The 133,374-nt window shown below is 52.8% G+C and overlaps 5 protein-coding genes and 2 long non-coding RNA genes across 14 annotated transcripts; 3 read left to right on the top strand and 4 right to left on the bottom strand.

The window, feature by feature from the left end:
• The first annotated feature begins 12,733 nt into the window (after nucleotides 1-12,733).
• LOC107324890 lies at nucleotides 12,734-19,972 on the top strand. Its single transcript, XR_001559582.2, has 2 exons — nucleotides 12,734-13,209; nucleotides 16,941-19,972. It is a non-coding gene; the product is annotated as an uncharacterized LOC107324890 (long non-coding RNA).
• On the bottom strand, nucleotides 17,516-52,409 carry LOC107324889 (plasma membrane calcium-transporting ATPase 4). 7 transcript variants are annotated; one of them, XM_015885301.2, is made up of 22 exons: nucleotides 52,275-52,409; nucleotides 41,506-41,935; nucleotides 39,266-39,463; nucleotides 37,850-38,107; nucleotides 37,119-37,244; nucleotides 36,690-36,815; nucleotides 35,193-35,228; nucleotides 33,559-33,720; nucleotides 33,236-33,450; nucleotides 32,906-33,148; nucleotides 32,540-32,781; nucleotides 31,976-32,210; nucleotides 30,850-31,029; nucleotides 30,643-30,730; nucleotides 30,392-30,498; nucleotides 29,643-29,834; nucleotides 29,324-29,537; nucleotides 28,793-29,004; nucleotides 28,344-28,451; nucleotides 27,908-28,090; nucleotides 25,513-25,702; nucleotides 17,516-21,113 (listed from the first exon to the last, which is right to left on the bottom strand). In XM_015885301.2, exons 2-22 carry the CDS (start codon nucleotides 41,699-41,701, stop codon nucleotides 21,088-21,090), a joined length of 3,537 nt encoding a protein of 1,178 aa, XP_015740787.1. In that variant the 5' UTR covers nucleotides 41,702-41,935; nucleotides 52,275-52,409; the 3' UTR covers nucleotides 17,516-21,087. The 7 variants fall into 7 exon arrangements, with proteins under 7 accessions (XP_015740787.1, XP_032305139.1, XP_015740784.1 ...); XM_032449248.1 differs by having other exon boundaries at nucleotides 25,586-25,702; XM_015885298.1 differs by lacking the exon at nucleotides 25,513-25,702.
• Nucleotides 52,410-77,663: 25,254 nt separating this feature from the next.
• OPTC (opticin) lies at nucleotides 77,664-82,109 on the bottom strand. Of its 2 annotated transcripts, XM_015885362.2 has the most exons (7): nucleotides 81,201-82,109; nucleotides 80,280-80,536; nucleotides 79,713-79,857; nucleotides 78,685-78,843; nucleotides 78,385-78,587; nucleotides 78,145-78,240; nucleotides 77,664-78,048 (listed from the first exon to the last, which is right to left on the bottom strand). In XM_015885362.2, exons 2-7 carry the CDS (start codon nucleotides 80,520-80,522, stop codon nucleotides 77,878-77,880), a joined length of 1,017 nt encoding a protein of 338 aa, XP_015740848.1. In that variant the 5' UTR covers nucleotides 80,523-80,536; nucleotides 81,201-82,109; the 3' UTR covers nucleotides 77,664-77,877. The 2 variants fall into 2 exon arrangements, with proteins under 2 accessions (XP_015740848.1, XP_015740849.1); XM_015885363.2 differs by lacking the exon at nucleotides 78,685-78,843.
• A 131-nt stretch (nucleotides 82,110-82,240) lies between these two features.
• Nucleotides 82,241-91,715, bottom strand: PRELP (proline and arginine rich end leucine rich repeat protein). The gene is made up of 3 exons (XM_015885361.1): nucleotides 91,576-91,715; nucleotides 85,561-86,521; nucleotides 82,241-84,255 (listed from the first exon to the last, which is right to left on the bottom strand). The coding sequence occupies exons 2-3, from the start codon at nucleotides 86,504-86,506 to the stop codon at nucleotides 84,077-84,079; spliced, it is 1,125 nt and encodes a 374-aa protein (XP_015740847.1). The 5' UTR covers nucleotides 86,507-86,521; nucleotides 91,576-91,715; the 3' UTR covers nucleotides 82,241-84,076.
• Nucleotides 91,716-109,110: 17,395 nt separating this feature from the next.
• Nucleotides 109,111-114,685, top strand: FMOD (fibromodulin). Its single transcript, XM_015885382.2, has 3 exons — nucleotides 109,111-109,552; nucleotides 111,738-112,748; nucleotides 113,780-114,685. Exons 2-3 carry the CDS (start codon nucleotides 111,758-111,760, stop codon nucleotides 113,929-113,931), a joined length of 1,143 nt encoding a protein of 380 aa, XP_015740868.1. The 5' UTR covers nucleotides 109,111-109,552; nucleotides 111,738-111,757; the 3' UTR covers nucleotides 113,932-114,685.
• A 6,049-nt stretch (nucleotides 114,686-120,734) lies between these two features.
• BTG2 (BTG anti-proliferation factor 2) lies at nucleotides 120,735-124,908 on the bottom strand. The gene is made up of 2 exons (XM_015885343.2): nucleotides 124,546-124,908; nucleotides 120,735-123,568 (listed from the first exon to the last, which is right to left on the bottom strand). The coding sequence occupies exons 1-2, from the start codon at nucleotides 124,697-124,699 to the stop codon at nucleotides 123,228-123,230; spliced, it is 495 nt and encodes a 164-aa protein (XP_015740829.1). The 5' UTR covers nucleotides 124,700-124,908; the 3' UTR covers nucleotides 120,735-123,227.
• Nucleotides 124,909-124,980: 72 nt separating this feature from the next.
• Nucleotides 124,981-126,333, top strand: LOC107324909. Its single transcript, XR_001559584.2, has 2 exons — nucleotides 124,981-125,432; nucleotides 126,113-126,333. It is a non-coding gene; the product is annotated as an uncharacterized LOC107324909 (long non-coding RNA).
• The last annotated feature ends 7,041 nt before the right edge of the window (nucleotides 126,334-133,374 follow it).

The raw sequence follows: 133,374 nt of genomic DNA, 5'->3' as shown, positions 1-133,374 counted from the left end.
GATCTTTGGCATTGGTTGAACCAGCTTTGGGTGTGTGTCTCAGCCCAGGCAGGTAAGGGCAGCACATATCAATTGGTTTTTAACACTGTTCCATACTGAAATTGAAGGTAATGTTCCATTATTATAATGGATAATTCTGCTCTCATCCTTCTGCATATCCTCTTTTGCCTTCTCTGGCAGAGGAAAGAGACATGCAGAAGGATGAGTAGCCGATATTATCAGTTATAAATAATGGATACATTACCTCAATCTCAGTATGAAACAGGTAAAGAACGCAATTGATATGTGCTGCCCTTACCTGCTGGGCTGAGAGTTAGTCCAATCAGCAAGGCTGGGTTTTCAACCAATGCAGATCTCTGTTCCTTCAACTGCTCTCATCAGGAGCTCCGGACACATCTCTATGTTGCTCTGCTGAACCTGTGGGACACAACAACAGGCAATGAAGACTGCCCACATCTGCAGGGCAGCTCATTAGGACACAGCACTTCACCTTGGTTTGGGTAGGGAGCGATGGAGGAACCAACGGGGCCCCATGAGACCCCACTGGATTACCAACGGGGGCCCATGAGACCCCCACTGACTATTATAAGGTCAACAAACCCAGTCAAGACCAACTAAGAACCTAAAATCACACAGTCTATGGGGTCCAGATGAGAATCGTGAGCAGAAACACGCCACATGGCGCTCTTTTGTAGGAAAGGTAGAAGGGCATGAGCGCCAGGAACTGCTGAAGCCGTCGGTCACCTGCTGTGCTGGGAATTGACCGACAAAAGCAGATCCTCATAAAAGGACCCAGGGCTCACAGAAGGCAGGAGGTGATGAAATGAGATCCTCATAAGGAAGGACCACAGAGGCTGCATAGAAAGGCAGGAAGGTGAGTGTAAAGGGAGTATTCAAGTGACCAGGGCTCATTTGGAAGCAGCGAGGTGATTGATAAAGAGAGGACGTTGCCTCGATAGAGAGGATACAGTTTGCAGGGCTCGAATGGAAGGCAGGAGGTGATGAAGGGAGATCCTTCATAGAAGAGGACCCCGGGCTTCATGGAGGCAGGAGGTTGAAGAGGAAGATACCTCATAGACGGACACGCAGGGCTCATGTGAAGCAGGAGATAGAATACTGGAGATCCTCAATAGAGGACCAGGGCTCGATGGAATGGCAGGGAGGTGAAGAGGAGAATCAACATGGGGCAAGACTGATGAGGATGGGATGAAGAACTGCTGTAGGAAGCGAGTCCAGAGAGCAGCAGCCAAATGACTCACGAATCCAGATGGTAGGATAATGATGACACAATGTCCAATAGGAGCCAGCAATTGGGGCTGATACCCTGCAATATATGAGCATAAGAATCAAATGAGATGATCAGACTGAGGACAAGAAGTGACCATGACTGCCTTTCAACGCCCGCTGCTATGGGGTACAGTAACCAACCACCACACAAGGTCCCACAGCCTCAAACACCTCGTAGGGATGGAGAATCCCCAAAGGGACCCTTCCACCCCCAAACCCTGCAATAAAGAAGGGGGATCGTCTGCACCGCTCATTGTGGAAGGGCTGAGACCGCTCCAGTCCATGTAGAAGGATAGGCTCTAGAGTATGGGCTCCCTTCGCTCACACCAACTATCCATAAGTGCTAGGCTAGGAGCCAATGCAAGGTGAGAAGACACTCAAAGTACCAGCATAAAGAGAAGTTCCTTACCCGATTGCAAGGCCAAAACAGAAACTCACCATATAAACCAAGGAAAAAGGATCTCCAAGCAGAGCCGCATCCATATGGCGAATCACCAGACCTCGAAAGCAGCAGAAGGGAGAATCCTCTCCCTCATGGCTCCTATAGGATGCACTGAGCTGGGGACTGATTGCTGCTCCTCCTAGCCCTTCCCCAGCCCTTTAAATACGAATCAATGTGGAGGGGAAAGGAGCCAGGGCGCTGCCAACCAATGCACAGATGCCAAGCCGCGGTCAAATCGGACGCGACCACCCTGTGGGCCTATGGGTGGGCCCGCGGTCTCCTCAGCAGGTGGCCCAATCAAGTTGGTTAACATAACAGCTGCCAATTCGTGGAACAAGACAAAAAACGCAGAGGCAATAACAGTGTTATTAATTTTATATTTATCTATTCTGCTAAAGGGGAGGGTTTACGGATAGAGGAAAATGACAGCGACAGTATATGGAGCCACGGGGGTGCAGATCTCAGTGTCACAATGGGGTGACAACGCTGTGGGCACCGCTCTGGGGGTTGAATGCTGAGCGGGGACATTGAAATGATGGGGTGATGGGGGCGGTCGATATCATTATATAATTAGAGTGATATATATAGAAATGCTTAGGTCATGGTTGGAAGCCATGGGAATGAGGGCGCGGAGGTCACAGCAGTACAGCGCCAAGTGCAGGACGCAATCCGATTGGCTGCAGAGCTGGCTCGCCCCTCCTGGATGGCCTCATATAAGGGCTGGCACGCGTGGGCGGGCTAGCAGGTATTTTGCTGGAGCGTCGCTCGCTGTAGTCACACTCTATCCACATGGAAGAAGCTCTTCTGCTTGTTGCTGCCTTGGGACCAAAGAGCCTGCTGGATGGAGCCTGCAGGAACTTGCCTATAGTCCACCCTCACATTGCTCGGCCTAGAACAGCACTACAGGAGGTAAGTTCTGGTTCGTGATAATGGAGTATATGCTGAGGTGATAGGGGCGCGCCAGATGATTGAGGGGGGATTTTGAGGTGTCTGGGGGACATGGAGCCTGAGGTGTTTGCCTCATGAAGCTGTATGTGAGAGTGTGAGGTATCATAGGAGTTACATGCCGAGAGGAACCAATCGTTTGAAAGTGAAACGCTATGAAGTAGACTCGCATAGTCTGATAGTGAAAAAGCGACCATATAGGTAAGGACGAAAAAAGAACACTCGTCCGAGCTAGAGCAGAAAGAGAAAGGGGCCTCATAAAACAGGGAGGTCGGGTGGAAGAGAAGACCAAGAAAAAGCAGCGTATGAAGCGTGAAGAAAACCTAAGAAAAGACGGGTAAGAGCGGAAAAGAAATACCTAACGGGAAAAGGTCGAGGGTTAGAGCGGGAAGAAACCAAGAAAGAGGTTAGAGAAGAAAGAAACAAGAAAAGATGTTAGAGCGGAAGAAAACCAAGGAAAAACAGCGTACTAGATGCGAAGAAAACCAAGGAAAAGACGGGTTAAGAGGCGAGAGGAAAACCAAGAACAGTGAGATTAGAGATGAGGAAAACCAAGAAAGCAATGTTAGAGCGGAGGAAAACAAGAAAAGATTGGGTTAGAAGGGAAGAAAACCAAGAAAAGACAGGCTGTAGAGCGAAGAAGAACAAGGAAAAGATGGCGTTAGAGTGGAAAAAAAACAAGAAAAGCCCGGGTTAGATAGCAGATATGAAACGCAAGAGAAAGAGCGTATACAAGAAACCAAGAACAGCAGTCTTATAGCAGAAATAACACCAAGAAAAGAGGGTTGCAGAGTAAGAAAACGCAAGAATGCAGGGTTAGAGCAGAGGAAAAAACAAGAAAAAACGGGGTTAGAACATAAGACCAACAAGGAAAAGACGGGTTAGAGCGAAATAAAACCAAAGGAAAAGCACGAGGGTATAGCGGCAGAACACAAAGAAAGATATTAGGTAGATACAGAAAAAAGAAAGAGCAGGCCTTAACAAGGAAGAAACCAAGAAAGACAGGGAGGTAGAGAGAAGAACAGGGTTAGCGCATAAGAAAACCAAGAAAAGACAGGTTAGAGCGAACTAAACCAAGAAAGATTGGGTTAGAGTGGAAAGAAAACCAAAGAAAAGGTGGTTATAGCCAGATTGAAAACAAAGTGCAACAGCGTATAGCGGAAGAAAACCAGAAAATTTGGGTTAGATTAGAAGAAACCCGAGAAAAGAGAAGGGTTAGAGCAGCAAAACAAACCAAGAAAGATGAGTGTTAGAGTGGAAGAAAACCACTTGGAAGTGGGCAGTGGGGTGACGTGGGGGGGAGGTGATGGGTGGGTGACAGCAGTGGATGGTGGGTGGGCAACGGTTGATGAAGAGGGGAGAGGTTCCAGTGTGGGGAGGACAGTGGGGGGGACCAAGGCAAATGTGAAGGGTGATTAGCGGCGGTGGTGAATAAGGAGTGTTATTCAGGATGGGGCAGTAATAGCGAGGCTGAATGGTAGGGGGGGCACTGTATGTCGGTAGTGGTGAGGGGAATGTTCGGTGGTGAGACAGTGGAGGCCCCACACGCACACACACAGCCACTATAGTACAACATAGCGCCCCATAGACAGCCACTACAGAGCCCGCAATTGAAGCCCACAGTGCCCCAGTAGTGCCCCACAGAAGCCCTACAGAGGGCCCCCATGAATGAAGCTCCATTGAGCCCAACGCGCCCGCATAATCCGCCATAGTGTCCCGGCACGATCGCGGACGCCATTTTCATGTGAGTGAATAGGTCATTTTCCGGCAAGGTGCATTGTGGATATAACGCGGCATAACGAGCAGCATCATTAGAGATCGCCCATTTTGATCAGATGGCGCAGTAGGTGTCTAGCTGTTATGTCCTGGCGAAGGTGGCTATGTGTTGGGATCGTGACAAGCGTATGAGGAGGCAAATCTGGAGATCGCCATTTTGATGCATGCGCAGTAAGTGTCGCTTCCGGCAAGTGTGCATTGTGGGAATATACACGCGCACACTCGCGCGCATCTGGAGGGTCGGCCATTTTGATCTGCGCAGTAGCGTCACTTCCGGCAAGGTGGCATTGGATGGGGATATAACGCGGCATATTCGCGCATCTGGAGGTCCGCATAATTTGATCGGGCTGCAGTAGCGTCCTTCCGGCAAGGTGACATTGTGGCATATAACGGCGCACATAACGGGGCATCTGTGGGTCGCCATTTTGATCATGCGCAAGTAGCGTCACTTCCGGCAAGTGGATTCGTGGGATATAACGGGGCATCTGTGGGTCGCCATTTTGATCCACTGCGCATTATAGCGTCACTTCCGGCAATGGTGGGATTTGTTGGGATATCACGCGGCATATCTGCGGCCATCTGGAGGTCGCCATTTTGATCCGACATGGACGCACGGTAAGGCGTAACTTGGCAAGGTGGATTGTGGGATAGTAACGCGGCATAACGGGCATCTTGTGGGTGCGCCATTTTGAGTCAATGCGCAGTAGCGTCATTTCCGGCAAGGTGATTTGTGGGGATATAACGCGGCAAGTACGCGCAATCTGGAGGTCGCTGCTTTTTTGATCCACATAAGTCAGTAGCGCTCACTTTGCCGGCATGCTGGATTGCTGGGATATAACAGAGCGGCAATAGGGTAAGGTCGCCAATTTTGATCATGCGCAATGAGGATCGATTCTTCCCCGGTCTGGTGCATTGTGGGATATAACACGGCAATGCTCAGCATGTAGTTGCCATTCCGGAATTAACTAACACATACGGTATTTGCTATTTACGGAATTAATTAAACACATACTTATTGCCATTCCGAATAATTAACATAATACGTATTGCTATTCCGGAAATTGGCGCGTGCGTCCTTGCTTGCTTCAGGATCTAGCGCATGCGCACTGCCGTCCTAAATGGCGCAAATGGCGTAGTAGCCGGTCCGAATTAGCGTTCCACATGGCGGTGCTTGTTGCCGTTCCGGAGCTTCTCCGGCCGCGTGTTGCGGTGTTGGATCTCGAGTTTCAGGGCCGTGTGTCATGGACGCGGCGCACAACTCTGGCCAGTAGCCCTGAAGCGCGCATGCGTACTGCGGGCTCCGGAGCTCCCCATAACGCTCACCCCAACATTCAGGATCTGCAATAACCAGGCGCCACTTTTGAGACGCGTGCAGCCCGGTCTGTGCCCTATGGAAGGAGTCTTACGCACAAGTGAAACTCCGCATGTGGCCCACAGAGCAGCGGCGTGGCTGCTCAGTATCCACCCGTTCTATCCCGCATTTTCCCAATGGGGACGTGCAGCGCATCGTCCTCCAGTGCCAAGGTGAGCGCACAGCGTGGATGTCACGGGCTGGCAGACACACACAAGGATGTCACAAACTACAATGTGAGCACACTTTATTCTTCTTGCTGCAACATTTCTGCATTACTGATTCTAACCCAGTAGCCCTGTTCCGAGCCCCCACCCTTACACTTTTTTTTACTGCATTCCCCTTTACCATCGCACCCCTGCTTCGATTTTCCAACTTGTCTATCTATCTTGGATCCATGTTCTCACAAGAAGCAACTGACAACTCTTTTTTTTTTTTTTTTTCTTTCTTTTGTTCCTCCCAAGCACCATATAACTTTATCATGCAAAAACATTTTACATAGGGGATTAATATCAAAATTCAATACAGATCAGGTGCACTTTAAGCTGGACTCTAGATATGCAAACACCACAAGGGTAACATACAGTTTTTGAAATCCTAATTTTTTTTTTAACTGTCATGCATCCACATAATACTCAGCCCTTTCTGGTTTTGTATTTTTCTGTTTTTATACAAAAATACCAGTGCTTATTATTCTACTTTATTTGAAAGAAAAAAAAAAAATCAGCTCTGAGTGCCCGGTGAGCTGCTCGCGGTTGTCAGATGGAGAACTTTTGCTGTGACAGAGCGCTGCGATAAAATATATGATACACAACATGTTGGCTTAAGATACTGTAACTATATAATTACCACATCACATACACCTCACACAGAACATATATAGGACTACACTTTATATTACAAAACAAAACGAAGTATCAAGAAAAAAAAACAAAAGGGCAGGAAATAAACTAAAAGACAGTGATAGCAATGGGCTTCTATCGAACCAAAAAACGGTTTACCTTTTCATTGTAGCAGGAGGATATGTGATGGTAAGCGCAGAGGACAGCCTTTGCAAGGATTGTGCCTAGGATGAGGAAGAAGCTTGCTGAAGCCACGCAGGGCCCCCTGTGCTCCTCCATAGGAGTGATTAGTGTGCACGGGCTGTAGCGCTGGGACAGCTAGGGCTGAAGAAGCAGCTGCTGGTGCTAATGAGCATCCTTTCCACTGCAGGGCATGTTACCATGGAGGGTAGCTCAAGTCCCGCAGTCCACGTCAGCTCAGCTGGGCATCAAGAGTGCGCTCCTGGGACTGGGAGCGGGCTTCTCCATCATCCCGAGTCCGTGGCTCAGGAAGAAGCAAGTTCAACGAAGGGCTGAGTAGCCGACAGAGGCTGCCCTGTCTAAACCATTCAGTTGTTGTTTTTTCCAGTTCCTTACAGTATCTGTTTAAAAATTGTTCCTCAAACCTTTAAATTCGCCAAAACTTTGAAGTACACGCCCCTGTGCAAATAAAGAAAACTCCAATCACAGAAATGGCATGCCTAGAATGCCAGTTCCAGCACTGCACCAGATGCGATGTAATGTCTTTGAGTACCAATCCTGTCCCTTTAACTTGCATGGAAATACCACCACCACCAGAGACCCTGCTGTTCAATTCGAGAACTGGAATGCCAAAATTTGTTCAGAGTGTTTTAATTAACAAAGCATTCCAAGGGCAATGTTAACAAGATCTACTAGGGTATGTCTTCGAGTCTCTGTCCGTCAATGGCAATATATTGCGTTCAAACAAAGCATAAAGAAACCTCCCTCTTTTCAGGCATGTGAAGAGTCCCCCAGAGTCCCACTGCTGCTGTCCTCATGCCTCACAGCAAAAAGCGCACCGCCCCCATCCTTTCACCAGATGTGGTTTTCTTTGTATTGTTTCATGATAGTCCTCAAATACACTTAACCAAATAGTCATGCTGCTGCCAGGTATATCACATGGAAACTAAATTAGGAAAAAATACTTTACATTGAAAGATGTATGCATCAATAAAAGCTTCTACTTAAGTCAACAGCCATAACGCAACATAAATTTGATTATAAGTATTATATGTATAGTATATAAACGGATTGTCATCCAGCTAACATCTAGGTAATAAAGAGTGGGCTGCTCAGAAAAAAAGGAGGCTGACTGCAGCAGACTGGCAATACGCCATCACTGGGAATTGCATTAGCGACAGTTCACGGAGCCGGCTTGCAGGATGCAGGTACCATAAAGATTTTTTATTATATAGTTTTTACTCTTAGAACAAAATACATAATGGCATGACCATATAATAAGTCAGTTTTCTGATCTAAAGGAAAAGCTAGACTTTTTTTTTTTTCTTGCAATAATATTTTATGCTATAATGCAATTTCCGCCCTCGCCCCCACTACATATGTATGAACTAGGAACCAACTAAAGGTATCAACTAACAAAACCCAGACCCCTATGGCAACCTGCTGGTCACAGGCCTCTGGGCAGGGAATTAAGGCGCCTCCAGAAGTTGGCGTATGTGAATGTTTTTTCATTTGGTTAAAGTCTTTTTTTGGTTTTTCTGTTTGCTTTTTAAATAGGTTCCGAGGTACAATAATTAAAAAAACTAACAGGAAATAAAAATGCGAAAAAAGAAATAGAAAAGAAATAGCAGGCCCTCCTCCCCCAGACACATATAATCAATATTTATGTAAGCCTCTAAGTTTATTGTTTGTTTTTTGTTTTTGCAAGTATTTAAACATAGCCAAAAAATAAAGTGATTTTTGTAGCAAATGTCACCTTCACATTAAAACGCAGACCCATAGCAGCCCCTTCCACCCTCCACTGACTATAAGTCAGGCCTGGCAGCGCTGCAACCTGTTCACTGTCCAACAAGCGTTCATCTCATCTGCAGAGGAAGGGGATAGGTACAGCAACAGGTTTGTCTGTACGGGCAAGGCCTGGTGTCCTTCAATCACTGAATTTGTAACATGAGGACTCGGCGCAGTTGGTGGCAAATTTATACCTGTCGCTGCTGGCAGTGTACTGAGGCCCCAGCCCTTCACCCTCCTCCTTTGCCACGGACAGTTAGGCAGGGCAGGCAGGGCTGACCTCAGCACCTGGGTCCTTCCCTCCCTTCCTACCCAAGGAAGAGGGAATGAGTCAGATGCTGGGCTGGGAACCAAAACAAGACAGCGTGGGTTTAATTGCTGTTGTCATCTAAGAGAACACTTTTTATTTCTTGCAAAGTAGTGGGCCCTCGCATGCAGGACAGTGCTCTGGCAGGCAGTGCTGCGGAGAAGCACGGGAAAAGTTCTGCTGTGGCGTTCTTTAAAGGAAGAAAAGAGGAAACCAGACCAGCCTAACCAGCCCAGACCCGGCCCTCTGCAGACACCTACAGGGAACGGAGGCCAGGCAGACAGCACAGCTAGTTACCCAGCACAAAATGTTCTCTTTTGCTTCCAACCAAACCCAAAAATGGGACAGTAGGGACAGGAAAGCAACAGAGCCACTTTTTCAGCCCTGCGCACTGGAGGACAACAACCGTTAAGGTGCATTGCAGGGAACAGTAAACTAAGCCCAAGCAAAAGCAAAATCCTGCCTCCTTGCTCTGGCCCGCTCTTGGCATTGGCAAGATGGCTAGAGCCAGGATACATGGGACATCTGCTCCACACTCAAGGCCTCTCGCCCTGCAGAGGAACAGTATACTATGAACCAGTGGGTGAGGCAGGACACAGGGTGAGGAGACCGACCTCAGTAAGCAGCAAGCAAAGGCTCACAGCACTTCTGCTAGGAGAGCTTGCAGGCTGACCAACCCATCCAACACCCAGCATCAAGCTGCAGGAGTGTGGTTGGAAACCAACAGGCCCTCCCCGTTGGCCCACGGAGATCTCCCTTCCTTTAGGGCACAACACAACTGTGTCCTTACTTATGACCTGAGAGCTGCCCCAGCACATCAACCACAACTTATGCCTCCATTCAACACTTCGGAAGTGAGATGGCAGAGCTAGTTGGCGTAAACAGCTGGAGAGCCTCTGGGGTTCCACTTGTGCCGCACACAAGCTTACCAACTGCGACAGGCTGAGAATTATCAGCCAGAAGCGGAAGTAAGACGAATACCAAAACGTCAAAAGTGCCCTCTGCTTCTGAATCGCGGGAGCTGCAAAAGGTTCCCAGCAGCTCTCGTGCCAAAATTTGCACAGGTGCTCACAAAGCACAAGAGATGCGAATTCCTTCAAGCCTCACCTCCAAAAGAAAGCATCCCCATTTTCGTCACTGCCATCGGTGATTTTTTTCTTCACAACGCTTGAAACTGCCATTCACCTCCACCTTACTTCTATAGCAGGGAAGGAAAAGAAAAAAAAAAAAAAGGAAAAAGAATAAAGTCCAGGGCCCTCACACTGAAGCCAAGCACCTTAACTCCTGTGGTCTACCAGAGATTTGATTTGGAAACACACAGGCAATGCGTGCACCACAAAAGAGGCAAAAGGAGAGCTATGTAAAGGGCTGGTACCAAATCTGATCAAGTGGGAAGACCCGGGTGTACATCCCCTGTCAGAGCACCTGTGAGTAAACACCTTACCTCACCCGACGCGTTTTTGTTTGTTGATAGGTTTGTTTTTTTTTTCATGGGTTTTCTTTTTGGTAGTTTTTAATTTGCATATATGTTGTTCGTCGCGTGTCTTTGAGTCTGTTTGTTTTCTTTTAAAGCTTTTTTGCACTACGAGTGCTAACTCCCCTAGACTTCTCCCACATGTGAAGTATCAGGTAACTGGGGGACTAAAATCCCAAGCAAAGAATAAACCCCGACACTGGAAGAAAACCTTAAAAAACCCGAAGTGGAAAAAGAGAGAGTGCACAAGTGCACCTTCAGCCCTCAGTGCAGGGAACGTGCATGTAAGAACATACAACAATTCAGCTTCCGCTTGATCGAACTGCTTTCTTGTCAACGTGAAAAACCCCTGAGACATCATGGATGCCAACTCTCAGAGAGGAAAATACTGAGCTGTTTCCACATTGAGGAGAGTACCACTGAAAATTCAGGGAGTGAACAATGCACAGATGTCCCGTCGTGTGAGAGTGGATATACGTAATCTGCGTTTCCCAATGCGTGCGCACACGTTAGTAAAAAAACACAAACTCCAAACCAACCCCAATAAGCATACTGTTATGAGCAGTTTGAACACAAATGCGTCGTGCTGATTCAGTTTTTAGACTGTAGTAGTCCAACCATTCACATTTCGTGGATCGTGGGGCAAGGAGCGGCAGTGGTGAAGGGAAGAACCAGGGGAGGTCAATTCTGTTCCTCACTGCTCTCATCAGGAGCCGCACATCTCTGTGCTCTGCTGGAACCTGTTGGACACAACACGGCAATGAAGGCACTGCCCACATCTGCAGGGCAGCTCATAGACACAGCACTCACCTTGGGTTTGGTAGGGAGGGATGGAGGAACCAACGGGGCCCCATGAGACCCCACTGGAACCAACGGGGCCCCATGAGACCCCACTGGACTTTATAAGGTCAACAAACCAGTGCAAGACCAACTAAGAACCTAAAATCACACAGTCTATGGGTCCAGATGAGATGTGAGCAGAAACACAGCCAACATGGCGCTCCTTTGTAGGAAGGTAGAAGGGATGAGCCCAGGAACTGCTGAGCCGTCGGTCCCACTGCTGTGCTGGGAATGACCACAAAGCAGATCCTCATAAAAGGACCCAGGGCTCACAGAAGGCAGGAGGTGATGATGGAGATCCTCATAGAAGGACCCAGGGCTCATAGAAGGCAGGAGGTGATGAAGGAGATCCTCATAGAAGGACCCAGGGCTCATTGAAGCAGGAGGTGATGATGGAGATCCTCATAGAAGGACCCAGGGCTCATGGAAGGCAGGAGGTGATGAAGGAGATCCTCATAGAAGGACCCAGGGCTCATGGAAGGCAGGAGGTGAAGATGGAGATCCTCATAGAAGGACACAGGGCTCATGGAAGGCAGGAGGTGATGATGGAGATCCTCATAGAAGGACCCAGGGCTCATGGAAGGCAGGAGGTGATGATGGAGATCCTCATAGAAGGACCCAGGGCTCATGGAAGGCAGGAGGTGAAGATGGAGAATCAACATGGGAAGATGATGAGATGGATGAAGAACTGGCTGTAGAAGCGAGTCCAGAGAGCAGCAGCCAATGGCTCCGAATCCAGATGGAGATAATGATGAACAACGTCCCATAGGAGCCAGCACTGGGGCTGATACTCTGCAATATATGAGCATAGAATCAAATGATGATCAGCAGTGAAGACCATCACGACCATCTCCATTCAACCCCCCTGCTATGGGGACAGTACCCAACCACCACACCAAGGTCCCACAGCCTCAAACACCTCTAGGGATGGAGCATCCCCAAGGGACCCATTCCACCCCCAAACCCTGCAATAAAGAAGGGATCGCTCACCCCATTGTGAAGGCTGAGCCCTCCATCCAAAGGAAGGAGGCTCTAGATACGGCTCCTTCTCACCCCATCCATAAGTGCTGTTAGGAGCAATCAAAAGGAGAAGACATCAGTCCAGTAATAAAAAAGAAATTCCTTACCCCATTGCAAAGCCAAAGACTCACCATTGACCCCAAAGGAAAGGATCTCCAAGCAGAGTCGCATCCCATATGGCATCCAGAGCTCGAAAGCAGCAGGAAGGAGAATCCTCTCCCTCAATGCTCCTATAGGAGCACCGAGCTGGAACTGATGCTGCCCCCTGCCCTTCCCAGCCCTTAAATACGAATCAAGGAGGGGAGGAGCCAGGCTCCAACCAATCACAATCCACCCCTCAACGGCCCCCACCTGTGCCCATGGGGTGGGCCCCTCTCCTCAGCAGGTGCCCAATCAGGATGTTACATAACAGCTCCAATCAAGAACAAAGACAAAAACAAAGCAATAACAGGTGAATAATTATATTTATTTGTTCTTAAAGGGGAGGGTTATGGATAGAGGAGAAATGACAGCACAGTATATGGACACGGGGGTGCAGATCTCAGTGTCACAATGGGGTGACACTGTGGGCACCGCTCTGGGGTTGATGCTGGGGGGACATTGGAATGATGGGGGGTGATGGGGGCGGTGATATCATTATATAATTAGGGTGATATAATAGAAATGCTTAGTCATGGTTGGAAGCCATGATGGGGCGGAGACACAGCAGTACAGCCCAAGTGCAGGCAACGCATCCGATTGGCTGCAGGGCTGGCTCCGCCCCCTCCTGGTGCTCATATAAGGGCTGGCACTGTGGGGCAGCAGGTATTTGCTGGAGCTCCTCGCTGTGGTCACATCTACCCACATGAAGAAGCTCTTCTGCTCTGTTGCTGCCTTGGACCAAGAGCTGCTGGATGGAGCTGCAGGACTTGGCTTCTCCACCATCACATTGCTCGGCCTAGAACAGCACTACAGGAGGTAAGTTCTGGTTCTGATAATGGAGTAATGCTGAGATGATGGGGGGCAGAGATGATTGAGGGGGGGATTTTGAGGTGTCTGGGGGGGACATGGAGCTGATGTTTGCCAATGAAGCTGTATGTAGATGTGGAGGTATCAATAGAGTTACACAAGGAACCACGTTGAAAGGTGACGATGAGTAGATGATAGACTGAATAGTGAAAAAGGACCCTATAGTAGATGAAAAGAGAACACTTAGCTACAGAAAGAGAAAGGGGGCCTCATAAAACAGGGATCGAGTGGAAGAAAACCAAGAAAAACAGGGTATAGTGGAGGAAAACCAAGAAAAGCGGGGTTAGAGCAAAGAAAAACCAAGAAAAGTGGGGTTAGAGCGGAGGAAAACCAAGAAAAGCGAAGTTAGAGCGGAGGAAAACCAAGAAAGACGGGGTTAGAGCGGAAGTAATAACAAGAAATAACACGTAAGTGAAGCGAAACCAAGAAAGACGGGTTAGAGCGAAAGGAAATACCAAGAAAAGTCGGTTGAGCCGGCAAGAAACTCAAGAAAAGATCTCAGGTTAGAGCAGAAGAAAACCAAGAAAAGCGGGGTTAGAGCGGAAGAAAACCAAGAAAAGCGAGGTTAGAGCAGAGGAAAACCAAGAAAAGCTGGGTTAGAGTGGAGAAAAACCAAGAAAAGCGGGGTTAGAGCGGAGGAAAACCAAGAGAAAGAGCGTATAGCGGAAGAAAACCAAGAAAAACAGTATATAGCAGAAGAAAACCAAGAAAAGCGGGGTTAGAGCGTAGGAAAACCAAGAAAAGCAGGGTTAGAGCAGAGGAAAACCAAGAAAAACGGGGTTAGAGCAGAGGAAAACAAAGAAAAGACGGGTTAGAGCGGAAGAAAACCAAGAAAAGACGGGTATAGCGGAAGAAAACCAAGAAAAGTTAGGATAGATCGGAAGAAAACCAGAAAAGCAGGGTTAGAAAGGAAGAAAACCAAGAAAAGCGGGGATAGAGAGGAGGAAAACCAAGAAAAGCAGGGTTAGAGCAGAAGAAAACCAAGAAAAGAGAGGTTAGAGCGGAGGAAAACCAAGAAAAGCGGGGTTAGAGTGGAGGAAAACCAAGAAAAGGTGGTTATAGCAGATGAAAAACAAGTGCAACAGCGTATAGCGGAAGAAAACCAAGAAAATTTGGGTTAGATTAGAAGAAAACCGAGAAAAGCTGTGTTAGAGCAGAGGAAAACCAAGAAAAGATGGGTTAGAGTGGAAGAAAACCACTTGGAAGTGGGCAGTGGGGTGACGTGGGGGGGAGGTGATGGGTGTGACAGCAGTGGATGGTGGTGGACAACGGTGATGAATGGGGGAGAGGTTCCAGTGGGGGAGGACAGTGGGGGGGACAATGGTGGAGTGATAATGGGGGTGATGGTGATAATGGGGGTAATGGGGTGATGGTGGGGGGGCACTGATGTGGGTGGTGTGAGGGGAATGATGGTGGTGACAGTGGAGGCCCCACACAGCCACACACAGCCACATAGAGACCCATAGCGCCCCATAGGGGCCCTAAGAGACCCCATAGCACCCCATAGCTACTCCATAGTGCCCCATAGCAGCCCATGGAGCCTCATAGACACTCCATTGTGCCCCACAGCACCCCATAAAGCCCCACAGTGTCCCGGCACGTCGCGGACGCCATTTTCATAGTGAGGAATAGCGTCACTTCCGGCAAGGTGCATTGTGGGATATAACGCGGCATAACGAGGCATCTGGAGATCGCCATTTTGATCATGCGCAGTAGTGTCGCTTCCGGCAAGGTGCATTGTGGGATATAACGCGGTATAAGGAGGCATCTGGAGATCGCCATTTTGATCATGCGCAGTAGTGTCGCTTCCGGCAAGGTGCATTGTGGGATATAACGCGGCATATCGCGGCATCTGGAGGTCGCCATTTTGATCATGCGCAGTAGCGTAACTTCCGGCAAGGTGCATTGTGGGATATAACGCGGCATAACGGGGCATCTGTGGGTCGCCATTTTGATCATGCGCAGTAGCGTCACTTCCGGTATGGTGCATTGTGGGATATAACGTGGCATCTGGCGGTCGCCATTTTGATCATGCGCAGTAGCGTCACTTCCGGCAAGGTGGATTGTGGGATATAACGCGGCATATCGCGGCATCTGGAGGTCGCCATTTTGATCANCATTTTGATCATGCGCAGTAGCGTCACTTCCGGCAAGGTGGATTGTGGGATATAACGCGGCATATCGCGGCATCTGGAGGTCGCCATTTTGATCAATAGCAGTAGCGTCACTTCCGGCATGCTGGATTGTGGGATATAACGCGGCAATAGTAAGGTCGCCATTTTGATCATGCGCAATAGCATCATTTTCCGGTCTGGTGCATTGTGGGATATAACACGGCAATGCACATGTATTGCCATTCCGGAATTAACTAACACATACGTATTGCTATTCCGGAATTAATTAACACATACTTATTGCCATTCCGGAATTAATTAACATATACGTATTGCTATTCCGGAATTGGCGCGTGCGTCTTGCTGTTCAGGATCTAGCGCATGCGCACTGCCGTCCTAAAACTGGCGCATGCGTAGTGCCGTCCCGAATTAGCGTTCCAACATGGCGGCTGCTTGTTGCCGTTCCGGACTCTCCGGCCGCGTGTTGCGGTTCTGGATCTCGGTTCAGGGCCGGCCGTTCATAACGCGGCGCACAATCTGCCAGTCCTGAAGCTGCGCATGCGTACTGCGGCTCCGGAGCTCCCCATAACGTCACCCCACATTCAGGATCTGCAATACGCAGGCGCCACTTTTGAGACGCGTGCAGCCGTCTGTGCCCTATGGAAGGAGTCTTACGCACAGTGAAATCCCATGTGGACCACAGAGCAGCGGCGTGGCTGCTCAGTTCCCACCCGTTCTATCCCATTTTCCCAATGGGGAAGTGCAGCCATTCCTCCAGTGCCAGGTGAGCGCACAGCGTGGATGTCACGGGCTGGCAGACACACACCAAGGATGTCACAACTACATGTGAGCACACTTTATTTTCTTGCTGCAACATTTCTGCATTACTGATTCTAACCCAGTAGCCCTGTTCCACCCCCCACCCCTTACACTTTTTTACTGCATTCCCCCTTTACCATCGCACCCCTGCTTCGATTTCCAACTTGTCTATTCTATCTTGGAGTCCATGTTCTCACAAGAAGCCAACTGACAACTCTTTTTTTTTTTTTTTTCTTTCTTTTTTTCCTCCCAAGCACCATATAAATTACATGCAAAACATTTTACATAGGGATTAATATCAAAATTCAATACAGATCAGGTGCACTTTAAGCTGGACTCTAGGATATGGCAAACACACCAGGGTACATACAGTTTTGAAACCACTATTTTTTTTTTTAATGTCATGCATGCCACATAATACTCAGCCTTTTGTTTTGTATTTTTCTGTTTTTATACAAAAATACCAGTGCTTATTATTCTACTTATTTGAAAAGAAAAAAAAAAAAATCAGCTCTGAGTGCCCTCTTCAAATGAAAATTTTGCTGTGAGAGCGCTGGATAAATTATATATACACACATGTTGGTTTAATACTGTATATATATACACACACATACACTCACACAGACATATATATATATATATATTAAAAAAAAAAACAAAAAAAAAACCAAGGGCAGGAAATAAACTAAAGACAGTGATAGCAATGGGCTTCTTCGAACAAAAACTGGTTTCCTTTTCATTGAGCAGGAGGATGAGGAAGGCAGAGGACAGCCTTTGCAAGGAGGTGCTGGATGAGGAAGAGCTGTGAGCCACGCAGGGCCCCTGTGCTCCAAGGAGTGATGATTGCACGGCTGCTGGACACAGGGCTGAAGAGCAGCTGCTGGTGCTATGAGCATCCTTTCCCTGCAGGGATGTTACCATGGAGGTGCTCAGTCCCCGCAGTCACGCAGCCAGTGGCATCAGAGGTGCGCTCCCTGGGACTGGGAGGGGGCTTTCCCATCATCCCGAGTCCTGGCACAGGAAGAAGCAGTTCAAGAGGGGCTGAGTGCCACAGAGGCTGCCCCTGCTAAAATTCAGTTTTGTTTTTTTCCTTCTTGAGATTGTTTCAAAATTGTCCTCAAACCTTATTGCACAAAACCTTTGAAGTACAGCCCCTGTGCAAATAAAAGAAAACTCCATCACAGAATGCAAATGCCTAAGAATGCCAGTTCAGCACTGCACACAGGATGCGATGTAATGTCTTTGGTACCAATCTGCCCATTTACTTCATGGAAAACCACCACCACCAGAGACCCTGCTGTCATTAAGAACTGGATGCAAAATTATGTTCAGAGTGTTTTAATAACAAAGCATTCCAAGGCAAGTTAACACAGATCACAGGGTATGTCTTCGGTTCCTGTCCGGCAATGGCATATATTGCAGTTCAAACAAAGCATAAAAGAAAACCTCCCCCTCTTTCAAGGCATGTTGCAGAGTCCCCAGAGTCCATGCTGCTGTCCATGCCTCACCAGCAAAGCGCCCATCTCACCAGATGTGGGTTTTTTTTGTTTGTTTTCATAATATCCTCAATAACTTAACCCAATAGTCATCTGCTGCCAGTATATCACTGAAACTAAATAGGAAAAAATACTTTACATGAAAGATGTATGCACAATAAACGCTTTACCTTAAGCAACCAGCCATACCAACATAAATTATATATATATATGTATATATATATAAATTGTCATCCAGCTAACATCTAGTATAAAGATGGCTGCTCAGAAAAAAGGAGGCTGACTGGCACAGATGGCAATACGCCATCACTGGGAATTGCCATTATGCAGTCAGGAGCCGCTGCAGATGCAGGACCATAAGATTTTTATTTTATTTTTACTTTAAACAAAATACATATGGCTGACATAAAAATATCAGTTTCTGATCTAAAGAAAACTAGACTTTTTTTTTTTTCTTGCATAATATTTATCTATAATCATTTCCCCCCTCCCCCCCTAATATGGAAACTAGAACAATAAAGTATCAACTAACAAACAACCAGACCCCTATGGCAACCTGCTGGTCACAGGCCTCTGGGAGGGAATTAAGCGCCTCCAGAGTTGGCTTTGTGATGTTTTTCATTGGTTTAAGTCTTTTTTTGGTTTTCTGTTTGTTTTTAAATAGGTCCGAGGTAACAATAATTAAAAAAATAAAAAATAAAAAGGAAAAAGAAATAGAAAAGAAATAGCACCCTCCCTCCCCCAACACATATAATAAATATTTATGTAAGCCTCTAAGTTTTTGTTTGTTTGTTTGTTTTTGCAAGTATTTAAAATAGAAAAAAAGTGATCTTTTGAGCAATGTCACCTTCAATTCCAAACCAGACCCCATGAGCACCCCTTCCCCTCCACTACTATACAGCCTGGCACGCTGCACCCTGTCCTGCCCACAGCGTTCATCTCATCTGCAGAGGAAGGGGAGGACAGCAACAGGTTTGTCTGTACGGGCAGGGCTGGTGTCTCAACACTGAATTTGTAACAGAGATGGGCAGTGGTGGCAATTTCTCCTTGCTGCTGGCAGTGTACTGAGCCCAGCCTTCACCCCCCCCTTTGCCACGCCAGGCAGGGCAGCAGGGCCTGACCTCAGCACCTGGGTCCTTCCCTCCTTCTACCCCAAGGAAGGAATGAGTCAGTGCTGGGCTGGGAACAAAACAAAGACACGTGGTTTTTGCTGTTGTCATTAAGGAACACTTATTTCTTGGCAAAGTAGTGGGCCCTCGCATGGCAGGCAGTGCTGCAGGCAGTGCTCGGAGAAGGCACGGGAAATTCTGCTGTGCGTTCTTAAAGGAAAGAAAAGAGGAAACCAGCCAGCCTAACCAGCCAGCCCGCCCTCTCAGACACCTACAGGGACAGAGGCCAGGCAGACAGCACAGCTAGTTACCGCCATGTTCTCTTTGCTTCCAACACAAACCAACTGGGACAAGGGACAGAAAGCAGCAGAGCCCTTTTCAGCCCTGCGCACTGGGGGACAACAACCGAAGGTGCACTCGCAGGGAAAGAAACTAAGCCCAAGCAAAGCAAAATCCTGCCTCCTGCTCTGGCCCGCTCTTGGCTTGGCAAGATGGCTAGAGCCAGGATACATGGGACATCTGCTCCACAACTCAAGGCTCTCGCCCTGCAGAGGAACAGTTACTATAGACCAGTGGGAGGCAGGACACAGGGTGAGGAGACGACCTCCAGTAAGCAGCAAGCAAAGCTCACAGCACTTCTGCTGGAAGAGCTGCAGCTGACCAACCAATCCAACACCAGCATCAGCTGCAGGAGTGTGGTGGAAACCAACAGGCCCTCCCCGTGGCCACGGAGATCCCTTCCCTTTTAGGGCACAACCCAACTTGTCCTTCTTATGACCTGAGAGCTGCCCCAAGCACATCAACCACACTTATCCTCCATTCACACTTCGGAAGTGAGATGCAGAGCTGGTGGGTACAGCTGGAGCATCCTCTGGGTTCCTTGGCAGCCAACGCTTCCACTGCGAGGCTGAGAATTACTCAGCCCAGAAGGAGTACAGACAATCCAAAACAGGCAAAAGTCCCTCTGCTTCTGATAGCGGGAGCTGCAAAAGGTTCCCAGAGCTCTCGCCAAAATGTTGCACAGGTGCTCACAAGCAAAAGAGATGCATTCCTTCAGCTCCTCCAAAAGAAAGCACCCCATTTCTCACTGCCATTTGTTTTTTCTTCACCACGCTTGAACTGCCATTCACCTCCACCTTACTTCATGGCAGGGAGGAAAAGAAAAAAAAAAAAAGGAAAAAAATAAAGTCAAGCCCTCACACTGAAGCCAAGCCACCTTCATTCCTTGTCTACCAGAGATTGATTTGGAAACACACAGCAATGCGTGCACACAAAAGGAGGCAAAAGGAGGAGCTGTAAAGGCTGGGTACCATTGATCAAGGTGGAAGACTGGTGTACATCCCTGTCCGAGCAACCTGTGAGTAAACACCTTCCTCCCGACTGTTTTTGTTTGTTGATGGTTTGTTTTTTTTTCATGGGTTTTTTTTGGTAGTTTTTTGTTTTTTTGTTTTTTGTCTGTTTGTTTTTTTAAGCTTTTTGCACTACAGTGCTAACTCCCCTAACTTCCCACTGTGAAGTAAGTAACTGGGGGACAAATCCCATAGCAAAGAATAAACCCCGACACTGGAAGAAAACCTTAAAAACCCGAAGTGGAAAAAGAAAGTCACAAGTGCACCTCAGCCCTCAGGCAGGGACCGTGCATGTAAGACTACAACAATTCAAGCTTCCTTGATACATGCATTTTTCAACGTGAAAACCCCCTGAAGACACATGGAGCCCAACTCTCAGAGAGGAAATAACCTGGCTGTTTCACTTGGGTGAGTACCACTGAAAATTAGGGGTGAAAATGCACAATGTCCCCTCTTCTAATACTCAGCTTCACGGTACTCTGCTTCCCACAGCTGAACATAGTAAAAAAACCAAACCAACCAACCCCAAATGACATACTTATGAGCAGTTTGACACAAAGCGACTGCAGCGTGTGATCAGTTACTGATGTCAACATCACACTGGACGTGGGGCAAAGGAGGGCAGTGGTGAGAGGGAGGAGGGGGGTCAATGTTCTAAGGTCAAACTGATGTCTCCAAGCTGTGAAAGAAGCTTTCAGGCTCCACAAAGTTGACCTCGGTTTGATCACTATCCACTGCGTTGTTATTTCTGTTGAGGGATGAAGATCCACCCAGGCTGCCCCCACCTCGCTTTTTGAGTCCATCGGTCTCGGGGTCATCTTCAGCGCTGTCAAGGAATGGTGTTCGAGGCTCATCTTCCTCCAGGATGAACTCCGGATGAGTCATGAAGTTATGGATGGAGCTTCTGTACTCAGGTTTCTCGAGGCCTTCGTACAAGGAGCTACGGAACGCATTCACCACCTTGATCTGCCATCAGGTAAGGGTGCAGAACATGGAAATAAATAAAAGAAGGGTTAGTAGCTGCCATGAGAGGCAAGAGCTCCCAGGAGAAAAATAAAAAAAAAAAAGGGACAATAAAACAAGGAAGACAACAATGATCACCACCATGGAACAGACAGGTAAGTCAAAATAAGAGATCTACGGTGAACTAGGAGGGCCAACATGGACCAGACGGGGCACAAGGTGTGTGATGGGGAGTCAACTGACTACAGGGCGACTTCAGAAGCTGCAAGAAAAGACAAAAAAAAAACCAAACAAACAAACAAAAAAAACCCCAAAAATTCAAAAAACAAACAAACAAAAAACCACAATGAAACAAGATCACTTTGAATGAACAGAAGCCAAAACGCATTAGTTGTCATTACATGTGCGCACGCATATCTGTGTGTGTAAATGAAGACAAAAAAGTGGCACTACAACTCAAAAAAGAGGTGGGTTAGACAAACAGTGGGTTTGCTTCAATTAAAAAAAATCCAAAGAACTACTGTGGGAGCAATGTGTTCATTTTATCTGTTCTTAGACCTACAGAAAGGAACGGGCTTTTACAAGGTGTCATAAACTTTCCAAGCCCACGTGAAGCAGTAGGTCCAAGTAGATGCCATAAGCAGTAAAACAGGACCCAATGAAACATGCAAGGAGGAAGCCAGATGCATGTGAGCTTCCCTGCACAGCAGCAACTGGGATCCTGGGCTGAAGCTCTGCATCCTGCCCTGCATATGCCAAAGAGGACCCAGCAATCCCCAAAGGCAGATATAGCATTTCTTTTTGAAGCTGCACACACACAAAATCCCAAACCTTGCTAGAAAGCCCGGCCGCTTGCTGCTCCTGTGAAACCACTGGGCTGCCACTGATGCCAAAAAGCAAGGCATGACAAGCAAGAGATCCAGAGCCCAGTTTGCATAGCTGGGGTCCTGCTGTGCTGCACTGGGAGAGGTCTGGAAATGAGCCAGGACACGGCCAGCACCAAGTTCACTGCTCTTGCTAATTCCTCTGGAAGTGCAGCCCTCCTTGCACGACAGGTGACAAACATGCACCACATACAGCCCTCCCCAAAGCAGCTCTCAGATGACTCCATGGTAGCTCCCATGGATGCTCTGCTTGCTGCCTCTCCCTGGGTGCCCCCAGTTTGCCAGGGCTCACACTAGCACCCTGCTAGCTTGTGTCACCCTCCCTGTCCCCTGGGAACTACCTGGGCCATCAGTGACCCCTCCCCACAGCAGCACTGCTCCTCCTGCTCCATCTCCAGGCGCACAGACGGAGAAAGCAGTTCCAGCACCTGAGGAGCCCCATTATGTGCCTCCCTTCCATATACCCCGGGGAACAAACAGGAGGAGAGCTGTAGATGACACAGAAGGGATGTTTCTCTGCAGCATCCCCACGCTGCAATCCCTGCAGACTCCCCATCACACGGCAGGGGGAGCAGAGAGCACACAGAGCTGATGGAGAACAAGTTACATATCCCCTTGGAATCTGATGCTGAAAGTATGCATTGCCACCTCTTCAGGAACCTCCAGAGACTGCAGCCCTTGGCCTTCTGACACACGGCCAGGCTGGGAGGCACATAAAACCCAGCATAGCCAGACGGAGTCTCTGGGGATCACCGGCCTCAGCTTTAACAGCACCCGCAAAAGCAGACCAGAGAATTTACTCAGATACGACTCTCATGCCTGAAACTCTGGAGGTTTACCTGCACAGTGCTCCAGGGTTCCCTCAGCACAGGGGATGCAGTTTTGAGTCTGCTTCGCATCAGGCTCAGAATGGCGCTGCTACCCCACACCAGGGCAACCCCACAGATACAGCACATCCTCGCTAGAAACAAACAAGCCAGCTCGGAGCCCATGAGCTGGAAGGCAGACACTCAGGAGGAATGCTGATGCTGGGGCACCAGCTGGTTTGTGAAAACAGTAAGTTTCCACGGCTGGGAAGAGGGATTCAGAGCTGTTTGCTGCACTAGTGACCACAGCAACATCCTAGATAAAAATCAGGATTTAATATCAATGCATAAGGCAAGGCAGACCACTGAGCAGATCATCCGTGACTGAGACCAACAATGCAGCACTCCGTCAGCACCTCTGGAAGGGCAACCACAAGCACTGACTGCCCTAAACATGGTGTGCAAAAAGCCACAGATAGCTAGCCTAACTTAGCTAAGGAGTGCCTCAGTGCCTGCCAGCACAGCAGGGACCGTAGCACAAGCTCTGGAGCAGCCTCACAGCTTTCCTTTCCTCACTACTTGCAGCACAGGTGAGCCCAGAGCCCACTCACCACCCAACGCCATCAGCTCTGCCAGAACAGCAGCTTTTCCCATTTATTCATTGATTCAACCATCTCTTGAACAACTGCTGCAAGATTAATTCAAGAAGCTGTTCCCTCATTAAAAGAGCTTAACATAACCTTTACAGTTCACTTTCATTTTGCACCATCATTGCAAAATCACTGTGCACAGTGAGGTGGAAGTGACACTTCCTGCATGATGCACCACAACTGCTGGGCCCCATTGCCCCAGACCAGGTCCGACCAGACACAAAGTAAGCTCTGCCAACCACCTCTTGGAGGGCCCTCACAAGATCTCCCTTTCCTCCATTGCCTCCAACAGAGCACACAGGGCTGCTGAGGTCCGGCCCTGGAAAACTCATCCCAGACATGAAGTGGAAGACAGCAGGACACTGTTAATCTGTAGAGGGAACTGGAGCTCAGAGAAAGGTAAGGAAAACAACAAAGGGAATAGAGAAATATCTAGATAGAAAACAGAGGGAAGACTTAGCATCTTGGGTTAGCTGTTGGTGAAACTGTTTCCTTCCTGGAAGGACACTTGCTATCCAAGATACCCATCCCTTGCTCCATAACAGGGAGAACATTAATCCACAGACTGAAAAAAAAAAACCAACAAAAAACAAAAAACTGCCATGTGATTTTGTCCATCCAAACCCCCTGTTCAGGTCAGAACACCTTGGTGGTGGCAGAGATGACCAGAAGGCAGATGTGCTGCTTCAGAAACACTGGGGTTAAACAAAACTCAGGCATCAGTATTGACTAAATAGAGAGAAAACAAAATTATGCAAAGTTTTCTCTGCCACACCGCATAAACACTGGAGACTGAAAGCTGCTCAAAAAGTCACCCAGGGTATTTCTTTAATAAGAACAGAAGAAGAAAAACATGCAATAAAAAAGCCAATTATCTGAGAAAGATGCACTACCTACTCACAGCCCTGCAGACAGACTCCTCACTCACATGCTCATGAGCCATTATTCTGCTCATAACAAACACAGGGCACTGCATCAGAGCAGGATTTGCTTTGCTCTGGAAAGCCACTGTTAGAAGCAAGATCCAGCTTTGTCCAGCCATGTTTTCCACCCCATCTGCATGTAGAAAGTTGCAGGCATAAAATGGAGCAGCCAGCCTGGCCTCACTGAGATGCTGCATGGGGTGGTGATGCTCTAGGGCCACCAGGGGACCAGCAGAGCCCCCATACCATCCCTTGCAGAGCTGGGGACAAACTTAGGTGTGCTCCTTGCCACGGCAGCATTAACACTTCGGCCAAGTTGCTGCACGTGTGTGTAGCCCAAGGTTTTCTCCAGCCTCAAGGCTGGGCTCTGTGGGACCCCGGGGGTGTGAGTACTCCAGGTTGGGCATGGAGCCCTCTGCCCTGCCCCACAAGGCATGCAGGTTAACTCTGGGATAGGGAGGTTGCACACTGAACCAGTGGGTCTGTCTGTGGGCGAGCGATGCGGAGCACCCAGCTGCTCCTGCACTGCTGAGTGCAGCAGGGAGCAAACCCCCCCACTGTCACTCACACATAAGGCAAGAGGCAGAGAGCATGCAGGCAGCACGGCTCCACAGCTCAGCCAGCCCCAGCAGTGTGCTGTAGGAAGGGCTGAGAGGTTGCTTTGCTTCCAAATGTAGGGCTCCAGAAAAGCAATCTCTCCACCAGCTCCTGGGGCTGGGTAGAGCTGTGCTGCAAAGAACTGGCAGCGTTTGGGCACAAACAGCACACCCCTCTCATAGTGGTGCTCTGAGCTGCTCAGAAATTAGCACAATTCTTTCAGCCAGAACCACCAATTTTGCATCCCCCCCCCTCAGGAGGGTGGACTCACACTCCAATCCTGCAAAGGAGAAGAGGTGGAAAAAAAAAAAAAGAAGAAAGCAACAAGGCATGGGGTGAGGGAAGGACCAAAAATTATCACCAACTTGTTAAAGATCCAACAGCTTTTTTTAAAATAAATAAATAAATAAATAAACACCATCTTCTACCCCATCCTTCACTTTCGAAAACAGTGGGTCAGAGGGAAAGAGCGCAGGCTGGGTCAGGTTGTGCAGTGCTCTGTGGTTATTAGAAGTCATGCATTGTAATAGACTATCACTCACTGCCCGCAGGAGAAGATGCAGCAGCAGCAACAGCAGAAGTGGTGGGAGTGGAATTGACGGAGGAAAGAGCTACATGGGTTGGGCTAGAAACATTTTTTACATCGTGGTGCTGGCTCACGATGGAAGGCTGTCTCCTGAGGGCTCCCTGCAAAGAGGAGGCGCCGGTCTGGAATGTGTAAACTACGTCCATCTGCAAAGAATCAGAGAGTGAGATAGCATTGCCCCAGCCAGAAACAAAGACAGGGGTCAGGGACAGAGGGAGCAGGGTTGGGGTAGACACACAGGGATAGGAAGGAAGAAGGACGGAGAGATGGAGGAGGAAGAATGAGAGAGCCAACCCCCGCCCCAGCCTGCACTCCCAAAAACCTATACAGGTTTGGTCAGTGCATGGGGGCAAAGGAGAGGTGGGTTTCCAGTCCTCGAGGGTGCAAAAGGTGTAGGGTTTGTTCCAACACCAAGAGATGAGGTGAGGGGGAGCAGCACCGGGAACAACCCAGGTCATCCCCAGAGCTGCAGGACGAGCAGAGAGAGAGAGGGCAGCAGAGATGTGAGCTGGCAGCCTGGAAAATTGCACTGGGAAAGAATTTGTGGACCTGCAGCCCCACGGGGCTCGATGCTGGAATGCAGCGGGTACACAGGACCATAGCATCCTATGCATTCCACAGCCTCTACCCCAGAATAACACAAAGCCCATAAACAGAGCTGGTAGAGTAGGCAAGGAAGGAGCCAGGATGCTACACCCATGGCACACTGTGGGGAAAGAGGGACCAAGCATTGTCCAGAGGCTTCCCTGACTCATGTCCCCTTGGCTGTCCCTTGCCCTGCGTCAGCCCCTCTCTGCTTCCCAGGGGAAAGGATGCTTTCTCCAGACCCACATGCAGCTCTCACTGACCCCACAGTTGCCTCACACTCTGCTTTGCTCCTTGCCCAGTCTGACCTCCATCCACAGAGGGACACCCTGCTCCAGCATACCAGGCTGGCCACAAGGAACATGGCCTGTTTAAGGCATGCCAGGTGGGAACAGACTCCTCTAAACTGCTCAGGTTTGATCTGTTGCTGCTCTGCTTCACATGTGGGGCACCACAGTTATAAAAATGTGCTCAAGAGGTTTCAAGATTTGCTAGCAACCGCAGTGGGGAACAATGCTCCTAGGTGCTGCAACAGGTCCACCACAGCTTACAGGACAGAATCCAGAGCCCACGGACACAATGCACAGGCACAGAGCCAGCAGCATGCCTGACTTCTGGCTGTCCATACCTACCAGGACATTGGGATTGCTTCCTGACCTGAGCCAGGGCTCCCAGGGACAGCTCAGCCCCTGCTAGCATTGCCTTTCGCCTTGAAACCCTCGAGGCAAAAATCTCAAAGAGTAGCCAAGCCAAAGCAACATGACACAGCTGCTATGCTAGCTCCAGTGCCTGCACTTGGGCCGCTTCAGTCAACTTGATCTGTTACAAGGCCTGAGAAGTGCAAATAAAGGGTAACATAGCAGCCCCAAGCTTTGCTCCCTGAGGCAGCTCCATCCTGGGCCTCACGGGGAAAAAGGGCAGAGACCTCACTGCAGGAGATCCCCCTGCCCCAAACAGCCAACCACTGAGGAGGCAGGGCAGGGAAAAAAAACACAACAACAACAACAAAAAATACCTCTCAGGAAGAAAAAAAAAAAAAAAAAGTCAGAGAAACAACTGATGTAAAAATCATATTTACCAATTCTCCTCCCTTTCCCTGCTGCAGGGCCAAGAGCAGCAGACATGGAGCAGAAGAGCTGGCCGGGAGGGATGGAAAGTGCCCCCAAGGGCAGAGGGAGGTGATGCTTGTCCACAGCCACCCCCCTCTTGGAGCAGAGCTCTCCTCAAGGACCGAGGGAGCCAGACTCAGCCTGAGGTCCTGAGCTCAGAGAGCACAGCCAGCTCTTGGAAGCTCCAGCAACCTTTTGACAAGGGGCAGACGCCTTCCCCAGCCATCTCAGACTGCCCAAGGTCTATATGAGCTCACCTCAGCCTGAAGTGGAAAACAGCCTTACTGTAAGAGCCCCAGAGGCAGAGCAGGAGAGAGCTCAGTGCTCCATGCTGCAGCTCCATGGGGCTGATCCCTCTGGGATCACTGCAGCTCCAGCACTGCTCTGCTACCAGCAAGGTGCCCATTGGCCACATTGTGTGTCAGAACAGAACCTGTACCACCCCCTGCCCACCCCAGGCTGTCCCAGAAAGTCAGGCTGCCCTGGTTTCCCAAAACCTGGTTTCCCAAAACCAGGACAGACCCAGGAAGGCACAGGAGATGATGGCATCGTCTGAGCAGTGGCTGTCACCTCTTTCCAGACGGAGCCCCTAGAAAGAAAAGGGAAAGAGAAAAAGAGAGAGAAGAAAGGCCCACAGGACCCACTGCCCCACATTACCTGCGTCTGTATCCTGTTGAGACCCCTGAACCATAGGATCTGCCCACGCCGCAGCTCCATCTCAGCATGGTCAATCTCATCCACATCCTCTGGTAGCTCTTCCTCTGGGATCTCCTCCTTGGTGATGCCATGCCCAGCTTCCTTCAGGAACTTCAGGCGGCTGGTGGGGACCGTGCAGATCAGCTGGGGAGAGGCAGGCAGAGCAGCTCAGCTGAGACATCCCACCTCAGGCAAGTAGTGTGGAAGCAAGGAACCCACCAGCAGCTTCCTCTCTGCTGGTATGGGGTTGGGATGGAGCATCACCATCCCCAGCCTTGAATAAATGCTAGGGAGAATCTGAGACTGAAGCAGTTGGAAGAGGAAAAGCAGGCTTGGCTAGGGTTACAGCTGGGTAAGAAGGGTCAGGAGTTTGATTTTCATATAGGCTGGTTCTTACCTGGCCCCAGAGGAGTTCTCCCACTCCAATAAATATACACCAGAACCACTGGCTCAGCGTGAGCCCAGAGCAGCTGAATGGCTTCCCACCAAACTCCACAATGATGATCTACAGCACAGGAGAGAACAAGTCACACACTGGAAGCTTACAGGGCTACAACGATAGGTAGTCACAGGAAGAAAAGATCCTCCAGACCCACAGATCTTCTCCCCCTCCCTGAGATGAGGGTTAGATCCTCCCATCTAGACCAGTAAGGCCACCAGAGGCACAAGCTGGCTATCCAGCCCTGGAACCTCCCCAGTCAATTTAGCCCCCAGTTGTCAGCTTTGGAGTCACTGAGAAGCTGCTAGAGAGGAACTGCAGCACAAGCAGGTCCTCCCTGTGTCACTGACCCCTTCCAGTCCCACCACCCATTCCTTTCTACCCATGCTGTGCCCACGCAGCCTCACCTGGGCTGCAAACGTCCCCAGCACCACTGTGCAGAAGATGGGGTTGCGGTAGATGGCCTCAAAGACATTCCTCTCCCCGTGAATCTTGCGTGCATTGATCTCATTGAATAACTGCATCATGACAAAGGTGTTGAAGACGATGGTGTAGTGCTCAGTGGGTGGGGAATGCAATGGGGCGTTCCGACCACTGTCAATGTCAAACAGCTTCTCCCCTAAGCAGAAAAGAGGTTTGAGGTGGGACACGGGCAGGGAGAAAAGGAATGGGATCTCATCTTCTCCACACTGGTGGAGGTGGAATTAAGAGTCCCAGGCTCTCAGTGAAGATCCCTTGACCCACCTGGATTCCCCCACACCAACCCCACTAAACCATCATTTCCTTAAAAAGGCCATAAAAATACAGAAAATTTGCTTTCCTGGTTGAAACCTTCAGCCACTGAAGTACAGAATGCACTCAGTATAAGCCCTCTGATTATAATACCACCAATAATAATTGGGCTAATCCCCCCAATTCCTTAGGGTCTCAAAGCTCACCCGCAAAAAGTAGTGTGAAAATGATAGTCAGCTGGTACACAGCGTGTCCCAGGATGTTCTTCATCATGGTGCGGGAGATGAGTGGCTTGTTGCGGCCATATGGCTTGCGGAGCAGCAGGGATTCAGATGGAGGCTCTGTGGCCAGTGCTAAGGAGGCAAATGTGTCCATGATCAGGTTCACCCACAGCATCTGCACAGCTTTCAGGGGAGAATCCTGCAGGGAGAGCATGGAGAACATGACATACCAACTAAACCAGCCCATTTTTACCTCTATTTTGCACGGTGCTCCACTCCTCTGCTGAGAGCAGCAGCCCCATACCTGTGTGATGCAGGCGCCTGTGAAAGCCACGATGACAGCCACCACGTTAACAGTCAACTGGAACTGTAGGAACTTGGAGATGCTGTCATACACATTGCGACCCCACATCACCGCCTTGACAATGCTGGTGAAGTTGTCATCCGTCAGGATGATATCTGAAGCCTCCTTTGCAACATCGGTGCCTGCAATGCCCTTAAGGGCCAGGAAGAAAGTGGGCAGGGGTAAGTCACAGGACAAGCTCCACACCCAGCTCTGCAACACTGCTTTTCTTTCCAGAAAATGCAACATATCAAGCACACCCTGAAACACCCTGCAAGGAGACAATTCCCCGGTGTTTTCCCCTCAATTGAGACTTGCAAGAACTGTTTTGGATGGGAACCCCTAAATTTTGCAGAGCACGAGCTTCAGAGAAAAGCTGGGCAGCACAGCACAAGGTTACTGTTTGACTGCTGCTCTGGGAGGATGCAAGCAAAGCAGTGGGTCAGAAAAACCCACCCCTAACCCAGGCTATTGGAGGACTGTTTTCCAATCACTTGCTAGCAGTCCTAGAAGATTCCTGAGAATTCACACCAAGCACTGAACAGGTTTATTTCTCCATTTTAAGCCCTTAAGGAAGACTTGGAAAAAGAGTTCCACTGCTCCAGAGAGAATTTAACAATCATGTAGGTCCTCAGTTCCTCTGCCTGAAAAGCAAAGGCCACTCCCCACAGCCAGGGAGCACCTGCTGGCAAACCCACTCCCTTCTGTACCATAGCAAATCCAACATCAGCTTTCTTCAGAGCGGGACCATCATTGGTTCCATCTCCGGTGACAGCCACCACCTGCCGCTGGTCACCAACAGTGCTGTCAATAATGCCTGCAATGGGGAGCAAGGAGCGCAGCAAACGTTAGCTTTGAGGGCACGCTCTAGCAGAGATCACACTGCAAGAAGCAGCTGGGCAGAGCAGCCCGGGGCACTTGGGGGAAAGGTGGCAAGCACCAGGAGCAGGCACGCACCCACCTTTGACTAGCGTGTGCTTATCTGTTGGGGATGAGCGGGCCAGCACACGCAGCTTGGGCCAGACCTTGTCCAGCTGTTCCTGTTCCACCTGCAGGACAGGGTGGGTGTGAGGAGGCACAGGGACTTCCAAACGCCTCCTGCCTCACCGGAGTGTGACCACCAAAGCAGCCAGCCACCCCACTGCAGAGCCCTTTGCTGCTCTCCCACCTCGCCCTTCTCATTGCGGATGAGCCGGTTGAACTCCTTCCCCTCCAGGCATAGGAAGTCCTCTCCAGGCAGCAGGATGCCACACTTGGTGGCAATGGCACGGGCAGTGTTGATGTTGTCCCCAGTCACCATGCGGACAGTGATGCCTGCACGCTGGCACTTCAGGATGGCATCTGGCACCTGGGGATGTGGACAGGCAAGGGGTGGGCAGAGCACTTAGGCCACAGTCTCAGTGGTGCCACAAGCCATTTACATCTACCCACGGCTCAGGTGGGGGACAACATGCTGAACCAACACACCCCACCCAGAGCCAGCTCAACTCTTTTATCCCCAAGGGATGGAGAAGCCCCAAGAGATCAGAGCACCCCTTGCAGCCCTGTTCAGAGCAGACCCCTCAAGGGAACAGAACCTCATTGCCTTCTCCCCATCACAAGGCACAGCCAGGCAGCTCACACAAATGGGGGCATTCCTCCTGCCCCAACCCCACGCTGCTCTGGCAACATGTTGCTGCACTAATGGGTTTACCTGTTATGGAGCAGTGGGGGAAGAGGATATTGGTGAGAAATTTGCAAATTGAATCACAACCTCCAGAGTCAGTGCAGACAGGACATCTGTAATGCAATTCCCAGACCCAGATACTTCAATATCTAATAAGGAAAAATGCAAGCAAGGCTGGAGCATAGGGGCAAACTCCAAAATGCAAATAAAGAGGCAGGTAGCAGGGGGCTTATTGCATTAGGTCAGCCACCTGGCCTGGCACCCCATGATGAGGCTGCATGAAAGAACGAGCTGGTCAGTCCTGCCCTATCCAGCATCCTCATCACACCCGCCTGGTGCCTCCCTATATCTGACAACTGCACACAGAACCAGCTGGGCTTGTGCAAAGAGCCCTAGAGCAGCAAGTGAGGGGAATCTGAGTGGAAGCAGGCTGCCACCTGGTCCCTCTGCCTGTGCAGGAAAGGGCAATGCCAGCACATGGTAGTGTGAGGCACTCTGGGGACAGATGCACAGGAGATGCTCATGCTTTTGTAAGGGGCTCATATTCTTAAACATCATGAAGAGAGGCTCCTGGACCAGGAGCACAGCTGGGTGATGGGCTGTCAGAGCCACATGGGGGCCACAGTACCTCTGGCCGCACAGGGTCCTCTATCCCCACCACAGCAATGCACGTCAGGTCAGACAGGATCTCATTCTCACTGTCCCAGTCAGGCTCAGTGTCAGCAGGGAAGTCACGGAAGGCCAGGCAGATGGTCCGCAGCCCATGGCAAGCCATAGGCTCAATCACCTTCTTCACCATCTCATCTCGATCCTTCACTTTGAACATCCGGGGGTCACCATTCTTGTCCAGAATCTTGGTGCACCTACCACAGGACAGGACAGGAGAGTAAGGGAGACTGCTTGTGGCTGTTCAGCAGTCCCCTCCTTCCACCACCCAGTTTCCCCCATCTGTAAAATGAGTACCTCTCACCCAGTACCCCTATAGCCTTACTAGAGACACCCTAAAAAGAGCTAACACTTTGCACAGCAGCACTTCCTGATGCTCACACTTTCTTTCCCCCCTCCTCAAGCACTGGGTCCCCTTCACCCTGCAATCCCCCAGAACAGCTCAACACCGCTCTGAGAGCTCAAAGTCCATGGGGCAGGTGGGTTGGGGAGAGGACTCAGCGTGGAGGGGGGGGACGACAGTTACTTGCGGAGGATGATCTCAGAGGCTCCCTTGCTGTACATGCGGAAGCTGTTGTCACTGTTCTTGAGTACTGTGCTCATGGACTTGCGCACAGAGTTGAAGGTATAGACTTTGTACAGCTTCTCCTCTGGCACCTCATTCCGCACAGCCTGATAATCCTGCTTCAGGTCCAGCACAAAGCCCAGCAAGGCACACTCTGTCTTGTTCCCCACTTGCCGGGGTAGCCCCCCTTCCTTCTCTGGTGGCTGGAGGAAAAAGGGAAAGGAAAAGAAATGTCAAACCTGGGCACTGCAGAACACAGTGGGATGGAAGCAGTAGCGATGGCCAACAGTGGGAACGTAAGGCTGTGGTTCTCAAGAGCCAACTCACCAGGATCTTGGATGTGTAGGCAGAGTTGATGGCAACACCATTGACAATGAGGTCCAGGACCTTGGGCAAGATGGCTTCAGGGTCAGGAATCTGGCGATAGTGGGTGTCCCCCACGTAGGCCTGCACCACAGTCATTCGGTTCATTGTGAGCGTGCCGGTCTTGTCTGAGCAGATGGCAGTGGCATTACCCATGGTCTCACAAGCATCCAAGTGCCTCACAAGGTTGTTGTCCTTCATCATTTTCTGCAGCATGACCAGGAAGGTTAAAGCCAAAAGCCTGAACATTCCCATCACACTTCTCCACACCCACCATGCCCCTACTGGTCTCACCTTCACTGAGTAGGCCAGGGAGATGGTGACTGCCAGTGGGAGCCCTTCAGGCACAGCCACTACCAGCACGGTGACACCGATGATGAAGAACTTGACAAAGTACTGGATGTAGATGGGGGTGCATTCTGCCAGCCAGGGCCGACGCTGTACCCCAAAGGTGTCGATGACAAAGTACAGCACCAAGATGATCACCGTGATGGCTGACATAATCAACCCTGGGAGAGGATGCCAAGCAGCAAGTGAGGGGACACAGGGATGGCAAGCAGGGATCAGCCCCCTCCCACTGTCCCACCTCCAGTGAGACACCCGGGGTGATGGCTCACCTGCCTTCCCAATCTGGACTGCAAGGCGCGTCAGCTTCCCTTGGAGCACAGACTTCTCCTTCTTGGGCACCTTCACTTTCTTCTTCTCCTTCTCCTCATTTTCCACCCCTTCCTGGCTCTTCAAGGGTTGGATCTCTAAGGCCACACCATCCTGAGTTTTAGCTACAGCCCCAGGGCAAAATAAGACACCACGTGTGAGTAGGAGAGAGACCAGGGAGATCTGCAGGACACCACTGAGAAATACGGTGGTGGGAAAGAGAGAAAACCCAGAGCACAAACCATCCTCCATGACACACATATCCGAGCACATGGAAATCTCTTGTCCTGGGGCCCTGTTGCCTCTCTATGGGGCAGTCTTTACATCTACCCCATGCCCCAGCCCCATGCAGGAAGGGTCCTGGGGCTGACGCTGGCTATGGGTCACAGAAGTGCTGCCAGAGATCCCTAACCTGGCTGCCGGGCACAGGCAGGACATCTCCAACCTCTCCCCAGCTGCTTCACACCCTGCAGCACAAGAAAAGCATGCTGGGTTTGCCCCAAAGCAGCTCCAGTGCACCAGCAGACCCCACCCCAGCTACAACACAGTGGGTCAAGCTTGTAGAGGACTTCTCTCTGCTCTGTACCCCTCTTCTGCGGTTTAATGCCCTTTTTAAAGCCCTTCTGGAGGCTCAGCAGGAATCCATTACATATAAGAGCACTGGAGAGGTGAGATGGAGGAGAACAGTTAAGACATTCCAAAGGAGTTGAAAGAGGAGTGAACCAGCTCCTACAATCCCAGCCCCAAGCTGTCCATTATGTTCTTAGGACCCAAAAAGGCCAGGCTTCCGTAGCCCAGCTCCATGGCCTCCCCTCAGCTAAAAAATCCCAGCTGGGTTGGGCGGCATGGGGTGGGATGGTGGAGCAAAGGCTGAGATCTGCTGGGCTGGGGGAGCAGCAAAACCACCCCACAGCAGCCCCAGGACCCATCCCCTCCTGGCAGCCACTGCTCAATGGTCAGAGACAGCCCCAGGCTGCCCTGACACCTCCACAGTTACAACAACACGGACAAAACAAGCACCCAGACACATCTGGCAGGAAGGAGGGCAAAACTGCTGAGAGGAAAGAAAGAGAGAGGGGGGTGGAGAGAGAGGTGCAGAAATGGGCTTCCTCCACAGCCTGCAAAGAACAGGGTGAGAAACACCGGCGAGGAGACGCTCACGGAGTCGAGGCCATGGGAGGAGAGGGTGCAACCACCACACAGGCCGGGTCTCACAGGAGATTTATCCCAGGAGGATGTGACCTGTGCCTCTTGCCCCACCATGCCAAAATACACACCCTGCAGGAAAGCAGCACAAATGCTTCAGAGCCACTAGGTCATGTCAATAGGGACTTGCTTTGCACCAAGGGATGCTGTGCCAGCAGTCTGAACTGCCAGGAATAGGCTTGTCTTCCCTTCCCAAAGACTGCGCCCCAAGCAGAGGCCATGGGGCATTGATCCCATTGTGCCGGAGCTGTGGGACCATTGCACCCTCTCCCAGGAAAACGAGGCGAGAGTCCCGCCAGAGTAGCAAAGAGCACAGACTCATGAGAAGAAGGAAGGAGGAATGCTTTGTAGTTAGTGTGGTGCTGGTTCAAAGGATGGAGAGGCTGGTTACCTTTGTTGCGATTTTCAGGGGCTCCGGTTTTTTTACCTGTTCAAAGAGAGAAAGGGTGCAGGGCTGAGCACACAGACCAGACAGAGGGATAGGAAGGGTCAGCCCTCCTCCAAGGGGCTACACATACTGCTCCAGCAGCACCTCTGCTGTGGGCTCACTGTCATCAGGCACTGAATGCGGGACCCCAGACAGCTCACCTCACCTGCCAGAGGCAATCCTGCACCCCAGCACAGCAAGGACCTGGAGCTCCACAGCACCCTGACCTCATTGCTTCAGACATCCCCAGCTGCAAAGCATCCGCTATAAACCCCACCAGAGCTCTGCAGGGTACCAGGGCATCTCAGACCTCTGAGGAGAAGCCACAAGCAGAGCCTGATCTCTGCACAGCATGAGATCATCCACACTCATCTCCCCCAATAATGGGCAGCACTACACAGCACAGATCACCCCAAGTCTGCAGCAGGCAAGGTCCCCATTTTGGGGTTCCCTAATGGGCCTCCATCATATGAAAAGTGCAGGGCTGCTGTTATCTAAACAAGCAGCATACAATGAAGGGGTTTATAGACCAGAGACCTGGTTTCTCCCTCCCCCCCTTCCCCTCAGCAGCACAACAAGAGGTGAGTCAGGGCAGCATTCTCCTAAGTTTTAGTCCCAAATTGACAGCTGCAAGGTCCCAGCACTGAACACATAGCTAGGTTTGCATTGGGATCAAGTGACAGAGCATGAGGACAAGGAAAATAACCACCAAGCACCACACCTGGACCTCAAGCACTCTGCTGTTAGCTCCAACAGCTTTCTCTCTCCGTGATCCCATCTCCAAGCTGGGCTATGCCCTAGATGCTCCAGCCCAGATCACATCAACAAGAGCTTGGGATCCTCTGGGATAAAGAAGCACTGTGATGAAGCAGCAAGAGGGCAGAGCTGAAGCTGGAAAGAGTTCACATCCCAGCACAATTGGAGACATCTCAGCTGGTCCCTCTCCTCTTCCTCACCCACGAGGCACAGATCCCTCCTCACCCTCTTCTCATTTCCTGTGCTTTCACCTCTCAGTCCAGGCAACTCAGAGATGCCAACAGAAATTTTCAGCCAAGTCCTGATGGCACAGCATGGGCTGATGGCATCTTGCAGGCAGTCAGAACTCACCCTCCAACCACAGGGTGGGCGATGAGCTCCCTACAAAGCGTCACACAGCATCACCCCCAGTCCCATTCCCCTCACACCCAGCCTCCAACACCAGACTACAGCTGGATGGACAAGAGAGATGGAGCTATGACTGAAAAGAGCCAGGGAGCTGAGATCTAAGTACACAAAAGACTTTCCTCTTGCAGCACATCCTACATTGGACCGAGAGCTCACCATACCTGTCTGTGTCACACGCACTAACGCACAATCACATCCCATTGCTGTGGACGGAGCTTGTCACACACTGGCAGGTGCTTCCCAGGGAAGGGAGAATGGCAACAGGTGGGAAGAAGCAGACTTCAGAAATCCCCTTACCTTTCTTCACCTTCTTTTCCTCATCTCCTTCTCCTGCACCCAACAGAGTGAAGATGATTCCAGTCTGGGAATTGATTCCCACTGCAGTAACCACCATCCGCCCAGAGCCCTCCATCACATGGGTACCTGGCAAAGCAGGAAGGCATGATGAGAAAGGGCGCAGTACAGAGCTCCCACTATCCCCAAAAACCCATGTCAGCTAAGGCTCCCTCCCTAGGTCATCTGCAGATACCACAGCAGCCCTTGTGACAAGGGGACGAGGCAAAGGCCCCGCTGCCATCCCCGTATTTCTCATAATACAAAGCTGCTCTAGGGCTGGGAGCCACAATTCAGCAGCAAAAAGATGGCCAGTACCCCATCCCAATCAATTCAGTAATTCTAAATGCCATGTTGACAGCTTTGGGACTTCAAATGGAGGAGCAGCCTCACCTGACAGCAGCATGGGGTCTTTTTCAAGTGATTTTCTGACTTGGTCAGACTCTCCCGTCAGTGAGCTCTCATCTATTTTCAGGTCATTGCCTTGGATCAGGATGCCATCTGCTGGCAAGAGGTCACCTGGGAGAGGAGCAGAGAGAATGGTTGGTCCCAATCCAGACAGCTGCAGCATCCCTGTCAGCTGTACCCAAGGGAGAATTCTGTGTTAGAAAAAGGGCTCAAGAAACTTGTCCCAGTTTAAAGAAGTAAAGCCTAGGGATTAAACACTGATCTCCAGTAGCTCACTGATGCATAAAGGCACTAGTTTTGAGGCCTTTCACTCCATCTGGCAGTGCATCCCTATGTTTGCTTTTAATGAATCAATATCCCTTATTCCCAAAGTCTCAATGCATCCAAATCATTGCACAAATGTACAACTGCAGGGGCAGCAGAAAGCTCCAGGTAAAAATCAGCACCACGCAAGAAAACCCTTGTTCCTGATGGGAGCTGCAGGCAATGAGTGCTGGGTGAGCAAGGAGCAGGGCCTGGCTTCGGCCAAGGGCTGCATCAGAACACCCCTTGCTAGGGAAATGATCTCCAACAAGGACACAGTCGGTGCTGGAGCAGCCCAAAGCCATGTGCTGACCTCAGTCCCAATCACCCTGCTGGAGCTGCAGAGTTCCATCCCATTGCTCCCAACCTCCACATGCCATGGGGCACAATCAGGCCACCCTTGCCCCACTCACCATACTTGATCTGTGCGATGTCTCCCACCACGATCTCTGCCACAGGGATCTGAATCACCTGCCCTTTGCGGATCACTGTGAACTTCTGCTCTTGCTCGATGCGGCTCTGGAGGCCACGGAACTGCTTTTCTTTGCTCCAGTCGTTGAAGGCGGTCACCAGCACCACAATAATGACTGAAAACAGGATGGCTGCCCCCTCGATCCAGCCAGCCTGCGCCTCGCCCTCATCCTCCACGCCACCTGATGATTGCCCACACACTGCCACCAGAGAGGAGAACACGTTGTACAGAGGGGGAAAAAAGGAACTGTGCTATGGCATGGCTCAGCCACCATGGGGCATCACAGCTGTAAGGAGCACTGCCAGATCTGAGCTGCCAGAGAAGAGCTCTGTAGAGAAGGATCTGGGGTCCATGGGGGCCAAACAGGGTGATCATGAGCCCACAGCATGCTCTGGTGACCAAGAAGGTCAGTGGTACCCTTGCTGACCAACAGCTGACCATGTGCCATCAGTGTGTCTTGATAGCCAATGTGGCCAGCTATATAGATAGATATAGATATATATGTGTGTGTGTGTCACAGACCACGGCCACCCTGGTGAGGGGCTTCACAGCTCAGTGTGGAGAGGCCACAGCTGGAATGCTGTGCCCAGTGCTGTGCTCCCATTTCCAGGCAGACACAAAACTGCTGGAGAGCCCAGCAGAGGGCGACAAATATGATTTTAAAGGGCCTGGAGCATTTCTGGTACAGGAAAGGCTGAGAGCTCCGGAGCTGTTCAGTCTGGAGGAGGAAGGCAGAGGGGGGAACCTCATCACTGTTTATAAGTATCCAGTATGGGAGTCGAGTTGATGCGGATGAACTCTTCAGTAGCGAGCAGCAATAGAAGAAAGGGGAATGGGCAGTAACTGAAGTACATAAAATTCCACATTAACACAAGGAAGAACTAGTTTACTGTCAGAGTGAAGGAGCACTGGAACAGGCTGCCCAGAGAGGTCGTGGAGTCTCCCCTGGAATTATTCAGTATCTGTCTGGATGCCTACCTGTGCGACCTGTTGTAAGGAACCTGCTTCGGCAGGGAGGCTGGCCTGGTTGACCTTTAGAGGTCCCTTCCAGCCCCTGTGACTCTGTGATCTGGGCAGGTGCTCATGAGCATTCAGCCCCATCCCTCTGTGCGCCAAACCACAAAACAACACATGGGTTGGGCCACCAGACCCCTGGTCTCTGTGCATTCATGGGGACCAGCAAGGAGCAGCTCTGAGCAACGCTGCAGTGATGCTGCATCCAGACACCCGTCAGCGCCCATCCCCCTTACATGGATGGGAGGAGAGAAGCCACCATATCAAGAGCAAGTGAAAACAGAACGGCCCAAAGGCACTGCAGCTTACCCCATGGGTCCCCTGATTTTGTCCCACCACTCACGTTCATTGTCGCCACCTGGGGGATGGTAGAACGACAGCCCCAGAGAGATTATGGCTGCTATTTCCAAGATGATCAGGGTGACGTCCTGGAGTGCCTCCCACACTAACTGCAGGAACGTCTTGGCTTTCTTGGGAGGAATGAAGTTCTGGCCGAACACCTGCCTCCTCTTCTCCAGGTCAGTTGGGTTCCCAGACAGACCTGGGGAGGGGAACAAGGCAAGATGTGACCAAACAGCAGCGCAGCCACCACATCCCCTCCAGCTGAGCAGAGTACAGCTCCTGTGCAGCACAGGGAGGGACACCTGGGGCACACACAGAGCCATGCCAGTTGGCACTGGCCGGTTTGTTTACACACTGCATCAAATTAACTGTAAATCTGACAGCAGGAGCAGTGTCCAGAGCCACCTGAACCCTGACAGCTTCTGGGGAGCAGTGCTGAGAGCAGCTCCGGGCCAAGGTGGGAGCAGCCCCATCCCCACACCCACCTCCATGCTCTCCACCTTAAGCACAGGCCAGGGCCGCTGCCAGCTCCCAAAATGCAGCAGGAGAGCAGCTGTAATGCCCAGCCCCTGCTGCACCCCGTGGAGGAAGCAGCAGGAGGAGCTCTGTGCGCCTTCCCACACGCACCCCTTCCCTGTGACTAACCCCGTGTTCCCACCCAGCACTCAGAGCGGGATCTCCCAGCCCCGCGGCTTCACCCAGCCCTGCCCATGTGGTAGGGATGGAAAATCTCGCTAAGAGCCACGCTTGACTCATTGCAGCGTCACAGCTGGAGGCTGTGGGGCCCGGAGGGTGCACACGTGGAACCTCCAAACTTACCTGCAAGAGACTCCTCTAGAGCTGCCCCACATCCTCCTGGGGCAACAGGGCAGACAGAGTCCATCAGCTTTCAGCTTTTTTCCTCTCCCTTTTATTTTATTTTTTTTTAGGAGTCACAGTCCCCCCAAGGAGAAGAGCTGTGTGCAGGACAGCTCCACAAAGCAGGAGGAAAGCGGCAGAGCCATACTCCCCACTAGGAGCCCCCCAAAGCAGACTTCTTGCTGCAGCCTTGGAGTAGGGGCCAGGAGGAAGGAGGCAGCAGCTGCCAGACTCAGGTGTGAATAGAGAGCAGTGCTCTTCCTACAGCCTTAGCTCATAGGAAATCACCTTTCTATCCACACCAAGCTCAGTAGGACAGACAACAAAGATTACCTTCGCACAAGGGGAGGACAGGAGCACACCTAAAGCACAGAATAGAGGGATATGAACACAACCAACAGCCTTGTATGAAGGCAGGGGCTCAGGCCTGTAAGCTGCCTTTGGGATCAAACAGTGCCCGTTCCTTATGCAAGCCCCAAGGCCAAGACAGAGCTCTTTGGGTTCACTTCTCACCCCTCCACCCACTCCCAAAAACATACTCACCTTTTGGCATGGCCAAAACGCATTGTTTTGTGATCTGGACTTGGTATTTCCACTGGGACTCCCCTCCTCCTCTAATGACATCCCGGGATTGTCTGGACCTTCCTGGTCCAGCTCACAGCTGGGAAACACACTAACCCAGCTCACAGCACTGGCAAACCACACAGCCCCATTCCATACCCCCACAGGGCTGCAACCTGCCCACGCCATTCCCACAGCCCTCAGTGCTGCAATTAGGGCATTTCTCCCTTTGTGCCCCTTTCAAAACCATGGAAAAGGCTCAAAGCACAAAGCTGCCCCATGCCACAGCACCACATGGAGGGCCCAAAAACTCTGTCCCACACCATGGGGGGAGGTGATATTCCAGTGACATCCTTCTACCACAACTTCCCAGAAAGCAGCCAGCACAAAATCCACCACTGCACTCTATCCTATGGGGCTCAGAACAACTCAGTCACATTCCCAACTCCTGCAGCTGCTTGAGAAGCCCTAAATCAGTGGGAAGGAAGCACATCTCCCTGTCACCACCAGCACTTTGGGTTGAGATGCTCACATCACAAGAACAACTAAAACCCCATGCAGCCCCACTGTGAATCACTGAGCAAAGCCAGTGCCACATGTGGGGGGGCAGCAGGGCAAGGAGTGGAGCTTCAGCCCCACCAGCCACCCTTCATTCATTGGGATGCAATACGTTGCATCCCAAAAAGCTCATGGCAGATGTGCAGTGCAATGGGACCGTGCCTGAACTCCACCAGCAGCTGGGTGAGCAGCATCACAGTGGCTGCTTGAAAGCCTTTAAAGGCTTGAGCTCCACACATCACATCTGGCCAAGTGGCCACTTACCCTCAACCGGCGACGTCTTCAGCCTCTTGCAGACAGTCTGCACGCTGCCATAGGAGTCGCTGATCCGGGCGACTGCCTCAGCGCTCCGCAGTTCCATGAGATTCCTGAGCTCCACCATGGAGCAACCAAAGTCCCCCTCATGGTTGCCTTCAGCAACTGAGTTCCCAGGGTGATGGTCAGCCACGTTGTTTGTCATCTCACCGAGGACACAGCCAGAAAGGTTTGCTTTTGAAGGGAGATGGGGGTGGCCCCACAGATGTCCCTGTCTGTTGGGGTGAGCTGGGTGCAGTGGTACCTCTAACCAAGCCCAAGTCCTCTGGAGGAAGGTGTAAACAGGATGTGCATGTTACCGCGGAGGCAACCTTAGCAACGGCCGTCGTGCATCTCCTGCTGGAGGAGGAGGGCTCCCTGGATACCACAGCAACTGGAGCTGCAGAAAAGGACAGCAAAATTAGGAGATGGCCATGGGGAGGGCTGTAAAGAAACACATACCACAGGGACAGCAGATGGAAATAGGAGGAGGTGGGGTTTGGGGATACACACCAGCCCTGCTTGATCTCCTGGCCCTGCATAACACTGGGATTTGGCTTTGTTTGAGCAAAACCGTGTGTTGAATGGAGCTGGGGGCAGGAAGGGCAGCCAGGTGGTTCTCCGCTCAGCCCACAGCTGGGCAGCCCAGAACACGCTCCCATTGAGTTGGGTTTAAAAATACATCTCAGCAGTGGAAAGCAGCTGTTTCCTCCCTACACCGTGGTCCCTGGGCAGGAGTGCCTGGTCATAGCAGGTACAGAAAGCATCCTCAGGTGTCTGACAGGTGGGGACTCACAGCACCAAGCTGGTTTCTGATTGCTAGTAAGATCTGTCAGGAAACAACAGAAATTCACACATCTCTCCAGCACAGAAGCTTATGCATTAAGGACATCTCTCAAAGTGCCAAAACGCTGCTGGACAGACGATGGCTCAGTCCCACAGCATCCCCTCCCCTGGCATCAGGAGCAGGAAAAAGCAACACTGGTGGCAGCCTGGGAGATGGAGCAGGATAGCAGCACAGCAAGGGCTAGGGGAAAGAACGGCCTTCTCCCCCAGGAAGGTAACCTCTAGTTCTGCTCCCCTGCTCAGCTCCAGCACATGGTTTCAGCACAAGGGATGCTAACCCTAACCCCAACCTTGCAGGAGAGGCTCTGCAGAAGGACAATAAAGCCTCTTCTTAAAGAGAATAAAAGAGGTACGGTCACTGAGCACCCAGAGGCTCAGAGTATGCAGCCAAAGCCCAGCAGAAGAACACTCAATGCAAGCACATGGATGTGCCCAGCCCTTAGCAAACCCATCAGGCAGGCACTGGAACAGCCCTGTACATCTCAGCATCATCCTTACACCAAACCAATGGCACAGCAGTTTGACACTCCCCCAGGGCAGCAGGACCTGCACAAAGCAGCTCCCTCCTTCTAACCCACAGCCTAGCCCCCTCCTTCTGCCCTGGCAACCGCAGAGCTAGCAGCAAGCACCAACCAACCTGCAATGCCACATCACAGGAGGGTCCCATGCAAAGGCATGGCTGTGGTGCCACCGCTGCTGTACAGATGCTGTGGCTCTGCCCCCTGCACCCACATAGCAGGGCAAGATCTGAAGCATCAGCACCCCATGGCTGAAAGGGTAAAGCTAATTCATGCCACCGTGCTCAGCTCATAATTACCCCCTGAAGGAGCCCATGGCTGTTCAGTCCTGGCAGCGGCACTGGCCCCACAGACTCACTCGGACAATCAGAAATAAAGGAGGACCTGGCCAGGACTAGGGATTACCCAAAAGCCAACACCCTAACACAGCCCTCAGGGCTGCCCATCCCTCTGTAATGAGTTTCCAGAGCCTCCAGGCAGTTGAGATGAAGGAGTGTTGTCCAAGGGTCTCCTCTGCCGGAGGACAAGGCACTGGGTGCCTGCACCCTACAGAGCAAGAGAACACAGTTGTGATGGGAGAACACAACTGGGGAGCCCAGACCAGCAGCATCGTGTCATCTCCCGAGCAGTGTCCCCAGACCAGACGCTGATGGCAGGAAGGACACCCAGGAACGGAGCCGAGGGAGCGAGCATGCAGGCGGCAGGGAAGAGGCAGCCGTGGAGCCGATGCAGTGCTGCAGACAAACCTGCCCAGAATAATAAGCGGCTGCACTACACCTCCATCCTGGCCGGGAGAGCGGCTGCATGCCAGCACAGCCTCAGTACACAGCAATGGCACCAGGCAGAAAGTAACCACTGGCACAAGGGCAGGAGCCCATCTGCTGTCAGATGTGAGGAAAGGAAAGCACGCAGCAAGGAGAGGGACATGGCTGCAGAAGGCAGACTCTACCCACGGGGCACCGGAGCCGGGAGCAGACCACAACCACACAGCCTCTCCATAGCACAAGCAGTGCAAGCGCCCAGAGCTCACCACTTCTTCCCCAAGGATGCAAAGCCAAGCTGCAACAAAAACTGGGTGCATGGCACCAGCTTGACAATTCCCACCGGACACCTTTATGCCAAGGCAACAGAGCTCTGCCTACGAGACTGGCAGCACTACAGCCCATGTAACACAGCCTGCAGCTGCTGCTCGTACATCAGGGACGCAGACCTGTGTGGAGATCCCCATTCCTGTGCTGCTGAATGCCACCGCATGCTCCTGGGACAGCAACAGCAGTGCTTCCCATGTCCTGCACTCTGATTTAAGGCAAACCCTCCTCACCTCTGTTAGGCATGCTTGCAGAGAGCAGAGGGACAGCAAACACAAAGTCAGTCCAGCTGCACCCAGGAGCCAAACCAGCCTGAAACAGCTGTTCCTTTACCCATGACAGATGGGGAAAATCAGCACTCCTGCATTATGCAGGAGAAAGCCAAGGTGAGGAGAACAAGCCTCAGTTGGGGCAGGCAGGATGCAGCCCCCTGAGCAGACATCGGCCCCACTCATGGAGCTCCTCACCCCCACCCTCCCCACCCCTGACCCCCACGGCTGCCCTGTCCCATCCTTGCTGAGGGGCATCCCCTCCCCAGTTCCAGCAACAGGGGCTAGAAATACTGCTCCTGAAGGTTGTAATGGAAAAGTCAATGTAAAGCTGTGGCTGAGATACTGCTTACATTGCCAAACCAGGGAGAAAAAAGGAAAGGAAAAAAAAAAATTGAAAAAGCATCCAAGGAGAGAGCACAATGCTCCCCTGTTGCAGAATAACACTCCCCCCAGCACAGACCCCCACAGAGCCACATCCACTGTGATGAGAGGGGAGGGGGGGACAGTTCCCTGGTCTGCAGCTCCTCAGCAGGGAGAGAATGCTGCAGGTGGGAGCTCCACATCCCACGTGGTCCCCAATCCCCCCCCACACCCTGAATCCAGCAAGGGAGCCCCAGGCCCCTCCCTGCACACTCACCAAATTGCAATGTGCAGATGGCAGCAGCTCTGCTTCTGGTTCCCAGCAACACCCATGGGCCACCTGCCCCTTGCTGTGCTTAACCCCTCCTGTGCTGAGATGCCCAGTCAGCCCCAAGGCATGCATGGTAGCCTGCTGCCCTCTCACATCTGGAGCAGCCCAGGATGAGCCATCACCAACCACTGCATCCCTGCCAGCACACTCAAAAATCTACAGTTGGGGAGACAGAAGATGAGCAGCAACCAGAGGGACACACACTGTATGACCACAGCACCAGCAGGGGCAGCAGCAGCACCCCATGCCCACAGCACCACACCACTGCACATCTTCCTCTTCCTTCCCCCACCACGTGAACCAAGATACAAGGAGGACCAGTGCAGATGAAGGGCAACTTGCCTTGCACATCACTCCACAGGGAGCCGGCAGCTGCCAGCAGCCCACTAATTAACACCACTGCTGCTCACTTCATGCCCATACTGCCTCTTGTTAACTAAGGTAGGAAAACTTTTTTTCCCCACATGCCCGAGGTAGCAATTAGCCCTTACAAAAAAGAGCAGCAGACACACCACAGCAGCACACACCACACTCAGATACTGCCACACAGTTCCTCAAAATCCACCATGCCCAGAGCAGGGCTCCTGCATGGTGCATCCGTGTAGCACAGCGGGACCAGGAGCCCTGCACTGGGGGCTCAGGAATGCACGTATGCCACAGGGTTTTCCTGCAGCTGCAGGACACAGAGGAGAGGAATTTCAGGGGGGTGGAAAAAAGAAAACAGAGGGAGTCTCCAGGCGAGCTGTCAAGGGGAATGTTTCCATCTAAGGCCTTGGTATTTCTCTCTCGGCGCCTGCACTAAATCACCCGAGCTCCTCTCATTATTCTTTTGTGCTTTACAAGGTAACATGGGCAGCAGGGTTGGTGGAGGAACACAGGAATTCACACAAAGCAGCCCCTCCTGCACCAGCAGCACCACCATGGGGCACTATCTCCCTCAGCACTGGGTGCTAGAACCCCTGGGTTCTGCAGCCCCACGGGCACAGGGACAGGGCAGGACAGCCTTTGTCCTCCGCTTCTCCATCCCACTCAGCACTAGGAAACAGGTTCCTCCTGCCCCAGCACTTCATGTGGCAATATGGCACCAGCAAGCCACCTGTTGGGCAACCCTTCACTCCTGTGGCTTTCTGCCCATTCAGATCCATCTGTTGGGCAGTTCCCTTGTGGTGAGAGGCAGACAGTTCTGACACAGCTGAGGTTTGGGCTCTAACTGCTCAGAAAGCAGAGCTCCCCACATTGCATTTCCTGAGTGCTCCCCACAGTGCAGCAGTATCCCAGGGCAGCACTGCTCCCCTGCACTACACACCGCTGGGGGAACCGAGGCAGCCCCAGCATCGCCCTACACAGGGAGCAGGCTAACAGCTCCACTTAAAATGAAACGAGAGCAGCAGGCAGGCACCGACCTGCAGAGCATGAGGGCATCTCATGGGCAAAACAACACCCAGAGAAGGAGAGCGATCAGCTGGGGCCACATGGGCACAGCCATGGTATTTTTAGCAGTATTACACAGGGACAGGGGATTCCTACCCTTCACATCCCTGGGGGTTTAAAATAGGCCCCAGCACTTCCTCCTGTGAGCAGAGGGATAAGCAGCGGTGCTGTGAGCGCCATGCCCTCCCCCAGCACCCACAAGTGGGCACACAGCAGGGGTCCTGCAGCATCTCACACCAGTGAGACCAAATCCCCATCCCACCGGAGCAATGCTGCAGCACTGACCCGTGCCAGCACGATGCAATGCTTCTGCCTATACCATCAGCAAAAAGAGAAAGCACAAACAAGAAATAAAACAGACACATTAAATAAAAAAATCCTTCTTGATGACAGCAGGAGAAACTGAGGCAGGGGACAAAGCTCTTGGTGGACACCATGGGATGAGCAGCGCATCCCCCAGATTATGGGGTGCAACCCAGCACAGGGGACCTCCAGCACTGGGAGCACTGAGAGATATCTGCGCTCTGAGCCCCTCTCCCCATCCCAAAGGGTTATAAAGCAAAGCCGTCAGTAAGGAGCAAGAGGAAAAACACACCGCTCCCCAGCTGCTTACCGCTTCCCTTCCCAACATGCCCCGCTCCTGGGAAAGTGTAGGCTGTTTTCCATATATAACTGCAAACTGTTCCATGCAGTAAGAAGTCTAATTAAAGGGAATGAGGGAGAGAAGGAGAGATGCAGAAGACCAAAAGGCAATATTTATATGAGGGAAGAAAGGCTGCAGCCCAGGCAGCAAATTAGACCCTTTGCAGTACGAAGCTCTGCGTTATCATCGAGAGATCACAGCAAGACAGAGTGGCAGCTTTGCGGAAGAGGCAAATCAGAGCCTGGAAAGCATGTACCAATAGGTGAGAACCAGATAGGCCATGGGAGGGGCAGGGAAGGAACAGCCCACCCCAGCTCGGGATAACACACAACGCCACTGGGCTGCGCATTGGGGTCCCCACATCCTGTGGAGGGAGAAGAGCTACTGAAGCAAAACCACAGCAAAGAATGGTAAACTGATGTCCGGGGCAATCCCTCCTCCTGCACCCTCCACCCAGATGTGGGCTGAGCAGGGAAGACACCCACATGTCTGTGCCACAAATCCCCCCGGCAAGCTGTGCCCCTGTGAGCTCAAATCCAGCAACCAAACACGGCTCTGTGACCGCAGTCACACAAGGTGACAGCCAGGCACAGACCACTCTGTGCCCACCAGACCACAGCCAGCACCCACCCCCCACAGACATCCATAGCAGTGGGCTCCAGCCTGGGAAGAGCAGTGAGAGGGCAGAAGATTGCTGCAGCAGCAGGCACAGAGCAGCCTGAAACAAAGCAGGCAGCTCTGTGAGCTTGGCACCGGGGTGTACAAGGCATCCTTGTCCTCCCCACTGCCTCTCTGCATGCAGACAGGCTCCAGCCAGCCTTCTTGGCAGGAGGGTGTCAGGGGATGCTGCAGGGCTGAGGAACAGCGAGGCCACTCCATGCAGGCAGCTGCATCCAGGGAAGCAGGAGGAAGGGAGGATCCCTCAGCATCCTTTCCAAAAGGAAAAGGGTCATCCCCTGAAGCAAGCACCAGACAGAGTGGGGAGCGCCACAAGCCCTGAGCAGCACAGCACACGTTCCCCCTGCACTGCTGCAGCACCATCTGCAGCATCTCATGTGGATGTGATGCATTTCACGTCCAACTGCAGGAGTGAGAGGAACCCCCAGCTGCTGCCCTGCAGAGCAATGGGCAGATGCTGCAGGGAAGAGAAACAAGGGGATGCCGCCCACCTGCACCTCCAACCTGATGCATGCAGATGCCTGGATGAGGTGACACCTGGGGGCACAGAGCATCCCAAACACATGGGAACCGGCAGTGGGATGAGGAAGGATTCCTCATGGGCTGCACAGTCCAGTGCTCTCCGACAAGGCAATGCTGCTGGAGTGCAGTCAGCTGCTTCAGCCCCTTTGCTTTTGGCTGGTCCCATTGGGATCAGCGTTACAAGCAACTTGTCATTTTGGAAATAACAACATCTCACCCCTCCTCCCACAAATAAAACTCAAAAGATACCATTTAGCCAAGCTGAGTCCTGACACCTAAAAATAGCTGGCACCATCACCCTGCAGAGCACAGCCAGGCAGCTTCATAGCTTGCAGCACAGCCTGGGACGCAGCAGCTTTGGGTCACGGAGACAGTCCATGCAATGTGGGGGGCAGCAGCAGCCCTGCAGTGCTGACATGGAGACACATCTTCACAAAGACACCCAGGACAGAGCACACAAACCACCAGGTGTTCAGGAACAGAACCATCCCCACGCCTGTCTTCATATCCCACTGCCCACAGTGGTGACAGCCTGAGCAATGGCATGAGCACCAGAGCAGCTTTCCCACCATCAGCTGAAAGCATCAGCGAGCTGCAGCCCGAGATCTGCTCGGAACAAATGAAGCACTCTGACAACCCAGGGTAATTCCTGAGCAGCTTTCAAGGAGGTGGGAAGAGGGAGATCAGGAGCAGGAGCGGCACTTGGCCGGCAGGAGGGCTTGGACAGGACACGGGCATTTCAGAAGGAGCAAACAGAAAGCCATGCACAAGCCCTGGGTGCAGAGCCAGTATAAGGGAAGGGATAGCCAAGCTCAGGATCCCTAACGACCATCACAAGGAATCGCGCTGAAAAATCAGACACCTTCTACCAGAAATCTGAGCCTGGAGCAGCAAATCTGACCAGCAAATCCAGCGTTCAAAGAGCAAAGGTCACAGGGAGCCCCAGCCAGACCCCCCAGCGGGGCTGAGCCATCCCACTGCTTCCCCCGGCCCCACCGGCTTATTTTTAGCCCAGAGAGAGCTGGAGCTTTGCTGCTGGTTCCCAGTCAGAACAAGTCTGAATGGATCATCTCAGCTTCCAGCCAACCTCAGCACAGATCAGCACCGAGCCTTCCTCTGCCTATGGAGAAGATGCTGGGGTCAGGACCCACAGCACACAGCTCCTGTGTATTCCCAGCTCTGGGTGCTGCGCTGACCTTTCTGCATTCAAGGAGACAGAAGCAGACTGGGAGGTGGCAGATCTGCATGGACAGGAGAGGGACAGCGCTGTGCCATGAGCAGGAGGGAGCAGGCAAGGATCCCTCCTCCCTGCCGGACAAACTCTTCCGGGTAGGGCTTCCGCCCACTGCTTTCCACATCCCAATCACTTCAGTAGGTGGGAATACACACGCTTGGGACATTAAAAATAATACAGGGACAGAGATTTTCACACAACCCGTGGATGCCAGAGCTCCGCTGGTTCCCAGCCCACTGCCGACTCATCCCTGCCACGGAAGGAAAAGTTTCTCCGTCAGCACAAACCACTGCCAAACCTCCACACCCCGCACGCCACTCCAGGGTCCCCGCGTCCTTCTGCATGTGCCACAGGGATGCTCGTGCCCCACAACCCACACCTCCTGCAAGCAAAGCTCAGCAGCTCCCCAGGGCAGGACGCCGCACAGTGTCTCACTGAGCTCATTGAGCGTCAGGGAGTCCCGTCCTGGTGAGTGACACAGGTGGGTAGCACACCAGCAGTGTGCCACGCACTCTACAAGTGCCAAGCATTTCCTTTTTTTTTTCCCCCTCCCCTTCCCTCCCCCTTTTCCAACTAACAAATATAGAAGTAGGGTCTATAAGACCATGGAAACTCTATTACTCTTCTGCATTAAAGCCAAAAGCAACTCATTAAAACATCAAAGTAGGATGTCTCATCAGCTCAGGAAGCTCCAGCAGGAGGTGGCAGGGATGCAGCTCCCACACAGCCCCACACTGGGCATGAGGAGCCAGGAGCCCCAGGCCGGGGCTGCAACCCCTCCTTACTGCAGGAGCTCTGCACACACTGACCCTGCAAGCAGGGATGCAGAGAGGTGCTCCATCCTACTTAAGCCCGAAGCTCAGAGCTTCTTATACCAGGAGTATCCCCATCACCACAGGACTGATGCCCACTGGCTCAGTGAGAGGAAAGAGGGATGGGCTCCCTCTCCTTGCTCACCCAGTCCCATTTATTTCCCTTTCCATGCACCAATTCTCCACCTGTACAACAGAAGAGACACCGCTGCCTCCACCACCTCAACCAGCCATCAGGCAGCAGCATCCCATGCTCATGTCACATCCCTGGGATCCAATCCCAGAAGCCTCCAAAAAGGCAGAGGAATTTGGGAGACAGCATCACCTCCATGCACTGCAGCAGCCACCCCTATGGATACGCATCCATCGCTCCAGCCATGCTGAGCAGCACAGCTTCCAGATGGCTCAGAGAGCAGCACTGATTTGCAGAACACAGCTGGGAGGGATCCAGGCTGGGGGGAGCAGCCAGCAGCAGCAGCGTCTGCAGCACAGGGCAGCAGATCCCTGCGGGCTGCTCACAGCACTGCAGCAACAGGCGGTGGAAATGTTGTGAGCAAACTGTGCTCACGGCACAGCAAGGGGAAATAAATTTTATGCATATGTATACTCGCGCGGATATACTTATATATGCACAGATTAATTAAGAGAGAGAACGAAAATGGGAGAACGCGGGGAACCAAGGGAAGCTGAGAGGGTGCACGCAGCTCCCGGGGCACCGCAGCAGCCAGGGAAGGCCTCGGGGAAGGGGGAATTCCTCACTCACGGCTCCACCCTGCTGCCTTCTGCCGCACAACAATGGCAGCGCGCAGCGGTCCCTCCCCGCAGCCGCTGAGCCCGGGGCCGGAGCGCCGCACGAGCGGATACGGCGATGCTCAGCGCGGAGCGCAGCGCTCCGGACAGCGGCGGGCGGCTCAGGGGAGGCTGCGCCCCGCGGGGAAGGATCGAGCTGGGCTGGGAGCGGGGAGAGCCGGGGGTGTTAGTTAGCCCCGCTCGTTCGCTGCTTAACGATTCAGGTGCGTTTCGGTGTTCACATTGAGCGCAGCGGCTGCAGCCGCGCAGTCAACGCGAGCGGTTACCGGGAGCGCTGCGCCCATTTGGGGGCGGGAGGGGGGGAATGCAGAGAGGTGCCCCGCCCCGCGGCGCAAACAGGTCCGCGAGCCGAGCAACCCCCCCGCCCTCAGGTCTCCGGAGATAAGAGGACAATAACCCATTGTCCATCCCCTCGCTTCCTCCCCGCCCGCATGCAGAACGACCGGGAACAGGGGGGCCGTGCAGCCCCCGCGGCCCGGACCGTGCCCGCAGCCCCTGCCCCACCCAGCGCTGCCGCAGGCGGGGAGCGGCTCCCAGCCCCGGGCCGAGGAGGAGCCGCCCCTGCGGAACCTCCCGGCGCTGCCCTCGGGCTGCCGCAAGGCGCTCCCCCTCCGACCCCGCTCAGCCTTTCCCTCCGGCCACGGCCGCATCCACGAGCTGCGCCCGCCCCCCCCACGCCGCTCTGCCACGCGGGAACGCCGCGCAACCCCCCCCCTCCCCCGGCTCCCCCAAGGGTTGTTCCCAAGGGCAGCAACAAGTGGTGGGCGGCTGTTACAGCCGGAGCGCTCCCCCCTCCCCACCGCCTCCCTCCCCCCCGCCCGAGTTCGCACAGCCCCGGGGTGTCACGGCCACCCCCCGAACCGCTCCGCGATCCGCTCGGACCCGGGAGATGCGCGTGGCCCCCACGCTCCCCAGATTCCGACGGCAGAACAACTCCCCGTCCCCCCGCTCCCTCCCACCTGCTGCGCCGGTCCCGTGTCCTTCCTCCCAACCGACGTTCCCCCACTGTCTCCAACAGCCGACCCCGCAGCAGCTGCAGCGTTATGGAAGGCGAAACCCGCGCGCTCCTTCCGCGGGACGCTCCCCCCCAACGGAACCTCGAAGGCAGCACCGCCGCCTACACCCGCCCCACCCAAAGGGGCACCCTGGGAATTAACCCCCCCCTCGCTCCCTCCGCCTCGGTCCCGCACTCACCGGCGCGGCGCCCCGTCCCGACTGTCGGCGGAGCCCCCGCGGGCGGCCATAAGGAGGGCGGCGGCGGCTGCAGAGCTAGCGGGAGAAAATGCTTGTCATGGCAACCCGGGCCGGGCCTGCCGGGGGAGGGGCTGCCTTAAGGTGGCGGCCCGCCCCGTCCGCTGCTTAAGGGGGACGGGAGGCGGCGGGCGGGGCTGCGTCCCCTGGGCGCTGCGGGGCGGGTGCGTGCTCGGGCGGTATCGGTGCACCCCGCGGACACTGCCCCTCTACCCCAGGAAGCACCGTCGAGTAGTACAGGTGAACCCCGGTGCCGGTACGTGTACCTCCATACGTCGTGGGCTTCCCCATAGGCAACCCCCACCACCAACCCCCGAGCAGTACAGATGTACACCCAGGAGGTGGGTGTCCGTGCAGTGTCACCCACGTGGAGCAGCTGCAAGCGGTGCACGAACCCGTGGGGACAGAGGACCCCCCTCCAAGCACGGTGGTCCGTGTGTGCCCCCCACCTCGAGCGGTACGTCCAGGGTGCGCGGCTGCAGGGCGGCATTGTGTGCACTCCTGGCACTGCGGATCCTCCCTTGGGCAGTGCAGTGCACGCACCACCAAGCGCTGTGCCTGCACCCCCAAAATCTGTGTACCCCCTTCTGCACATACTGCACCCCTGCTGTGGTGGTACAGATTTCCTCGAGCAGTGTAAGTTGCTCCCTCATGATGGATGCATCTGGGACACCCCCCAGCTCCCCTGGCAGTGTGGTCACTGCAAAACAGGATGCACAGAAAGTCCTTCCTGCTGCGAGCATGGGGCACAAAATCTCTGGAGCAGAGCTCGGGGTTCCTTGTGGTCACTGTCGTTGGTGACATGTGACGGGGGGGTGTGCCCCACCCTGCTACTCATAGGGCACAGCCACTGCTGTCCCTACAGCGTGGGGTGGTGGTGTCACCCAGGAGGGGTACAGCTGCTCCTTGAGGTGCAGAGCATGAATCTCAGCCCCTTGTCCAGGCAGAGCCAACCCTTCCCCCTTTTATTACAGAAGCAAAGAAAAAAGTATGCATTGAAACTCCACTGAAGCCCTGGAAATGCTGTGGCTGCAAGGAAAACGTAACACGGCATTGATGCAGCTATGCTGGTGTAATATTGGGTGTAGGCAACCTTAACTCAGCACTAATCCTGTTGTTTGGGCATGCAACCCAGTTCAAGTCAAACCAGTGTAACATCTGTGCGTGCACAAGCCCTCATTTAACACTTGTAACATTTACCCCTGCCCTTGAGGGCTGCGCCTCAATAACTTTGCATTCCTGAACAGTCCTGGGGGGGGTTCCTCTTTGGGCCTTTGGCAAGGGGATTCCTCCCTGTGTGTCCACATCTCTTTGCCGAGCTCTCAGGGCAGCGCTCTGCGCTTGTGCAGCTGCATGCAGCAATAGGCAACCTGCAGCCCTGCAGGAACCCCAGGTTGCAAAGCAGGTACAGTTATCTGAAATCAGCAGAACGAATGCAGAGCACCAGGCATGGCACAATCACAGCATCTCACTGGGACTCTACATGGAAGACAACAAACTGCTCCAGTTCTCTGCAGCAGGACCAGGGAAAGGGACCTGAGCTCATCACTGCTGTTTTCCTTGGTGCTGCTTTTTCCTCAGGGGTTGGACATGGTTATCCCTTACTATGAAACCTGGGCACTGTCACGGCAAGAACAAGCCTCGTATCTCAAAGCAAACTCAGCCATCCTCCCTTCCTGAGCACAGTCAGCATCCAGGGCTGCACTGACCGTTTTTGGTCTGAGTGACTGCAGAGCAGCTTGAAAATTGGATGTAGGAACAGTGCTTCCAAAGGGATGCAGAATGGCTGTTGAGAATACTGGCCTTTTAAAACAGGTTTTCTGAGCTTGGAAGGAGTATCTGACCATCTGGATTTGAACTCTGCAAAGGAAATCAGCCTTCCTGCCTTGGGGAACCTGTTGAATTTGCAGCCCCTTTGGGCTCTGTATGAGATTGGAGGGAGGCCCTTCCAGCCTGCACACAGCTGAAGGAACCAGCCAAAATCCACTGGAAAACATGTCAGCCTGCAATCACAGCACTGGTGTTCAGTAGCTCCTGCCTGGTGCTTTTCCATTACATCAAGAGCAACCATAAACACTGCGGCTGAAAGCCCCTTCCATTTTACATTTAAGGAAAAGCACATGGAGGAAAGTCAGACAGCCCTGCAGAGAAGAGAGCAGAGCGCTGGTGCAGGGCAAGCAGAGAGTTCCTGCACAGAGTGCTTTGAGGTCATCCAAGCCCTGGGCTGATGCTGAGCTAGCCCTGCTTTGGAGGTGTGGGCGCTGCTTGGACAGTGCCCGTGCACTGCTTCCTCTGTTTGTTACCTCCTCTCTCCCCACTAGGCCGGCAGTCTCTGCTCTTAGCTGTGATCTGGTGCTCTTTTTCTATGGAGGACGGAGTACTCCACTTTGGCCATGCATTCTGTGAGCAAAGCAGAAAGCGATCCTGAGTGGTGCGTAGCCTAAAAGTACCCTAAAATAGAAAGGATCAGTCTGCCAGGTTCTTCTGTAAAAATTAGGCTTAAGTGATAATTTTCCTTTAAAAAGTGTATGAAACTTCATAATAATTTGTCTTTAATGTCTCCCAGGCTGGGAACTTGTAGGTGGAGTTTTAGCCCAAAATGAATTGAATCAGCCAAGTTGTATCTGCCAAGTTACAAACCCATCAAAACCTGAGGCCAGATCCTGATCTCATCTCTGCGGGTACAAATCCAGCGTGGCTGTGCTGGAGTCAGCAGGGAAGGTTTTGTCACTGTGCCGGGAGGCAGCAAGCAGGATTGGACCCCAGGGTTTCTAATGGAAACACTGACTGAGCCTTGAGCACCAGGCAGAGCGTCTGTGAAATCTTTCTCCATTCAGAGCTAAATATAGGGAGAGAGAGAGGGAGAGAGAGAGCCAGCAAGCAATTCAGCTTTCAGTGCTCATGGATAAATAAACCCCCAGTGCTGCTCTGCTGTAAGCTACTGGCAGTTGATCCTGTGGGTTGTGGGGCTGCCCGGGTGATGCTTATAGCATGAGGCTGCAGAATGCTCCCATCCTGCTCCCATCCTGGGGACAGGGTTGCCCACCTCAGCTGCCTGTAGGCTGTTCACCTATGGCATGGGCCTCTCGCTTGTTGCAGAGGGTGCCCAGAAAAATCCCAGAGCCACTCTGCCATGCTATTGCCAGTAAATCTCTCCTAGACCATCTCTGCTAACTGCTCTAGCAGCACAGTTGATTTCTAACTGAGCAGCCACTTTGTTGGGAGGGGGCTGCAACTAAAAAACATGTAGAACAGGAGGGATTTGGACCCAGTTCTCCCTTTTGAGTGCATCTAAGAAACACAGTTGTTTGCTCACCTGAGGAGCTCAACCCCAAAGTGCTTCATGGCTGCCCTACAACACTGAGCTTTCCCTGGGAGCTCAGGGACTGATGTTGCTTTTCCATTCCCCAGCCTTTCACCTTCCCACTTGTAGCCAGTGATGGCAGGCCCTAAATTGATGAAAACTCCAATTATATTCTACAGCTGAGGGAGAGCTGCCCCTTCCCAGAAACCTGTGGGCAGGGTGACAAGATGCCATGGTGATGCCCAGGGAGATCTGCATGGCATTGGTGAGTACAACTCAAACACCACCTCTTGGGGCCCTGGGGACACCCTTGTCCCTTCCCCAGGGAGCCGGAGGGAGACAGGGAGATCCTCCGCTCCACCTCAAAATGAACATTTTTCCCTCCAGTTCTGACCTCGTTTCATTCATCTCATCAAGGAGAAACCTTGCACTTGGTGTTTGCATCGCGGTAACACCTCCAGGACCTCGGTGGGACTGAGGAAAGTCCCTGTTGCTGGGAGTGACAATGCGGTGGGTAGTGTTGAAAGGGAGGAGGGAGAAGTGACAGCACAGGAGAACCACTCGCATGGCTGTCACTCGCAAGCTGTCACTCCTGGGGGAGCGGGGAGCAGAGGAGCCTTGCGCTCCGAGTCCTACTTCAGTGCCTTCCTTCCAGAGATGGAGAACAGTGCTGTGCCAGCAGTTCTGACCAGGGCAGGGTGCCTTTGTGCCACCTCACAGCCCCCCGTGGTGCTGCAGGGACAGGAGCAGGCAGCTGAGAAGAAGGTTCTCCCCAGAACCTGCCACCAGAGCTCTGGGAATGGCTGAGCAGAGAGCCATGGGTTTCCGCTGGCATTGCCCAGCATAGGTATACGCAGGCGTTTCCTCCACTCCATGTGGAGTTCCAGCATGCAGTGACCAAACCCCCATGTCCCTCACCCTGCACTGATTGTCAGCCCCCCAGCAATATACTGCTGGTATATATTCCAGTGAGAGGAAGAGGATGGGAAGCATAGGCCGCTCTGCAACCCCAGCAGCCCTGGGCAGAGCTCAGCCCTGCAGCCTCCCAGCATGATCTGCAGAAAGGCGATGGAGGCAGAACACGTACAACATGAAAGGTGACCTCTTCCAGAAATGGAGAAAGAAAAAAATCCATAAACACTGCCAACTGCATCCATAGAAAAACAAGCAACAACTGTTTTATTTGAATAATAACCATCAATAATACATTGCTTAGAAGCTACAGATGACTGCAATTAAAAAAAAGCACCGCATTCCCTGAGCAAAATCTAAATTATTCTTCACAGCTTCTCTGCTCCCTAAGTTATATGAAAATGAAGTGGTTCCTGGTGTGGCTCAGCAGAGCCAGGAGCCCGAGTGGAAGGCATAAAAGGAGAAAAAAGAGGCAAGGAGAAAGGAGAGCCCTAATGTAGGGGGTTATAAATATTTCACAGCCGAAGAGGAGTGGGGAGCCTCTGATACAGATGCGATTGCAGGCGTCCATGGTGGGAGGGAGGAATTAATCACAGAAACAGAGGAGAAAGTTCTCTCGAGGAGTCCATGCATACACCCACAGACAAAGCAGATCTGGGGGCTCCTTGGCACTGGATCTTGGGGTGTGGGGCAGGTTGGGGGCTGCTCCAGAAGGTGACTTGGTGCTGCTGGCTGCCCCTGGCCAGGCACTGTGCAATACCAACCCCATGTATGGGTGCTTTGATGGTGCTGCTGTGAGGGCCTTAGGGCACCATGTTCCCCTGGGAACAACCCCGCTATGTGCACCTTGCACTCTGTTATCTACAGAGCAAGCACCAGCTGCAGTCTTCCTATTGTTATTCAAATAGTAGCTCTGCTACCCAAACTGCAAACAGACCCACATGCTGGGTTGACCACACTGGTCACCATTGGTGGAGGTAACAGAGAGGGGCACCAAGCAGCAGCCCTGTGGCAAACATCCCCCTCCACACCTCTGTCTCCTGACTGGCAGCAAACAGTTCCCTGAGGAAGGTCTCCCTTCCCTGGGCTGAGGACAAAGCCATGCAGCTGGGGGCATTCCCACCCGTCCCAAACATCTCCGTACCTGGAGCTGAGTGATAGCAGCATGATGCACTGCTGCTTATCAGGCACTGTGCTGTGTGGCGGGGCAGGGAGTGCTCCCAAGGCCAAGCTGTTTTCTTTTCTCCCCTCTTGCTCTCAGCCCATTTTTCCCAGCCATCTCAGGCGCTTTGCAGTGCTGGGGATGGCCCTGTCCTCTCTGCCCACTTCCTGAGCAGCCGGGGCAGAGGGGATAGTCCTGTACCCCATCCCCAGCTCTGAGCTTGGGCTTCCCTTGCTCCTTCTGTCCCAGCTCCCTCTGGGTACAAAAAGAGCACGAGAAGACTCCAGGCTCAACTTCACTGTCCCCATAAACACTGATTGGAAAAGCTTAGCTGCACCTGCTGGGAGCCTCTGCAGGTATTAAAGCCTCTGCGCCTAAGAGTACCTCTTTAAAAATTAAAGCCTCAGTGAGAAAGAAATGAGTCGTGACAGGGAGAGATGAAGCTCATGGCATCTGCAAATCACTGTTGAAATGAGAGCCAGCACCAGGCATCGTCTGGAGTCGTGACCATCTTTGATGCACCAGCCAGAAGGCTGGAGATTAAGTGCAAGCAGCTGAGGCACAGGACACCTGCAGACACCAACCCCTGGCTCAGCATCCAGGCACACCAGGTTTGGACATACAGCTCCCCTCTGCATGGCATCAGGGTTCCCAAAGCTGGGAGGACACTGAAGGCTGCGCTCCCACAGCACAACCAACCTCCTGGGTGGGCACAAGAGTTACAGTTGGTACAGGAGTTACTTTGAATCCCAAATGCTGGCAATACTGCATTGCCTATCACTAACATGCTGGAATAGCTTGTGCTGCAAATATGGCACAGACGTATCTCTTCTGCAAGACATGCATGTGTCTCACATTGGCAGTGACGCCAGCAAATTAATTCCCTGCTGACTGCTGAGATGGCTGATCAGCTCTTTCTTGTCTGCAACGTGGGATCTTGCCCTTAATTTCCAGTGGCACCAATATGTTTACTTTCTCCCCTCCCTGTAAGCTCTCGTTTGCTCCACATGGAATTTGGCAGGCAGTTATGCATCTCCCTGAATGATGCCAGTGTCCCTGAACCCAAACGTGGCACATCCCGGCCTCCCAAGGAGCAATCAGCTAACAGAGGGCAGAGCTGGCAGCTCATGGTGAGCCCAGATCATGCATGATACATGCTGTGCATAAAGGATGTGTGTGTTTGACACTAGAGCAGAGCTTCCAGCAAAAACCAGCAGTCGCTTTGGGAAGCAGCATTTTTGCCAATAGAGTGCAGTGCGTAGGTAGGAGAGTGAGCATGCATTTATCCCTAAACTTGAGCATGTGGCTGCCAAAGGATATTACTGCAGAGAGGACAACTGCAGGCACCTCTGCAGGACTGCACTTCTGTGCGCATGGTTACAGGTGTGTGTGTGTGCATGCTTGGCCTGGGGGATGCATGTGCTCAGGGCAGGGACAGCTGTGTGCCAGCCCCACTCAGTGCTGGAACTGCCAGGGTTGTGTGCTCTGAGATCTGGCAGCAGCGGGGCTTTGTGCACTTATTTGTAAACACACTAAGCCCACGATTTGCAGAGAAAGACAAGAGCCAAATGTCTGCAATTGTTTGCATGCGAACCTTTGGGAAGCAGTTTTCTGCTCTCTTTGATATGCTCACCAAAATTGTTCTGCTCCGTTGAGCTGGAAATTGGCTGTGGATTTCAGCATCCAAACGTCAGGTCTGAAGAATAGATTTCCCTCTCAGTCATTAGATGCAGGCAATGATGCAAGTGGACAGGGAAGGGGAAAATGGCTGGGACTGGCGCAGCTCAATTCTTCCTCTCAAACAAGGTAAAGAGATGTGGGCAGCAGGGCTAGAGAGGAGGCACAAATGCCTTTATACTGCTGGGAAGTAGCTGGTATGGTTTGAGCTCTCCAGTCATGCTGGGCTTATAGCCTTTGTCCTGGTCCCTCTGACTGATTTCCTTCCTCCCTTTCCTTGTCATCCTGCCCTCCTGCCTCCCACCCCTGCCCCATGGCTGTTGGCACCAGCAAGGCTGTGCTGTAGCATGGAGCAGCTCTGTGGGGCTGGGGTTGGCGTGGCACTGTGACCTGCCCGTGATGATTAACTCACTCCTAACACACCCTCTACTTTGATGGCAGGAACCACCACCAGAAAGCAGAAGCTGGTTCCTTCCCTCTTGCTCCCCACTAAGATTTTCCAGTGACCAGTCGTTCTGCATCACTAATGGAAAGTTGACCAGTCCCTGTCCTTTTTTTGGGTGTTTGTGTTTTGTTTCATCTGTGTCTTAGCATCATCTGTCCCAAACTGACTGCCCTTGGAGGAGGAGCATCATTGCTGGCATTGCACGGTTCCCTGCAAGCAGGAGGCTTGCTTGGTTTTGCTCTGAGCACACCCCAGCACGGGTGAATTGCAAGGATGAATGCTCTCACACCCAGTGTGGGCGCGGGTTATCAGTGCATACAGCTCCTGTTGAAGGGGAGATGCTACTGGCCACAGAGCCATATAAACCATAGCCCACAGCCACATCTGGGGCTGCTGCAGCATTTCTGGGCTCAGCCAAGGATGGTCAACAGGTTTCAAGGTTTGGGTGTTTGAGCACATTCTGAGAGCCTGAAACCAGCTGGCTCAAGCCCCATACCCAGTGATGGGAAACCCTGCTTTATCTCCCATACTGTGCTGCGTGGCTTTGCTGCACCCTCACACAACTGCTGTTTGGCAGCAAAATGACCCTAGGACCCTATACACTAATTCAGCATTAATCAGCCCCTCCGTTATTAATTAAAAAGCCCTACAGGCCAGAATTCCCTGCACATACACAACTAGAATCAGCCAGCAGCCCAAGAGCTCTTTTAGTACTCATTCCCTAAATCTGTTCCTAATTAGGAGTGGACTCTCCCCTGCAATTACTTGCTAGTCATTCATTAGTGACTAGATATCACAGCAGGTCTGTTTGGAAGAGGAGGCAGCATAGTGTCTAATCAATGCATAGCAAACAGTGAAAGCACCAAAGTTGAGCCTCTGTGCCTGGCCAGGGGACAGCAGAGCCTGGTGGTTTCCAGCAGAAAGCTTTGGGGCAAAGGGATGGGTTTGGGTTTTGCATCAAGCAGGGAGAGCCCCTCACCTGAAGCTGGGTCTGAATCACTCTTTCTAAAGAATTAATCCTCTGCTGGAGTGAGAGAAGCCCATTTTGTCCCAGGTTTCCTGCCATACACAGGGTTTTCCCTGTGCATTTGGCACACAGCAGAATCACACTGGGAATCAGCTCATAGCCTAGCACATAGCATGGGCACATGACATCCCCCATCGTGCCTCATCGCGGGGGAACAGCAGTGTGACAGTGGGACATGAAGGGCACAAACCCTTTTTTAAACCTTTCCAAACCAGGTCACAATCTCCCATGGCACAGTTTCTTTGTCTGCCACTTGGAATCACCACCAAGAGCCCCGAGTGCTATTCTTGTCTTTAAGGGAAGTGAAAGCACTTCTGTGCCTCAGCACTGAATTTTTCCTCCTAATGCAACCTGCATGGAAACAAGTTCACCCCACTCTGGGAACCACCATCCTGTACTGGGGACACCCCCAGCACCACAGCCCCTACTGCACACACAGCACCCATTCTGGATGGGGATGCCGGTGGCCCAGGGGCCACCCCACTTACCCAGAGCTGGCAGACACTGGCAGCAGCAGTTCATACAATGTGGTTCAAACTGTTTTTCAGCAGTTTTACTTTTCTTTTTTTTCCTGCTGGGTCACATGGAGGGGATGGAGCAGCTCCGTAGTTTCTCAGTTGGAGATGGTTCGGGAAAAAAATGTGTTTAGTGACAGAGGAGTTAAGCTGCATTCTATCTGCTAATGGCTGGTGAAATTACATTAAAAAAAAACTGGAACAAAACAAACCCTTGAAGGTATATGACTGTAAACAGCAAAGGAAACTGGGACACAAATCTCGACTGGGAGAAGGTGTTCATTGCGGGCTGGCAGGTGATTCATGCGGGTGATGGCCGTCGGTTCCCAGTGCCCCTGGGGTTAGGGGGATTGCTCTTTCCTTCTCTTCATTTTAATTCACAGCCTCTGTCTATGGAGCAGTGCTCCTCCCATGGGCACAAGTACTTGCGTGGGATCAGCACCCACCCTGCCCGTCTGTGATGCAGAGCACCTGTCCCTCGGTCCCTGCAGCAAACAGAACCTCCCTCCCCCTCCCCAGCTATTTTCTGGCAGCCATACCCAGCCCTGAGTGCCTCTGGGGGAACTTGGCAGCAGGTGCCAGCTCCTCACCGCCTAATCCCGCTCCCTGCCACCAGCCAAGGGGTGACGGGAATAAACACATCCTCAGCCACTCTCGACGTGCCTTTCCATAAGGGGAGCGGACCTGCTGGCACCGTACGCTGGCCAAGGTGCAGCCTGCTGCCAGCTCACATCCAGCCCTTTCTCCTGTGGGGCCAGGCAGTGGAGGGAGAACTCTTAACCCCAGGGTCCGCTAGGCACCTCCAGCATCACAATGCTTCTCCCCTCCGAATTTCTCAGCAGAGGCTGAACTGCTGGTCACAGCACCACTGGAACAGAGTGCAGAGAGGCTAACTATATAAATTACTTAATGAGAGTGTTCACTGGAGATGAGGAGGCCCTGGGAAAGCAGGCAGCAGGCAGAGGAGCATGCAGGGCAGCTTTTCCTAAGGACCCTATTGTGGGCTGCCCGTGCTATAGCGGGGACAGGGCAGGGACATGGAAGGGACACATGGGGACACAGTGGAACGAAGCACAAGGTGGCTGAGCCCGCCACCTGCTGCAGTGAGTTCCAAGTGCCTCTTCACCCATCAACAGGGATGCCCCTGTGAAGACAGTGTTTAAAGCATCACTTCCAATATCCGTTTGTTTTCCCATCCTGCTATGGAGACAGATTCCTTATATAAACCCTGTTAAGTAGGGCAGTCTTTTATACCTTTTTCCTGTCTCTGCTGGTAGCTGTGGAGGCTCCAACCCTCCAAGCCATCCAGATTGCCTCCTTGGCAGTGGTGGATGAGAGCAATCAGGGTGTATGCAGCTGGGCAGCTCCTCACTGTGTCTCTGCAGCGCTGGAAGGGGTTGCACCAGGCACAGCCACAGACCTTTGAATGCATCCAGCTCTGCAGAGTGGCCCAGAGGGCCATGAGGAGGCTTTGAACTGGGACTAAGGGAAGCAACCTTGGTTAATTAAAGCAACCAAGTTCCTGCAGTGCCTTCCCTGAGACAAGGTATGCTGCAGCAGAGATTGTGAAGGGGATAAATGCAAGGCCAGAACTCTGATGTGCTCAGATGCATCAGCACAGGGGATCCCACCTGCAGCCCCCTCCCTGTCCGCCCAGCTGCCCACAGTACCTTGGCACAACCCCATCCTCAATCTGTTACAGTTGTCTCTGGCCGAAGCATTTCCTCCTTGCTGCCTTTTCTCCAGACCTGTAAGACATCTGGAATGACAGGTTTAACATGGGTAAATTTTTGATGAACAAGCTATTAAATATTTGTGGCCATTGCATGTGCTTTCAATTATTCAGTGCAAAGATGCAGACAAGGTGCAGGCAGAATCTTGGGCTGTCACGCTCTCCTTGTGACAGCAAAGGACACTGCAACCACATGGGACCCATGAGCCAGCTCAAAATCTCCTGTGGGGAAAAACCTCAGGGGACAAAGCTCCTTTGCCAGCAAAATCATCTCACAGGGAATACTTGCACTATTTCAGGCTGCGTTTGATGATCGACTTCAATGCAGTGCGGAGGACGGCAGCTGATGCCTCACTCCATGTGTAGCTGAGGGAGAAGAAAGAAGTGCAGCTCCTGAGATCAGCAGAGAACTAAACTTGCAGCTCCAAGGCATGGGAGCACATGAGTGCCTGCTTGGAAGCAGCCTGCAGTGCTGCAGGGGTACCAAGTAGTAAACCCCCCACATACGTTTGAAAATGGCCACTGGAAATTATTTCTCAGCAACCCCTTCCTCGTGCAAACTCTGAATTGCTGCCTATGAGGATTTTATTTGTGGAACAAGCCAGGAGGAACTCTTGCAGAGCTGTCAGGTCTTGGGCTCTAATCCTCTTGCTTCCAGGGCTGCAGGAGCTGCAGGTGCTGGGAGCCAGCCCTGGACTGCCAGCAGCTCTGCTGTTTTCCCAGGTGACCATAAAACCCTGAGCACTGCTCAAATCTAAATCCCATTTTCAGATGTCATTGTTTCTCACAAAAGAGAGATGTGGAGCTTGGACTGGCAGGGCTGTATTGCAAATAAATAATCAGTGATCACTAAGGGATCTCTCGCTGCCTGGTGGGGATGGAGAAGCTCTCCCCCTCCTCCAGAAGGACTCAGTTTCATCGGTGCGTGGGAGGACTGGCAGTGCTGAGATGAAAGCATCCACAGGGCTGCTCGCTCCCGCAGTCAGGTACCCACCCAACGGCACTGCAAACTTTCTTCCCTTGGAGGAAAGGCAACCCAAGGATTAGCCAGGCTCTTTCATTGCCATGACAACTCTAAAACATTTATCAGCAGTAATTGTTGAGTGGACCAATTCTGGCTTACTTCGGGCACAATGCTGCAGAGGGTCTCTTTCTGCCTCACTGCTTCCCTTGCTCTTCACGTCTGCAGCTTCTGAGTGCTGCTGGCCTGTGCAGCTCAGCTGGAAATTGCAAGCAGAGGCCAGGGGCATCTCCCTGGGCACAGTCCTGCCACCAGCAATGGGCCCATGCTTTAATGCCAGGGGCATTCGCTCTCTCCAAACTTACCCACAGCAATTGATCTGCATTACCATGGTGAGAAGGAAAATCCAGTTCCTAGTCCTCATTATCCTTAGCACTGATTTAAAATATTGTCTTAAAATGGTGGTGCTGACCTTGGCACAGGGTGTGTGCTCACACTCATCACCATTTGGTGTAAATGGGGTTTTTGGCTTCATCTCAAGTCATAAAGTCCTTCCAGGCAGTCATTAATCCCCAGGAAATGGTCTGTGATTTGGATCATTGCTGCTTAATTAATACAAGCTCCCAGTCCTGAAGTCATCATGTGCATAGCTTCCCCTTGGATCTGAGAGCTGAGATGCCAAAAGGAGGTGAGCCAATGACGGGAGCACGGGTGCAGAGAGATGCAGGGATGCCGGCACTATGGGATTTGGATGCTGTAGGACATGGGACATGGGCACTGCAGACACCAGCAGATGATTGCTCACAGACTGGAACCATGGCTATTGTTTTCACAAGGTTTTTTACAGCACCAAGCACCTCACCATGAGTGGCTAAGACAACCTCTCCAAGGCACAAGCAACACCTTGAGAAGTGCAGTACATTGTCCTAATAATGCACAACTGTGTGGGAAGCCCAAGGTAAGGGGTGTGCTGGTAGGAGAGGTGCTGGAGGGCAGGCTTGGTTACTGAAACCCTTAATCACAAGCACACACTCATGCTCCCCCCATCCCCAGCAAGGGACGCACAGCAAATGCCTGTTCCAAAGGACTCTCATGCAATCAGCTTTATCCTCCTTAACTCGTCAAAAACTGAAAATGTAACACCTCCTCTTCCCCAGCCTCTCCTCTTCTCTGGTCTTCCATGATCTCTCTTAAAAGAGAAATAAAACCCCATTCATCACAATAATGATTTTTATTTCCAAGCATTGCCAGTGATTTATGGACCTGCTTCCTGAAGCTGCTCTCTCCACTAGCAGAAATGGAGGAATGCATTTGAGATGGGCTGGGGCTGCCGGTGGGAGTGCAGGGAGCAGGGACACCACGGGCAGGTAGGTGCTGACAACGCAGGACAGAGCTTACAGTGCACTGGGTAAGGTGCTACCATTCAGCGAGCCCCTGCCCTGCAGATGCAGGAGCACCACGCTCTGAGGGTAGGGAGCGCCACCCATCCTTGCTGGCATTTGAGTTTGTGTTGACAAACAGGGCTGTAAAAGCCCCAGAGATGCGAGGCCATAAATCCCCCACATGGTGAAAGGTCACTGTGCCTGGCATTTCCCACTGAGGTAATTATGGTGGGCAGAGGTGGCTCAGAGCTTAAATATCAGTGGAATTTATGCTGGGGGCTGACAGCACCGCTGTCAGTCCTGTGCTTCAGTGGCGATGGTGGCCCCAGCGCAGCACAGCACTGCTGGCTCCTGCAGTCCTGGGGAGGGACAAACAACAGGGACCCTGTCAGGGTTGCAGGCCTTGCCTCTGCTTTTGGGATGGCAAGTTTTGGGAGGCAAACCTGTAGGGTAATGAGTGTCATCTGTGCTCCTCTAAAACCTGGGTTGCAAGTATTCTGGAGGATTCACCTCTGCACACAGTGGCCAGAAAGAACCCCCTGCAGACCCCCAGCCCACCAAAAGCTGTTGGCAAGCTCCAGTGCCAATGCTTCCAAACCCAGACCCTTCCCAAGACCACTGGACTGTTTGCAATATTAGGTTGCCAATATATTTATTTTTGCCTGTGTTTATTTGCCTGAATTTTTTTTCCTGTTTGTCTGAAGTTATGGCTCAATTTCAGGAGTTAAAGAAAACTCTGTTTATAAATAGTTTGCTCATAGCTCCACTTTCCAGAAACGACAGCAAACCGGCTCCCAGTGAGCGCCGCTTCCCCGAGGGAGGGTCACAGCCAGGGGATGTGGGGTGCACTGTTCCCACATTGCCTCCTCAAACAGCATCCACCCTTCCTGAGAGCTGGGGAAGGGCATTCAGGGTGGCTGCTCCCCTGTGCCAGCGTCACAGCCAGCAGGATTTGCCTCTCCAAAAGGAATGGCAGGGCTGTGGTGGCTGGGGACAGCCTGAGCAGAGGAGCATCACCCCCGTGCAACTCCATTCCCAGCACACATCCCTGCTTGGAGCAGTGGAGATGTGCCTGAGCTGGCATGTGAGAGTGATGCTGGGAAAAGGGAGGAGAAAGGAGGAAATTGCCAAGGAATTGTCACCATGGGGTTGCCCCAGAATGATGGGGCTAGTGATCTTCAACATCTTTGTCAATGACAGTGACTGTGGGACTGAATGCACCCCCATCACAGCTGAGTGGTGGAGGAATGGGTGCTGTTAGCAGGCCACCAGTACCAAGCCACCACCCCACGCTGCCCTAAAAGGCTGCAGTGAGGATTCCTGGATTGAGGCTCTGTCCTGAAAAGCTGTGGGTTGAAAATACCAGCACTATTCATAGCTGCCTGAGAGTGAGAATGTCTCATCACTTTGATGGTGCAGAGAGAGGAAGCGCTGTGGGGCAGGGACTGTCACTTCCAGTGTGCATCTAGACCCCCAGAGCAACAACACTGCTGCCAGCAAAACATCACACCTGAGTTCTGTTGGTGGTTGCAAGCTGACCTCCCAGTAGCACAATTCAAAAGGAAGCACCCACTGCCCATCTTTCCTTATCCAATATTTCTCCAAAGCCCAGCATCCTGAGATGCCACTGGGACCATCAGCTTGTAAACTACATTTCTGCCTCTTTGACCCTAGCAGCAAGCAAGCCAGGAAAGCCTCACATACTCATGGTGCAATAACCCCAAAGCATCCAGATTTGGAGGTGCTGTGCTTCATGTGCCCCTCACTCCACCATCTGAGCAGAACTAAACCAACATTTGTACAACCGTTCTCCAGCTCAGCAGCACATGCATCTGCTCCTGCTTAAAGCACAATTCTCGAAAAACCCTGTCTTGTTCCAAAAAGGAAGGAGATGGGGGAAAGGAAGCAATGCTGGATTTCACTGCCTTTTTTCTTTTTCTTTTCTTTTTTTTTTTTCCTTTTTTTTAGTGGAGGGTTTGTTACTTCTCCCTCTCTCTTTCTGTTCCTCCTCAGCATGGAAACTTTTGCTTCAGCTCACTCTTGTGACTGGAAAAAGAGCCAGTTGGTCACAGCAGAACAAGGGTGCTGTTTCTTCTTTCTTTTTTTATTCCAGAGTTCTTAGGAAAGTGTTTTTGCAGGGAGGCTGCAGGGGAGAGGCAGGAGTGAGGTCTCTGGGGACATCCTTGGCACACACAGGGCAGAAGAAGGAGGAGGGCAGAAATCTGAGTGGTGGTTCAGCTCAGTGGGCTCAAGGAGGGCTATGAAAGAGAGAGGAGCGGACTGCTTGGGCACAGACACTGCTAGCAGCAGCTGCTCTATCCCTTGATACCCATCTCAGGTCCTTATACTCCTCCACAGTTCTCTTCCCTCACATTTCACAGCTCTTTCTGCCTTCTGGATTCTTCCCTTGCATCCACCTTGAGGCCTCCAGGCTGCCACGAACCCTGGAAGAACCTGAGCAGAGGCAGGATTTGCAGCAGGATTGCACCACCAGGCTCCTGGCATTCAGTTTCATGTTGACAGAGAGATGTGCGAGATAGAGGTAGCACATCCACCTCTCCTAGCCTGGGGGGCTCCTTCTGGGGACCACTCAGCACATCTCAGGGCCAGCAGCCAGCTCTCTGCTGTGTGCACAGATGCTCTGGCCCCAGGTTCCCTCCTTTGCAGACTCAGAGATGGTGGTGGCAGCAGGAGCTGGCACTGGCTGCTGCACGGGGACCCCAAGGGATAGTGACACATCTGCGTCATGGATGACAATGCAGAGCTGCCGCAGCATCGCTCTTCAGGTCCACTGGGAAACACCCCAGCGGCTGCTCCATCCACACCAGGCTGGTGGTGCTGGCTGGAAAGGGGCACAACAGACACTTGGAAAACCCCATTATTTGCACACTGCAGACTCTGTTCCTCCTTCTGGCTGTATCCCAAGCGTTGAACACCTCTGTCTGACTCCGGTAAGGTGTATCCTCCATTATCAGGCTCACTTCCAAGCCTTCTAGGGTATGGATGCATTCACCATCCTCCCCACCAGCTCTGCAAGATACAGCCTTGCCCTGGGTGCACTGAGGCTCATAGCAAGTCAGTGCTTTTCCAGCAAGGAGGGAGCAAGCCAGCCTGCTGCTTATCAAATCTAACAGCAAAAGCTGAAAATCAACAGAACAACACTGCAAAGCCTGTCAGGGCTCAGTGAACCAGCTGAGCAAAATGCCTTCATGCCCACTCTTCTTCCTTCCCCCTCCAGCCACATTAGCATCAAAGGGATTTCCCTGCACAGGGCAGGGTGTCGACTTGCTCCCGTGCTGCGTGCTCTGAGCATCGCTGGCACAGCTCCCTGCAAAGCATTTGTTAGCACTCAAACCAGAGCTGTGTGAGGAAGGGGGTGGCACAGGGAGCTGAAATAGCTCATGGCTTTTTCCTGCATCCCTCCACAAGCCTTCCCCAGCTGGGAACTGGATATCCCACTGCCAGCCCATCGGGTACTCTCCAGCAGATGCATTTATGTGCTTGCTATAATTTTAGGTTTCCGTTTCCAAAGGAGGCATCAAGCTTCAAAACCACTGAAGTCCATATGGACACCAAAACACTACCCTTCACCAGCTAAAAGGGTACAGCCCAATTCATGGGTTATTCCATCCCACAGAGCTCAGCAGCAAAGTGGCTCCCAATGCCACATGCCCTGGGCTTTGCTGCACACTCCTGACCCAGCCTAAGCGTGGCCACTTGCTCCAGCTCCAGCAATTGCACCCCTCCCCAGACCACTGCTAGGGTGAAGCTGCTATGTGCAGGGCTCCCTGCTCCAGTTCCTTTTGTCCCTAAAGAAAAGAAAGCAGGGAACACACTTGGAGCCTGGAGAAGTTTGCAAACAGTCCAAACACATTCTCCAAATCATTTCCAGCTCTACAGGCATTGAAGCGTTTGATTTAAGAGCTGCAGGAGATTTCCAAGCAGATATAATAAAGAGAAAAGCAGGTCAGATTTTGGCTGTTCACCAACACAGTCACTGCTTGCTACATCAAGCTCTGAGCACACAACTGGAGGGATTTGCTCCATCCTGGGTGCTCCAGCCTCAATCCCCTCCATGCTGGAAAGGCTTTGGGCACAGCAGAGCGGGCTGATGTGCTCTGGGCACACAGCTTTTCCAGGAGGAAGTCTGGTGAGGAGCTGGCATGGCACACGGGTCCAATACTGAGCCACACGTCATTAAAAGAGAATAAAAAAATCTTTTTACAAATATATTAATGGTTAGAGGAAAACCAAGGAAAATGTCCACTCCTTACTTGATGCAGCAGGGAACGTGACCACTAAGGATAAGGGGAAGGCTGAGGTCCTCAATGCCTTCTTCACATCTGCCTTTAATGGACAGAATAGTTATCCTCATGGCACTTTATGTCCTGATCTGAAAGTTTGGGATGGAGCACAGAATACACCCCCAGTGATTCAGGTGGAGACAGTTAAAGAGCTCCTCCTTCACCTTCACCATGGGACCAGATGGGCTCCAACCTCGGGTACTGAGGGAGCTGGCGGGGGTGATTGCTGAGATGCAAGAAGCAGCACCAGGCTGCTTTCGAGAGGCAATGAAGGATGTTTTCATCTCCTGCAGAAATCACTGGAGGCATCCAGCTGGGCTGGGAGCTGCTGCTCCAGCAGTAAAGCATCTGCACCCACTGCAGGGAAACGCCTGCAGAAGGGCCAGGGCAACCACAAGCATCCTGTCCCCAAGCAAGGTCAGTGAAACTGCAGCAAAGTAGGGTAAATGGGAGGAAAAACAGCACAGGAAGGAGCAATTCTGCCCTATGTTCTGCCAGCCTTTAAAACTTGATGCCTGGAGATGAAGTAATCTACATACCAGGGAGAAAACACTGGCGTTAACCATGCTGAAGCAGGATGCAAAGCAGCATTGAAATGAAAGGAGAGGGAACAGGCCTGGAAGCACAGAGCCCAGGCTGGAAGGAGTTAACCCAACACGGAGATCCTCCCCACTACTCCAGCGGGATTCCAGCCCCTTTTCAAAAGGGGATTTTGCAATACATTTACTTACATTTCAAAATGAAAAGTAATTTGCAGGCGAGAAATGGATTATGTTCTGCTGAGAAAGTGTTCAAGTGGGGTCTTTTGGTGATTTGGAAGGCTTTCCCATAAAAAAATTTAAAACAAGTGTGTCGAAACTGATGTTTCCCTATAAACATACTGTATTTCAACAAACCTCTGTTTTTCAAACAAGAAAATAACCTGCTGGCCGTGTGGGAATGTCTAGGGCCACCTCTTGGCCAGGTGACATTTGGATGGCAGGGAGCATTGCTCCTGCATTCACAGAAGCCTCAGCAGAAAAAAATAACAGCAACAGCACCATGACCACTCCAATCCTCCCCACTCCTGCTGCTCCATTTTGGGTTTATTTAAGGAAAACTCATACAGTTTTCACTTGAAAAGTGTTTGACATCATTTAGTACTCCCAGCGCAAAAGGCTCCCGCTGCTGAGGCTCTCTCATCTGCAACCATGAAACGTGATCAAAACACAGCAGACAGCCACAGCATTGGAGCTGCGGGTCAATGGGGACAGAATTATATATTGATTTTTTTCCTCTGCGCAGCTGCTTTAATGCTGTCAGCATTCCCCTCCTTCCCAGCCCCCTGAGCTCTCATTCTGCATAAAACCAATGTGCAGGATGGGTTGGGGCAAGAATTTCCCCCACTCAATAACATCAGTCTTCACTTTTCCTTTGAGCTTTGGGGCAGGATTACCATTCCCTTGTCTGCATCAAGCCCTGTCCCCTCTGCCACATTGAGGACAGGGGACACAAGCAGCATTCATTTCAGAATACCAATAAGAGATGTTGCAAAGCCAAATTTCCAAGCTGAGGTATGCAAGACATGAGAGCAGCAGAAACAGAGGCTGTGCAGAAGGCTGCAGCCCTGTGCCCATCACTTGTAGCAAGGATGCTGCAGCTGCAACAGACCGAAGCAGATTCATGCTATTACCATATTAGCAGCCACCCCTCTCCCTCTCCCCCATTTGTTGCTCTAATGGAGATTATTATACTTATTACAGTCTCAGCTGCCAATGCGTATTGATTGTGACACCACAGCAAGTTTAATCAGTGATCTAAAACACATTATTATCAGTGCCAAGGGGTCACCAATGTGCAAACATAACCACAATAACAAGGACAAAAATAACCTCCCCCAGGCAGAAAGCTATGCCAGGTGGATGGGAAACCTGCTGGCACAGTGATCGTGCATCCCAGAGCCTGGCAAAGGCTGTTGACAGAGCCAGGAAGCACAGCTGGATGGGGAGCACCAGAGTGTGTGGCACCACGCGCACCTCCACCCCTGTATGCCTTGCTCCCCCCCAAACCTGGTGAGTCACAATTACACAACTGTGGGAGAAGGCTCTCACCACAACAATAAAGGCTCGGGAATGACACATGCCAGCACATTCAATCAGAAATTACCCACATCCATCTTTACAGAACTTGCCCCTGATCCAGCCCCTCCAGCACAGTGACAAGCAGCCCCCTGTAGCACCCCCACCCCACCAATCACCTGATCTCAATTTAAAGCAGCTCCGTGAGCAAATGTGAAAGAGCTACAGTGAAAGCATGAAAATAGAGACATGAAAGGCACTGCAGCAGGACGCCTGCAGCCCTTCCTGCGCTCCCACTGCTGGTGTTCATTATCACTACAACGGGCACAGGGCAGACTGCATTGATCCACCAAGCAATCGGTTATTTGGAAGCACAACCATTATTTTTCTGCATGTCCCCTTGCAAGTTTGAGCAGTGCAGCCATCTGAGCACCTGCCACATAGGAAGGCACAAACCTGACCCCAGAGAAGCTCTCATCCTAATGAGCCCCCTGGCACAGCCATCCAATGACCTGCTGGTGCCTCTGCTTCTCCTCCACACCCTTACCTCTGCCAAACCTCATCCATCCTGCCCATGGATATGGGGAGAAAGCTCAGCATCCTGGCCCCATGCTGGGTCTTTCCCCATGGGTCCCTGCTCCCCGGGATGGTGCTGCCCTCTCTGCAGGGGTAAATATGTCCTTGGATGCAGACACTCAAATTCCCTACCACTGTTCTTCCCTCCCCACATGCAGCAAAGCAAAGTCTGATGGCCCTTTCCTGGGTGCCATGGGGAAAAGGTAGAGAGAGGGAAGCTCTGGGCTGGGATGGCAGCTACTCCCAAAGCCCTTCAGGTAAGTGCCTCCAGCCCCTGCCTCCTCTGACCCAGCTATGCAGGGAGCCCAGCAGCTCTGCACAAAGGCTTTTTCTCTTAAGCAGAGAGGCGAGGGAAAGCAAAACCTCCCCAGTCAGCTGAAAGCAACAGGGGAGTGACAGGTATGTAGAGATAATTACTCAAATTGGAATTTGGGGTAATTATGTTCTGCCTTCCTGCAATTTGCCCAGTGGGGAAGCCTTTTCGTAACCCCCCGATACAACAGATTTATCATCAGCTGAACACCAGGTCCTTCCCTGTAATCTCTGAATTCTAACACACGTTTCTCTGATCATAAATTAGCAATACTCACAAGCGCTCACTCAAAGCTTGTTCTCTCTTCCCCCTCTCCAGGTTTTCCACATCCCACAGAAACAGAAGAGCCGGGCTCTGGGCTGGTTATTTTAAAAGCCGGTGCTTGCTCAGGCATCCTGGGGGGAAGTGAGGGCTCTCCTCCTCTGCTTATGGTCTGCAGGTCCCCCACATCAGCTGCTGCCTCGTGCCCCACAGCCAATGTAGGGCTTTGGGTTGATAGAAGGATCTAAAGGCAGGAGCAGAGAAGTGGCGAGATGGGGAATGAATGCTCGGTGAGGTGAACTACGTGCCCTGTGAGCTGTTGGTGCCAGCAGCCTGGGAAAAGCCTGGATCAAGCAGATGGGAGAGAAAATTCATCAGTGCTTTGCTCCATTTCATCATTCCTCTCTGCTAGGATGGCTTGGTGTGCTTGGGTGGGAACAAAGAGTGACCTTGGGAGTGGTGCTGGGAAACTTCCCCTACAACAGCAGCCAGGGCTGCTTGGGGCAGCCATGCTTCTGGCCATGGGTGTGGGGCAGGTCCCCAAAGCTGGTATCAGCCACAGGGAGGGCATAACCCCCATATTGGGGACACACTTTTGTCCCCCACCGCAAGGAGCAAGGATGTTGTCAATCCTGGATGGAATGGGAACACCAGCTTCCATGCTGCAGGCTCCAGCATCCTCCAGAGCAGCCACATGCCCTGTGTGATGCAGAGCACAGACCCCCTGCCCCTTGGCCCCATCAGCCTCAGTCTCCTTGCAGCCCTTGTCCCAGAGCAGAGATCCCAGAGTGCTTTGCAGGAATTGGGTTAAGTCGTGTGGGTCCCCCCCAGGGACACGTGCCTCCCCTAAGCATCAGGGCTCCTGCTGACAAGACCTAACGCTACATTGCTAAGAATAGCTGCATCTTGAGCGCATTTCCATCCTGGAGCAGTTCACTGCAATGAGTCCCCCCAGGCTGGAGGAGGGGAGGCTGGAGGAGCCCCGGGGTGCTCAGGCACTTCCAGATCGGCTGCAAGGAGGGGCTGGCTTGTCATAGATTGTTTCAGCCCTAAACCCTCAGGATCTGGGCAAAAATGTTGTGAAGAGGGAAGTAATGCATTCTCTTCTTTCTTTTGCTGTATTTATCCTCCTCTTTCATCTAGCAACAAAGTGGAAAATGGGGAGAGGAAAAGCCCAAACTCAGTTTCCATTGATGAGCTTCCCCACAGAGGCCTGGGCAGCTGTCTGCACCCCAGCAGCAATTCATGAGCAGTGATTTTGTCTCCAGAGCCATCACAGCTCCCATCTAACAAATCCCAGCACTGGGATCGTGCAAAAATACATTTAAAAATGGATAAATAAGAGACAGACCTGGAAGCTGAGGTGCTGAGAAGCAACACAGTGGTGACCAGGTGGACATTAGTCAATTAGCATTAGCAAAGTACAACCTCTCAGACCCTAAGGCACCAAAGTGGGATTTCTCCTTATGGGATGCTCTAATCGTACAGGTAGGAAATGAGGCACTGGGGTGCTGGGAATGGGAGGTGGGACAGGTCAGGGTCCATGCCAGGCAATGGAAGCACAGCGATGGCTTTGGTAGAGCTACGAGTGCTCCAGCCACAAGCTGCACAAACAGCCACCCTAAACGACTGCACATACTAAGCACAAATCCGTGCCTTGAGCCAACAGCCAGTTAATGCTATAAATAAAGCTGTTATCATCAAAGCCTCACTCACTGAGGGAGCTGAGCCACAGCACTTCCTCTTCAGCAGCATTTAAGGGTGATTTCTAGCCCAGAGGAGGCCAAGACCTTGTCAGTATCCACACTTCAGTGGCCTTTTTCCCTCCTGCCATTGATGCTGCACTTGGCCAATAAACCCACTGGTTACCCACCCTGGGTGCAGGCTGGGGACTGGGCTGCCACCATAGGGACACTGATGCTGGCTAATGTGGACATGGTATGTGTGTTATCTCTGTGACCTTGTTCCACATCACCTGGCTCCCAGGACTGCTGAAAGTCTCTCTCCTTCTCCTCTTGCTGCTGCTCTGGTTCCCATCTCTGCCTCTGGCCCCCAGTCCCTACTGCACTGCCTGGGCAGTGGAGTTCCTAAACAGAAGGAAATGATGGCTGTGTCCCCAGGCAGTACCAAGGGACATGACCAGGCAGAAAAGGGGGAAGGCTGCTCCTCCATGCCTCTATGGCTTTTTCCTCCTTGCTTTTGGTGCTTGCTAATGATGCATGGGCAGGAAATGGGAGGAGAGCATGCAGGGGAAGGCAAGATTAAGAAGGAGGGGGCCCATATGGAGAAGTTCTTCCAAGGAGTGACAAGATGCTGAGCTGGCATGAGCCTGGGAGCTCACTGAGACATTGGCTGTTGTAGCCAAGCGATCAATATGTGAAAATCCAGCCCAGCAAGGAAGGTGACCTTGAGCAGCAGAGAGAGACAGTGAGAGAAGAGCAGCATGAATTACATGCTGAGATGTTCTCTGTGCAAGGGAGGACAGACAGAGGGGAGAGAGAGACAGGCAGAATATAAGCCCTGGAGCTCAATGCCCAGCACAGCTCTGCTCCTCCTACTCCACCCTCATGCAGGTGGGGACATGGTTCCCTGTACACAGCCCCCAGATCAAAAGATCTCAGAATCAGCTGCTTGTCCCAACCATCCCTCTAAGCAGGGAAGCTCCTGTCCCCCTTCATTTCACCACCTCCAGTAGTGCAGCCTTCACCATTTTCCAGCTGCTTTGAAGCCCCACAGCTCCCACTGCTTCTCAGTGAAAGCTCCTGAGATCAGAGCAATGTTTTGCCTCCACACAGTTCCAGCTGACAGCTCCTAGTGGAGGGCCCTGCTCTCATTTCTCTTTCTCAGCTGCTCTGCTCCCTCCCCTGCAGCTGTTTGGCCCCACATGCTTGCAGCAGGTCTGGCAGCTGTTGGCCCTGAATTGCTGCACCCATGTCAGGTTAGCAGAAGCAGCACATGATTCTGAGCAGAGGTGCACAGAACTTTACATGCACATAACTGTGGTCTGTGTAGCCCTAAAAAGCCTCTGCCACAGAAATGGCTTTAGATACAGGTCCACATAGGTGGTTGTAAGTGTGGCTAATATATAAAGATATTAACAAAGATGATGGTAGATAGTCAAAGGTTATTAACAAAGAAAAACTCACCAATGCCGATCCCTTGACCAGAAAGCTGAGGCAGTCTCCACTGGGGAGCAAACTCCAAGAGATGCTGCCTCAGTCGTGGTCAGCCCTTAAATGAGGTCTTAGAGGAGGTGGAGTCGAGTTCCACCCCTTCCAAGAGCACAGCTCCATTACTCTCACCTGTGCTCCCGCAGCTGACCCAACACTTGCCTCAGCTGATTAATCAGAGGTTCAGGCTGTGATTTCCCATACAGTGGTACAAGCCATCAGCTGGGCAGAGCCACAGATGTCAGGGATGGACAGCAGCCAGGACTGCCAGCTGCTTGGGCACAACTTGGGGACACAGGCAGTGAGAATGAAGGATCTTGGGGACAAATGGCTGAGATCAACTGCTGCATTCAGAACCAGGGCAGGCTGTGTCCCCATGCCAGCCCCGGCAGGTTCCTCCAACCACTTTGAGGTACTTGTGGGGAGCTCATTCACCTGGTCCCCACTGAGGTCATAAGGGACTTCAGAAGGATGGGAAACAGCCACAGTGAATTTCTCCAAAATGCTGAAACATTCCCAAAAGGAATACAGACAGCAGAGATTCAGTTTGCAGTTGGGCGTTCAGGTCAGGCTACTCCAATACTCTGCCTTGCCATCTAGTGGGATGAACGTGAAGGAGCAGAGTTCGCTTTTGGGGAAAGCTGGGTGACTCCAGGATGGCACGACAACAGGGCTAATAAACCCTGGCATTTAGAGACTGGAAGGAAAGATGGGAGCAGAACCAGTTTCCTTTCACCAGTCACCAAGGGTCCTGGCTTTTGGATGGACATAGCCTGTGTCAGAGCAGCCCCTCTTTGGGCTTTGCATGGAAAAGTGCACGCAGGCACACCCTGTTTGTCACTGTGCCGTGCGAGCAAGGCGGGCTGGAGGCACCAGCGCCCAGCAGTGCTCACAGCGTGCCCATATATGAGAAGCTGAATCTTTTCTCAAGCTGCCTTAGTCTGCCTTCCCAGGCCTGGAGGATGTGGGCTGAGCTCAGTGATTTCAGTTCAGGATTTTGGATTCTCTGGGGGTGCATCATCTCTCACAGTACGTGTGTTTATTACATGTGTTTAAAAATATAGAGGATGAATACATTACACTTAAAGTATCTCACCACTGGGCAGCACTTTTCAGGTTTGAAAGGTTGGGGTGACGTAAGATATTTTAACTACATCCAAGTGACTCTTTGCTGCTGTGTGAGGGGACATTTGGCTTTAGGCATGGGGCATCAAAGCAGCCCCAAAGTGCAGGGAGCTGCTGCACACACCCTCCAGGCACAGATCACATTGGCTCTGTGTCCCAGCCAAAATCAGGACCTGGACACAACTAAGGGACAGCCTGTTGTACAGGTCAAAGCATCACCTCCCTGCAGCAGTGCAGCTCCTGGCCTGGAAACCCTTAAAGCAAACCGACCCACAAGGGTCTTCCCAACATCCCCAGGAGGGAGGGAACTGAGGAAGAATTGGGCAGGTCCCCATCCTTGCATCCAGCACAGGTCACAAAGAAGCTGTTGGGCTGGGTGAGAAACAAAAACAAAGAAAAAAACACCGAATGCATTTTTAAAGTCTTCATTTTATTACAACTGCCCACACCCGGTTCTGCTTGCCTCAGAACTGAGTTCACCCGTGTGCAGATGCTCAGCTCACCCTAAGGTTAAATATGTCTGCCTTAATCCCATGTTTTCCATGGAACAGTGGGACACGAGGGAGTACAGGTGGAATGTCAAGGGCTTGGGGATGCTCCCCATCAGGGGTTGATGCTGGGAATCAGAGGAAGCGCCCTGTGGGCAGGCGGGGCAGGCAAAAGTAGGCATTGGGGAAGAGGCTGAGGTTGATGGGGTTGCCATCGAGGCGAATGTCCTCCAGAGCCCTGCGGATGTGGCTCTGGTCTTGGCTATTGCAAAACGTGTCCTCATGCATGGTCTGGATGTTGTTGTTCTAGAAGGGGAGAGAGAGGTAAAAATGGGATTTGGCAGTGCAGGGGGTCTCAGGGGGCTCTGTAGATGAGGATTTGCTATGGAAAAGATGTCTCACTTGGAGGTGCAGAGACCGTAGGCTCTCGGGCAGGGGTGCAGGGATGTAGTCCAGCTGGTTATCGGACAGATGGAGAAACTGCAGCTGCTTGAGGTCCTGCAGGAAAAGATGAGAGGTGAAGCTCCTCACTCCCTGCCCCAGCACTTGTCCCATCACCCCTTGCCATGGGGTTAAAACCATCCAGATGGGTCTGTGGGTGCACGGCATGTCTCAGTGCACACCACCAGCTCCAGCACCTACCTGGAAAGCTTCGGGCCGGAGACCAGCACTGGAGATCCTGTTGAGACGGGCATCCAGCCTGATGATGCTGCGGGGCAGCTCGGGAAGTGCCGTCAGCCTGTTCTCAGGCAGGATGAGCTCCTGCAGGCTGGAGAGGTGACGGAAAGCATCCGCATCTGCCCAGGAGATGGAATTGCTTGTCAGGTCTATTCGCTTCAGTTTCTCTGACGAGAGAGGAGGGAGGGGGTGCTCAGGTCACACATCATCACCTGTCCCTGCAAAGCTTCCCTGGGGCCTGGCCCTTCCCTTGCCCCAACATACTCAGCCCCATAAAATCACCAGCCCGGATGGCGCTGATGCGGTTGAAGCGGGCGTACAGGTAGGTGGTGTCGGGCGGCAGTGGTGGGATGTGCTCCAGGTCGGTGTCATCACAGTACACGGAGGTTCTGATGCAGAGGCAGCGCAAGCAGCTGGGGAGGCCTGGGGCACAGAGAGGCAGCTCTGGGCACAGCACAGCATAGCATTGCACATCACAGCTTGACACAACACAGCATGGCATGGCGCAGCATGGCTTGACATGGCATAGCATGGCACGGCTTGGCTGCTTCGTCTCTCCTGAGCACCCCAACCAGCAGAGGAAGCATTAGCCAGAGGTGCTGCTAATAAATGAATCTGCTCAGGATCAGGTAGCTTCTATGGGAGGGGGGTAGATGTGAAGTTCCCAAGAACAGCAGAGTTGCACATAAAGCTCATTTGGACTTGTGTTGTTTGTTTGTTTTTTTCTCACAGAAGGAAATTTGACAAAAGAAAGCAAAAGCAAATAGTTTTGCACTGAGCAGAACACTTTACTGTGCAAGCAAGTTGGTCCCAGCAAGCTTGGCAGGGGCAGCAGGAGGGGCAACGCTGAGTACCCCCATGCAGGCTTCCTCTGCTCACCCCCAGGGACACCAGGCTCTGCATCCATTAATGGGAGAGTTCAAAGCAGAAGGCAACTATTTCCCTCTGCCTCCTCCTTAATTTGTCCCAGTCCAGAATGACAGAAAATGAATAAAGATATTTATCCCTCACTACAGGATTTTAATTGTCGCTAATCTAATTGCTACTCTGTCCAACTCTCACAATGCCTGTGCTCATTAAGATGTTGCTGGTGTTTGCTGGAGCTCGTTTCTCAGAAATGTCTCTCTGCAGCACTCCTGCCTGCTGTGTGATAAGGCAAACCCCAGCACCCCTCCTCTCCTTGCTGCGCGGGCAGAGCAAATAACTACTGCTGTCTGCTGTTGGAAAAGACTTTGCTCCTGGGCTGTACGGCTGCACTGGATGGAAATGAAACCCTGTTGGTCTGTGCTCACCCTGCACAGTGCCAGGTCCTGGTGGTGCTGGGTGGATGGGATTGGTGGTGGCCAGAGGCTGCAGCTTTGGTGCTGGAGCTGCTGTGCCCAGCTCTGGCAGAGCCTTGCGGTCCTTGGGCCGAGGAGCCAGAGTCCCGACCTCGATCTGCAAAACAGATGGGGCATGAGGGCTAATCAAGATCTCCCACTCCCTTCTGGGGCCCTAGACAGCTCTCATAAGAAAGCCAGACTCTCCTTCAACAGCTCTCCTGGCTCTTCAGAATCTCCTATTACCCAGAGGGATGAAGACACTTCCTCCTTGTCTTCCTCTGGTTCACCCTGCAGCAATACTAAGCCCAGGCAGGACACAAGGAAGCGGGAGAAGTATGGGATTGGGTAAAGCATTCCCAACAGCAAAAGAAGTGGAAGAGCCACCATGGCTTATAGGCTTTTACAAGGGGCTGAGTCTGTTCTCCAGCCATAGCCCACAAGAACCAGCTGTGGTCCATAGCTCCGAGCAGCCCCTGCCTCCTTCCCCAGGCTGCACCAGGATGAGCCCTTCCCTGCGTGCCCTCCTGTACCCCTCACCTTCGGAACCAGATCACCGTAGTCATAGAGCTCCTCATAGTTGTTCAGGTCCATGATGTCCCCATAGCTGTCCAGAGTCACATCATAGTTGTCCAGATCCAGGTTTTCATAGAGCACAAGGTCAGCTTTTGGCTTCTCCACCTTCTTCCTCTCTTTCTTGGCTGGGACAGCCCAGGTTGCTCCCAAACACAGGCTGGCGATGCCCACCCAGGCCAGAGTCTGCATCCTGTGCCCTAAAGCCATCTACCCTAAGACAGCTGCAAAGTGGTGAAAGCAAAGAGAAGGTAAGATGAGCACACTGACCCTGCTCTGCAGCCGTGCTAGGGACTGCAGCCTCTGTGGGGGATGAGCTTTTCTTTTCTTTTCAGCCCATTTCACGCCTGGCTGCACGGCTGTGCAGAAGAGGCCCCGAGCAGCCAGGCCGCCCCCGCTTTCCCAGCCCCAAGGAGGTGATAAGGGGCTCAGGGAACCCCATGCTGTAGCAACACTCACTCCCAGCATAGCAAGCAGAGCAGTCTTGTGACATTCAGCTCATCTGCCCCCATCACATTTCCCCTCTGCTCAGGCCCCCTGTGCAGTGCTGCTTCGGAAACTTGGAACAGTCTGGGGAGAGGGAGCAGGCACAGACCGGGGGGCGGCACCACTCTCACCACCAGAGTGGGGTGGGAGATGTTCCCCCTCCTCTGCTCCGCACACCCATGTGTGCAGTGGAGCTGCTGGTTCCCTGCCACCTGCAGTTCCTAGCCCTGCTGCATCCTCTGGATGCTAGAGACGTGTCCTATGGGGCTGGGACACCTCAGGATGGGCACCAGCCCCATTGGCTCCATCAGTACTGGGCAGTATAGTGCACATGCAGCCACCCACCACTGTGAAAACAGTCTTCTCTCTTGCACACAGATCGCAGCCCACACACTCACCCACCTGAGACGTCATGCCCATCTGCTACTTCTTGCTGGCAGGCAGGGACACCCTTGCAGTGGGGACCGTCCTTGTCCAAGCACCCACAGCCCCAGCACACACCACTCCTTCTCAATGCAGCCCCAGTCCCCTAGGCACGCTGTGGAGCAAAGGGCGGCCGCTAATCCTCATTAAGCCCCTCATTAGGCGGCTCAGCAGCCACAATGATGGAGGCGATGTGGCAGCTCGGGGGCACCACGGCTCAGCCCCCCTCGTTTCTGTGGTGCTGCGTTCCTCATCTGGAGAGGCACCCACCCCAAAGTGCGTGATTCACATGCCCATCACAAAGCACAGATTTTATTCTACAGCAGAAAAATAGGAGAGCTTGCTGCCTGCTCTGCACGGCTTGCGTACACATACCTGTGCATGCCCCACGCCAAAGCCCATGCGTTCCCATCCGCACCCACACCCACCCTCCCTCTCTGCTCATGATTCATGTGGGGAGAGCAGCAGTGAAAGGAGATACTGAATCTGCAGTGATAGGCAGGAAGATAAATTGCTACCCACACCCATTCTGCTCGTGTGAAAACAAGCATGCAGCCTGCACAGCCACAGTGTGGGGGTCCGGGTTTATCACAGTGGGTTGGAGATGCTTTCCCTATATGTCCCAAAGTCCACCTGTGCTGCCCAGAGGGGCAAACTCACCCTAAGGACATTTGTCCAGCTTTCCTGGGAGCACCAAAGTGAAGTGGGGCAACTCATCTCCAGTTTGGGACAACCCACCCCAATGCAGTGTGTGCAGCCATGCAGGGACGACAACAACACCCATCATCTGCATCCACAGCCCTGGAAGTTGCAGTCAACGTTGGGCGCTCCTAATTAGCAGGTCTGTTCATTAGGCCAGGCCCATGCTCCAGAAACCTGACCAGCACAGGTAGAAGAAAGCCCTGGGTGACCCCCAGACAAGCTCCAGCATTTTGGAGGGCTGCCCCCTGCTCCCAAATGAAGCTGCTTCCCATACAGCAAAGAAGATGCAGAGAAGCAGATCCAACCACAGCTCCAGGTCCCTTGTGAATCACTTTATTTTCACTGCTGCGGAGAGTAGGAGTGAAAATACCATTAAGTTGAAATCAGTTGAGAACTACATATGTCTCTAGATATATCTGTACAGTCTACCAGTATATATACACATTATATATAAATATACACAATAGGGTCTTCGGGTTTAAGGTTGAAACCTGTCAAACCCAACAAAGCCCATTGGAGGAAGATTTGGAGAGACTCGTGTTATTAAAGTAATCCCGAATATCCTGGTAGTTTGCTGGTCCTTCCTATCTCTGGTGCACGCAGGTCATCTGCAGGGAGCATCCCCACTCCTTCCTGGGGAGTGGGACACAGTGCCTGTCCATGCCCACCCCAGAGAAGGGTCACTCTGGGGGCTGAATACCAAGTCTTGTTTCTTTGGTTTATTCCATTACATTTGTTTTGATTGGATTTTTTTTCCTCCTCAAACCTAAATCTTGAGAATTAGGAAGGAAAAGGAAAAAAAAAGAAAAAAAGAAAAGGAAAGAAAAAAGAGAATAATCCCCTCTGAACCCAGACACCCTATATATGCAGGCACAGCTATCCAAGAGGGGTGTGATACATGTGGGAATGGGGAGAAGAGGGGATAAAAAACAGCTTTTCTGAAAGAGTAACGAGTAATTCGTAATCTTTCCCTTTGCCTCTCCTTAAAAAAAAAAAAAAAAAAAAAAAAGAAGAAAAGAAAGAAAAAAGGCAAAACCAAACGTGTGTTCGGTCCAAGAATGCGACAGAACGGAACGTGCAGGAGGTGGGCACAGGGGGTACGGGAGAGCAGGGCGGGGGTTGGCGCGGTCACCCAGGCAGCAGAACCCAAACGTTCTCCACGTCTGTGCCTCAGCTCGGGGGCGGCGGGATGCGGGAGGTGGGGGTTGAACTCGGGGTAGGGGTGCAGAGCACACGGAGTGTATTGCAACCCCGTCGGCAGCAGCAGGGGAAGGGCCACCCCCCGCCACCATCTCCTGCCCGACTGCCCTCAGACACGCTGCCCCGGGAGCAAGGCTACGGAGCAGCGGGAGGATGGCGTCCCGGCCCCGGGCCGTGGCTGCGGCCACGAGGTGTCGTTGCCGGCTCTGCCCGGCGGTTCCAGCCCGCTCCCCCCGCACCGAACCGGGCGGCGGCCGCGGGACCTCGGGGCAAAGTCCTGGGGTCGGGCTGGGACCCGGAGCAGCGCTGCGCCGCGGCTGGTTGGATGCGGGACCCGCTTGGACTGATGGGAGGCGGTGCGGGAACGGAGGGCTGAGCTTCCCAAAGCAGGGACTCAGCTCTGCTTGCTGCTGCCCCGAGCGCAGGGATGCACATGTCCCCTGACAGGCCAGCCTCGGGCTGCTGGCTTTGGTGGTTGTTTAGGTTTGGTGTTTGTGCAGATTACGGCTGCTCTGAGCTGAAATAGCTCCGTCACAGGGCTGTGTGATTGCTGTCCAGCAGCACCACTAGCTCCTGTGCCATCCCTTCCCCAAACACCCCCCTATCAGCTCCATCAGGAGATGCTTTGGATAGGGCCGAGCCCACCCTCTCAAAACTCTTCCAGGTCCAGGGGAGAGATGGAGCCAGCTCCAGTGCTGGCCAGCGGTCAAGCGGGGGCTGGGGGGGCATGGGCAGGCTAATGCTGGGACATGGGATAGATGCTGCAATGCTGCAGACATACCCGGGGACACAGAAGCCACTTCAGGGGAGGAAAGGGGGGGTAAGAGGGTGACATGAGGGGAACAGAGAGGTTAGGGGGTGAGCAAGGGAAGAGGGAAGAGGGTCCCAAGTGTCAAATACTGATGTAGTTTGAGTCTTCGTGCAAAGCCAAGTCCTATGAGATGCACGCAGGGCTAGAAAACCACGGACTGCAGGAGACGGAAGCACATCATCAGGTCCAAGGGAATGGGGGGCTTCAGGAGGTTCCCGTCCAGCCGCAGGTACCGGAGCCGGGGCACACTGTCCAAGTCAGAGGGGGAGAAATCCTGGATGGACATCAGTGAGGTGGGGCAGATCTGTGTCCCATTGATTTCTGCAGGGAAAGAAGGAGAAGAAGGACAAGGATTAGAGGTTATGAGGAGAAGGAAGGCAGAAGGGGATGCTAGAGACCCCCTTCTCCCCCCTCCCCCTCAATTCATTTGTCCCTATCTTCATAGCATCACCCCACAATGGGGTTGCTTTGCTACCAAAAGGAGAATCCCCAGCCCCTCTGAGGAGCCCAAGCACCCTGGCAAGAGGTTTTGTTCAGAAATGAAGCAGGTCACTCAGCCAAAGCAGAGTGAGGAATACAGAGAGCCAGTCTGGAGACAAAAGGGACCACCACATCCCACAGCACAGTCAGTGCTTGGCAGATAAAAAGTCAGCTTCTGATTTGCCCCTTCCTGATGATGCACCCAGCGCCCAGTTCATGATTTCACACCTCCTTGGCAGTACGCTGCTCTTCCATGTAAAGCCACACACTGTCACTGCCGATCAAACAAACAGCGTAGCATGTGGAAGTGTCAGTGTCACATCACCTGTTGGGACTAATGTCCTGCCCAGCAGCTGCTTCACAAATGAGTAATGCCCTGTGTGGGTCCTGCAGCCTCCAAACCCCCACCAGAGCCTGAAATATGAGAGCCCAGCTCACTTTCCCCAATGCAAAGAGAGGGTTCCTGGCAAGAATGCTGCATTCTTGCTCCCCTGCAGATAGCAAGGACAGCGGGTCGCTGGACCTCTAAAAGCAGAAACATCTGGCTTGACCAGGAATGCTTCTCTGTCTTCTTCTTTAAAGTGCTGGCTGTTTATACACTTCACAAGCCAGTACCATGAAGCTTTGCCTGGAGCAGTGTTAAACTGCCCTGTTTGGTTTGCCAAGACAACCTCCATCAAGGCCCTGTTCTTCTTGTTCCTTCCTCTGTGAGGCTCTGCTTGAGAGCTACTCTGGGTTATTTCTAATAATCTTGACTGTGTATTTGGCACCACTTCTTAAAATATGTGCACAGACACTCCTTTCTGAATAGCCCTATTTCTGAGCCCTGCTGGGGAAGTAACTGTTTCAATGACAGGTACCCCCTAAGAAGGTCTGCCTATGGCAACAAACAAGAAAAGCCTTGCAGCTCCAAGGGTTATTCAGCCCTGCTCCTCTGCTGCTACCCTCACCCATAGGTCATCCTTCAACTTGTGCAAACGCTCCTTCATTTGCCAACTGTAAAACCTGAGCTCATCTCACCACTGCATCCCCCCCTTTGAAAGGTTCACATACAGATGGGTGAAAAATGCCCTTTTGAACAAAATGCTTGCCATCTCTCAACCTATCTGCTTCCCAAATCTCTCCCAGCTAGCCAACGTGACTCACTTTCAATGGAGTTGTTGTTTAGGTAGAGGTGCTCCAGCTTGGAGCTGATGAAAGGGACATTGGTGAGCTTGTTGTGGGCTAGGTGCAACACCAGCAGGTTGGTGAGGTTGAAGGAGTTCTTGGGGAGCCCCTTGTCAGAGATCTGGTTGTAGTTGAGCCGAATGAATGCCAGGTTGGGAAACTCCTTGAAGTAGTCACTGGGGATGTCCTCAATGTTGTTCCTGTCCAGGAAGAGTTGGTGGATGGCACTGGGCACCCCAGGTGGCATTTTCCTCAGAATGTTGTGGGCAAGGTTGAGTTGCATGAGGTTCTTGAGTCCTTTGAAGGTGTTTTTGTTGAAGACTCCATCACTGAGCTTGTTGTGGTGCAGATCCAAGAGGACCAGGTTCTCCAGCTTATTGAAGACCCCGGCAGGGATCTTGGAAATCTGATTCCTGCTCAGGCGCAGCTGCTCCAGGTTGGGTGGCAGGAAAGCAGGCACCTCCTTCAGCTGGTTCTTCTCCATGTAGAGGAAGATGAGGTTTTCCAGCTTCTCCAGGACCCTCCTGTCCACTTTCCGGATGCGATTGTTGTCAAGGTTGACCCATTTCAGCCCCGTGGCATTCCTGAAGGACTCCTCCGGGAGGTCATCAATGAAGTTGTTCTGGAGGTAGAGGTAGTGGATGCGGGATGGGATGATGGGAACCTTCCGTAGGTTGCGGCTGTCACAGTAGAGAGCAGAGGGGAAGTCCGGGGGACAGTAGCATTCTCGGGGGCAGTCGGGGAAGATGGAGGGTGGGCCAGGTGGCAGAGGTGGGGGAAGCTCAGTGGGCTCCACAGGTTCAACAGGCTCGATGGGCTCAGGAGGTGGGCGGGTGGGCTTCCGTGGAGGCTTCCTCCGCTGCCCGCTCACCTCCGAGATCAGCACAAGAACAAGTGGGAGAAGCAAGCTAAAGGCCAACTTCATGGTCCAGATGTTTGCCTGAGCAAGACAACAAGGAGAGGTGGATTAGGAAGAATCACAGAATCATAGAATGGCCTGGGTAAAAAAGTTCCAGGTGCGGGCTGGGAGCCTCACTGCACCCCTCTTCCAGAAGAATGGATCGCCCTTTCAGAGGCCTTGATGGATTAGGGTTAATTTTGCTCTTGAGCCAAAAAATCAATGATTCAGCAACAAACTGGCTGAGCAACAGCATCAGGAGGCCCACAGCAGCTAACATAGCAATGAAGATGGATAGTGTTGGGCTTCAGGGACCAGGATTTAATGCAGGACGGCCCATTTCCAAGGCTATGTGATAAAAAAAAGGACATTTGCAAGATTACACACGGGCAATACTGAAGGTATTCTGCCATATGCTTCCCTATGGTGCCCAAATAACTGATCCATCACCTCCAGCCCCACTGCAGGGTGCTAGGCTGGGCTGGTAATTTAGGGGAGTGCAGTAGCAGTGGTCTCCGATTGTCCCTAGCCCTTGGGAGCCCCTCCTGGACACCAGCCCAACAGCTCACATCCCCCACTTTTCCCTCTCAACCACATCCTGATTTCTGTGGTCATTACTAAGCCCACAGAGCCTTTCTGTCCCATCCTTGCTGCCTGGAACAGCAGCAGCAACCTTCCTTGCAAGATTTTTGCTGGGTGCTTTCCAGCTGACAGCTTGGAGGATGCAGGAATCCAGCTCTTTGCAGATGAGCTCCTGGTGCAGAAGGTGCTTTGGATGCTCCCCAGGCCAGCTGGAGCAGACCAGGTTCTGTACTTTCTGTGCAGTCAGAAGACACCTGGGAGTGTTTGTCAGGTTTCTACCAGTGGCATTAGGCACTCCAGTGAGAATGGAGCCTGTGTGGATGAACAGCAAAGCAGACGGAGGAGCTGGGCAGAGCTGGGATGGGAAGGGGAACCAAGCAGGGGGAGACAGGAAGGAGGGTGTGGAGGAAGATGAGACAGTGAGGAGAATGGATCTCCCAAACGAACAGAGCAGATGCCATGAGAGACATCACAGCTGGGATGGCAGCATGGAGCAGGAGGCTTTGGTAATGCTGGAGCTCAAATCAGGCTGCCTCAACTGAAAGCAGCACCCACCACCAAACCTCCCCTCCCCTGTTGCCTTTTCCTGGCATGGAAATGCCTGCCTGGGTCCCCTCTGGCTTAACATCCCCCTTTCTATTCCAACTTTGGTGGGTGCTGCTTTCAGCCCCTGGAGCTGTGCCAGCCCTACTCCCTTTGAAGCAATCCCATGCATTCCTGGGGCTCACAGTAATTGACATTCTCCTTGAAAAAACCCTGTTCCCACCCCCCGCCCTCCCCCAGCCTGTGTTACTTTCCTTTTTGTCTCACTCTGCTCCCATCTGGCTCTGTTTAACCCTATAAGGCTCCCATGCCTGCTGTTTTCAATCAGAGCTCTGGCATCTTGCTGGGGGGAAGGGAGGAACAGAGAAAGAGCAACACTGCCAGATATTCAGCTCAGCAGTACTGCAGTCAGTCCCTTTTGGGGATGTACGTGCATGCTTCTGTGTTGTCGAGGACAGATTCGACAGCAGGCCATGGAGTACAGACAAATTCTCAATACAGAGGCCCCTCCCTGGCCCCACAGCATCCCGCTCCTCTCCCAGCCACGTTCCCCTTTGCATGCCCTCTCCCCCCACTTTATCCCAAACTTTTCCACAGGCTTTTGCATCAGCTCCAAAACTCAGTTCTGGATTTTCACACCCACAAAGCCTGGAGGAGCTGGGGGGGATCTGATGCCTGCTTTTGGCTGGTGATGGAAGGAGGAGGTGGCTGGGATGCAGCACACGCTGTGGTGCAGCCATTCAGCTCCTCCCTGTGACAGGGCATGGCTCTGTTTGGGGCAATATCACCATGAGGGGCAAGGATGGGGTTGCACCATCAGGCCTGGGAGCTGGGACTGAAGCCAGTCTGCTCACCACTTCCATCCCATGCACAAAAAGTAGCACTCACTCTCCTGCAATTTGCAGACAGCAGCTCACGGCCTGTGGCACCCATGTCCAGAAAAACATTAGCAACCAGGCTTTTTGCAACAAGCCCAAGGCTGCCACGAGATGTACAGTTGCCTCCAGCACTAGGGAAGATTCAAAGCTGTCTCTCCTAGGGGGTACCCTAACCCGGGTACCCCCTAGGAATCCCTGCAGTTGAAATAGAGTTAAACCATGAAGCAATGAATGCCTTCAGGAAACCAACTGCTCATTGCAGAGGAAAGCCCCATTTCATGTACAGTTTTAACAGTCTGAGCACCTCTTGAGCAGTGTTGAGTGTCTTGGCTTAGGTGCAAGACCAGCATCTCCTACAAGACCCTGGTTGGGGTTACAACAAAGCCTCCAACAAATGGCAGCCCAGAGCTTTTCCCAAGAATAGACAGCTGCACATTCAGTCGTCCCATTACAACCAACAAAAATTCAGTGCAACAGCCAGAAATTCCATCCCCAGTCAACACTGCTGTTTGCTTCCAAATAGTTTACCTTTAGTGCATCTCACCAGCCCAGTGCTCCCAAGCAGTGCTTGCTAGTAGCACAGCAGCTGGTGCAGGAATCACAGCCCCTGGGAGAGGAGGGAGCTTTGAAAAGGTCGTTGGAGGATTTTTGGCAGGCAGAAGTCACATCACTTTCTCTCGGGTGCCTCCTGTCCTCCCAGCTGCCTCCTGGAGCAGCTGGGTACACAGGGAGCAGCAGCAAGCTCTGGACAGATGTTTCTGGGACCCCTCCTCCTGTGAGGGGCCAGGAGGAATGAAGGGAGCCTTTGTCTTTAGGGAGGTGAGGACGAAGACTTGATTGCTGCACCAGGGACTCCTTCCAGTCCATTGCCCATAGCCCCATTCCCTTCGCAGTTTTCTCACTGCTGCCTCCATCTCCCATTTCATCTCCACTCCCCAGGCTGGAAAATACCCCCGGTTTCCCTGGGAGCCTGCACTCTACAGCAGCACAAGAAATGTGGCTTAAAAATAGCCAAAAGGAGCCAGTAAACCTCCCCTATTGGTCTTCCTCCACCTCCAGTCTCTGTAACAGTCCATTAGCTCGCCGCAAGGCTCTGGGTCTGATCAGCTTTAACCAGAACAGGGGGTTCTTTATCCAGCAGTGCCGCAGTGCTGGGAATGCTGGAAAACCACAAGACACAGCGCCAGGCTGTCCTCTGAGGGGAGGCAGACATGCTGCCACCCGCACGTTCCCGTGGTGCCTGGGGAGCAGAGCAGAGCATTGATACGACAACCGCCCTGCTTGCCCTTTCCCAGCAATGTCCCAGCCAAAAGACAAGCTGTGTGCTGCTGGTCCATCTGGGGTCAGTGCTGCATTTCTTCTCATGTGACCATGCAGGACATGGGTGTCCCAGGGGACCCACTGCAGTCTGGCTGGAGAGCAGCTCAAACATGAACATGGGCTCACAAGCAATGCCTGTGGGCTCAACTTGAGAACTGCGCAACGTGGGGATGGCAATGCCCAGCCTGTGTGCTCCCACATGCCAGGAGTGTTCCCCCCACTGTGTCACAGTCACCAGACTCATTGCAAAAAGCTCGTTGTGTTCGCCACTACCTCTTTCCCCCGGGGTGGTCTGTGGTACGGCAGAGAGGGCAGTGAGCACCGCTGCTGCCTCCTCCATCTCAGCAATTCCTCCTCCTTCCTCCTCCTCCTCCCCTCACACTGCCTGCCCTGGGGCTGCTCCTGGCTCAGCCCACACACCTCCATGCTGCAACCACCGAAGCAAACCCCCATGCACACCCCACTCCCCCCCAGCAGATGCATCATGCCAGCTCAACTTTTACAAAAGGTTGAGAAACACTCTGATGCTTTGTCATCTCCTTCCACCTCATTCCTTCCTCTCAGACTCTTCCCAAGGCAGAGCAGACCTCCCACAGCCGTACTTTCCTCCCTCCTACTGGGAGCATCCCATCCATTGCCCTGCAACACAAAGGGGCACCCAGGAATCGGCACACTCCCAGGCTATGGGATGCTGCAGCCCAGCACCACATAAGGCAGCCCTCAGCTCCTAGGAAAGTTTCCAAGCCCTCACATGCTGCGTGCTTTGCATTCGGCTGCCAAGAGGATGAATTTCTGTTTTTCATCCTCTTATTTATTTCTTTTCCTAAAAGCATCCAGCTCTCAAAAAGACAAAGAAGGCAGGTTTGGTGTAAAAGTGAATCTCCTCTGCACACCAAAAACTTTGTTCCAGGATTTAAGTGAGCATCCTTGCCCTGTTGCTTCCTCCCTTTGCCTGCTGAAGCAGGCACAAAGAGCCGGCTGTGAGCCAAGCTGCTCCATCTAATGGGGTGGCTAAGTGTGCCCTGGGAGTGAGCTGTGTGTACCAGGCATAACTTTGCCTGTAGGGTAGGAAAGCTCTACCACCGTGCACAAAAGGGTGCTGAAAACTGCTCCTGAGGCACCCAGATGTTGTTTGGCTGCCCCATCACACTTCTCTCCCAACCACCTCCTGCAGGAGCAGCACCCTGCAGCAGCCACCTCCACCCCCACCCCATTCCCTGCAAACCCAGAAACTCAGTGACCTGGTGCCCACAGCGTGATTGATGTTCCCTGGGAGAAATCCCAACTCCAGAGGTGTGTGCTCTCCTCTCAGCCTCCCACCTTCCTTGCGCACCTTCCGGACTGCTTTCCTAGGCAGGGGATTGCTCTGGGCACAGCTTGGGCTGAGCAGCTCCCTGTTCACCCCCAGCACTTCTACCCAGCTGGGGATCTGAACCTGAGTGTGGTTGGGAGCCACCACAGAAAGCACCTGGCCGCAGGCACAACGCTGTCACACACGGGACTTAGTTCTGTTTTCAGCCCCCTCCACCCCCAACCTGCACCACACTGAGTAAAACTCTTGCAAAAACAGAGCAAAGTGAAGGGAAAAGAGACTCCAGATGCTGAAGGGGGAAAAAAAAGAAAGAGAGAGAGAGGAAGAAGGAACAGCGAATGCTGCTGTGCATGTAAGAGACGCTGGAGAGGGCAGGAGCATCGTGGACCACTGCAGCGTCCAGGCTGGGACATCAGGCAAGGCGAGGTGAGCCTCGGGGGAAGCGCCTGCCCACCGCTTACCTGCGTGCACCTCTCCCTCCTCCTGCCTCTTATTAATCCCCAATGCAGTTTCCCTCTGGCCGCCTCCCTCCTCCTCCTCCTCCTCCTCCTCTCCACGAGCGAGTGCCGGCTGAGCGCGCGGCGCTGCGCGGGGGTTTTGTTCCTGGGAACCGCGGGCGCGGGGTGGGTGGGAGCGCGGGAGGCGGAGGGCTGGGATGGAGGCACGATGACAACAATAACGTCTTTATCTGGCAGCCAAGAGCTGCGGGCTCCGCACACATGGCCGGCCTGCCGGAGGGCTGGCGTTTAATAACAATTCCTTCTGCTGCGGAGGCTGCTCAGAGACCGTGTTTAAAAACAAAGCTAATTAATAATTTCAATAAGCCCTTCCCTTGCCACGGCCCCTGCTCCAGGAGCATGCAGTTGGGCTGGTGTTTTCCAGCTTTGCTTCTGATTGCAGAGGGAGCGTGGAGCGCAGGGGCTCTGCAAGTGCCACCCATCCCCGGAGCTGTCCCATGCGGGGCAGTGACACAGCACAGGGACACGCAGTTGCCCTCTGTCCTGCAGAAGGGAACCAGCCCTATGCTGGGGTCTGGAGGATGGCATCATAAAACATGGTAAAGGTTTCATTCTTTCCCAGTTGTTCAGAGCTTTAATTTAAATCCCAGTGATTCTCAGTGAAGAGGAAGGAGCAGGGCTGTGGCAGTGCTGGGTGACTGAGTGGGAAATGGGTGAAGGGCTGTGGGGTTTTACCCTCAGACTATGAAGGTCCTGGGCTGAAAAATCACTCTGTGCAGAGCGGGCACACTGGGGAACATCAGTGCCAGGGCTGCAGGGACTGGTGAGCTGGTGAGTGCCCAGGGGGATGGTTTTACTCCCAGGGGCTCCAGGTGAATATTCACAGTGCTAAGAAATAGCACGGGGCCAAGCAGGGAGCACCATGGGCACAGCAGGCTGTGGGCATCCCCATCCCAAGCACCACTCAGGTTGGGAGGGCAGGGGCTCCCACCCTCCCCATCCTCCCTCCAGCCATGTGGATCTGCAGGAAGGGCCAGGAAAAGCTGCTTTTGCTCAGAGAAAACCCAGACCAAAACCTGCTAGATGCTGGCAGCTGCCTGGCAGGGGCTAATACTGCACTGCCCCACTTGGCTGATGATGGCTATCAACTATAAGCTTCAAACAACAGAAGTCAGACCCTCCCCAAAGCTCCCACCATCTGGCTTTCCCTGCTTGGCCCTGGGTTCCCTGCAGCCCTTCTGTCTGCTTGTTTCCAGCACAGTGACCTTTTCCTTGCCCTATAACTGGGTCTCACTGGGAGTGAAAGGGGGCATGTGGATGCCCCAAAACCTGCAGGGCACCAAAGAGGCACAAGGAGAAACCAGATTGGTACTTCATGTTGCTTAAACAAAGGGTTGAGATGGAGACGTGTTTGCCAGCTGGAGAAAGATCAAAATCAATATGGAAAGAATATGCTGTTTTCCAGCATGGAGATTAACACCAATTGCTTTGAAAAAATAGTTGAAAGTATCCAAAGTGAAACGAGCACAGCTATTTTTAATGTGTTTATGTTTTTTCTTTTTTTCCCGTTACCTAATACATACTCAGCTGAGCACTGAGGTATGCGCAGGGGAAACTAAGGCCCTGAACAGGGGCATTTCTTGCACAAAAGCTTTCTTGCAAAGCCCAGCATGGAAAGGTCTCCTACTCCAGACTCTATCTACTGTGAAGCTGCTCCATTGCTGGGAATGCCTAAAGATGATGCCCAGGACAAAGGAAGATGCTTATTCTTCATGTTATGACAGCATCAGCTGCCCCATCCTTAGCCAAGCCTTTGCTCTGCTCAGTGCTGTACAAACACAGATGATTAATGGTATGGTGCTTCTTTCTGACAGCCAGATCTTCAAACTCCCCTTGGAGAGCTAGAAAAAAATAAAAAAATCAGAAAGGAAAAAAATAAAGACAGGAAATCCGAGCTGCCTTTGTGGCCAGTGGGTTGGATCAGCGCGTGCTTCATGCACAACGCCAAAGCTGCCTGCCCTCACCGAGCACCCCAGCACCAAGCAGTCACGTCCCCAGTCCATCCTACCCATGGGTGCTGCTGCAATGACGCAGTGTCATGGGAAGGAGTCCTGAGCAGGGACAGGGGAAGCCCTGAGCTGCAGCCCCCCCAGGGCTCTGCACACCCCACCAGCACCTCCTTGTGAAGCGCATGGTGCTGCCACCAGCCTGCAGAATTAAGCTTTGTGGTCCCTCCTCCAGCTGACCATCGAGCTCATTCCCAGGAGCCAGAAGGCTGGAAAAGTATCACCAGGAGAAACATATGGCTACAAACAAAACTCTGGAGGTGGAAGTGAGCAAAGGGGAAAAGTATGCTGTGCTGTCATGCACAGATCTTGCTCTCCGGTCATTGGGATGCTGCGGGATGAACTTCCTCCCCTGGCTGCAGTCGGGTCGGGGCCGGGTACAGCTGCTCCGTGCCCACATTTCCACCTCCAGCAAACACTGTGAGTGCAGCTGTGAGGGGGATGCATGGAAATGCTCCTCAAACAAAGCAGCCCCGGGCCCAAAGTGCTCTAGAGGCAAAAAGATTCTGCCCAGTGTTTGGCTGGTGTGGGAGATTTGGTCACTTCAGTCAACACAGCAGAATGAGGGATGGAGGTGGAGGAAATTGGTATCATCTCCTCACAAGCCCGAACACTGTTGCCTTCCTTCCAAGCATGGTCTGGCCCCTCCATCCATCCCTGAGTGTCTCATGCTGCTAGAACCAGGATGTAAGAACCCTGTAGACCAGGACACACTGCTTCACCCACTCAGACAGAGGCCGATGGAGCCAGGCTGGAAAGAACGAGCTGCCCTCCATTCCAAGTGAGAAACACAGCTGAAAAAATCCATCTGACCTTTACCCCAACCAGGTGTTTAAAAAGAAAGAGGAAAAACAAGAAATAATCCTGTTTTGAGCACAGCTGCTGTTTTGGTCATTAGATGTACAGGCAAATCACCTCTCAGGATCGTCCTCAGCAGTTGAGCTGCCTGAGCACAGGCGCTGTGGCAGCCAGGGAAGGGTTAGGGAATGGAAAACGCCTGCAAGCTGCTTGTCCCACAGCCCCACCAGAGCTGACGCAGTGAAGGAATGCAAACCCCCATGCCTCTTGCCTGCAGCTTTAAACCCCTTCCTGCTTGGCTGTTGCCAGAGACGTGATGAAGCAGGAACAGGCCAGATTGGATCAGGAACAGGCCAGTGGTCCTGCTGTGCTATGGGACATGATGCAGGGAGGAGAGAAATGGGATCTGCATCCCCCATCACCTGGGGAAACTGAGGCAGGAGGGAGCTCTGCACTAAACCAGTTGCCTTTTCATTTACACAACCTGAAGTGTTTCCCAAGCAGTGCCAGGGTTTTATTGTTCTTCCTCTTTCAGCCTTGGCATGGGGGAGCTGGCACACGAACAGCAGCATGAGCACTTTACAGCCTAGCACTGAGGTTTGTTTGCTGAGCTTGCAGTCACCCCGTGGGGATGGAGCAGCACTTCCCCAAGGGATGGAGACCTAGCAAAACTCATTGCTGGAACAGCCCGAGGAGGAGTTGGTCCCTTGCCAAGTAAAAGGCAAAGTGAAGGAGAGGCTCAAAGCTACCAAAGCAAAATGGAAGTGGTACTGTAATTCATGAGGACCCCATCCCTGCTGCGTGTCAGAGACCGCAGGCAGTGGGGCCAGCCCATAGCTGGTGGGGGACATAGCACAGCTGCCAGCTCCGCTCCATCTGCACTGTAAGCACTGAGCCCTCCCAGCACACCCCCAGCCCCTTCCTCCCCATTCCACATCTCCTGGGCTGGTCTTGTGGCTGCTTTAAGTGCAGGGAGGGGATACAGAATTCATCAGACCTCACATTTCTCGGGGATTAAATCATCCAGCTCATTTCTCTGAGGGAGAGAAGTCCAATCCCCCTTTTTTTCTTTTTTTTTTCCCTGCAGGGCCGAGCAGCCACTCATTAGCTCTTGGCAGTGGGGCATGGTGCATGGCCAAGTGCTGCTGCTGCGTGCTCAGCTCACAACCACGGTGCCAGGGGCTGGGAACTGCGGGGCACCAACCAGGCCCCCATCCCTGCCCCATAGTGCCCCTGCCAGCAGCACCCCGACCCAGCCGTGCCACTGGGACTTTGTGTCCTCTCCTCTCCTGGGATGAGTGTCCCAGTCCACACAGTTCTCTGCCGGTTCAACAGTGGTTTGTACTGGAAGCACACAGGACACAAGGACCTTTCTTCCCCCTGAGCAATGGCTGCATATTTCCAAGCTGTGCTGGGTGTGACAGTAGCCTCCAGGAGTGCGGAAAACAGCTCCTATCATTCCCTGTCTGGGTGTACTATGGAAAAGACTGGCTTATCCTTGCTCATGCAACATTAGGGCTGGTACTTTAGATAAGCAAAGTGGCCCCAGGCTCTGGGGCCCCATAGGGCTGCTCCTGAGGAAGTTGCTGCTTTCACCCTGCCCCAGCGTCACTGCTCCACCCCAGAGGTCTCATCCTGCCCACTGGGTAGGATGAAATGAAGTGCACTGAAAACCACGAAAGCAAATACTCCAAGCCAAGCACACAATTTGCTGGTGGGATCCATCACCACAAGATGCTGCTCAGGCTAAATGGCTCCATAGGGTTTAAATAAATACATGAAAAATATGTGAAGGGATGCCCACATGTAGGAAGACTGGTGTCATTCAAGGTGGCAAGAGCAATGGGAGCAAGCATTCCAATGAGCAGAAAAGCACTGGGGACACAGAAGTAAAGGAGTCACTAAGCTGTGGTGGACATCTGCCTGTTTCTCAGGTGATGCATTATGCTCCTGGGGATGGAAGAGATTACTCAGCTGTTGGCACACAGGTGACATAGCTCCCCACTGGCTGCAGTGCTGCCCCAAAGCCTCTGTCACCTCCCTTGCTCTGTCTGGGTGTCACCGTTGGCTGTTTGCAAAGGAAACACCTGAGCCACATCTAGCCCTTCCAGCCCTCCCTTGGGTTTGGCCTTCATCCCTGCCTCCTCCTCCTTGCCCAGTATTTTTCCTCTCCAAAGACAGGAGCCAGCTGCTTCCCTTGCACGACATCAGCTGCACTGTGAGCCTGGCTGCTCCCCAGGGTTGGGGGGGCACAAAGTGCTGCAGCCCACCGGTGCCTGGGGGACTGCTCCCACCCCCAGCATTTGCTTTCCCACAGTAACCTCAGAGACATTGACTGGGGTGATGTGGGATAAGACTGATGGACCTGGACGGTAAGAACAGCTCCTTCCCAGCAAGCAGCCCCATCTAGAGTAGGCATGGCTGGGGGGATCTTGCTTCTTAACAAATATGCTCCTACTATGATGACCTGACAGTGCGTTACGGGCAGAATGATGATGTCTCTTCCAACACAGCAGCCCCAGCCTGCTCAGCTGTCCCCTGGAAAACCTCAGCCTGAGCAACAGACTCCAACAACCTCACTGCAACAGCTGACAAAGGCATGTGAGACATCCTGAGCTGGGGGCTGAGCTGCACATCACAGGTGGGGATATTTCCTACATGAAGTCCCTTGCTGTGCACTGAGCACACAGCAGCGCAGTCCCCAGCTCTACACCATGCACGTGTGATGGGAAGGTGAAAGCAGAGCACAGGAGGCTGGAGGTGATGGATATGCAGCCTGAGCTGGGAAGCAATCTCAGTGGCCCTGTTCTATTGCTGCTCATTACACTTGGTGCGGATTTGCCTATATTGCTTGGCAGAATGTGAGTAGCAAACAGGCTTCATCAAAACCCCAGAGATACCCAGAAATGGCTCCAAATATTACAGCTATAAATTCAGCTCATTTTCTAACTGCTCAGAGCTGCCAGGGAGGTTGACTCAATGCCTCTCCTGGTGACTTTGTGCCAAACCCCACCAGACACTGTTCCCCTGCAGCTCCTCATGAGGGTCTGCAATACACATCCCATCATACCCCAAGCTCCCACTGATGCAGCCTTCACTCCCACACCCCCTCTGCCCCCAGGGTCCCACCATCTATTCCCCACCTCCACTCCTGCCAGCTTTCCCCTCTCCCCTTGAACCAGAGCCACTTTTGCAGCACTGCTGGTACCACTCAGATGTACTTAGTCTGCTCCTTGAGACCCTTCCTGTCTCTGCCTTGTGCTTTTCCCCATGCAAGCAAAGGCTCCATGTTCTCCTCTCAGGCTCTTTGTGTCCCTCAGCTGTGTACACTGAAGGCAGCATCAGATTTCCAAAAACATTCCAGGACTTATCCTCCAGGGACTATATCCTCACATCTCCCCCTTAAACATTTTCCTTTCTCCTCGGGAAGAAAAGGGCTATAATTAACCCTGGATCATTCCTGGGGTTATGAGAGCTGGGAATGCCTTACAACACGGACTTCTCACCCAGTCCTTTCCCCAGCCACTCATCACCCAAATATTTGAGGCCCACTTGTGCAAAGAGCAAATTGTGCAAAGGGACAGAGCAGAAATCTGGGCAGCTGCTGGCTCCAATAGCTGCTCAGAAGGGGATGCGAGCACAACCTAAGATACAAAACTGGAGTATCAGCATCTACCATCCAAAAGGAGCTACTGAGGTTCTGCAGACGTGCAGCCTTTCCAGTGGAACTGAAAACCTTCCTCCTGTCCAGCACAAACTGCTGCTCACTCCTCTTTTAGCAGAGGAGCACAGAGGCTCAGCAATGAAGCAGCAATGCAGTGGCAGCACGGAGGCTTCTGCCTCCCCAGGCAGTACAGGGAATCTCAAAAGGAAACTTGCCTTGGCAGAAGTCCCAGCTGGTCTCACACAGACCCCCGAGGCCCTGAGCCGAGGTTATCAATCACAGATGGACTCCAGCTCCAGGTTTATTTTCCTGGCTGTGTGGTTTTTGCTCTGATCCAGAGCTATGTCTGCATGGAGACAGTCCAGTCGTTACACAAGCTTCAAGATAACTCCTCACAAACCACAGTGAAAACTGGGAGGAAAGGAGATGAAAGGAAACAGCAAATAAATCACACTGCTCCTGTATTTTCCACCTTGCTGAGCTCCATCCCTTATCTCCCACCTTTTCCCTCTTGCTCCCAGCTGCTCTGCAGCTCGGCCCCACAGCTCTGTGCTCAGCCCTCTCCTCTCAAAGCAGTTCTTAACCCAATAGCTGGGAGGGGACAGCCAAGCCTGGGTGGGCTGAACCCCTTTGAGAGGGGGAGTGGGGTGTAGGTCAGGCTGGAGCCCCCCGTCACCACTCCTGGGCTGGTGGAGGCAAAGCTGAGGCTGGGCTGAGGCAGGGGGATCTGGACCTTTGTGTGGAACATCTGCCAGAGCAAATCCCCCTCCCCAGTTCCTGGGACTCCATAATGAGTTCCCTAAGTCCTGGAGAAAAGAAGATCCTCAAGAAGAATGCAGCTGGAACCCCAAAACACTTCCATGTGGGTGAGGGGCTGGAGCAGCCAGCACAGCCCAGGATCCAGGGGTTAAATCCCCTGGCTGATGAGTCAGAACTCTTTGATGCAGCCAAAAGGAGCTGAGTAATATGTGTATCTGCAGAGGTCACACTGCCTCCTCTCTCCTTATGCCTGTTACTCATGCTGCTCCTTCCCACTCTCCCTCTGCAGTCTGGACTTCTCTCTCCCTCCAGCTCATCAGCTCTCTTTACTACTGTTGCTATTAATTATCAGCATTAGCACAGCCCTGAGGAGACCCTGGCAACAGCTGGCAGCCCTGTGTGGTGCCGGTACCATTGGAGCACAGCACAGTGATGGGTACCAAGCGCTCACCCTGCTCCCTTTCATTTTCCTCTCTCCTACGTGGATATTCATCGCCCTCCACTCCATGGTTTCATTCAGAAGTTCTGAGCAGCAGAATTTCTATAGGACTCACTCTGCTGCCAGCTCTGCAAAGCCACTTAATCCCAAGTGATGAGGCAGGAGTTGCTCTTGGAGCTTTGTGTCTCTCGAATGACAATCTCAATAATCCCAGGTTGCTACGAAGCACCTGGGCAGCCAGAAAGACTTTCCTGCATTTAATCAAATCATTTAATTAGGTTGTCTAATAAGCAAGGGAGCTCTGGGAACATCAGTGTTTCCCTGCTCTCATACAGTGTTTGAAGCACGGATTTATGGCAGAGCCATTAAGATCCTAACAATCAGCTTTTAATCCATCACAGCAAGGCCTCTCAGCTCCTGTGCCCACAGGACCCCTTCCCCTGAGAGCTGTGCAAAGGGGTGGGTATGGTCCAGGGCACCCATCAGAGCATCCCACCACTGCCAGCTCCTGCAGAGCAGCTGTGGGAATGGGTATTTGCTACATGTGCAGCTTGACCCACTCAGCCCCTGATCAGCTCATTGCCCTTCTGGTTATGGAGAGGGATTACAACGCCAGCTCAGCAGCAGTGAGCCTGCATCCAGGGGCAGGGCAGCTCAAGGGGCTCCTGCTCCTTCTTGCCATTGCATTATGCACCCAAGTGCCTGTCCTACATCAGCTGCCCCAAGCAGCTTGCAGCATCCACTGCATGCTGTGCTGCTGCCATCCTCCAACCCCCTCCAGATGGATTTGCTTTTCATTTCCCAATCTGGGCCTTTGTGTTTCTTGCAGATGTTTCTAACCTCTCTGTCCTCTCTGGTATTTGCAAATCTTCCCAGTTCTGCATCCACAGAGGATTTTGTGTATGTGCTACTTCCTTCCTCATCCACAGCATTGCTGAATCCCAGTAAACACACTGGTCCCCATGGGCCACAACTGGACTTGCATTTTGAATCTTCCCTGCCTTGCACAGACCTGAAAACCCCCAATTGTAGACACAAAGATTTCCACAGCCAATTCAAGTTCGTGAACCCCGCACATCTGTTGGCCACAGCTGAGAACACACAGCATCCTTGGCACACAGCAAGCACCAGAGCCCACAGTAGGGCTGGAACCGCCACCTGCAACTCACCTCCCCACCTTTCACCTCCCCATGCTTCTGCCATTCCCCCAGGGCCTGAAAGTTGGCTGCAATTACTGCCTGGCAATGCAAACCTTCATTCTTTCCCCCAGAGCTGCTGCCAGCAGTTCAGGGCAACTGCTAACTCCCCAGTTAATGCAATCACTGGCACCCAGTAATTAACATCTGGGATGTTAACCCCCATCCCCAAATTCCCTGACTGGGGCTGCAGTTCTGCATCTATGACACTGAGTCAGCTGTGCAAATCAGCCCCTCCTCTCCTGGAGATCCCCTCAGAGACCTCACCAGTGCTCCCAGCAGGACAGCACCCACTGCCCTGCACAGCACCAGGCCAGCTCTCCTGCATGCTGCCCCCCATGCAGAGCACGCCATTTGCCATCATTAGCAGCGTGTCCAATTAGGAGAGCTGGAAAGCTCCAGGGAGCTACAGCTCTGCTTTCCCAAATGTCAGGTGGAGGTGGAGCAGCAGAGGAAGTGTGTTCATCTCAAAGGCATCCATGCTGCTGCTCCAGTGGAGGCAGATGCTCTGGTAGCAGCTTCTGCAGCCCCACAACTCTCTGAGGATCTGCTCTCATGCAGGTGGAGGGCTTCAAAACCACGACCAAACCCCAAAACTGTGACCAAGGCAGCTTCAAGCCCTTGGCTGCTTTCCCCAGCATCTTCACAACGCAGCCAGGGAGCACCACTGCTTGGGAAGTGGTGGCACTGATCCTTCTCTAGTGCAACCAGCACAGGGGCTGGGGACATTTCCAGAGAGGAGGGGGTGGCACGGGACTGGCCTGGTGCTGGCAGCGCTCGCAGTGGGTCAGCATCTCTCCCCCGAGGCCAGCAGTGTAGCTCCATGGGCAAAGGCGTCTGTTTGTTTTTCAGCACAGAACGAGGCTTTGCTGGAGGAATTCATCTAGCTGAAAGAGCCTTGTTTTTCATGGAGGAAATGAGACAGCGCACTTTTAATAGGAAATAAAAACACGTAAAATAAAGAGAAACTGAGACACAGGCCTGGAAAAATGTTGAGCCATCCAGCTGTGTCTCGCCAGCAGCTCAGCCCCTGCCAGCAGGCAGCACTGTGCACTGCTCTGCCCCTGTCCCAGCACTTACAGACAGGGCACAGGGCGCAGAACTGGGCAAGCCTGCAGGCACTGCCCAACACCAACGAGTTGCTGATGAGTGCAGGTCTGTGCTGTGATGAGGGCAACACAAAAGGAAAAGCACCACAGGGGCACCTGAAGCCCTGAGTCTGGTAGATCTCTGCTGATGAGCCCTATGCTGGCCATGGGACTGCCAGCAGGGCAGGGGCTGGTCTGCTTCACAAGGGAGCAGCACACACTTCAGCGACCCTCAGGGAAACCAGGCACAGGCTGGGGAAGAGATTTTCCAGAGTTTTACAGGGATTTGCACTGGGATCAGAGACAGTTCATGGTTCATAGCTTATTTGCATTGATTAAGTGAGAAACTTAAGCAGTGCAGGAAGGGTTTGGTGCTGGGGATGGTGGCTGTGCAGGGGAACACGCTGTGCTGGAGCCCTGGAGACACCACCAAGAGCAGCTCACAGTTCCATGGTCCTGCAGCAATGCTCTGATTAAATCGGAATGCAATACACATCCGGAGGCTTTGCTGCAAATCCATCCTCCCCCGGCTGGGAGCACAGCCGCTGTCCCAGGAGCAGCCCCACACCTGTCACCATCGGGAAGGACAGGAATCAGCAGATCCCATCCTGGGGGTAAACACTGCCCTGAAAATTGTCCCCACAACCAGCAGGGCAGCTGTACAGCCTGCCTTTACCCTAACTGCTTGCTGAGCAAGATGTCCCCATAGGACATGCATCCCACACAACAGCTAGAGCTCCTGACACCCAGCCCTGTCCCAACACACACCATATCCCCAGTATCACTTGCTCACCCGCCCAGCCACCCCCAGTTTCTTTCCACCAGACACCATCCTGACATATGAAGTCAAACTGCTCCTTACATAGCTCTTGGCTATCACAGAAAGCAGCCGTAGCTATGGGTGCAAACAAGCAATGTTTCCATCCCAGCCTTGTTCCAGCCCTGTCCTGGCTGTCTGCAGAACCACACCCAGGACCCAAGCTATGCATGAGGAGATGCAAGGTTTGGTGGCTGTGTCCCAGAGTTTCTTAAAACCATGGGGATGATGTCCCAGTGATGGAGGCTGCTGGAAACCTCCAGTTCATCGTTGCTGTCTGGAGTAAAGCTGGAAGAAGGAGCCAGGAAGAGAAGGCTCGAAGGAATTTTCAAACAACTCCTGTAAACGTTTCCCCAACAAAAACCCCTTTAGTCCCAGGGCGCCTGGCCATTTGTGTGGAGCCAAGTGTAACATTTGTGCATGTGGAGCTATAAGGAAATGTGTTTATTTTTCAGCACGTTTGATGAAACACTGCGTGCTGGGGGGAGGGGGGGAGCAGAGCTTTCCTCATGACAGCAGGGCCACTGCCAGCTTACACCAGCTCTGAGCCCCCCAGAGCCCACATGCAACCACAACCAGGACACCCACATCACTTCTGAGCAGCCACAGCATTGGGCCCAAAGCACGTGCAAGGTTAGGCAGATGAATGAGAGGAGGGATGAGTGTGGTGCCTGTGTCAGAACAGCAGCAGAGCATGAGAGCAAGTGGCCCAGAGCAGACCAAGGAGCTCCCTGGTACCACACGCAAGGCAAAAGCTTTTGTCATGCTTTAAAACAAGCAGATGTGTTCCCACCACTCCCTTGACACTGCGGGGAAGAAGCCCTGCTGGGATCAAGGCTGTCTTTGGGCTGATTCCCCTCTGGGGGTCTCTGGGAGACTGTGCCAGCAATGACAGTTTAGATCACGGTTTCTTGTTAAACACACCTGAATGGAGACATTTACTTAGGATTACACATTATTAACAGCCACAGCAGGAAAAGGTCGCGGAAAGAAAAAAGCCGATGTTATTTCCCAGGGGAGAGGCTCAGCAAGAGGATGCTGCTGGGGTTTCCTCCAGCAGCTCCATAACAAAGGGAAACTTTCCACATTAAAACACCCAGGGAAAAGAGTGACCTAAAAAACCCCTGGAGGGAGGGGAGGCCTTGGCAGTGGGGAACCCCCATCCAGAGGTGAGCAGGGTGCGGCCATGTGGGGCTGGGATGCCCTGTTATAGTGCAGCAGAGGCCAGGTACCACTGGCAGCATCAGCCGTGCACCACCAGCCCTTGAGGCTGTGACGTGAGAGGATTAATTAATTTTTACACACTGCTCAGCGCAGGGCTGGGCACAATCATGCATTATTCATGCATTCAATAACACAGCTGATTTATTAATGAGGAGGTCAGACTCCCTGGAAACGAAGGCTTGTTGTAAAATCACTTTGAGCTGGGATGTTTCAGAGGAGCCGCTGGAGCAGAGCCGGCACTGGGCTACAGTGCTGGGATGAGAACGGCACGCAGAGCTGCCCTGTTCCTTCCAGCCCATTAATCCCCACGCTGCTTCAGAGGCGCACGTTCCAGCTCCAGCACCGGCACACAGCCGTGCAAATGTAATGCGGGCGTCGGAGGAGCAGAGTGGGTCCGTAGGGCCTGGCTGCCTCCTCCCTGCTGCAGCCATGGAGGACCTGGGGAGCCAAAGAGACCCAGAGCGGACACATCAGCATCTGGGCCTCGCAGAGAAACGGGAGGAGAACGCAGGCAGCCAACCCCTCCCTCCTGCTGGCTCAGTGGGGAAAGCTGGAGCCACCTCCAAACCAAATGAAGGGAAGAAATTAGTGCTCCTGGCCTCCTGCTGCAAACCAAGGAGAGCAGGGCTGGGGGAGAGGGATCGATAGCGAGGGGTGAGGGGGAGGGACACAGCCTTGGGTGTCAGCCCCTGCAGTTGCCACCCTGAATGTCCCAGGCAGGGCTGGGCTTTGCTTTGTGCCGGTATCTTGAATGGTGTCAAGATTTCCAGGCCCCGGCGCTTGGGGCTGTGGAGAAGAAGTCGCTTTGATCATCGATAATTATTGCTGCTGGGCTGACAGCACTCTGCTGTCCCACCCCCAGCTCAGCTGTGCCCACCCACATTCCCCATCACCCCACTCTGCAGCGGGTTTGTAGGTGCTGCCGGTGGGGCTGGAGCCCCACATCCACCTTCAGATGGGTGGACGGACTGACAGCACCAGCAACATGCCCCACAGCCTGGGGTATGACTCAGGTCCTAGAGCACCACTGCTCCATACTGCAGGGATTAAACCCTCAGTGCACGTCCCCCTCGATGCTTTTTATTCCCCTTAAACTGCAAAGGCACTGCCAGGTCCCCGAGTTCCTGCTGAACAACACAATTCGGCTGAACAGAAGCAAAAACAGAGAACGCCCACGCCCTCCTCTTGCTCCTGTTTATTTCCAAAGCTTTTCTAGAAAAGAAAAGAGAAGAAAAGACAAGAAAGAAAAAAAGAAAAGAAAACTAAAACACATCTTCCCTCAGTATAGAGGAGTGGTGCAGCTGAGTGTGGAGATGGGAATAGGAGTGCAGAGGGCAGAGCTTTGCTCCAGTGCTTCTGGCCATGGGCTTGGAGGCTGCCGGCTGTGGCACCTGCAATTTGTTTGTGAGCACGGGAAGCCAGGTGGCGGAGCAGGCAGGAGCACTAATGGGTTTCCCAGGCAGTTGATGTTATGCTTAAAAAAAAAAAAAAAAAAAAGAAGTTCTCATTTTTCGGATGCTTTAGAGAGAAAAACAGTCTGTGCTCCACTGGGGAGGGGAGCTCAGTGCAGTGCAGTGACCTTCCTGAACCAGGGTATGCAGGGGGAGCAGGACCAGGTCCCACCTTCACCCCTGTTCCCCCAGCCCTGCTGCCCCCACCCCACACCCTGAGCCATCCTCATTTCTGAGATGGATAGAAACGGGGGCTGTGTGTGTCAACCACATCAGCACTGTCTGGCAGGTACGTGGCAGGGACACACGGCTGCACGCACGTTGCCTCTTGTTTGCTCCCTGGTGCAGCTCAGGCTGCTGGTTATGATTTATTAATCTCTGTATGGGTTTATATTTGGCTCCAAGAGTGTCTGCAGCCGCTTGCAGAGAGTGTTGGGTGCTGGGCTGTCAGTTTACACTGAGTGGGGCAGGGACAGGGCTGGGCTGGGACCCATAAGCTCTGCTTATGGGAAATGTGATTGAAATCTTCCCCATCCAGGAGCCTCAGACCATGGGCTGGAGTGAGCCTGTTCCCTTCTGCTGTTTGTTCAGGAGAGCTGGGAGGGTTCTGAAGGGAGCCAAGTGCTCAAAGGGCCTTTGACAACATGAATCGAGGTCTCTGACCAAAGAAATGCTGCTTTTTTTTTTTCCCTTCTGCTCCTTGGACAGCTGCAGCCAGCATCTGGCAGCCGTTCATGCAACCTTGATGCACAGTGAGGAAAGAAGGGGAAAGATGGAAGGTTCTTCCCTAACAAGCCTCCCTTAGCCACGGTGATGTTCGCAGCACAAAGCAGACGTCCAAGGGCAGCCGAGGGAGCAACTGCATGAGGAAACACTTCATAGTTTCCAGCTCTGTTCTAAATTAGGCACTTAACCTTTTCAAACACATTTGATGGTGGTTGCAGTGAGCTCTGAACTGCTTTGAGCACTTCCATGAGGAAATCCAGCAGGTGGGGTCTGCAGGGGAGTGGATCAGAGTGCACACAGATATTCCGAGGCCATTTGTTACCCAGAGCCACACTGGTGGGGCCAGGGGCTGGGAGTACACTGTCCATCCCATCATAACCTGCAGATGGTTACTACTACATGGAGTTCTAAGGCCCCAGAAGCAGTCCATAATTACAATGGGACACAGCAGAGCCTTCCCCAGCTAAACCGTCAGCCCCAGGTGCTGTGCAAAGCAGAGCAGGGGGGCAGGGGACAAGTCAGGCTTTTCTTTCCCTCCCTTTGTGCCATCAGCCAGAATAGATCTGGGGGGCAAAACAGAGCCATTTTCAGCCATCTCCCACCTGTTTCAGCCAGGAAAGACCCAGGCTGAGCCGTTGCAGCTCATTGCACGCAGGGAAAGCTTTGCAGCACATCCCACGGAAGGAGCTGCGCCTGCACCCAAGTCAAAGTTTCCAGCAGAGCCCCATGGCCCCACTGCCGTCACACTGTCTCCAAGTGACCAATTCTCATCGCCTCAAATCTCATTTCAAGAATGTTGTTTGGGTTGCAGAAAGTACGTCTAAGAGAGGGAAATAAAAAGAGAGAGAGAGAGAAAAGAGAAGGCCAGGATGAGATGAGAGAGGTTTCACTCTGCCCTTTCGTGCTGACCACTGTATTTCTTGAGAGGATAGCACAGCCCCAGCTGCAGCAGCTGCCAGATGTTGACTGCATTCCCTCTGCATGGCTTGGCCAGGGCTGAGTCCCAAAGATCTGCTCCCACTCCCTCCAGGATTTCCCCACATTTGTCCCCTTCCTGGTCTGGTTTAGCTGCTGGTGCTGTGAACATTCTTAGAAAGCAAGAGGGGTCTGCCAGCTGAGGTTGGCTTCAGAGGTGTGGGTGACAACTGTTGTTGGATGACAACCACTGGGGAAGCTGTATGGCTGCTCCGCTGGGCACAAGAGGGACAAACCCCTCTGCGGGCATCCGCTGAGGGCTTGGGAGCCTGGTGAGGGGATGGGGAGGTGAGGAAGAGAAGGACAACGCAAACCTGGGAGCCACAGTCCCAAAAGCTCAGGAGGAGCCTCTGGAAACAAACAAGAAAATCAGGAGAGGGAGAACAGAGCAGCAAGCAGCTCCAGCATGGCCGAAACTTCTTGGAAAGGTAGAAGAGGCAGTAATGACATTTTCATGAGTAAGAAGGGAAGCTGCTCTGAAGTAGCCGTGCTTAATGATGATCACTGGTTTTGGATGTGTGTGGGACATTTAATAGCTTGGCATCCACTGGAAAGAATGAGACTTATCCTTAGCAGAGCATCAGATTGCTTTGCTTCTTCATTACGCAGTGGGGAATTTGCTGCTTGTGCCAGAGTGGTGGTCCATGCACAGGACAGTGCTCCATGCTCCAAGTGCAGTGTTTGTAAATTAAAGGCAAATTTGGGATGGGTTTGCTGGTTTCAGATACAAAGCTCAAGAGCATTTGATCAAAACAACTGGAACAAACCCAACCAAAATAGACACTGCTCATATCAGTTTGGTTTAGAAAACCAAAGCAAACCAATACAGACATCTGTCTGGCCCTGATGAGATGCAGACTACAATCATAAGCGTAACTCCGCCGGATGAGATTATGCAGTGATAGGGACCATTGGCTTTGAGCAAGCAGGACAGTGTGTTCCCAGCTCCTGGTACCAATTCAAGTCTTCCTTTGAACAGTGAGCCATTGGGAAGAGGTGTTTATAGTTGTCCAAAAAGTCTGATGAAAGTTGTGGATAGCTGCAGAAGCTTTGCACTGGCCTGAAATGAGCAGTAGCATTGAGGTCTTATCAACAGTGGCTCAGGAGACAACGGCCACGTGGAACATGAGATTGCAGGATTAACCAGATAAGATGTATATGCATCTTTAGACAGCAGATTTTCACTTTCCTCAGACAGCCCCAGAGGACACTGGAGTGGGGTCTCCCCCTGCACCACCCCCAGGCTCCCCCCCACATACATGTCAAAGGTGTGAGCCCTTCTCAAGCTGCAGTAACAGTGCCCCACAGGGACAAAGAGGTGCTGCCAGCTCAACTGAAGCCCATGGAGGCTCAGAGAGTACAAACCCCTGCTGCTTGACAAGGGCTTTACCTCCTTTGGGGCAGCACATCTTCTTTCCTCACTTGAAGGCAAGATTTTTCTGACTCACCCGGAGGAAGCAGCACTCAGCCTGTAGCACCACAGAGAGCTGTGCTTTCCAGGCATGCTCGTTCCTCCCAGCCTCACGTACTGGCACAATCCCCACTGTACAGTTTGTCCCTCACAACCCTGTCCGTGAACCACCCGCACATTCCTCCTCCCTGCAGTGAGGAACACAGATTGATAAGGATCTTTGCAAGTCTCCCCAGGGCCAGAGGATGTTTTGGCTGGGAAATATCAATGGGAAACAAGGAGAAAGCAAGCCCAGAGGGAGCGTGGCACCTGCCAAGCCCGCTAAATAACTGCAGGCTCCTTGGCAGAGCCAGGCATGCTGCTGGAACAGGGCATGGAGCAGCAGGCAATGGGCAGTCAGGGTTCCTCCTTCCTTCTCCCTGCAGGAAGAAATGCTTCAACAGCCATCAAAGGGCCATGGCCAGTGCTGAAGCATGCAGGGGCAGGGACAGTGATCAGCACCTAATAGTCCACAGCTTTGCACGACACAGTGGGCACTGCATAGCAGGAGGTGCTGCAAGCTGCCATGTCCCCAGTTCTGTCACCCAGAACATGTTCCCTCCCCCCACCCCCTCCCCAGCAGCCTCACTGGGGACCCCCCCATCCTAGGTGGGAGGGCACGGGCAGTAGAAATGCCAGCTGTCTCCTTCCAAGCTGAAGAGAAATTCCTGGTGTCACAGTGGCCCTTTGGTAGGCAATTTATTTACCTTGGATGCCACCGCCTTATCGTTCATGGAAATGTTTATCCTAAATATTTAATAACAGGGCTGCATAAACGGAGGTTTCCTGGGAAGGAGCCCAGGCTGCAGTTGGGGCAGGCACAGCATCCCTTCCTTTGGTAAAGTTACAGCTCCCTTCTCACTTCTCCTCAAAAATCACATCCTCAGCGCCTCAAAATCAGGGAGTTTTTCATCTGGCCAGAAGCCTCTTCATCACTTCCTGATGAGAAACGCAGGAGACCTAACAACAGCCCTTTTAAAAACAACATCCCCAATTCCACTAACTCGTTAAACAGAGAGAGCCTGAAAAGTGCCAACACTCCTATGAGAAAAGACGGGAGAGAGAGAGAGAGAGAGGGAGGAAAGAAAAAGCAGGTTATTTATAACACCAGGCTGCGTTAGGGTCTCTTCAGTCTGCAAACTGTCTGCTGCTAGGAGGTCACTCCCAAAAAACCTGCACAGCCCGTGACCTGCAAGCACAGTGTTTGATCTGGGATCTAGGGCGGGCACCAGCCCTTGCACGCTGGGAGACGCACTCACATGCTGCTTGACACACGGGAGATCCTAGAGCAGCACAGCAAGGCTTTGGAAAGGAGGCTCTCCACTTGGTAAGTCCATCTCCATATTTATTCTGATTTTTTTATTTTTTTTTATTTATTTATTTTTTAAGCTCGATTTCCATAGCCCTGCCATGGCAGGCAGCTGCCACACAGAGCACATGCCAGCAACACGGGTGGCAAGGCATGGGCGCCAGCATGCCCGCTCCATCTCCTGCCCCGAGCAGCAGCTCCCCAAACATTTGCCATGGGATCCACACACCCACAGCCCCAGGCACACGCAGCCCCCCCAGCCCCACACAGCTCTGCCAGACCTGCTGCTCATGTCGTGCTTGCGATGCCACTTGCTCCAAACCCTGCTCCCTCCCTGAGTGATGAGCTGGCGCTGATGGGACACCTGGCCAACTAGCACAGAATGATGAAGGATGAGAGACTGCTTGGATATTGTGCAGATGCCACCCAAAAATGGGGCTGAACACACCGGGGAGGGAAGAGAAGCCTTCAAATGGAGCAGGGGTGGCTGCTGAGGACAGGTGTTGGGGCAGGTGTTGGGGCTGGTGGCACCTTGGAGGAGGCTCTGAGAAAGTGGAAGGGAGTCCTGGATCCATTCTGCCCCACACTGAGGGACCCCAGGAAGGGGTAGCAGCCCCAGAACAGAGCAGACAGCTCTGTTTTACCAGGCAGAGTGCCCTGGAGCAGGAGGGAGGAGGAGGAGAAACTCTCCTGCAACTGCCAAGATCCTGCCACACACAGAGCAGCCAGGAGGGCCAGGGCTCCTCTGCCCCTCGGAACAAGAGAAAGCGAGAGTCATGTCTGCCTCGTTTGGTCTCAATTCCTCCTTTCTTCCAGCAGGAGCAGCCTGCCAGGGTCGCTCAAGGGCAGCCCCGGGCAGAGCTGTGCCCTCTTTGTCTGATGGATGAGCAGTTCCCTCCTCACTGCTGTGCCAGGGCAGGAGACCTTGTGCTCCTTGGGAGCACAGTTTGGATGGGGAAGAGGGAGTGGATCCTCAAGGATATGATTTGGGAATGTCTAGTGGGTGCAGCCAGCTCCACCATCACAGCTCTGCAGGGCTGAGTGACAGCCCCCAGCATTGCAGGGGTCAGGTGGAGGAGAAAACCACAAAACCTGCTGTTTTCACCATTTTCCCAGCTGGGTTAGGGCATGAATGCTGCATGGTTTCCCCATGCACAGCAGCACAGCCACGTGTACAGGAGCCTGCGCTCCCCCTCCAAGCAGCACAGCTCAGAGTATTTCCTGGAGGCATTTCAAGCCACCTCGCTGTGTGTGCTGGCATAGCCACGAGGCTCAGGAAAGGACGAGAAGCCATAACTGTTGTTCTCCATCTGACAGTGCAGTGCCCTGACACAGTGCAGCAAAGCCCACCCTGAGCCAAGGGACTCCAGGGCTGTTGTGCAGTGCTCAGCATCCAGCTCTGCTCCCAGCTGGTCTCCAGCCCTACACCGACTGGTTCCCATAAACAGGGTCCCAACAGCAGCCCCAGGGATGTCGCCACTCTCCTGTGTCACGCTGGCCTTGACGGGATGGCAGCTGACAGCCAATTCACATCAGGACAGGAGGAGAGGGAAAACTAAGTTCTAAAGTGGTTTCAGTTCAAAATAAGGCAGAATTTGTTTACCAGGATTTACATCAGTCCCAAGCCGTGTGAGCATCCCACATGTTTGTGGGGGAGGGGAGAGCCGGATTAAACCCACTGCAACTTGCATCGCCAGCGAGAATGGAATAAATATAGCTGCACTGAAACATGCCTTGAGCTTCAGCAACCTGTTCCTGCAGCTCCCACTTGCCGGCTGCTGCTTGGAGGGCGGCTGAGTCCCTTCTCCTCCCTACTGCATAGACCAGCAGAGGTGAATTGGGATGCTGCAGGGCATAGCTGTGGCCTTGCACTAACTCTGACAATGGGCCCCCACTGACATCCTCTACCCAGAAACACCAGTGGGCAGAGTTGGCAAGAAAACAGGCACTAGAATGTTTCTGGAAAGTGTGAGATGAAAGAGGAGGAGATCGGGTAACTTCAAAAAGGGAAATGCTGGAAAGCACATTCATTTTAATGAGATTCCCTCAGGTCATCCCAGTTCATTGGCTCTGCTGCCAAGTGCCATCAGCCCCACATCCCAACTCGCTCCACCCCACATGCACTCAGCCCCAGCCCGCAGGCAGCAGCTCACCTGCCTGTGACCCCACATTGGACCTGACTTTGCCACTGGTTCCCCCCCAGGTCCCTCCAGCTCCAGCACCATGCATTGGGCCACCATCCTGCTCGTTGCTGGGTTCTGCGGAGTCTCCCTGGGCCAGTACAATGAGGAGGAGGACCTGGCATGGCTGCAGTACTACATGCGGCAGTCCCGGATGTCCTCCTACAACTACATGCCCTACTACGAGGATGAGAACAGCCCCTACGTTTACTCCTACCTTCCGGCCCCAGACACTGAGGCAGAACCCATCCCTGAAGCTCAGCAGGCCTCATCCTGGCAATGCCCCCAGGAATGTGACTGTCCCCCCAACTTCTCTTCAGCCATGTACTGTGACACACGCAACCTGAGGTATCTGCCCTTTGTTCCCACCCGGATGAAGTACGTCTACTTCCAGAACAACCAAATCACCGCTATCCAGGAAGGAGCTTTCGACAACGCCACCGAGCTGGAGTGGCTCGCACTGCACAACAACCAGATCAGCAGCGAGAAGATGGGCAAGAGGGTCTTTGCCAAGCTCAAAAACCTGGAGCGGCTGTACATGAACAACAACAACCTGACCAAGATGCCCAGCCCCTTGCCCCGGTCCCTGAGGGAGCTCCACTTGTCTTACAACCAGATCTCCAAGGTCCCCTCCAATGCTCTGGAGGGTCTGGAGAACCTCACAGCCCTGTACCTCAGCCACAACTACATTTTTGAGATGGGAGCGTCCCTCAAAGGGCTCAAGTCCTTGATCCTTGCTGATCTGAGCTACAACCACCTCAGGAAAGTCCCTGATGGGCTCCCAATGAATCTGGAACAGCTCTACCTAGAGTACAACTACATCAACACCATCCCTGAAGACTATTTCAAGGTGTCTCCCAAGCTGCTCTACGTAAGGATGTCCCACAACGTCCTGACAAACCAAGGGCTCTCTACCAACACTTTCAACAGCAGCAGCATCCTCGAGCTGGATCTCTCCTACAACCGGCTCCAGAAGATCCCCCGGGTCAGCACCAATCTGGAGAACCTCTACCTTCAAGGGAACCAAATAAATGGTGAGCAGACACTTATCAGCCATGTGTAATGGGGATGGGGAGGTGGGGAGGTGTATGGACGCCCAGCATGAGGCTGCCCAGGGAATGGTTTGAGCAGGACAACAAAATTTGGCAGATCTCTGACCTCTTGAATGCAAGGCTGTAAGGCAGGAAAGGAGCCTGCTCTGTTGTCAGCTCTGAGATCTTCTGTGTGATGCTCGGAGACACTGCTTTGGTTTTATTGAGCACCTTCTGGCTGGACAGGCCAGAATTGTGGGTAGAGGCTGATGCACAATTGTCTCTCCCGGGGAGATACTGCAGCCCTCCCTGTGCCCCCTCCTGTCACTGCCCTCCCCCGCCTCCCCTCCAAGGCTGTTTCAGACGGTGTGGAGCTGCACAGCCCTGAGCAGTTTGGGCTGAGTGCTGTGCAAGAACTTCCCCAAGAACCTTCCCCAGAAGCTCTCGGCCTGGAGCTTTGCTGCCCCCTAGGCGGTCGTTTCTCTCCTAAATCCTGCACAAACACGAGATCTGCTCTGTAACCCCCCCTGCAAACCCAGGGAAGGATGGGCCTGAGAGCTGCTGACAGCAGTGGGTGGCAGAGAGAGGAGAGGGAATACAGATGGGATGGGGACCTCCCCCCACAGACACAGTGCCTGGGTGGTCCCACTCCCCATCGGTGCCACAGGGTCTGGATGCTGCAGCATGGGAAGACTCATGAACTGCAGTGACCGTTCCCTCTGAAAAGTGATGGGTTTTGTCTGACACCACCCAGCTCTGTCCTTTTATCCTACCAGGACTCCAGCCATGCTGGGTAAAGTCACAGCTTCCAAAGCTTTGAGCACGCACAGCCTCAGCGCTGCTTTGGGCTCCAGCTGGAAGCACCAACTGCTCTGCTGGTTTAGGATGGAAGGGCGTGGAATCCAATTTAGCCGTAAATTGCTAATTTAGGGGTGTGATCATTGTTCTCCTGCCTGATCTGCATCTGCTGGGCACCCTCTGACCCACTGCAGAGCAGTGCCCTGACAGCTCCTCCTCCCCCCCCCTCCCCACAGAATTCTCCATCAGCAGTTTCTGCACTGTCGTGGATGTCATGAACTACTCCCGGCTCCAGGTGCTGCGGTTGGATGGGAATGAGATCAAGCGCAATGCAATGCCCCCCGATGCCCCACTGTGCCTGCGGCGTGCCACCGTCATTGAGATCTAGCCTGCTGCCAGCCCCGCTCCTCAGGACTCTACTCCCTCCCTCCCAGGGGGATACTCACTCCCATTTTAATGCAGCTTGACAGTTTGACTTGGCTTCTGCAATAGTGCAATAATGGTGCTCCAATGCCAGCCCACACAGGGGAGCTCAGCCCTAAATCCCCCCCGGCTCTCCAGCCTCACAGATCCCATGTAGCCATGCCCTGGTCCATGTAGGAGGCAGTGGGGAAGGACGAGAGCTCATCCCATCTCCAAAACATGGCGCTTAAGGAGAGGAGCTTAAGGGGAGAAGCCCCACAGCAGGTGGGGTTTCAAACCAGATGGGACCCACCTGGGTTTAACAGGGGAGGGTTTCACTGCTCCCAGAATCCTGGTGCCTGGCCCCTGTGCTCACCTGCACTGCAGGATCTGCCCTGTCCCTCCCACCCCTCCACTTGCTGGCACAGCTCTGGGCTTCCCACCCAGGGAACTGGGCTCCCCCATTAAGAATAAACGATGCAGCAGTAATATCTGCATGGGCAGCACATCTTGATTTACTGAGAGCCAAAACACCCACTTGGTTCCTTGGACAGGCTTACTGAGAACCAGAGGGGCAGCTGAGCTTTGAAGATGACCTGCAAAGCCAAAGTCATCCAGACTCTCCGCATTTAAACTGCATGCTAACACTATAGAAACAAAAACCTAAAAAAGCCTGCACTATCACCGGCGCATGAACTGTAGATGTCATTCCGACGAATAAAGCCCTTTTTGTAACTGCACAACATGTGTCTGAGGAATCCCAGCACCGTGTGGAGCCGCTCGCAGCCCAGACTCCGTGCAGTGATAACGCTGCGCTGTGCACTGGCCGTCTGGTGGCTGCTGCGGGCACTGCAGGGGTTTATAGAATCATGGAGTGCTGGAGTTGGAAGGGACCCCTCAAGGCCATACGGTCCCATGCCGTAGTGCACAGGGACACCCACAGCCCCATCCCTGCCCTTGGGGGGTCTCTGGAGATGGGACATCACCACCTCTCTAGGTAGTCTGTGCAGTGCCTCACTGCCCTGACTGCAAAAGACTTTGCTCTTATACCCAATCTAGACTTCCCCCCTTTTGGTTTGATTTCCCCTTATCCTATCACACAGACCCTGCTATAGTGTCTGACTCCTCTTTCTTACAGACCCTTTATATACTGAAGGCTGCTCTCAGCTCTCCCCACAGCCTTCTCCATCTGCACAGCCACAGCTTTCAGCCTGTCCTTGCAGGGCAGTGTCCCATCCCTGGCACCGCATGTTGGATGTGCTCCAACAGCTCCACGTCCCTCCTGTGCTGAGGACTCTCCATCTGGACGCAGTGCTCCAGGTGAGGTGGCAGAGCAGTGGCAGATCCCCTCCCTGGCCCTGCTGGCCGCGTTGCTTTGGATGAAGCGAGGATACGGTCGGCTTTCTGGGTTGCGGCTGGAGAGGCAATCCGGCCCTACTCCGCCATCCCCATCCCCTCTGCACCCCATCGCTGCCCCCTGCAGCTCGCAGGACCAATAGGAGCAACCCCTCGGGGCAGCTCAGCATCGGCGTGGGGGGGATGAGGGGCTGCGCGCTCCCACTTCTCCCCCATCCCCCAAAAAGTGGGCGATCCTATTGGTCCTGCGAGCCCACTGGCGCCCAATCAGAGCCGTGTTGCTGAGTGGGGGACGGCAGGATGGGGGCTCGCGTCCCCTTCCTCCTCCTCTTCCTCCTCCTGTTGCGGGGAGGAGCGGCGGCAGCGGTGTAGCCCGGGGAGGAGGAGTCCGCGGCTTTGTCCGGACTCACCAAGAAGCACAAAGGAGGGGAAAACCCCAAAGCAACCGAAAGCGGCTCTGCTGCTCCGCCCCCCCCGCCCCGAGGTGTCCCCGTGGCTTTGTGGGGCACCGCATACCGCGACGAGCAGCTCCCACGAGGACGGGCACGGCTTCTCCACAGCCCCCCCCAAAACCGTCACATTTCAGCTCCCAAAGTCCCCAGTTCTTTTTCAGCATCTTTTCCCACATTTTCTTCCCCTCCTCCCTCTGCCCCCCCCCCCCCCCCCCTTCCTTTGAAGCATCCCGCAGCTCAGACCTTCCCAGGCTGTTCCCAACAGCCCTTTACCATCACATTCCTCCACGGGATTTATGTTTCAACACCATCATCCCAGATATTACCATCTGGGGACACAGATGAGAACAAAGAAAGGACAGCTATGACCCAAAGCCACCCCTGGGACACGAGTACTGGGCACAGCACACACGCCCCGTCCTTCAGCATTTCCCTTTCCTCCATTCTCCCCAGCCTTAACCTAAAACCTTTATTGTTCCGGGATGACTTTAGGATGTGTAAGTGCAGACAGAGCCGTCGGGATTTCTGTTTTTCTTCCCCAAAGCCGTGCCACATTTCTCACACTGATGCTGAGGACAAAAGGACTGAGTCCCACACACATGGCTGTCTGCAGACAGGCAGCAATAAAGGCTGATTATTAATAACCCGCATGGATCCGGGCCATGGCAGCTGCGACATTGCTGGGAAGAGATAAGAAAATTGCAGAGGTAGAGGGAAAACATGCCAAGGGGGGAGACCAGTGTGTTCCCAGCAGAGATCAACCAGACCCCAAGCACTGCGTGGTCCTGAGTTATGGAGGAGAATGAGGGTTGGAGACTTCCCAGCTCCTGCTCCACACCAGGGCTGAAGATTTGGGATGTGGTGTTTTAGGGCTCAGGCAGAGCTCAGTGCAAACGCTTTGGGGCCTGCGGGGCAGCCCAGTGCCCCCACACTGCACAACCCCAGCAGCGTTGGGGAGTGGGGCAGAGGGAAAGGCAAGAAATCCCCAATCCGTTTGGCTCCCATTCTTGCCTCCCCTTTTGTTTCACTCACCATCTGTCCCACAGCCCCGTGCACCCTGTGCTCCCTCTGCACGTGCTGTAAATATCAAGCTGGGTTTTGTTTCTGCTTCTAAAGGCACAGTGTGCCCGGAGTCGTGCTGCAGCCCCAAAGCACCAGCCTTAAAGCTGCAAGGGCTGGCACTGCTGGGATCAGAGGGGCACACCCCTGCCGTGCTCTGCTCCTTGGGGATTTGTAACTGTGCCATTCCCTCTCAGAACCATCCCTGGGAGAGGAGGGGTCCCAATCCCTCTCTAAGTGAGCAGCACCCCAGCTGCTGTCCCAGCCTGGATGCAGCCTTTTAGCTCACAACAAAGCCATCAGCCCATCAGCAAGAGCAGCTGCTCTGCTTCAGCCCAGTCCTTCCCCTTCCCTGTTTTATCTGGGGCTATAACAGACACAAACTCCCCAGTAAAAGGGCATAGTCAGAGGGAAAATGGGCCTCACTCTCCGTCTGGCAGCTGGGAGCCAGAGGACGCTGCAGGGCTCAGGGGCATTGTTGGTGTTTCCATAAGGCGTTTCCTGGTGTGTCCCAGAGGAGCAGGCTGCATGCAGGGTGTCACCAATCCCAGCTCACGCAGTGCAGCAGCTGCGTGAGTAATGGGGCACAGAGAAAGCCCAACATCCCCCACATGGCTCTGAACCCCCACCTGGCAAAGTCCTTCAGGGGCTCAGCATCCCAGACAATGACCTGTGGGAAGCGGTGATGCTCCCATCCCAGGGCCAGCCAGGCACCATGGCCCCACTACTGCAGTCCCTCATCATGCTTTGGGACGGGGAGTAGGGCACAGCCCACAGGGACACTGGCACAATGTCCTCAGGGACAGCAAGACACAGCTCTGTCCCTGCAGTTCATGCCCCACAGTGTGTTGAACTCCTCCCAGTTTGCAGAGTGAAGGACAGAAGGGTCCAGGACCAGGTTGCCCAGTGCCAACAGACTCCTCAATTAACAACAATTACTATTAGAATAGTTAATAAGAGCAGCATGCAAAGCAGCAAGCTCTGCCCTGACCTGCACGTTGCAAGGAGGCCGCTTTTCTCCCCAGTGCTCCCAGCTCTTCTCTTGGAAAACAAAAGGTGCAAAGTTCAGTGGTGCATGAAAGAGAAACAAAACCCAGCCCCAGCCGCACCCCCCCCGCCCCCCACCCCAACAGACAGATGGCAGCAGTTGTCCCCGCACACCAGTTGCTCACTGTTGCAAATAAGCTCTTTTATCCCCCAACAGATCATAAATGAGAGCACCAGAGCTCAGCAGCTGCCTGTCATGGATGGGCTGGAATTGGGACAGAGACAGGAATGGGGACGAGGACAGGAAAGGGGATGGGAATTAGATGGAGATGAAATGGGGATAGGGCAGGAATGAGGACTGAAATGGGGATGGGGAGATCGAGATGATTCTCCCTATGAGATGTGCAGTGGAAAACAAAAAAAGCAGCTCCATGCTGCCTGCCCATCTGCCAAGGCCCCACATCCCGTGCTGGGGTCTGTAGGGCTGGTGGGGACACAAAGGTTAGGGTCAGGGCTGCAGGGAGCTCAGGCTCTGCTCTGCAGACAGTGTGAGGGGAAGGGAGGAAAGGTCTGTCAGGACAAAGGGCAGGCGAGGAGCACGGTCCCTCAGCAGGATCCATTCTGCCAGCTCTGCTGAGGGGCAGGAACCAGCAGGAATCCACATGCAGCACAAGACGTGGGTTTGCTGGAGCTGGTGCTGCTGCAACCCCTCCAACCACTCAAAGCACCGTCCCGTTGCTGGGCCACGTGAGCAGTTTCTCCAGCTGTGGCAGATCCTGGGAAGATGGTTTGAGCTGCACACACCGCAGGTGATGGAGCACCCTGGGCATCCCCTCCCATCCCCAGGGCTGGGGCAGAGCAGCTGCATCGCCCCAGATACAGGCACCCACACAGCACTGATTGGCCTCAGCTGAGCTGACATCACTGCTCCCATCCCAGCAGCAAACCTTGGGCAGGAAGCACCTCGAGGAGTCCAACCCCACGCCATGTGCAGGGGAGGGTGGAGGCTGGGTTTCACTTCTGCTGATGTTTCTTTTCTGGTAAGTTAGAAGTGAGAAATGCTCAGCTTCTGCTAAAGGGACCCTGGAAAGAGAACAGAAAAACACACAAAAATCCAGTAACATTTTGTCACGTATTAAGCAAAATATCTTCACGGAGTCCGTCTGTGGGGGTCACTGCCTCCAGGTCGGGCCGTTTTCCGCAGCTGATTTGGACTTTGCACAAATGGCATTTCTCCAGCAGACAGACAGACAGCCCCAGCCCAGCAGGGACAGGTGGGGCAGAGCAAAGGGCACCAGGCAGCGCTCCAGCCCAGGACACGCTGGGGATGAATGCTGGTTTGTGAAATGTGCCAGTTGCTGGTGGTAGGGGGCACTGACCAGACGGGGCTCCTTGAATCAGACACTTCCAGCAGAAACACACCAATTTAAAAAAATAAAATTAATAAAAACTAAAAAAAATTTTTTAATGCCAGCAAAAATTCAGCAGAATCTTGGCAGAAAGAGTGTCCAAATGGCAACAGGAGGCGGGGAGCAGTGGTTGCACCTTTGTTTACTTTCAGTCTGTCCTGAACCATCCTGGGCTGTCACCCTGTACCCCTCCCCACACCCCAGAGCTGATCCTGACCGACCACGATCCAACCAGAAGGAAAATGACGAGCAAAATAAAAATAGGAGATGAGTCACCTATGAGAGGCTGGTGGGCAGACCTGGAGGCTGTGCCATAGTGCTGACTCCTCACTGAGCACTCCTCTGCAGGAGAGCTGTGTTTTCATCCAGGCTGAGAGCACTCCAGTTTGGGGCCATTGCAGCTCTGCTTGTGGGGACCCAAAGGGCAGAGGCTTCAGCCCCACAAGAGCCCAAACGGAACCTGTGGGCACAGCAGGGGCACAGGCTGTGCTGCCACCACCACCCCCAGCCCACACACTCAGCGAATGGGCATCATCCCACCACTCTGTGCCTTTGAACCTGCATGACTCCAATGTAATCAGCAACCAACGGGACACCCATTCCTCCCTAACAGCCCTGTTTCACAAGCAGCAGCAATTTGGGTGTGCTTACTGAAACTAATGAAGGGATGAGTTCAGAAAGGAGTGGCCTTGACAGAGCACCAAAACCAACCCACCAGCTGTGTTCCTCCTCGAGGTGGGATAAAAGCAGGAGAGAAACATGGCTCAGTTCCCAGGCCAGCACCCACCCCAACATCACTTCTCTGGAAGCCCCCAGGGAGCAGCTGGGGGATGGCAGAGCCCACAAAACATTTTGGCATGTTTGTGACCAAAGCTAGCACCTGTGTGAGCTGATTTAGCTCAGTGCCCCTAAATAAAGTCAGCCTGAAGAGAAGGGATGAAGCACACAAGCCACACAGTGAGCAAGCTGCAGTCACCAGCCTGGGCACAACCAAAACAGGATCTGCCATGAATCAGCCCCAGGTGCTTTTGTTGTAACAGCCCTAAGCATTCCCAGGACATCTCCATCCTCTGATCTCTCAGCCTTCCTCCTGCTGACTCAGCCACCCCTGGAAGGAGGGCAGGAAGGGAGCAGGGTGGCACACCCAGACACCCAGGAACTGCCCCGTGCCTGGCTCAGGTCATTACCTGCTCGTTTCCAAGGTGAACAATGGTTTTATAGTGTTGAGTAAGAGACCCAGCAGGCAGCTCCATGCCCTCTGTGCTCTGCAACAAGCCCCCCACTGCCTCTGTGGGACAAGTCAAGGCAGCCACAGGGAGAAGGGCAGGACCCCACAGCCCCATTACTCATCAGACCCAGCCCCCAGCACTGCAGGGCTGTGCTCTGCACATTGAGTAAGCAGGTTTTTCCAAACCTCCTGTTACACAGCCAGAAAGCAGCAGTCACACACACTCTAACCAAGCCCCAGCAGCACAGTGCGGTCACAAAGTCCACCCCCCATTGTCAGCCCAGCAAGGAAACAAGGCTCAGCAATGCTATGTTTTTATTAAAGTAACAAAAGCATAAGGATCTGTACACTCTGTATATAAAAACACTACTGTACAATTAGTAACCATCCATTTCTTCCTCCATGTGTAGCTTACAAAGTTTCCACCACATCCACCCAATAAAAAAGCAGGTCCCAGTCAACAGTCCAGCTTTGTTTAAACAGTGAGAGGAAACCTCCAACCCCCTGGCCCCCAAACGCCTCCTGAAAACACACCATTTCAGCTTGTAGGCAAGAAGGCAACAGCACAGAAATTCACAGCTTTTACAAGGAACCAGCTACAAGAGAAAGGGGTTACACCTGAATTTAGTTGGGCTTGAAGCTAACAAGACACTTGAAGGTGAGGCTCCTCCACGCCAGGGATAAGGAATGGGACGTGGCTGCTTTTGTGTTAGAAGCAGGAGCACAGAAAGTGCAACGATAGCGCGTTCCTTTGGTGCGGGATGTTCCTCTGACATTCTTTTCTGCTAAGAGGGAGGGAACAGTAACAGGGAGGCAGACACCACAGCCCAGGCAACCCCACACCCAGACACAGGGGCCAAAGCAAACAGCATTTGTCCTGATCACACTGCAGCTCCCAGACAAGCAGATTTGAAGCAAGGACTCCAGGAAACACTCTGGTCCTTTTCTCCTTTGAAAAGAGAACTTGTTTTTTGGAAGTTCCCAAGTGCTCCCCTCTGGGTGATGTCACCCATTGCACCAGGGGAAAAAGTCCCAGCGCTTCAGTTCAGCTTCTGCTTCACTGCTGTGAGGAACTGAAGTGATGCAACTCCAGAGCAACCGCCTCGTACTGTTCAAGGACAACATAAAACCACTTGACATTTAATAAAAATGCTGTTTTTCCAGTTCAGGAAATCATCTGAAACTGCTACAGGAATCTGTAAGTTTTCCCACATAAGTAGTAGTCAGAACTGGGGAGCTGCACTTCTTTGTTTTAATGTATTGAGAAACAAGCCAAGAACTGTAGCAGACAGGAGGCTTCCTTCCTCTCCCAGAGCATCCATGGTTTTGAAATATATTGCACAATTGTCTGAGAACTTGAACCCAAGGCTGAGAAAAAGCAGCTCCAGGATGCCAGTCAGCTGCCAGCTCAGGAAGGAGGAAGGTTAAAATAAAAATGTTCTGCAAAACAGATCTGAAGTTTCATTAGAACAGGCCACGTCAATGCCCTGAATTTCCCCATCACTTCTACTGAGATCATTGGAGGAGCACCAGCTGGTTCATAAAAAAGCTAATGGACATCTCATGCTGGTGAAGGCTCATTCCCCAACAGCCAGTGTTGGGGCAATACTTTTGGTTCCCACCCCACCTGCAGAAGCCAGAGGGCCAAACACCTGAACGCCACTCAGGTAAACCACCATGAACACAAAACACCACCAGGACGACAAGAAGAGCTCTGCTTTGAGACGTGAAGGGCCAGGCATTGTGCAAGACAGGTACCAAGAAACCAGAACCAGAAACTGACCCTTCAAGGTCTCAGCTAAGACAGCTCCAAGGGGAGGAAGAGAGGGAGGAAAATATGTCAATTTAAAAGCAACACGGATACCAAAGCATCCGAGCACCCCAACCCCAGGCAGCCACAAGCACAGGGGAAGAATCTCCCAATACTTTTAGATTTAAAGACAGAGGAAAGAGGGGAACTTACACACCAATCTCTAGGGCACAAGGTGAGTTGCTTCAGCTCTTCCAGAGAAGTGACACAGAGCAGTATCAGAGTTGGGTTAGGCAACTTTTACAAACAAGAGGGGATGCAGCTGCAGGGCATGGGCTGATGTCTGAACCCCATGGAGGAGAAAGGCCTCAGTTCAGTGCTGGTTTCAGGGCTTGGAGTAGCCCTCTCAGTGAGCAGCGAACTGTGGTGACAGCCAGGTGCTGGAGAGCACCAGGAACAAATAGCACTGGGTGCCACCAAAATATTTACAATATTGGGGACCTCCACTGCACAGGAATCACAGGGTTCCCAGCACCAAACAGACCTTGGGGTTACCAAACATCATCCCAAGAGATCAGACCAGCTTAGGCATGAGTTAGTGAAGGAAGTGCAGAAACTCATCCCTTACCTAACAGGGCTGCAATGCTTGGTGACACAGCAGCACTGCCAGGTACCAGGACAGAGAGGAGGCGACACTTGGGTCCTGTCATCAGCTACACTTCCCAGCTGGCCTCCTCCCCCTCTTCCTCCATTCCAAGCTTCCCAGTGACAAAGCCAGCTCACCAAAACTGCCATCCAACACTAATTAGGTAGATATCGGCTTCATAATAAAAACCTCAAGCTTGCAACAGCTTTTTTTTTTTTAAAAAAAAAAAAAGGCACCTAAAAACACCGCTTCTGTCTGAAGCAGCGTCTGATATTTTAATTTTGATTTTCTCAGATTTTCTTAAAAAATATAAATAGCTCTTCATTTTAAAAATAGATCCTCAGGTGAGGTATACAGTAGCCCGTGTCTTGGCAGTGTAAGGACAAGAGGAGTATTTAGCTGGAGACAGTCATGATGTAGTTCTTCGAAGGGCTGGTGCGACCTAACATCATCTGGTTCTTACAGGTAAGCATCCCATAGGAGCTCACAGGCTTGGCTGCTGTCGCTTCGTACAAGACACAGATGGAGCCATCCTCACCAATGCGGTATGAGACCTCGTAGGGGTCCACCCAGAGTGTGAGCTCGCTGGGCAGGAGCTGGTAGAGCTGCGGGAGGCTGAGTCCGATCTGGCTAGCTGCCTTGCTAATAATGGGGTCCATTTTGTGGTTAATCCGGATGCAGCGGTACCCAGAGCCTTTGAACGGTTTCTCAGGAAACCAGTGGTGTTTGTAGTGCTCTGCAAGGGAAGCAAGAAGGGAAGCACGGTGAGCAGACATGTAGCAGCAAGGTCTGTATTTCAATGTAGTCCCGAGGGGTCCCACATCTCAATGCAGTCAGAGGAAACCATGTCCTGCTTCAGTCACCTCAGTCACAGCAGCTCCAGAGCAGAGTGCTCAGCTGCACGGCTGCCACTTGCAGAACCCAGGGCAGAAAGCAGCTCTTCAGGTCCTGGAAAGCCCCAGCAGCGCCACAGGGGATCCCAAAGCCTCCGCACCCCAGGAGTGAGGTGGCTGGGGGAGATAGAGTATCACCAGCAACAAAACCCCGTGGTCAGGGAGTAGCAGATGGGTCATTAGGGGCACACCACTGCCCCTTATCTTGACGGAGCAGCAGACAAATGCCCTCCTTTGGGCTGATAGCACCAGGGCTGCACTGGGAGGAGAGCCTCGCACCACCCAGCATGATACAGGGTGGATCTTCACTTGGCAGGGACTGGGCACAGAGCCCAGCTTTGGGCCCCCCAGGCAAACCCCAGAGACGATGCTGAGGGCACAGAGCTCTCCATAGGGGACAGGCAGACAGCTGCAGGGCTAAAGTGCCACAGAGACACGGGCAGGTGCCCACAGGGACATACATGGGTGCTCAGCACCGAGGGGGCCACAGCTGGGTATTGAAGGACGTGGGCAGGAACCAGCAGGGGACCCCCGGCCCCGGGAGTGACACAGAAGCTTCCGGTCTCAATCGAAGGGGCTGAAGACCGGATGGAGGTGGGCTCCGCAGGGACCTCAAAGCCTCAGTCCCATCCTTAGAGGTGCCCAAGGCAACGTATGGAGTCTAAGCAACCTGAGCCGTTGTGGAGGAGGGGGGCCCTCAGCCAGCGATGGGGCTGGGGGTAGTCGCGAGGTCCCTAAGGTCCCTTCCAACGCAGCTGATGTCCCTCCCAACCCAAACCACGCTGCGACTCCATGACGAGCCGTCCGCATCCCCCCTCACCTGCAAGCGCCTCCCGCAGCGCTCCGCTGAACACCTGCAGCTGCTGCTCGCTGACGCAGCCCCGCGTCCGCAGGAGCCCGGAGACGAAACCGACGGCGGCGGCGATCTCGGGCAGCATGTCGGCCCGCTGCGGGGGCACACGGCGCTGGCTCATGGCTGGTGGGGGGCGATGCCTGACGGTGGGTGGGTGCCTGCCCTGCCCGCTCGGACCCGCTCGGCGCTGTTCGGCTCAGCTCGCAGTGCCGCCGCCCGCTCCGCTCCGCCTTTAAGTACCGCAGCGCGGAGGGGCGGCAGCGGCGCCTCGGAGCCCATTGGGCGCAAGGAGAGCGATGCAAAGAGCGGCTGAGCTCAGCGCCCTGGAAGGAGTGACGTCGGCGCGGCCCTGAGAGGGTGGCGGGGGGGCGGGATGCTTACGGGAGGGCTGGTTACGGGAGGGCTATTTTTGGGCTGAGCGGGGAGGGGGAGGGGGAAAAAAAAAGAAAAGAAGCAAAAAAAGGGGCCAGGGCCGGGGCTCGTCGCGCCGCGTGCCAAGAGGCGGAGGGGTGGGAGGGGTCTCCATGGCAGCTGCGGAGCTGCTGCAGCTGTGGGTGCCCGGGGGGGGCCAGGTGGGTGAGAGGGGCGCGATGTGTCCGTTAACGGACCGACCCCCCGCGAGGGTGAAGCCAAGGCCGCTCCCCGCCCAGCTGTCGGCGATGGGCGCTGCGCCTTGTGCTGCCGGACAGCGGGAACCGGGAGGGGGGCTGCAGCGTGGGGACGTGTCACACCACGGAACGGGGAGGGCCAAGCCAAGGCAAGGACAGAGCCCAGACAAGAGCCCTCGGATGCCTCAGTCCAGCCCAGCAGCAGAGGAGAGGAGCAGAGCAAGCAGCACACAGCCTTGATGCATAGTAAGATGCAGGCAGCTCCCAAAAGCCACTACAGAACAGGGAGCTGCAGCAGCCAGCCCTGCTGCCACGATGGAGGCACTCGCCCAGCTTGTGGTGAAACTGGCCTGAAGCTAAAGCAACAGTGGGAGACCAAGCTCTGTTCTTGCCTTTGCTTTGATCCAATGAGAGAGTTGGTGTCAAAACAGGATGGGTTTTCTGATTTAATATTCACTGGCAGGGAGCTGGGATCCTTTGGAGCCGTTGTCAGGCAGCCCCAGATCCCTCCCTTGGCCTGCACTGGGGAGGATCTGAAGCCACAGTGTGATGCAGACCATGGTGGTAAGGCATCCTATGGCCAGGGCCTCACCTGGCTCCTCCATGAGCAGCGGGTGCAGCTGCAGGCACTAAAGCAGGTCAGGAGCTCACCTGGCTGTGCCCCTGCCAGCAGGGCAGCCTGCAGCTGGGGCACAGCCACTCCCGTCCTGGCACTGTGCTCACTCTCTGATAAGGCTCCCTGATATGATAAGGTGCAGCTGCCACCGAGCCCTGTGGGGCCACCTGGGCACCCTGCTTGTGTAGCAGTGTGTAGCCCCAAAAAAGGAGCAAGGAGAAGAAAATAGCTTTTGAAATCGTGGAAGATTGTAGTAGAAGATAATGCCCAAGCAGAAGTCCGTACTGACCCCATTTCTTGTTCTGCACAGTTCAAAAGAAACACTTTGAGAAGCAGCACAGAAGAAGTGTCAAGCAATAGAGAAGAGTGAACCAAGGGGTCCTTGGTCCTCCCCTCCCCGCTCCATCTGCTGCTCCGTTATCTGCAAAGCACAAGGAATCAGGCAAATCTCTTGCTACAAACCAGATTTGCCTTTGTAAGCTTTGAAATAAACCTCAGGATTAAAGTCTAAAGACTTTTTTTTTTTTTTTTTTAAGTCAGCAATACACATGAAAGAGCACATGGGTCCATGTGAAACCCAACACAGGGCACAGTGCAGGGCAGGGTCTTTGTACTGGAGCAGCAGCTGGGGCCCCCGGAAGAGACTGCACAAACACATGGAGCAAGCCTGTCTACACAGAGCTTGATTACTTTAAACACACCTGGACTGTCAGCCAGCAAACACACTCAGAGCGCGTGGGTACAGTCATAAGCAGCATGAAATTAGGAAGTAAACAAAGCCATCCTGGTAGAAGACACCTTTATACAAATGTATCAGGAAAAGCCAAAACAAAAACAAACTTTTCTTCCTTAGTAAAATGCAGGAGAGCTGAGCTGTGCTTGCAGCCTGACTGCACAAAGTGGGAAAAGGGGCTGTTCTCCCATCCAACAGAAGGAGCCCATTAAGAAGTACAGGGATGGCATCACCCAGAACTGAGTCAGTAGAAGAGGCGCTGTGTGCTCTGCTCTGCCAAGAACAGCACTCATAGCAAAGTGTGGGTTTGTTCACCATCAGGGCTCACAGTGTTCCTTAAGTGCAGCTGAAGCTCTGCCCTTGGCAAGCAGGTTCCCCTGGTCCCCCCTGCTCCACAAGTGGGTGCAGTCAGCAGTGGCACCATTCTCCAAATTCAGATCCTCCATTTGTTCTTAATCACCGTGTTAATACAGGCTCCCCTCGCTCTGCTCAGGGCCTTTGTCTTCCGTGCTCATATGGTCTGATACCAGCCCAGGCCCTGCAATCAGATTGTCTTCATTAAGCCCTTCCAATAAGAGATTTCCTGTGGAGCTGAAGGATCCCTAAGCGGGTTATGCACCCATAACTTCTGGCCTTGTTACAATAAGACTGCAGTCTTAAAGACAGGGCATAGACTTAATACACACTTCCAAATTGCTTTGAGGAGTTACAGAGTAAACAAACAATTAGAAGATAAAATTCATTTGAAAAAGAGAAGTAAGAGCTGTTTCAATGTCAGTCTGGCTAGATTTGTTTCTGCCCTGTGTCGTGCTGGAAATGGCTGAGAGCATTTTGATTTCAATTTAAAATAAAACTAACAAAATCAAACAAAACCACCAATAAACCTCTCCAAAGTGATTGGCCGGACTAGATTTGTAACTGGTTTGATGGGAGTTAAACATCTGATAGGCTTTCAAACACTCTGGCCCTGTTTATCCAAATGAGGTTCAGAACCAGTTGAGCTGGAAAATTTACAATAAAAGGGTAATATTTGGCTTTCAGTGAAGGGTTGATATTCAGCATGGACAGAACGAGCTGCTCACAGGACTCGGGCTTTTCCAGAGTCAGCAACTCCAGTGTTTTCTGTACACCTAAAAGACAACTGTTCCCACGCTGTGCTTTCACCTGCTGGGTTTGGAGGGGCACCCATGTACCACATTGGGCTGAAGTTCATAAGGCGTTAGACACAAAACCCAGCTTCTGAATATCAGCAGAGTCAGCTGCCAGTCAGACAGCCGTGGTGTGAATCCACAGCCCCTGTTATCAGCAGTGAAATAGTTACACACAGGATTCACATCCAAATCTGCCTGATTAGACATGTCCCACGGATTGCTAAATTAGCTGTCGCTTCTCCCAGTTGGGCCCCTCCCAACTACCCCAGGATTTGAGAAAGACTGTAAGGTTATCGGTGTGGATACAGGAAGGCTTTCCTTACATTAAAAACAAAAACAAAGTTTCAGAAGCAGTTCTGAGCTGTAGAGACAATCGATGTAGCAGCCTGCTTCCAATCTCATTAGCTGGCTCTACCGGAGATGGCACAGACATCACGATGGTGCTGCCACCAGCTCCCTGGTTGCTAGCAGGGGTTCAGCATGATCAGCTGGAATCTAAGGAGAAAATGCCCAGGGGTAAGCAGTGTGTTTAATCATAGCTGTAATTGGTAACCTGGGTCTGACCCCAGAAACAGGCCTAGCAGGCAGGGTAAACAATAAAGCAAGAGTCTTAAGCCCAACCTACACTTAGAGCTAATAAGTCCTTTCAAAACACACAGTTGTGAAATGTGGCTGTGACTGAACCGTGTGAAATGCAGTTGTGAGCAGGGAAGGAGCTGGGCAGAAAACAAAGACTTTTTAACCTGTTAGCTACTGAGATTAGCCCTCATTCTGCAGCACATATGGATTCCTGGCAGTGTGAACCAGAGCCTGAACATGTGCTAGCCTGGCCAAGCTCTCGGGAGCTCAGCATCCTGCACACCTCCATGGCCTAGGCTTCACTGAGCACCTTGCACCTTGCTGAATGCCTGCTAGCAGCTCAGTCCTTTCTTGTCCCTATTTGTGCTGCCCATCACCTGGCTCCCTTCCACAGTGCATGTGCAGATGCAGCACTGGATGGATGAATGGAAATACTTTGGGCTGTTCCATGGGGCAGTTCCATCTGCAGGCTATCAGGATGCTAAATATTCCCCTCTGCCTCATCCACGGAGGGTATGGAGCGAGGGCTGGATGTTCTCCAGCACTTTGGGAGCACAGCCCAGGGCTCCAGCAGCCACCTGCCGTGTCCCCAGGAGGTGCCTTTCACCCAACAACCTCCCTCTGAGCCACTTTCCTTATAGCAGGCCATATTTCCTCATGGAAAACAGCCTATCTGGCCCACAGTAAATGTCACATCTGTTCAGAAGTATTTTTGGAAGCAAACATTGCTGTACTCAAGGGAGCCACAAGCAAAGTAATTGCTTTCTCTTCTAATTTCTTAGGACTTCAGGCCTGGTTTCCAATGGTGCTGAGCACTCGCTGGCTCCAGGTGTCCTCAGCACAGTCTGGGGGATTCTCTTCAACCTTCCCAGCTTATTGCTGAACCCCTGTTGACAAGCATCTTCTGGAACACAGTTGCTCAAAGCAAAGTGTTATCAGCTGGAGAAGCAGCTTCAGACAATAGTTCCTCCTGAAGCTGCTCTGTTGGGGAAGGTGTGTAGGTGACCTCGTGCTGATTCCGTAGCTGTTTCCTGTTCTTTGCGCTTGGTTATTCTTTCTTTCCACATCCTCTGTGTAGGATCCATTCTACACCTACATCTGTTCTGGTTGAACAAAGCTTGAGAGGGTAAAAAAGGGGACTTTGGCATATCCATAGAAAATCACCAGCTGTAAAGCCTGGAATGGGCTTGTTGGATCATGAGAGCACAGAGCAAGTCCAGAGCCCTGGATCGTGCTTTGAAACAGAGAAATGATCAGTGATTCTGTGGCAGATGCACGTCCTGCTCCACCCCTCTGCCCCCAGCAGCCCTTGACATCTCCCCGCAGCCCCCGCCTGCAGCACAGAGATGTAAACACAGCTGTGTGTGGATGCAAAGTGCGCCTTGGCCGATCTCTGCTATTGCAGCATCCCGGGGTGTGGCTGCTCTAGAAAGTCCCAAGGCACAGACAGCTCCAGTCAAAACATGATTTCCCTCCCCATAGCTGGGGATAGGTAAACACAGAGCAACTGATGGTGAACCCACCGACACCATGGGACAGGGAACCAAATCTTCCCCAGCGCCACAAAGACACATGGACAACCACATGAGGATCTCACTGTGTATGAAGGCAGGAAACTGAGCCTGCAGGGTGCTGGGTTTTGTTCCAAGCTGCAGAGCAGGGGTGTGACATGGGACCCATCCTCAGCAATGATACAGCACAACAGGGGTCCTCTGCTCCCCCCTCCACCTTCCTAAGCAATCCTCCCCCATGGGGCCTATTACACATCGTTCCTTTGAGGGGGGGCTGCAGGCTATATGTAGTGCATTCACACTTTGCTGCAATGCAGCCGGGCTACGAAAATGGATTTTTTTTTTCTTTTCTTCGAAATTCAAAGTTAAGAAACAGCTTCTGGCTGAAAACCACCAGACAGGATTTTTTTCAGCAGTGAGAATGCAGCTCATCTGCCAAACTCCAGCTCAGCCATGGAGCAATGCTGCGATGGAGCTGCCAGAGCAGCACATTGCCGAAATCTGCATTTATTGCTTATAATAATGCAGGATAACGTGTCTTGCAGTACCATAGCAACCCCAATCATCAGCAACAAAATAAGGGCAAGAGCACCAAAGGCCCTGTTGCTGTAGCAGCCATAAGTGGACGTACTGACCCTGTTCAAAGACACCTGACATCTTGGCACTGAGTGGGGAGTCTGCTGGGCTTGAAGGTGGGGTCCTGGGAGCCCAGGGACAGCAGCTGATTTACCCACTGTCACTTTTGTCTTCGAGCTAGCGAGAGCAGCAGCGTGAAGATGGTCTGGGCTCCAGCGTGGGAGAGAAGGGACACTGGGAGAAGGTCCTTGGGGTTCTTCTCAGGCTACACCCACAAATATGAAAGAAGCCAGAGCTTCTCAGAGCCCAGCAAAACTCCCAACCCCTGCAAACATCAATTAGTGCGCAAAAGCAGCCCAGATAAAGTGGGGCAACACCCTGCAAGAGTTTAGATCTGGGTGGTACCCTTTCCCAAAAGGCAGCCTGATCCTCACTAGGTACCTCCTGAAAAGCAGGTGGACTCTGCAGGACTGCTCTGGGCTGTTCCCAAGGATTCCTGTGCCTCCCTATCAAAGCCAGTTCATTGATTTTTGGTGAGTGCTGCACCTGAGCAGGGGGAGGGTGCATGGAGTGTACCATAAGCATCCACCCCTTCACAGAAGCAGCACATAAGCTCTCTCTTCATATTTCTGCATATCAGCAGCAACCAAGGCTTTAGCGCAGTCTCTAGGGGCATTTTTTCCCCCTCACTTGTATTTGAAGGCATTAGAGCAGACATGATTTTATCAGTGTAAATTTGAGGACAGGAGGTGGGGTCTGGATTCCTGAGCCATTTTCAGGTCGGACCTTGGTGCCCAGCCAAGGCCCTGCCCTGTTGCTCAATTTCTGCTCAGGACTTTGGTCTCGCTTTATGAAAACTCAGGAGCTTCACCGACCTGGCCCAGGTTTCAGTGCTGCCTGTGTTGACCAGTGTTCCCAGAGCTCCTTGAAGTGATTGACCTCCACATGCATTACACCATAATTAATGCTTTTGGGTGCCCAGTTATACCCCAGCCCTGCTCCACCCCACCTGTAATGGCAGGGATGGTCCTACTCCCACCCCAGCCAGCTATGTTCCCATCTCCCACTGGAAGGTCAGTGAAGCTGTCGGGGATGTTGCAGCACTTCTGGAATTTGAATGGGCACCAAAATTAAACAGGGTGGCTATGCCAAGAGTGACAACTGGAAATCCAATGCATGGGCACTGCCCCATGAAGTAGCAGAGGAAAAAGCCATGCAAGGGAAATGGTGATGGGATCTGCCACAGTGCCTGGGTGGCTGGAGAGTGGTGTAGTGGTATCACAGAGAGAATTCAGATCATTAGTTGTAAGAAAAGCAACAAGCAGCCTCCTTGCTGGCACACCTCCCCTGCTGGGCACAGCGATCTCATGGAACACCTTCCTTCGGAACAGCACTCTCCAATGAGGTTCAGTCCGCAGGACTTTGCTGCCACATTCCTTAGGAAACAAAAGAAAGTTTGGAAAAACAATAAACCATTTCTCCTCCCTGCACTGAGCCTTGGCTGAGGCCATGCTGAGTGAATTATACATGGAGCTCTGTCAGGGAGCCTCCCTCCAAGCTGGGAACATGCAATCCAATCTGCCCACAGCCAAGACATCAGCGCAGACCAGGGCTGGGGGATGGGAGACGCTGCTGCCTCCCTTACAGACTGTTTGCTGAGCTCCTCAATTCAGAAACCCACCCTGCCTTCTTGGGGTCACCTTGTAGTTTTCCAGTAGCAACAAGCCTTATGAACACATGAAGCACAGAACTGTTGTGTTATGATCCCAACCATTTCAGATTTCCCTCATACACACACCCTTGAGATCTGCAGAGGCTGAAGAATAAACAGACCTTAAAAGGGGCTGAAATTACTGCTTTCCACTCCCTTGTTCTCAAGGGTGCTCTTCAGCAAAGCAGCTTTTGCAGAGACCAGGCAACCAAAGGTCCTCTTTACAATACAAAGCAGCTAATAATAACCCACACACCCTTCACCCTGCCTGCTCCAGAACCCAGGAGAGCCCCCGCTCAGCAAACGTACGTGTTTTCCTGCCATAAGTGGTTGTTTTCCCTTTCTAGCAAGGCCGCATTGTGCTCAAACTGTTCTGTTTCACCATCATAAATTTCAGCTCAAAATTGCCAGTGCAGATCTTATCACAAGACTCCTCATGTTTGGAAGCTTTTCTTCTCCTCTTACAAGGGCTGAGCTTTTAATTTAAACAAAAGGTTTGTTGCTAAGAAGAAATCTGAAAACATGAACTGCCTCAAGTTAAGGTCGGAAACACAGGTGTCAGCTAAAGCAATCAGAGAAAATGTTCTCAAAAGAACAGGGAGCCTCGTGGTATTTGCAGCAGAATCAATGTGTCCTTTCACTGCGAACAAAACACGTCAAGGAAGCGTGTTCACATTAGCACCATTTTATTGGGAACATTTCTCAGAACCAGGATGGAATTTCCCATGAAAAACAGAGGAGGACAATGAGTAAATGAGCCTCTGCCCAGAGCAACCCACACTGCACCTGCAGATAGAATGCTCCAAGTCAAGGCTGCCTTCTGGCAGGTCACATCTGAATCTGGGTCACTCACTTCTTGGGTGTCAGTTTCAGGCTGCGTCAGAATAGAGACAAGACACAGAACTCCTCTTTTTTATTGAAAGACAGAAGTTAAAAAGAAGCACTTCTCCAGCCAGCTTTTCCCAGCAGGAGCACAACAATAAAGTCCACTTCAAAGATGTCACCTAAGACACACCTAAGGTGAATGCTTTAGAGACATGTGAGCAGGTAAATCATTTGAAGGGCCACTTTGGGCCCTATAACTGCCCCTGGGTATGCTAAAAATTGACCACAATTACTCTGTGGGGTGCTTACCTTACATAATCGTCTTAATTACAGGGGTCTGCCTAATTACACTTTATGCAGCTTTAACTATGCGAAGGCATCACGCGTGGGATAGAAGAGATCCTGACCAAGTCTTGACCGACATGAGAAAAACAGAAGTGCTGCTGGACCCACTGCGCCTCTTGCCCTGTGACCCTGCTGAGCAGG

Source organism: Coturnix japonica, chromosome 26, assembly GCF_001577835.2.
Source record: "Coturnix japonica isolate 7356 chromosome 26, Coturnix japonica 2.1, whole genome shotgun sequence".
In the NCBI taxonomy this organism is placed as follows: domain Eukaryota; kingdom Metazoa; phylum Chordata; class Aves; order Galliformes; family Phasianidae; genus Coturnix; species Coturnix japonica.
The sequence above is the reverse complement of the archived record's forward strand: the minus strand, read 5'-3'. Positions and strand labels throughout refer to the sequence as shown.

Coding starts and splice junctions, on each gene's coding strand:
- BTG2 (XM_015885343.2), bottom strand. CDS start 124,699: ATGAGCCAGCGCCGTGTGCCCCCGCAGCGGGCCGACATGCTGCCCGAG. Junction 123,569..124,545: donor GCTGCGGGAGGCGCTTGCAG/GTGAGGGGGGAT, acceptor CTTCCCTTGCAG/AGCACTACAAACACCACTGG.
- FMOD (XM_015885382.2), top strand. CDS start 111,758: ATGCATTGGGCCACCATCCTGCTCGTTGCTGGGTTCTGCGGAGTCTCC. Junction 112,749..113,779: donor TCAAGGGAACCAAATAAATG/GTGAGCAGACAC, acceptor CCCTCCCCACAG/AATTCTCCATCAGCAGTTTC.
- PRELP (XM_015885361.1), bottom strand. CDS start 86,506: ATGAAGTTGGCCTTTAGCTTGCTTCTCCCACTTGTTCTTGTGCTGATC. Junction 84,256..85,560: donor AAACAACAACTCCATTGAAA/GTGAGTCACGTT, acceptor CTTTCCCTGCAG/AAATCAATGGGACACAGATC.
- OPTC (XM_015885362.2), bottom strand. CDS start 80,522: ATGGCTTTAGGGCACAGGATGCAGACTCTGGCCTGGGTGGGCATCGCC. Junction 78,241..78,384: donor TCCGGCCCGAAGCTTTCCAG/GTAGGTGCTGGA, acceptor CTTTTCCTGCAG/GACCTCAAGCAGCTGCAGTT. Junction 78,049..78,144: donor TACGGTCTCTGCACCTCCAA/GTGAGACATCTT, acceptor CTCCCCTTCTAG/AACAACAACATCCAGACCAT.
- LOC107324889 (XM_032449248.1), bottom strand. CDS start 41,701: ATGACAAACAACGTGGCTGACCATCACCCTGGGAACTCAGTTGCTGAA. Junction 28,452..28,792: donor TGGGGACGTTTGCAGCCCAG/GTGAGGCTGCGT, acceptor CCTGTGCTGTAG/ATCATCATTGTGGAGTTTGG. Junction 28,091..28,343: donor GAGAACTCCTCTGGGGCCAG/GTAAGAACCAGC, acceptor GCCTCTCCCCAG/CTGATCTGCACGGTCCCCAC.